The sequence below is a fragment of the Apostichopus japonicus genome, chromosome 2 (genome assembly GCF_037975245.1).
Source record: "Apostichopus japonicus isolate 1M-3 chromosome 2, ASM3797524v1, whole genome shotgun sequence".
Lineage (NCBI taxonomy): Eukaryota > Metazoa > Echinodermata > Holothuroidea > Aspidochirotida > Stichopodidae > Apostichopus > Apostichopus japonicus.
Window position 1 is genome coordinate 6,067,525 of NC_092562.1, and position 107,634 is coordinate 6,175,158.

At 36.6% G+C, this 107,634-nt stretch overlaps 3 protein-coding genes and 1 long non-coding RNA gene across 9 annotated transcripts in view; 2 read left to right on the forward strand and 2 right to left on the reverse strand.

Moving 5' to 3' along the window:
- Window positions 1-8,430, forward strand: part of LOC139976211 (uncharacterized) — a 20,130-nt gene extending 11,700 nt beyond the window's left edge. Inside the window, exon 4 of the long non-coding RNA XR_011796036.1 lies at window positions 4,334-8,430. This is a non-coding gene — a long non-coding RNA (uncharacterized lncRNA). The remainder of the gene's footprint in view (window positions 1-4,333) is intronic.
- A 6,910-nt stretch (window positions 8,431-15,340) lies between these two features.
- LOC139976132 (extracellular tyrosine-protein kinase PKDCC-like) lies at window positions 15,341-30,856 on the reverse strand. Of its 4 annotated transcripts, none has more exons than XM_071984590.1 (5): window positions 30,521-30,856; window positions 25,405-26,943; window positions 23,407-23,541; window positions 19,269-19,464; window positions 15,341-17,038 (listed from the first exon to the last, which is right to left on the reverse strand). In XM_071984590.1, exons 2-5 carry the CDS (start codon window positions 26,074-26,076, stop codon window positions 16,803-16,805), a joined length of 1,239 nt encoding a protein of 412 aa, XP_071840691.1. In that variant the 5' UTR covers window positions 26,077-26,943; window positions 30,521-30,856; the 3' UTR covers window positions 15,341-16,802. The 4 variants fall into 4 exon arrangements, with proteins under 4 accessions (XP_071840691.1, XP_071840709.1, XP_071840697.1 ...); XM_071984608.1 differs by having other exon boundaries at window positions 26,744-26,943; window positions 30,521-30,850; XM_071984596.1 differs by lacking the exon at window positions 30,521-30,856 and adding an exon at window positions 30,359-30,459.
- Window positions 30,857-32,316: 1,460 nt separating this feature from the next.
- On the reverse strand, window positions 32,317-68,711 carry LOC139976169 (extracellular tyrosine-protein kinase PKDCC-like). 3 transcript variants are annotated; one of them, XM_071984679.1, is made up of 5 exons: window positions 68,629-68,711; window positions 46,041-46,631; window positions 44,137-44,250; window positions 40,975-41,170; window positions 32,317-35,032 (listed from the first exon to the last, which is right to left on the reverse strand). In XM_071984679.1, exons 2-5 carry the CDS (start codon window positions 46,506-46,508, stop codon window positions 34,803-34,805), a joined length of 1,008 nt encoding a protein of 335 aa, XP_071840780.1. In that variant the 5' UTR covers window positions 46,509-46,631; window positions 68,629-68,711; the 3' UTR covers window positions 32,317-34,802. The 3 variants fall into 3 exon arrangements, with proteins under 3 accessions (XP_071840780.1, XP_071840759.1, XP_071840770.1); XM_071984658.1 differs by lacking the exon at window positions 68,629-68,711 and adding an exon at window positions 60,429-60,878; XM_071984669.1 differs by lacking the exon at window positions 68,629-68,711 and adding an exon at window positions 52,464-53,246.
- A 9,527-nt stretch (window positions 68,712-78,238) lies between these two features.
- Window positions 78,239-94,204, forward strand: LOC139976201 (BAG family molecular chaperone regulator 1-like). The gene is made up of 6 exons (XM_071984724.1): window positions 78,239-78,403; window positions 81,437-81,562; window positions 84,303-84,385; window positions 85,660-85,773; window positions 87,224-87,331; window positions 91,061-94,204. Exons 1-6 carry the CDS (start codon window positions 78,355-78,357, stop codon window positions 91,187-91,189), a joined length of 609 nt encoding a protein of 202 aa, XP_071840825.1. The 5' UTR covers window positions 78,239-78,354; the 3' UTR covers window positions 91,190-94,204.
- Window positions 94,205-107,634: the final 13,430 nt, after the last annotated feature.

Sequence of the window (107,634 nt, forward strand, 5' to 3'; positions counted from 1 at the left end):
GCGGGAAAATCTCCCCCCCCCCCAAAAAAAAAAAAAAAAAAAATTCTCTCAACTCCCCCAAATAAACGCCACACTCACACATGCACACACGCCCACATGAAATATGTGTGTTTGTACCTTAATACGTAGACCATCGGAATCGGTCACTTCAACATTTTAGCTTTCCAGCCCCTCTCCTGTATAATGCTAAATTTGCATGACAAATCATACAACCCCACTCTCTCCCGCTAAGAAGCATATCACCCGTAACGCCGTTAGGTGAATGTAGCAATCTTGTGTTCGCCCGCTCTGTGTCGAACCCACAGGCGGAAAGATATGAATTTGCACTGGCATAGATATAAGACTATTGGCAATATTCTGACTACCGATGTATAATCACATTATGAAACGAAATATTGCTCGAGAGATAACCATTTTAAATGTAATTACTACAGTTGTTGAACTGTATGCTGTAGTGACGGCCCCTAAATATTTATGACAGCTACGTATTAACACATTCCCAGAGGCTGCAAAATGTGCCAGTAAAAATGAAGTCAACTTTTAATCATAGAGTTCCTCGACACTGAAAGCGAACATGAAAATTCCCATAGATCCCCCAAGCCTGTCATTATAATTATAGGTTAAACATTGCATTCGACAAGCGTGTGAACCTTTGTTCTATCGCCATGATTTGCATCGATTTTGCCCAAGGATGTGTTTTGAGAAAACGGGTTATGTGCCGTTACTATAGACTAATTATACAGTACCTACCTCGTTGCCAACCAAAATCATCCGAACAGCCGTTATGTTGAATGCTAATGTAAATAGAACCCTTCCTTATAGAAACCAAAATCGCATCTGTATGTTAAAGTATTATAATAGCATAAATTTCGGTTTTTTTGTATTTAAATTTCAAGTTTACTTTCATTTTATGGAAGAGTTTAGCATATATACGCACTTATTACTAAGTTAATGGAAAGTTAACTCCAAGCCGGAAATTGCTACACTTAAAGAGAAAATCGCCGTCTTTAACTCTGAAGTGAAATCTTCCTTTATTAAAGACAAGTGAAATATGACCCTCTCAATATATATACCAAAGTTACCGATATCATCTGGTCAAATTTTGAAAATGAATTAGTAAATGTAGTTACCATCCTAGTTTACAGAAGAGTACAGCAGCATGAGTGCATACGAGTATACAAGTAGAGTTACCATGCATCTGTATGTGTAACAGTGCGATGATACAAACCTCGAAACGAGAGTGGAGACTTCTTATCTCTTGCAGCAGTGTCTATTGCTAAATTTTTCAAAATGCCCCGAGTACGGGGTCTAGAATCATGAATGCGATTACTAGAATAGCTATATGTTATAGAATACAAGTATACGACTGCTGACTTAGGACAAGACATGGTTAGTACACATCATACGAAAATTCCTCACATGCGGTATACTTGTCCTTTGTTATACTTTGTATGTATGCATACTCGCCTATTCTATATTAAGTTAAACCGAATTGCAAAGTTACACCAAGCATTTGCAACATTATGCGCTGTCTCGCTGTGCACTATAGATTATTTCTCACAATTGAGAATTTGAATAACAACGTGTTCCTTATTTCCAAATCATATTTGATGACATAGTTTGTCAAAATCAAGAACGCATTGTTAATGATGAATTCCACCTGCTCGAAATCATTGTTATTTCATTAAGTAAAAGGTAAAATTGAAGGAATACAGCGTTTCCACGTCAGTAGTATCTTCATAAATCATACAGAAACCTAAGTGGACGTTGCTTAATTTTTAGGAAAATATTTGTACACATATGTTTCTATATTATATTGTTATTTTTATTACATTTTTCATATTTTAAATTTTTAGTTTTTAATTAATTAAAGTGTTTCTTTTTGTGTTGTTTTTGCGCTAGTTTTCATGTTTTTCGATATTGTTACCAATTTGAACGGTAAATCGGTAGTATGGACTGACATAACTCTGGCAGTCGTCTCATGCATCGCACGAATCATTTTAGTAATCTTTCTATTGTTCGACTTTAATCATGTGAATTATACCGATAAGTCAAGTGAAAGTGATACATTCTTTTTAAACAAAGTAAAGTAATCAGACGATTTAGGTGGAGAAAGCCAGAAAGACGTTTCACATTTAGGTAAATTTTAATATAATTTTGGCAACATGTTTTTGGTTTATAAATTTTATTAATTACTTTATAAGAATTATTCGTTACCATTTGAACTGAACTGTTCTTTATTATTAGTAACTATATATAATTAGCAGATAAAACAGTACCAATGGAAATAAATACTTAGATTGCAGAATGATGTCTTTTGCAGCATGATGTCTTATATCTAAATCAGGTATATTCCTGTTTCCATGTTCCCTTTTCTTTCCATTTGCAAATTCAACATTTGTTAAGGTAGCAGTTGCTAAATATTCACAATCTAAGCAAAATGGACCATCCTATTGGCTAATTTTATCCTCTCGGTGAGAAAGAAGTAAAAAATATGACAGATAAGATGACAAGATGTTTTGCTCACATGACGACTTATTCCCCTTCATAAAACATGCATAGTTGCAATCCTTTCGTCAATCGACTTGTAATAACTTATCTTCCAACCAATTATGCATATTTATAATCAGATTTTCTATGGTTGCTAGGAAACGATTCTTGCTTTAATGTGGGGATCTATATTTCGCACGTGATTGAGCAGCATATCGACTTAAGCAGGGAATTTAAAAAGGACATCCAAAATAATAGAGACGTGAAAATGTCGGTAAAAGAACAGCTTTAGTAGCTTGGAGTCGTTTCTGAAGAAAAAAGAAGATTGATGCTATAATATGTGAAGCTCAAATCTCATAACGATATAATTTATAAGTTTAGATTTATTTTAAAGTCGAACTCGTTCAACTTTGCATGCTTTTGACAATCCTTTGATCAATACCAAATAAGAACAAGTATCTGGGCAATGAAATAATCCTACTCGAATCAGGCAGTTTATGGCGTACTCGCTAATTAACCAAATTAACCTAATTAAAGAGAAGTAGAATAATGTCCTTTAGTTTGATCGATTGAAATTTTTATTGTGAGTGATTTTCGGGAACTGTTGACCAAATGCAAATAGCTTTATTACAACATGCATAGCGTAGCATTTCAAGGAAACATTCCCTATGTTAGTTTTTACCATTACGTGCTTTGACATTTTTTTTGTGGAAAAGTATCTCCTCTTCATCCTCTCTATATCCTCTGGGTACATTTAATTATTTTAACATATCAGTACAGCATCCGATATTTTTACCGGGTTTTTCTATAATTTGGTTCCTTTTGACATCTCTCTCGAAGATTCGTAATTGTATGGGGTGTATGTTTTATGGACTTATATTCATAGGCAATAATTCATTACTCAAAAATCCAGTATGCATGTTATAGAAGAAGACAAACTATGACACTTGCCTAAATTTTGTTTCTTTCGTCAACAAATAAAAATGTGATTTTTTGTCTTCTCACAAAGTTTACACAGTGACTATATAAGAAATATTATTAGCGTCGCGAACGTCTAAAGGTTCGAGAACTGACTAGTTCAAGCAGGATGGCTTTTAGCATTTGCGAGGAATAACGGCATTCCCTTATTATATCATATTGTAATTCAAATTTGAAATATGAAATGCCAAATAAGTTTCAACTGTTACTTTGAATGCCATAGAACGAGTCGTGAAAGGTCTAGCAGTTTGCTCACTATATATGTGAATCAAAACTTGTGACTTATTAACATTTTGTGGTTTTTATCTTTTATATACGTACATTGTTTACTTACCAGTTACAAATTAGTATTCCTTCAATCCAATAATAACAAAACCAACTGATTGTGTCCCCGTTAGACATGTTTTCTCTTTTCAACACTGAATACATATCTATCCGTTGTTTGCATAGGCTTATATAGTAGGTGTACAACAATGGACACCCATCGTTTCAGTCGTTTCATACTTTTTGCAATTTAATTATAGCACTGTCCGTATTGTCAACAAACAGTATATAGGTTATTGCAAGGGTCGCTTTAAATCAGCACTATTTTAAAAGCGCAAATAAAGGGGAAATTAACCCCATGTTCTCTTTATGTAGAATTGGGTGCGATGGTGAAATGATTTTGAGTGTTAGTGTGACAGCATGGTCCGAGATGTCCCATCTTTTAAGAACTGTCACTGCATATAGGCGAATATGCTAGTAACACTGCAGTACAGCATGCCATAATAGTCTATGTGTATTGAGGCGACACGTCATATTTAAGTACAAATCAGTTGTGATCAACGATTTGTAATATCTCTTTCTTTTTGTTTTCATGCCGCAGTTTGACGAGAAAGACGTAATGATTGGATAATCCAACAGTTCTTCTTCGTCTTATCCAAGCTAATCGGTCAAGATTAGAAGTCGGCCTCTCTGTGCCAGATGATGTAATCCGTATGGAGACCAACTTTAGCCATCTGTGCTCCTGTTAATCAGTAAACCTTCCGTATTCAAAATTATACATTACTGAAGCTATACACACCAGCTGACAGATTTATGAAATTTCATCTGCCCCAGACAGGAGCCGAATTAACTAGAAGCTTGGAGCAATATACGATCATATTCTCGTATAGTTTTTCATATTATTCGGATTGCAAAACTAACGGAAGAGCTGCGGGGCTAGATATAGAATGGCGGAAATGACGCTATGTCACGTGACTCTTCGCCTATCGAAGCAAATTTTCATGTGAGTGCAGCAGGGATGTTGTTGGAGGAATCGGATAGCCACGAACAAAAACAAGTAGAAATGGACTTGAGTGTCATTAGTCATTGGAAAAAAGTCTTACAGGATAAGTACAGTCATCATGAGAAGGCCCAGTAGAATATTATATCCTGATGATAACTTTGCAGGTATAAGGAGAGCTACATAAAACTAAAGCAGGTTAAAACGAAATGACGAGTAGTTTCAGGAATTGAAAAAAATTTTCATAGGCGATTTTATCCGTCATAAACAGAATCATTTTGTTTCAATTACGTAATGTTACATATAACACCTTAAACCCAATTCTATGTTTTTTCAGTGGACGAGGAAATTTGCATTTCCACAAGTTAATCTAATCTTAGGCTGTGGATTTTTAGAGATTTTGACTTTGGTGACTAGTGAAAATTAAAACAAATGTTACAGATAACCATTATGGGTTAGAAAGAGATTGTATATTTTTGGATTAACAGATGGGCGATAGTATACACAATAAATTACGTAATACAACTCAAAACCAAGGAATTTAGCTCTACGTTTGTAGCGGATTCAGGTTAAATTGAAGTATTTACGTGTTTATGGTTTTAGACAATCGGTAACCATAGTGAATTTGTCAAATTAAAATGTTCCTAATTCTCTTCTCGTTTCTTAAGCTCTTTTCTGTATTTTGTTTTGCTGATTTTGGTTTTTGAATGAAAAGTGAGAAAACACATGACGAAGTATATATGCCTTTGTATATGTGCAGCTGCATACAATCTATATGTACAATACACAGCCATATCGGATATGTTATGACTGATTCCAAACTCTGGATTCATTCTACTTAAGATAAACACTATATGCGACAAGCACATATTTATCATAAACCATACACGAAGTACATATAGCATAAAGTTACATATTCTTCAGCGTGGAGTTTGATTAGCATCTCACAGATAAACATGGAAACATTTCGTTGACAAGTAAGATGTAAGCATGACAAATAAAGACAGATGGAAGACAGCTCGGTGAGAAAGTTCAAGAAGAGACTACTCGAGAACAAAAATAAATTAAGATTAAGTTATGACAATGGGGTTCCTTTGTTTGTGAAAATATATTGTTATTGTTTTGATTATTAGTCATTTCGAATGTAATTACTTCAGCAATCTTCCATTTTTGCATTTATATTATTTTGAATATATTTGTTGTTTGTTCTAAATTGACATAATTTATCAACAACAAAAAAAGTCAATCTCTACAAGTTGTTGTTTTTTTTTTTCTCTGCTTTTCTGGGAGCAATGGAACAAAGAAGATTGATTAGGAAATCAAATCAATATTTTATGAATTAATCAATAACCATCATGTGCCTTAATTTAATACTTGGTTTCCACGGATGCATGGACGAGCTTTGACTGAACATTTAGCAAAAGTACATGTGAAGTGATCAATGTATAAAACGATTAAACGTGTAAATATGCTAATGATATGGTAATATCTCAAAAACTGAGCTAAAGCATTATATCTGATAAGAGAAAACCACGGCACATGAAAGACTTTTGTTTATCCTGGTATAGTTAGTTGTTGAGATATTTGTTATTTAGATTAAAGAAGGTATCATGCCAGTAACAAAATATGGGAATTTACATATTTTCTCATCTCAAAGATGCTAACAACGTATTTAAAAATTATTCATTATTCACGAAGCTTATATGTGTGAATAAGAGAAAGGAATTTAAAAGAAATATGAAACGGACTTGCTATAATCATTCCATTTCAGAGTATAAGTTATTATTATCTGAGTTTGGCTTTAGTTGGATCTGCGTTCAATGTTGAATTATGTCAGTTATACAATAGGTTAGACAGTGATAATTGTTGTTTCATGTGCGTTCCATAGGTATATATATATATATATATATATATATATATATATATATATAAATATATATATATATATATTCCCTTCCTCGAGTCCCATGTTCAAGAACATAGCAAGCTATACTTATACTTGCGAGAGTAACTTACTTGACTTCCAGATGGGAATGACATGAAAAACAGTTACGAAGAATGAGTTACTCGTGGTCACGTAGGTAATATAACTCTTCGGATGTGGTTTCACGTAAATAGTCCCTGGATGATGACACAAGGAATACCAAGCTGTCGATATTCTATCAGTTGTAACTAATGTTACTGTTCATGCTGGAATTCTTTGCTCAATAGTCATGTTACGATCATTATGACCTTCCCAGACTTTAAAGAAGTATGTCCATCGACGAAAATGGATACATTGTATCAAAATGTGGCCGAATAATGTGGTACTTTAATTACTACTTATCATATGCGTAACATATTTAAACAAAATGTTTTGAAAAAGAATCCTAATTAAGAATTTGTTGAGATATTTATTTTTAAACAATACATAATTAAATGTCAAGCTAATATGATATAGTAATATAACCCATCATACCTCTCGGTTTTCGAATGATTTAGATGTAGATGTAGATGTGCAGTGAATCATGTTTATCTTGTAATTGAAGTGAAGACGTCGTTAAACATAGTACTGCATTGTAAATCAAAACGGAATGGTTGTTTTTTTAATTTCAGTTCCTGAATGAGAGCCATCATTCCGATAGCGAATTATGAGATGTGTTGTGCCGTGTCTGGTGTCTGTGCACAATAAACTGTGGTATATATCTGCAGGCAGATATTATGAGCACAAGTGTTTACATATATGGGATGCTGTAGATGCATAGCGCCGGCATAGTTAGAATTAGATGAACTGGTATGTGTGCATGAATGATTCAAATCACACACATCTATGAATTCTCTCATCCTAATTCTTTGGATGTTTTTTTTTTTCTTTTTCTTCTTCTTCTTTTACTTCGTTATTATAGTCAGTGAATCAGAAGAGAAAAAAAAAAAACATCTTGGCTTCATTTCTAAGCAATGTGATTATAACTTTAAATGTGAAAACCGCAAACGCCTAGAGTACTGTGAAGATGGTATCCTTAAGGCATTATGAGATTATGTTTTTTTTTGGCCGGCGTTGTAGTGCAGTCTTAGTCTAGTATTCAATATGTTAATCATTCGCTTTAAATAATGTTTATTATTCATGATAAATGACTCACATGGAATCATAGCACTTTTCAAAGGCTCAATTAAATTCCGAGTTCCTACATAATCTGGAAAAGGTCTGTCGTTTACATTTCACATTTTTAATTGTTATTACATGTATATTTTCTTGTAGTTTGCTTACGATATGGCATTACCTGTAAACATCAATGTTACAAGAGAGAAAAGATAATGTTGTTTAATACAAAATCATGAAAATAATCAATATTTGTAAATACACCAGTTAATTGATTTAAAAGAAGTTCACGCATCTTCTTCTTATTATTATTCCTTTCTCTTTCTTTATTTATTTATTCTTTGAGGGGGGTGGGGTGGGTACCAAGAGTTAGTTATAGATTTGCAGATCTAAACAGGAAGGCATACGGTCCATAACAAATTGATTAAAAATTAATGCGAATGGGGTTACATAAATTGCAGAAGAAACCTATTTTCAGAATTGCAAGACATGCACAAATTAATTATACTTTATTGAACGCTAAGATTGTAAATATTTCAATTCACTGAGTTATTTTATTATCGTCTGGATAACTGCAAGCATGTTCATTCATTTTTACAAATATATTGAAAAAAATCAATCCTGCTGAATTAGATGTTTTTTTTACATGTTTTGTATTACTTTATTTCATGTTTATCGTTTTATGATTCATTGTATAGACACACATCTGTTAGTCAATGGATATTTGATATTGTGCTTGATTCGTACCTTAACTACGCTAAAGTTTTCAAAACAAACTGCTGGGCATTAACTAAGTGCAAGCATAGAAATCAGGAATGATCTAAGCTTCAAGATTCGCCGACAAGCTTGATAAGTCAGTATAACAAACAGGAACATGTTGATGCCAATGGCAGAAATTTAAATAATTCAGTAGGAATATAACAAAAGCTCATGGTTGAAAATTACTTTGTTTACTCTTTATATGTTTGCTATGATATGCTTCCAAATAACTAACAGTGAAATGGTGTCATCTACTAAAATGATTATTTGCTAAATGTTGTCCCAAAATTAAGAACCTTAATTAATTTGAAGGAGGATAAAAAATGTAAATGATAAAAATATATATATATATTGCTTTCTACCATAAAGACAGAGTTACTGAAGGTTTAACTAACTGCATAGAAATGTATTAACGTGTCACTTGCCCCCCCTCCCCCACCACCACCCACCCACCCACCCACCGCCATTTAAGTTGAATTTCACCTCTAATTTCAACCGAATAAGAGAAAAATTTCACTAGAGGTATGTCTGTCTATCTGGTGTTCAGTCGTTCACCTTGAAGATATCAACATATCAACATTTTCTGGAAAGCCCCTGTATAGAACACATTTTCACCTCCTGTTATCATAATATCGTATAGATTAAACGAGGTATTAATTACACATATACTGTTAGGATATGTTGTCAATGCGAAACTACATAATACACATCAAACCGTGTATAGCCCATAACCTCTGTTCCTTTAGTCATCATTTCAACCTATATTCTATGATCGGTATAGTTTTTCATCATGAAAACTACATTTTACTTGTCCAATAGATTCAGGCAATTTTGATAAAGCATCTTGCTGGCGACATATATCAATTTGTTTCCTATATATGGAGAAGGTTTGAGAGTAATATCTAAGTCATTCTCCTAAGGATTGTATAGGAGAGGCGAATGCAATGGAAAGCAAATTTGATAACGACGATTGCCAAAAAATGTAAATTTAATTATTACAATTGGCTGCACGACACACAATTGAAAGGTGCGAACGTACTTTGCACAAAAGTGGACATGTCTAAAAACAAGTCTGCTGGTTCGGTATGGATCGGAGGGGGGGGGGGTTGGGGGAGTGGGAGATCTTTTAATGAAGGGAAATAATCAATACTGCAGAATATTACCTGTAATAATAATCCAGAAATAGCTGTGCTTATATATTTTGCTTAGGTAATTATTTGTGCAGGGTTATCGTCTAAATTTGCGAATCGATTTTTTTTTTAAACGGTACGATGTGTTTCATGACAGTCGTTGGACAGATAGACCATTCAGCTGTTGTGATTGAATAATTAGCATCGTACCAGAAAAACACAACAGCAAATCAATATCATTGAAAGCTCCATACATGCAAATGAAGCGCACCTTGGCAAACGCTCTATAGAACAAATCCATTTGCTGTTGTTTAACTGTGAATCTCTTCCATGCATATTCATGACGGATATTCATAATATTACAAACCAAACCATGGTCTTTCGCATAACCATCCCATCCATCTTATTATTATTCATTGATAAGATCGACAGATGTGAATATTACACCTTCCATATCTAGCATGAAGTCATGATCTCTTTAAGGTGGGTGACATAATATACAAAAGCCCCTCCATCCTTCTCCCAGGGATAAATTTATGATTATAATCTACGTCTCAGGGATTTATAGTCAGGGGCATTTCTCTTCGGGTGGGGAAGTGATGGGGGGGGGGGTTATGCAGATCGACAGCATTGGGACAATAAAAGTTGTGGTTGAGATTTCCACGTAAATATAACAAATAAAATACCCCCACCCCTTACCCCCAACCCACACCCAATTCTCACTCCACCTCCACTCCAAAACAAGCCTAATCCAAAAAGGAATTTACGACCTTGTATATACAATCTTGGCCAGAAGTATCTCATACCATTAGAAGAGAAGGATGATGGGTAAGCCCAAGCCTATATACTGAGGAACGTTAAATTCGTATATTGGTTCTCCTGTTAGGAGAATATGATGTATCTACAAAGATCTACCACATGGAAGTATTATCCTCGCTGATATATATCCGTGGTTATACCCCTTCAACTTGTGACCACTGTGACCACAAGTGACTTGATTTGATTAAAGCGAAGAGGAGTCACTCTATATAGCCACGTGAAGATATTGGCTGGCTCGTCTAGTGGTAAACTGTAAATTAAATTAAATTTGCTGAGTTTAGATGAAATAATTCAATTCAGCGAGATCAGGCGTCCGTCCGTCCTAATCCCCCTTCCGATATCGTCAGTGGTAGATTAATGTGACGAGAAACAGACTCGGTATGTTTACGAGCAAAAAAGGCGGAGCTTGTTATATATCAGCAAATCGAATGGTACATGCATGCATTCATTATTTTATCCGTCATATTTCGGTACACTTGAACCCATGATAGAGCGAACGGGCTGAGAACGCAATAAAAATGATCAGAAAATTAAGATGGTTTTGGTGGAATTCGATGTCGCTTCTTGATGGTTCTACTTGGTCCTCTCATTTTAGAGATGGGGTGAGCGCTAAGACCCTTATTTAAAGTTGTATTTTGCTTACCATGAATTCTAATTATTATGATAGGTGGCATACGCTGTCGTTCAAAGGGAGATAAAACACACGCAACCATGTTGTTCGAGTTGCTTACTAGTATGGTACACTATCTTCCGTGTTATATTATAGCCAAAACCCCCAAAGGTTCGAAAATGAGAAGAAGAAAAATATTTTCGTAACCTTATGCATGGGTCACATTTTTTTGCAATGGATTTAATTAACCTGAAATAACCCGCTAATTATAGAAAAAGGTCACTTGCACATATATAGACTTGACAGATTTAGGGGTAACCGATTGTTTGCAGATTTGATGTATTTTGACCACAATTAAGCCTACATTTAGCGTTCCAATGCAACTCAAAATTTCAGGTTTCTATGCGCGGTTTCGTCTTGTACCGACATCATACCGCGAGAATCGTAGCCATCTTTAAACTTGCGAGCATCCAAAGCATCTTTCCCATAGTAAGTAAATACAAAGAAAGATGACGTCTTGTTTACCAAGTTCTTTTCTGAGTTCATCACTTCTATAGATATGTCTTATGTGTGTTTGGGTTCCTCATATATGGGGGGTGGGGTGTCCGCAGGTCACGCGGACACCTTTATTACGCAGAGAAAACGTCCTTGAGGTTAAAGGACGGATTTCGGCAGAAATTTGGCGTTCAGTGTTATGTAATAGTCTATATAATAAAAGAGACGGAATTAAGCTTAGGTATACTGTGTCCCTGTTAACATTTTCAAATATTTTATATACATGGAATGCTCCTTTAAAGTCAAAGACAATGACGTCACATATAATTCACTATATTATATACAAATAGTGTTACAACTTTACCAAGAAAATGGTCTGTCACCAAAAAAAAAATATCTAGCAACAACACCCGCACTCATTTACAACGATGTAAACACCGCTAAATGTTGTTATTATAGAATTTGTAATTGATATGTAATAGTTATTGGGATCCACAAGAGTATCTTGTTTTTTACTACTGAGGAAGATCGTTCTAGAAACAGAGCATAATTCTAAGGTGAAAACCGGAAATAACTTTATAATATTAAAAAAAATTGTAATAGAATAGTAAACTACACTTCACCATTGTAAAATGATCATGTTACATATCCAATCTAACTTCAGTTCTCAAATTCAATCTAATATCATCACTGAAGGATGTCTTCGCCACTTTCTTTCTAGTAGTCAAATATGTTATACGTAACAGTCTATTTTTAACATATTGGATTTTAGCGATGCCTATTGGTTCTCTCATCGGACTGTTGTGTAAACTAGTTAGTCCAGTCGCTTTCATTGACAGATGATAACAATACTATAAAAGCTAAAAGATGCTATACAAGCTGTTCTGTCGTATGTAATTGAATAAAATCAGAGCAAAAACTGTCATCTCTGAACTTTGTTTGACACACACCAAGCTCCTCGAACTGTAAACCTCAATTTGAAATGAGTCATTAAGCTAGTCATATCCTGAATATCTAGGACCCTTCTGCGGTGTATGAAAGCTGGAGTGACGTCACTAATGAAAGAGTAAGTCTAATGAGTTTAACATGAATGTGAGGTTAACCACAGTCAGTTTATATGCGAAACGAATACCAAGCGGTTATGACTACGTTTCAAGTCACTCCTATAAATATGTGTGTGTTTTATACAGAAACATGAAAAATGAATTATAGGGTAAGTATTTTACTTTATTTATTTATTTTATTGCACGTAAGATTAAAAGCACTGTTCGGAAATGGACAAGAAGTCTTAATGAAACACATACACACACAAACACGTACACACGGAATAATTTTCTACTGGTATAACTCAAATGCTAAACTGCATGCATGTGGATACCATATGGAGTGCTTCAGTACCACTTGGTACGGAGTGACCACAGAGGTTCGATGTATGCATGGTTGTGTTCGCTTTGTCTACATATCAATGTGTAATGCTGTAAACATTCCATGTTATGGCTTTTATATAGTTAAACTTATCTGGTCATCATACAGATGAGATGAGAGGAGAGACATAGCGATTTATTTCAATTAAATCGCTTTGATTTCAACGGTATACCAAAGAACAAATCCATGAAACAATTCACTGCAACTTACAAGATTTCCAATTATTTATGTTAAGGCGACGTAACGTCATATCAACATCATCAGTTAATGTTAACCAAGTAAATCGGTTGCCTGGTCAAACCAGAGATGCCTTAGGTATAGGCGTAGTTTAACATATCACTTTACACATCTCTTATTAGACTAGAGGGGAGCCATTTGTAGCTACCTGATCTAACCGAGTGAATAAAACCTCATGTTTCATTTAAGGTTGCTCTCTCACTGCACTGATAGCTATGCGGGAAACATTTGTGTATAATCCGTTTAAAAATTGACACAGTATCCAATGTCTGACTCAATTAAAGGTAATGACTACTTGATGTTTAGGACACAATACGCCGAAAAGAAATAAAACATACATAGCAGGTTAATGTTTCTTCCTAGAACAACCACAACAACAACAATATGAGTCTCCATGAAGCAATGAGATATATATTGGCATGGTTTTATGACCCCCATGAGGTTCTATATTAAAATACTTTGGAAATTAAGTTCATTTTATTGACTAGTCATCGTTAAGTTCAAATGATAAATTTGACATTTTCTTGAAATTCACATCTATTCTCAAAATGTGTTTATTACTATCATACAAAGTGCCCGGGTAACAGACTGTTTGAGAAGTTCAATTAAATTCATTTCATTGATCGCTTATGATCAACAGTCATTTTGGTGACACGACCTATTAGAGAGTGTGTCAGTTTGGTCAATTGCGATGTTACTTGCAGTAATGCTTCGTCGCCGGGTTGCGATTTTTTTTTTCCCAAACAGGTTCTCAATTACGGAGTTGTCAGCCAATCAGATTGCTCGTGACGTCAGCATCAAACGCTTGATAGTTCGAAGACATACACTGAGTTACACACTGACATAAAGTCTTGTTACGCGGTTTCCCTGCAAACGCCCTAACTTTTACTTTTAATGCTTGGATAATATGTTGACCTTACTTATGATACATACGCTACATTCTATCGGTTTCGTGTTTACGCCATCCAAGATTCGTCAGCCGTTCTATTGAAATCGGAATTCGTTTCGTGGAATGGGTAGGCCTACACCAAAATCAACTTCACGACGCGAGTTCAGCCTTGAATGAATATACGCAAAACAGTTTAGTGTATAGTCAAGGCTTCATAATTGACGCACCCCCGTAATTGACGCACCTTCAATTATTACTAGCAACGATAGAGCAGGCCACCTAAACTTTTTTGCAGTCAAGCAGAATTACATATTTCATGAGTTTGAATCCATTTTCAGCTATATGATGACCAAATTGTGGAATTTTTAAGCTTTTAACACCCTTCCCCCCGGTTTTGTACGTTCAGTTTTTGGCCATTTGGAAATCTTGCACCCTAAAAATAACCAACATTTCCTCAATATCATGGACAACACTACTCTCTGGGACCTGATCTGTCTAAGCTTAGAGGCTCAAAGTATAGCAAACAGCATCTAAAGTCAATGGATGTATACTAAAGCCTTCACTACAGTTAGCTTATCGACGAATGTGTCAATTTAGGGGTATGAAAGAACTTGACACGGCAGACATTTTGTGGTCAAGTTCTGCTCAATTGTACGTTGCATATGCACAGAACAATAAATATATTGAGATCATTACATTTCTGAGGAACCACACATATGAAAAACACATTCAGTTGAGTGATTTTGATTTTTCCTTGATAGAAATCGTTGATCAAATCCTTAAGTGCGTCAATTATGAGCCCACCATGCTACAGTATGATGTATTTCCGTCACTGCACTGTGTACACAGTTATAATACATATAGGCCTATATCGCATGTGTTATGTACCCCTGTACGAAACTTTCACTGTGCGATGTTATCGATAAATGCCTTCACAGAAATCTTCGATCACAGTAGATCATACAATACCAGTGTGCTCATTATGTCTAAACCAATTCCAAACACATCTACATATATTTACGAAAAGCTGCGGGTAATTTTGAACGGGTATATCTTCGTTGCAACGAATGGATGCAGACATTTTGATAACCTCGAAGTGAAGGGTTTTATTGTTATGACGTAACTTTTCCGACCAATCATGAGCGACTATTTATACACAATTGAGAACCTGTTTGGGAAAAAAAAATTCGCCGCCGGGTTTGCAAAGATTTAACGATCAAAAACCCAAAAGAAAAGCTGCTTATTATGTGATAGTTTCCACTAACCGATTAGGTCTATACACACGTATAACGTTTTCATTAAGGACGTCTTACCATTCAAATTCAATCTAGTTTTTTTTTTTTTAAGAATCTTGTTTGGATTAACTGACAACGTTATATAATACTGAGATAAATCTGAGCGGTAGTTCGCCTATACACATGACCCGAGTAATATATTACCAAGGTAAACATGTACGACATTCTAGTTATAATGTTCTTCCCTTGGGTAATATATTACTGCCGTTCATATTTATATTCTTCGATACAAAAGAGATCCCACGCTAGAAAATATATATATTGTCTTCGGCAGGAAGCATTATGTCCTTCGTTGGAAAAAATATATATATTACTCGCTAGAATACATAAATACTTTGGGTGAAAAGAAATATACATTATCGACAGTAATATGAATATCATCCCGCAGTACTAGTACAACGACGGATGTACCACAATATGTACATATTGGTTCGTCATCATTCAATGAACTTTCAAAAGAAACCCGTCGTTTGCATCCGAGTCGATTTCGTTATCTATTGCCCAGGCCGTGTGGTGTTCTGCTCTACTTGAGACGGAAATTTGAAAGCCAGCGGCTTCCAAACGGGCAAGTTCAGAGAAGAAGTATATTCAACTATAGCGATTTTTTAAGGGGGGGGGGGGGGGATATATATTCAGTTTTATGCGTAGGTGATATAGGTAAAGTATTCTTGTTCAGGTAAAATGTTTTATAACTTTTCAGTTTTCTCCTTACTTGGGTATTTTTTTTCTATAATTATCATTTCTGTTCAAGTATAGAATATACTGTTCAGATACTATTAAGAGTCTCTGTTCATATAAAAAAAAATCTATTTAAAATATAATTGATTCTGCTCTTCTATTGAGATAATGCGCCAGACATATCTTCTCGCAATTATTATACATTTTCGACCACGGTGAAAAAAATGTTTCTAGCGATGTAGCGATGTTTCTAGCGATCGTATCAAGAAAGTTATCATTATGTGTACTTTGGTAATATACCTGCCACGTTGTTACGTCATAGTTACGTACAACATTGAAATGTCAGAATTCATACACACCTCAACTGTTCGGATGGTTTTAATGGTTTTCCTTACGATGATCCTACACACGTTCACACGGTCTCACATATATACCAAATGCAATAACTTATAGCATTATCTGATGTAACAGTAACTATATGGGTTTATAACCCATAAAGATGTGAACAGATGTATCATTTGTCACAGAGACGTTTGCACATACTTAATAAATTATTCAATTATTTATTAAATTATTGCTTTTGTTGTATCTTATTGTTTGAAAGACATTTGCTTTATAAATAATATTGATAACTGAACAACATATTAAACCAAACTATGTCAAAGGAGTGTCAGACTTTTCTAACCATAGCTCCACAACATTTTCTATCCTGTCCTTAGCCTGTTTTGTACTTAATCGCTTATAGCTTAGATCTTGTAACAATTTCGCTGTGACTTGGTTCAAAAACTGGGGTGATTCTGTTAGAAGCGGTTGGAGAAGTTCCACTGTTGCCAATAGTAAATTAGATTTGGAGTTGATCCCTGAACAAACGCCATTCTTGCACGGAATATCTGGAAAAAAGGGAGAGACAAAATATGGATTAAAACAAACTAGTCATTTAAATTAAAAAGAAAAGAAACAAACTCGTATGAAAGGTTTTCGTTACAAATATTTTTTTTTACCAGGGCCAGATCCAGGAATATATAAAGGAGGTTGTATGACCGTTGAAGTAGACATCCTCCCTCGGGGAAAAATTGTAGAATTTTAGACTTTAAATGAGGTCAATAGTTATGTCTCCCACATATACAAAGTCCACCCTAGATCAGCCTATGTTTACAGTAACTTCCCAATCTCACAAATATGTCTCGTTAAGGAAACACGGTATTTCAGTACAACCACGTGACCGCAAGATGAAACTGCGCCCAATGATGTCATGTCGGCATTTCCAGACTTGGCGGATATACTCCTGAAATCGACGTAAGTGAAATTGGAAACATTAGCCCGGCAAACTGCCTGTATACAGAGTACGGATCTCTGCGGATGGTCAGGTTGGTAAGATTCACTCTCTCGACGCGTTCAGATGGTGTTTACACCTGCTAATGTATACAGTAGACTTCTGATTTGGCTGTAGCGTGTGTCACACAAACTAAACATATACTGGCAGTCGCAGTAAAAGTAATGGGGCCTAGTTTGTGCTATGCATCTACAGTAGTTGACGATCATAAAGAGACGTAATGGTTAGTTACCATGCATGCGTGTGGTACATATATATATATATATATATATATATATATATATATATATATATATCAACATAGGCGTACGAGGCGAGGGGGCAGGGGGGCAGACTGCCCCCCCCCCCCAAATTTCCAGAGGACAAGAAATTCGGGCAAAAGTCCTGAAAAATTCGGGCAGCCTAAGAGGAGAAAAAAATTTATATAAATATATTTTTTTTCCTCCTCTTAGGCTGCCCGAATTTTTCAGGACTTTTGCCCGAATTTCTTGTCATCTGGAAATATATGTATATATGAATATGCAGTAGCTTGCCCGAATCTTTTTCAAATTTTTGCCCGACAATTCCATGATTTTCTTTATTAAGCATCATTATGTCCGAATATTTCTGTGTAACACCACCGTAAGCGCAGTTCATCTGGGCTACCGCGCTTTTTGCACGATCATTTTTTTCTAACTAGTCAATTGTATACCTGGACCAAGGGCGGCGGAACCGGGGGGTACAGGGGGCACGTGCCCCCCCCCACTTTTCCTCATGATGGTGGCGCTCCGCTAAGATAGTCGTGCATACAACTTTGCAAATCCTGGCTAAGCCCGTGACTTTTAATGAATTTCTGTGGATCAAACTTTTCCGAATGGAAAAAAATTGTTAAGATATTAACAAGAAAAAAACAGTCTAATACGGAAGATTCCTACATTAGCAACTAGCATGATTTCACCTCATTTTGTCTCAAGAGAAAAACTTGTTCCTTGTTTCCCAATTTGCGTATTGGATATTGCAGTGCTAGTATGCATCTTTTCCTTTGGGGGGGGGGGGGGGGGCGTTGATGGAGTGATGTGTATACACAAATAAGATAATACAATAAGAGTTATAAAGGGTACTAAATATAGGGCTGCATCAGTCCAATCGAATTTCTGTAAAAGGCCCTTTGATGTAGGTGCCCCCCAGATTAAAAGTGCTTCCGCCGCCCTTGACCTGGACATCCCCAACATGAGTGTATATAGAAGAAACATTTTCTTTTTCATGGATGGTGGGGGGGGGGGAGTTCCTACAAGCCTAGAAGTACGGGTTTATCATATTCTTTGTTATATTTTATACTTTTTTTGTGAGACAAATTGCAGTCTCACCCGACACAGCGACATTATCCCGGCTACGTTCGTTGAACAATGTATGTTTTTCTCGAGGTAGCTGAGTACTGTGTTAAAATAATAAATAAGGTTACTAAATAGTAGCTTAAAAAATATTCTGTCCCATTTTTCCCTTTCAAAGTGATGTTACCATTTTGTCTTCTTCTAATTCACCAAATTTTGGGGGAAGTGTAAATTTCTAAAACGTGAGATTATATAATAAAGAATGTTTAGATGCAACTTGCAAGGCCTCAGAAGTGCCGTTTCCGGCAATCTGAGAGGCATTGTGTGCCAAAAATTTTCTTGTACGCTACGCGCCGACTGATGGTGGCGCTCCGCTTAGATAGTGTCACGGGAACTTTCGGGCACAAAAAGTTCTGCCCCCCCCCCAAACTGAAATGGTCCCGTACGCCTATGTATATCAATATGAACTATACTCACTGACAGATTCATCCAGTATGTAGCAGTCCCTGTCTCTTTGACATCCTCTTTCGTCACTGGTGATGTCATCAAGATCGGATAACTTGATTCGCCCGTTCACGAATATAAACTGGCTTTGCTTGAAGTCGGACATGCGCAAGGATCCCAGAGGTGATCTGTGCAGATAGTCCAGCAAATTAATAATGTCCACCGCTACCTTAATAATTAAAGGAAAGTTGAAAAGAAAAAGCAATACGTGAATGTTTCTATAGCAGTCGAAAAGTGTACTGAGTGATGTCTCGTGTACGTCACAGTATATTATATATTACTTTCGGCAAGATTTATGGAATCTGTTATTTATGTTTTATAAAATGTCCAATATTTCACTTAGCATTATGTAATTAACACCTGAACACACAATCCTATGCATAATGATTAACTGGACTAACCAGATTACTCTGCAGGTTTCGCCAAATAATTTCGTCCACATTTTAACAGAAAGTGAATGACAATTTACTGAATAAAGCTTACAATCTTCAATTACAACCACCTTTACAAGGTAAACTGACTAGTCAAACATAGGAACAGCTGTTTAGACCCCTAAAAAGTCATTAGTTGAAACAGCCTTTGAGTAATGAATTCGTCTGTTAGTAATTTATGCATAGTAGCATCTGCTGACAGGTCTAAAATGTGTTACGGTGTTATAAAACACTTCGGTTTTATACTGATTAACGGTTGTCTCTTATTCACAGTACAAACTGATCGAGCCATGTACATTGGGTGCACAGTAGCATCTGCTGACAGGTCTAACATGCATGTGTTACGGTGTTATAAAACACTTCAGTTTACACTGATTAACGGTTGTCTCTTATTCACAGTACAAACTGATCAAGCCATGCACATCGGATGCAAAGTAGCATCTGCTGACAGGTCTAAAATGTGTTACGGTTTTATAACACACATTAGTTTATACTGATTAACGGTTGTCGCTTATGCACAGTACAAACTGATCAAGCCATGTACATTGTGTGCACAGCAGCAGCACAGTACATATTAAATAACTTCAGATTCATATAAAATTACTCCTGCGATGAATTAGATGTCATTCCTATATGTACAGTTGTATGATGGAAGTTAACAATCTGCGATGGAATTTTTATGCAAATTAAACCATCTTTAAATAAACTATCTTTAGTAGTTGTTGTTTACTTTGAACATTAATGTTACTATGTATAATCTTGCATCTTTAAAAAAAAACTATATTATTAATGTCTCACATTTATTGTGCATATAGAGATAGTAGACCACGCTCTTGTGCTAACAAAATCAAATTGTTTTTCATTTCTGCCATCATGATGAATTATAAATGATTAAATATGAATAACTATAATTTCAAAGTAGGTGAAGCGTATCGCGTTAAGTTTAATCAAAAACATATTGCATTTAAGATAGTTTTCAAACAAGTTTAGTCATGCCCTATACTACAAAATACATAGAGAGCTGCATTTGTAGTCTGTTGCTACGTCAGAGAGCCAAAGAAATACATGACCAGACAGAAAGCAAGGCCTTTGTACTCAATCACCGCGTTGTGGAGAGGGTAATGACTTCATATATACGTACGAGGCGAAGGGATTTATTATATTGCTTAAAGCATTGTCAATTTAGTATCGGAAATTGTATATAGAGGCGCATATACTCTTGAGAATTTTGCCAGTTAACGATTGTTTGCTGAATAAGTCTTAGTTTTAGAGTCCGTACAATATAAGTTTATTTCTTTTATATATATTTAACCTCATAAATATTTATTTGTTTATGTATGTTTATATATCGTTCTGTCATTCGTGGTACAACTCGAAAATATGGAAATTTCCCAAAAATATATCTTACAGGGTAATTATCAAATATTCCCTGCATTGTATCTATAGGTAAAGTTATAATACAATGTTACACTGTTCAATGTAACATGATATATTTTAAGATATAACAATGCAACGTTATGTTTTGATATACATCGTTTGCTGACATAATCGAAAACGGTTCCCGAAGGCGTTTTAACATTCTATAAAATTTGTTCTTTCACGAATACACTTCAAATCCACCCACCCCCCCCCCATTGAAAGATTGTCCCGAGCCAATCAAATGATAACATTGTCGGTACCCTACTCTACCTAACCCCCTTACTCCCTCCCCCTCCCACCGGTACCCACCCTTACAAACCATGCCAACCGAATTCAATATAACGCACCGTCATCTTTTCGTCTCGGCTATACGCGTATCTGCATAGCATATAACATGATAGCATAATGTGACATGTTATAGTTACAGCGTTTTCTGCGCAGAGCATAAACATGCTAGCATATAACATGATAGCATAGTATTAATAGCATAACATGTCAGTAACTTAACAAGTGAATAATCTAGGATACCGTAGCATATGATACACTTAACCAACGTGGAGATAGTATTGTCTTTCTGTTTATTATGTTTATTAGTTTTCGTGACTAATACGGCAGTAAATCGTATTTATGTGGTTAGGTTGCTATACACTAGTTTGTTTCGTAACGAATTTCTCATGTTTTTGTTTTAAAGAAGAATACATTGATGCCGTTAGAACTCTTCACAATACAGGCACACTAATCACTAGGCTAACTGACATAGCTAAAACACTTCGTTCCTCTTTGATCTGTTGTTTTCATAACTAAGTGCTTCTCACCCCTCTTTTTAGAAAGTAGGGCAATCGATAGCGGCTCCGAATGAACTGGTGGCGCTCTCCCTTTTTGTCATCATCCGTCTTTGCTTCAAGCTGGTTGTCCCTTTCTTTCACATTTTATTCAGAACAGAAATCCAACCCTTTCCTCTGGATTATAATTGCATAGTACTTGGTATATTGTACCGTACAGTGTACTTGAAAATCCAAATAAACCAATAGTGTGTTTTGTCATCACGCACTGTTTGGAATTTTTGCAAATACTGTAAATTACAACATGAACTAACATGTAGTAAAAACTAGGGATAGATCCAGGTTTTCTAAAAGGATCTTAAAGAGGTGTGACAGTAAGATCGTTGAAACCGATTCTAGGGTATCTGGGAATCCTCCCCAGAACAGGGAAAAAACAGACCAGAAATAATACGTTCAGATGCATATATCGGCTATAAATCGGGTCTACACGCCAGGTTAGGCTAATAACTATTTCTATGGTGTTGTTTTGTAGGTTGAAAAGGTTACTCCCCCCCTCCCCAACCCCGCCCCCTGGATCGGAATTCAGTAAGAAATGACTTGTTAAGTGTTGTCATCATTGACACCAGTTTGACAGTTTGTGAATATCATGATAAATGTATCATCTATAAAACTATGAATCAAGATGTGTGTTAGTGTGTTACTTATGATTTGGTAAGATATCTAGAAGTATGAAATGTCTAGAAGCTCGAGCCTATTACCTGTCCATTGTAGCATATGTCATTTAACCACCTGCAGGATAGCTGGAAAGACTATAGTTCTTATTTCTCAGTAGCCTGTGTCAACAATTTTATACAACTGATTTCCTACTAATAGTATAAGGATATTAAATTAACACAATAGCCAGCAAAACAGTAGGGACCATATAGTTCAAATTGACGCTTGGCTGTATCTATATAGTTAAACGGAAGAAGACCACTCCTGTCAACAACAGGGTCGCTTAATTTAAACATCCATTGTTGTTTAGTATTTAATATTAATGAATTAAACTTTGATCAATCATAAAATCTCACCAATACGAGTATATTGAGTAACCTTGACCTCAATAACCAGTCAGCAAATAACAATATTTAGCACTAAATTCAATGGACTTGTCTACCGGTTTCGGAAGAGAGAGAGATGGGTTCGGGTGGAGACTGTAAGGTGAGGGGAGCGCAACCATTCTCGTGGGGGGGGGCGGGGGCTGGGGAGGGACGTTTATATTGTGCAACAATGACCGCAATAACTAGTATAGTTTTTTCTTGTTAGCTAATAACAACATTTCGTCCACGCGGTTCAGTGACTTTTAAACAGAAGTCAGCAGACGCTTCAACATGTGGTGGGGAAAGGTGGGGTGGGGAGGTGGGGGAGGTGGGGGAGGTGGGGAGGTGGGGCGGTTGTGATCTTCTATTTCCAAAACCTTGCACAATAGAATCGACTCACCTGCAGACGAGACGGCCACAGCATTTCCCTTAGTCGGTACGGGGTAACTCTCAGGCCTAACTCTGTTACCATGACGACCCCATGATCACTTACATTCTTCGTGGTTGCTTCGCCTCTTATACAGAACCCTAGCATCTGCGAAAGAGGGACAAAACATAACTTTTAATATTAAGTTGACGAAAAATGTTTTTTGCAAAATAGTTTTGACTGTTATGACACCCGATTCTCATGGTTTTATCAGTTTAAACTGGTAAAGGTGATTTACTCGTTAATCGATTAAAACTGACGTGTGTTCTAATTTCTTAATATGTGTTACATTTATGACCAGTTTGCTACTGAGAAGGACTTACAGAGACAGGAAATACAGAACACGCAATCCTATGCATAATGATTGACTGGACTAAGCACACTACTCTACAGGTTTCGCCAATAATTTCGTCCACATTTTACACAGAAAGTGGATAACAATTTACTTCAAAACGCTTACAATCTGCAAGCTGTTTAGACCCCTAAAAAGTCATTAGTTGAAACAGCCTTTGAGTAATGAATTCGTCTGTTAGTAATTTGTCTACAGTAGCGTCTGCTGACAGGTCTAACACGTGTCACGGTGATATAGTTCAGTTTATACTGATTAACGGTTTGTCTCTTATTCACAGTACAAACTGATCAAGCCATGTACATTGGGTGCACAGTAGCATCTGCTGGCAGGTCTAACATGTGTTACGGTGGTATAACACACTTCAGTTGATACTGATTAACGGCTGTCTCATACGCACAGTACAAACTGATCAAGCCATGTATATTGGGGGTGTCTTATCACTCTTATGACCAACTTACAACATTTTGTAATGTTCCGAATTATTTAACACTTATCGCTTACAATTGCAAAAATTGTTATTTATTTTACCCCCCCTCCCCTACCCCTCAACCCCCTCCTTTTTAGGTTCTTTGTTATTTTGTAATAATTGTGAGTGTGACTGTTTGTGTGTTTTACCTAATTATTTGTTTACTTTGTCTTTTTTAAGCTGATTATTTGCACCCCCTTTCTTAACATGGATTTATTGGGGTGGAGCGGTGGTGGGGAATGAGATGGTTGAGTGGGTTGGATGCTATAGAAATAACATTCATAAGAGAACATTGCATAGTAACTACTAACTACAGTAAAGAAGAGTAGCGGCCTTATCATTTTGGAAAAGGAAACCCCAGCAGGTGCATGCTTCAAGCCCTCTTCTATATAACTATACATGATTTTTGTTTTTTTCATAGAATACGACCTCCATGAACTTCATTCCATTCTTAAGGTATTTATTTACGGCAGATGTTTGTAGCTTGTAGTTATAAAATACTCGTGTTTTTTGTCGCCATGACCTTGGCTTCTTGTTTGCCCTAAATGGTCTGATGAGCACAGAGGTAACGAAATCAATACGCCGTCATGTCGTGCGCTGAACTACAGTATACTACAGAACGCGATTACTGGAATGGAACTCGTTCTCTCTTCAACTATGACAAAATTGCATAATGAAAATAACAGCAACAACGTATTGGAAATCTTGTGTTTGGATAAGTACGGTACACCTGTCTGAGTTGTGATAAACAGTTTCTTTGAAATATATAACAGCTCCGCGGTTATGATAGCCTACTCGTTGTAGCTTGTATTTATATAAACGCAGTGGAATCTCCCTCAGAGAAGTATTCCTTTATTAACGCCATTTTGTATGATTTTTTTTTTAAATAAATATTTGATATTTATTATAAAATCCCATACGAATGCACCTCATTAACTAGTATTCCTTTATAACGCCATTTTGTATTTTTTTTTAATAAATATTTGATTCTTATTATAAAATCCCATACGAATACACCTCATTAATGACTAGGCTAGCCAAATTTGATTTCAGAAAAAGAAGAAGAAGAAGCTGAATATGTTATTAATTTAGGGAATTAATGACAACAATTAGACTGACAAGTGACTTTTATTAACAATATCCCGAATCTTACCTTTACGATACTTGGATGGTGAAGCTGAATTATCAATGAGATTTCTTTCAACAGTTTGTAGTTAGCTAACATCGAGCATTGGCTTGGAGACACGCCTGGTCTTCTCATACAAGTCCTCACATCTGACACCAATGACGTCACCATTTTAACGCAGACGTCACTTCCGTTCAAAGTCCCCAAGAATGCCTCTTTAGTGGTGCCTCTGCCCAGCACGTCAGTTATCTCTATATCATTAATTTCTTTACACGTTAAATAATTTGCCGACAATGTCTCTGTGGTATTAAACTCCGTTTGGATGATTTCTTGAGATGAATTGTATTCTCCTCTCTCGACATATCGTGATCTATTGATCGATGTTAGACTATTATTTTCCTTCCGGTTCGAGCTATCTGATATCGTCAATATATCTTTATTTACAGATTCTACACTTACTGACTGTTTCGAAAAGTTTCCTTTAGAAGTTGGTCGATTCCTGTCCGGATGAGGAAGTCGACTATCGAGAGAGAACTTCACATTTTTAGGTCTATTAAGATACGTTCTTGAAGGTGAATTTTTACTTTTACCGGTTCTATGAACGTCAACAGACACATGCAAAGCCAAGAAGGTTACTTCAACTAAGACCATGATAACTATAAGCAACTTACATAATATGCGCCGTACAGTGTAAGCCATTTAGTTAAGTATGCAATCCGTCCAAAACCTTAGTGCTACGAAATATGAATCTTTAAACATAGCAGACGGTGTAGTGTAGCATTCCATTAAAGCCAATATGTTTCGACATGGCTATTGTAGTATAGCAGAAAAAAGGATGCTATTTGATGAATCCAGAGGTCTACTCCTTATATAGCAATAGCCAACAGCGTATCCAGACGACATAGTGACATGTAAATCCTGTTTCGTATAGCAGATGGTTGCGTAGCGATCATCCAATAAAATCATGCGATTACGGTATGGCTATTGTCATAGCATAAAAAAGGATGCTATGTCAGGATGGTCGTCGATGGTTGTTCGTAATAGCAGTATCCTACGTGAGAAAATATTTTACCCCTTGGCACTGGGAGATATGTTCTGACAAGCTTCTCTCCATTGAAAGTACGTTTTCGTTATCCTTATCTCCTTTGAGTGGAACTGACACACAGACATCCTTGAAAGCATTGTAATAGGTCAATAGTTAGTGACACTTCGAATTGCTAACTAATATGACCAACTCGAAATTGTTCGACTTCTCATCATAAGGAACCCACGTCTCTCGGCAGCGTCCTTTTAAGTTTATGGTTGCTGTTTTTTTTTCCTCACATTTTCCCAATTATATTTCAATTATTATTCACGCACAACCTACCTTTATCTGAAATATCGGTCGTAGCCTATATATCGTTGCCTCCATAAGCTTTATTCTGACGTACACATGCATACAACGTACTCCCTGCAGGCTTAAAAGATATCCTTCCTTTAACGTGTGTAACGGAAACCTGCACAGAGCGACCATCAGCTTTCATTTACATCACTTCGAGAGGTTCAAAGAGTTATGACGACTTTGGCCTGTAAAAAGGACAATATCAAAACAAAGTCAAGGTTCTGTTTTGACAAGACTTAAAATATCGGCCATGCGTGTAGGAAACTCGATGTTTGTGTGTACCTCACACGCTCAAACTGTCGTAATGCCAATAATATATCATCAACCCTTCCATGTATTTGAATGAGGCCGACCGCCGACGATATAGGTACAGGGATTTACACCAGAGCTGTTACCGTGAAAACAGCTTAGTATAGTTTCGTTAGTAATGTACAATAGATAGAATAATATTAATAACAAATATCCTGATTAGGAGAAGGGATCTATATATATATATATATATATATATATATATATATATATATATATATATATATAGTACAGACCACCTTTTATCTTTCAAAAGGTACGACCCGTTTATTGTAGGCTTATATGTATAGTACAATGCTATTAAGAGAAATGTTAGGATGAGGTACAGTAAGTATGTGTACGCCTGCACAGTACGTAATCGTCCGCTTATTACCATGGCAACCAGACATGAGTACATCTATAACATGTGAAAGATTGCTATGAAAACAGCAAAAGTCTTGTTTGCCCTTGCATGGGACCGGAAACGAAGAGCGGAACTTTCAACAAGTCATTTCAATTTGAAAAAGTGCAATCAATGAGCTGATTGTGTTATTATTGGGTTTTAGATTAATATTGAGTAGATTTCGATGTTTCCGTTCAGTATACGAGAGATTGTGTAAAAGTAATGACCATACTATTTTACCGTTACCGTAAAACCAAGTCGAATACATTTTATCATATAGGGAAAATAGTTTCAGACTTGCAACGGACACTCGCGTCTGACTATGTATAGGCCTATCCTTTATGTAAACCCATCAACTTGTGAACTTTTACACTTTCAAAATATGTTTCCTGTATAATTGCCATCTAGCTTCAATTGTGGAAGCAATACTTTTCAATCTTCTTCAAATCACCGACTAACGCACAAAGTTGCGAACGTCATTTTATGTACGTTAACGAATCAAGTCCGAAGCTAATATATACTCTTTGGACATTATAATACACTTTATCAGTCTGTCCAAAGTTTATATTCGAAATATTATTTCGCGAGTTTTCTTATGCTATGAATTTAGAGACAATGTTTTTACAGCTCTAGAGATGTTAAGAAGTGGCCGCCTGACAAGCTATGACAGTTGTAGTTGTACACAATTTGACCTGAACATCTCGGCTAAATGCCTTGTCTGATAGCGATGTCGTTAACTACGGGGATGTGAGTCGGCGAATGAGACACTGAACCTTTTACGACTTTTGGAGGGTAGATTCGAAAACGATAAAACGAATCGTTATGTCGTTATGTCAAATGGAGTCACAATTGACAATAAACTTGTAGTATAAGGGAGATGTTCTTTGTCATCTCCTTGGTAGGCCTACTACCACGACACGTCCCCCACCCCACCCCCCAAAAAAAATGAAATGAAAAATGTAAGATTAATATTCGGTTCCTGAAGGCATCATCATATGATATAGTTAGATTCGACATCATTCGCATGGACGACGGTTTTTTTTTCCTTTTAAATATCTACTACTTGGCAGTAACTATAGTATTAACATCTCCCAGTATAGGGTCTACGCATTAGAGTTGAAGAGTGACGTCATATGGGCAGTGTTGTAGCCTTGGCCGGTCATGGTCCAAGAAACGCCGAGTGCTAGTTATGTTACTGTATAGGCCTATAGCAATTCAGGGCTTTCAAGATACTCAGTTTTAATTATATAGGCCTATACTAAATCCCCTAAATGCACCTTTAAGATTCAATTGATGACGTGTTCGGCTGCTGGTTGCAGACCTAAGTGTTAATGAAGGCTAATTTTTCCAAAATGCTAATAAACAAATCGTAATTCAACAGGACGTGTTCTATACCTTCATATCAAAAGAAAATCACCTCTGAATGGCATTTTAACACCATTCGTACTCGATAAATTTGTAGTACATTTTAAACATGTCATTTGAGGCCATAAAAGTCTCATGCTTTCCTGTTTAGTTTGTTTGAAATCTGAGGAATTAACCTATTGATCTGTGTGGTAGAATATGTAGTCCATCCCTGCAGATGGTAAAATGTTCAATTCTTTGAGAAAAAAATTATTAGTGTTAAATAAATACAACCTGAACTGATAAAAATGTCTTTTATAACGGTCTTATAATGATAAATCTGGTATTTAAATGTTCTCCTTTTTTGGCTTGGTGCTTAGACTATCTCACCTTCCCTCTGTTAATACACACAACGACTGGGCAACGTGCAGAGCAAGTCCAATATATGGAGAGGAGTGTCATATTAAGTACCGGTAGTCTATACGTTTTGGAAGTTAACAAAACTAATGCCTATAGCATTGAAAAGTGTTATTTACAGTTACATACATACGTATGTATCATAATGTTTAGGGGATTGTATATATATATATATATATATATATATAGTTTTTGATACATATATTTCCTAATGATCTGGGAAACATTCACCACTCTGCAGTGTTAGAAAGAATTTTGTGCAAATCAAAGCATACTACACAAAGTAATACAATAAATCCCTTACCCCATAATGAACATGTTACTCGGGGGGGGGGTGGAGGGTCTGGGAGGGGTTAGTTTGAACATTCCTCATGATCTCCTTGATGAAACGAATTCGGACAAATTTGTGGTCCTGACCACAAATTGATTGAAAGTGGACCTGCTGCTTACAGATTACGTTAATAGATGTAAGCCCTAAACGCTACTTTTAACATGACTGTACAACAACTTGAATGTACATGTATATGCTCATAGCCTATACGGCCAACAATTATTACCATTATTTCTATGGTGCCAACAATATTGCGAGAATTCCCATAGGGTGACACTCTTTGACCGTTCTTCGCACTTGAACAAGTCCAGATAATAGAAATTTCACACCTTTTAGCGATATACCAATAGAATTTCTTTGGTATCGATTTAACAAAAAAGAAGTACACTTTTGTGTCTGTAAATCGTTTGAATAAATTAAAGCTTGTAGTGGCCTTGTGGTAAGCTTAATTACATGTATAAGGATTCTAACGGAACACTGTCATACTTACCATGAGAAATTCAATATGTCAATATGTTATTGAAGTTAAGCTACCATCCGATCCCTTAATATCGATGAATTGTTCTATACCTGTTGACTTCATTGATATAGGTAGGGAAGGTGGGAGGACTAAGCATACAGAGAGGGTAATTCCATTCCCGATCTTGGTTTCACACATAGCCTAAGCCGGCTTAGGCCTATATCAGTGAATACAGTTTACTGTACTATTGGTTGAGAATTAAGAAAACATGTCAACCAAATATGTCATAAATTCCACTGGTTAGAGCTTGAAGCGTTTGAATAACAATGCTTTCTATTTTTGGAAAGAAAAACTCACCTGCTTTACATATGAATGACCATGTGCAGTATATCGAAATACAATTAATTGCATGTGTACTTATTTTGATGGTATTACACGTGAATATCCAATCAACTTGGCTTTCAGGAAATATATATTCATATATGTAGTAGAGTTAAATATAAACAGAACTAAACTCACGTATCTCTTCTGGAATCTAATAATTCAGTTGAATCATTCTGCAGCCATATTTCTACATAAACAGGACACACTAAAAACAGAGAATAAATGTTACGGCTTAACGTTAGTGTATGCAGCAGAATAAGCATACTTTAGAATTGCGTATACAGCCTGTTTGGTTTGATGTAGTCACTGGGCCTTTTCTTGTATTTGATTCCAAAGGTCAAATCAAGGAACTCGGGTAATAAAGGTAAACATTGTAGAACGTGCCTGTGCGTTGTAAGCGTCTTGCATGGTTGGTTACATATCCATGACGAGATCATCAATGTGATCCATTTTGTTAAATGAAGTCAAGGTGAGAGTACCCTTGTTGATCACACTTTTGTCCTGTATAAAACAGGCGCGGCGGAACGGGAAAAGTATTGGGGAGGGCTAATTTGTGGAGACTATCTAAGCGGAGCGCCACCATCGGTTGGCGCGGAGCGTACAAGAAAATTTTGGGTTTTTCAAACCCCCAGATGGCCGGAAACGGCACTTCCCGAGTGTTTTATTCTGCGAATACCTAGCCCTAAAATATGGGTCTCAAGCCTGCAATTTCACAGATTGCACGTAAAAATCTGTAAAAACATTGTAATTTGTATATTTGATGGTGTTTTAAGAGAGTAGCTATTGCAATGTACTCGCAAAGACGTTTTCGAGTGTAGTAAATTACTACTTGCAACTTAATGCAATAATTAAATAAATGTCATAAGAAAAAAACAGAAAGCATTTCTTAATGTCAACAAATGGGTAATTCCAAACCATGTGCAGTTGCCAACAAATTTCTATGAACCAAGCACTGTCACGAATGCATGTATCCTATACAGTACAGGTGAAATGCTAGTGTGTTTTGTTCGTTTAATAATTGATTGCGTTTAAACATAGAGCCAGCCATGTTCCACGCCTTTCGTGTACTAGGCTCGTAGTGTAAACGCAAATTTTGATGAGTGTAGCGTTTAGCTTATTACACTCTTATTTAAAATACTAATATTCGATGAGGCATGATACAGACAATTAATTATCATATCGAATTATTACACCTATATAGTATACGTGAACATCGGACAGATCTACAAGTATGCATTGAAAAATGGGCAGAAGCACGTTTCGGAGCCTTGGTAAATATTGGGGGGCTTATCATGCATTTGCCCCCTCAACTTTTTCATTGGGGGGGGGGCTGAGCCCCCCAAGCCCCCTGGTTCCGCCGCCACTGGTATAAAATGGTATGTCTGTTCCGTTTCCAGTATACCCGTCTTTGTGTTCCCAGATGAGATGTATGTAGATTGATAACAGAAGGCTACACGTTGTTTTGCGTTAATGTGCATGAATCAACAACGCCACCTACCTATATCATCCGCGGTAGCCTACATCTACTTACTTTAATATGCGTCCATACGTTCAGAAGAAGACTTGTTTCACCGGGTATTATCTTTCCGATCCAGTCCAGAAGCCAGAGTTCGTAAACTATGGGGGGAGGGGGTAAGGGGGGGGGTAAAAGTTCAATTACACGAGGCTTCTGGGGAGGCGTCTTAGCGTGTCCCCTCCCTTCTTGGAAATTAATGGTTAGGGGGCAAGTATGTAGAATGGGGCGTTCATTTCCATCATTTTAAGCATTTCTATAGTACCAAGTTTAGATGTATATGACTTTGCCTGCATATGTTAGACAATGTAACCAATCGGGAAGCAAGTCTATTTTTTAGGGGGTGAGAGCGGAGGTCGGTTCGGGGAAAGATAGGGCACGTGATCTCATACCCCAGGCGATGCTTCAATTGGATATAATTTTTAATAAGTATATTTCCTTGTTTTGAATAACTATACATGTTTAGCCTAAATCGTTGTTCATTTCGTCTGGTCAGCACAGTACAGCTCCATGCTAAAGGTCGTAAACATAGGCTTGGTAAGCTTGAAATCCTAGTTGAAGCTACGGTATATCTTGCACGTAGCAATTATTCTCATTTGCATGATGTCACATATAGGTCTATACTGTACACTTTTCAAATTTTAACCTACTATATCATTATTTAAATATCATTAACTTATTAACATTTGTCCCACTAAAGAACGGACTAAATTCTCTTTCACATTTTATTCTGTTATATATCTGCTGTAAATAAAGTAAACGAAATATATACATACACTACCGTATAGTATCTGTTTCATATGTATTAAAAAATGGAATTACTTAATGTTGTCTTTCGATATTAAAAAATGCAAAAGCAATATACTATAGTATATATCTTTCAAAGATGAAAATATCAATACTCTGTAAAAGGTCAGTTGATAATAAATGAAGTACGAAATAGTATATATATATATATATATATATATATATATATATATATATATATATATATATATATATATATATATATATATCGTGATTGTAACAGTAAGATCATGACGATGTCACGTCAATGTGATCACGAGTAGGCTATCTTGGAAAGGGGATAAACACTACATATAAACTTAGCCAAATGGACGACAATGGGCATTGTTTACCCCTAAAAAATGCTGCCCTCATTTGCTTCTTTTATTTCTCAAAGCCATATGTGAGCGTTTGCCTTCACCTATGTTTCCAAATTACTATGATTTTTGCCGCTTGGATAGCACCAATTATTTCGCCACCTCCTCCCCCTCCCTTTGCTCTCCATCCCCACAGGTGCGCATGCGCAAACTCTGACGATATGAACTAAAACTTTAGTTAAATTGTTTTAATTGACGACTAATATATAATTTTTCAGAAAAATTCCAGAATTTGAAGGAAAAAAATCTGGAGTTTATATATTAGCTGAATACAGAATACAAACATCTTAAAAATTCAGAGCACCTTAAATCATTTCATATCTCGTAAAGATAAGGTAATAATAATAATAAAAAAATAATTGTGAAGAATGCACCGCTTTATTTTTCCTTCTTGAAAGCCTCATTATGCATTCTAATATAAAACGACCTAACCGATCCCTTACTCGAGAAATTAATGACACCGTCATATGACGCTTAAACTTATTTAACCAATCGTTTGGTTCATTCGCGTAAATGGATGGTCCCACCGAAACATGAATTGGACTCATGCGCGGGAAAATTCACTGTTTGAATTTGTGTTACATGCACAATAATACGAAACAGAGATCAAGATTGATTGCATAATGAGGCTCTAGTACACACTTCCTCAATAACTGCCGTTGTCCCACCCTCCCACCCTCAAACACACCAGCCCAACATCTTTAGTATTGTTAGGATTGCTAACAAATGATATTGAATGAATTATATATACTTATTACTGTACACTATATGAGTTTTTGAAATAGTATGTCTGCCAGCGGGGGAGGGGGTGGGGTAAGCCATTCTCCATTATTTATTCTGCCCCTCCCCCCACCCCAAACCCCCTCCATCGATAGTATACGTGGTTACGTCTTGGATACAAAATTTTACTTTCTTGTGTGAAAAGGTATAATTTGAAAGACTTTTCAACGAGTAACAATACTTCAATGCAGCGTAATAGTATATAGCTTGTCGACATGCTGTACACGGAATTACTGCATTGAGCTCACATTCAGTTCAACATAATATTCTGCCATTATATTTCCTGTAAATAATTGCAATAATAAATTTAGTAAGATTGAATAATTGAAATAACGGTAAAAATAACAGAATTTATCAATGGAATGGTATCAGTGGCAACATTAAAATGAATATTACAGTGGAAAAAAAATAATAGCAATATAACACACTTACATATAACCCACACACACACACACGAGAATCAAATTATTTGAAAATAATGACATTTTGCTGGTTATGTATAGAAGTTAAAGTAATAATTCCGCTAAAGATTAACTGAAACAACTGTTGTGATATCTCGGCGTCCGGACGGACGGACGGACACAATTTGTTTTAATTAAATGGTTCATCAATTAACAAAAGGAGAACATCTTTTTCTTGCTGTACCCTAAAAATGTAACAATACAATAAACAACACTGTTGTTTTTCTATCTCACAAAGAAATGTTGACTTGGAAAATTAATTGGTCTTAAATTAATCTCATTTTAGTCACCTAACAGATTTTACATATCAAAGCCAATTTTTTCAAACAATTCAATTACAATAATAAGAAGAAAAATAGTAAAATAATAACAGTGGTCAGAAGAGATTGCGTGGAACAAGTTTCAATAGAAAATTAAGGTACGTTAATTATTGTATAATTGCTGATTTTTCTCTGATTTTGGAATACAGTTTTATTGTTTGAAGGTATACCATATGATCATCACCTGTTCGCTGAGCTGGCTTTATATGTTCTCTGTATGGATCGAATTCTGTTTCTGAGTGAGTCTGTATCCAAGCTGGAAGTCGATAAAGCTCTTAATAAATCGTCCGATTCTTCTTGGACGAGACTTGGCGCCTTCGAAAATGTTGGATGGAAGAATAGTTTATTGGCCACTTGAATATTGGCTATTGTATTGAAATCTTTGCAGATGGACTGGATGCAAGGAACGCCTAAAATGAAAAATATAATAATAAAGAAATAATCAATAAATAAATAAAGACGTTGTATACATACGATGGAAATAAAGTGTTTCTTTGGTTATTAAGTGGTTTATATGTTATATGGATAAGTTTCAGAAAACTACGGAAGATGGTGATGTTCATATGTAACATGCCAAGTGGTTGTCTCACCCATTACTCCCTTTATTATTATTATTATTATTATTATTATTATTATATTACCGGCTTTATTAAACAGAGATTTATAGGAGAAAATATCCGCTTTGTTTTGGACTGCATTGAATATTGTAAGGACTATAATATCCCTGGTTTTCTCTTATTGGTTGATTTTGAAAAAGCTTTTGATCGCCTAGAGTGGAATTTTATCTATAAATGTCTTAATTTCTACAACTTCGATGAGGGTTTTAGTAGGTGGGTGCGGACTTTATACTCTAATACTTCGGCCTGCGTTTGTAATAATGGATATTCTTCTCCTTATTTTGAAATTTCAAGGGGAGTGAGGCAGGGATGCCCACTTAGCCCTTATATTTTTATTCTTTGTGCAGAAATTTTGTCAGTTCATATTAATAACTCTCCACTAATACATGGAATTTCTATTTTGAACCATGAAATTAAAATTTTACAGTATGCTGACGACACTACAATTTTTCTTGATGGTACCCAACAAAGTTTAACTGCAGTTGTAGATATTTTCCATTCTTTAGAGGTATCGTCCGGTCTAAAAGTTAATTATGAAAAAACAAATATTTTCCCATTGGGACCTCTTTTGTTTGATAAACCTTTGTTTCTTATGGGTTTTAAATTTACGTGGACCCTCGGCCCTGTCACGGTGTTAGGCATAACTTTTGATACCGACAGAGACAATCTCTTTCACTTAAATTATACTCCTAAATTATCCCGCCTTAAGAGTAAGTTAAATATGTGGTCCACTCGTGATTTGACCCCTATTGGTAGGATAACAATTGTTAAAACCTTAGGTCTTTCTCAGCTTGTTTTTCTTTTTCAAGTTCTTCCGGACCCCCCATTGAACTTTCTGAAGAATCTTGAGACTGTCCTCTTTCGTTTTATTTGGGCTGGAAGACCAGATAAGATTAAGCGTAATACTTTAATTGGTTCAATCGAACATGGCGGCTTAAAAGCAATTCACATTGGTTCCTTTATCCAGGGTCTCAAATGTACTTGGGTTAAAAGGTACATTAATGATATAACGGCTTATTGGAAGTTATTTTTTGATTTGCATTTAAAGAAGTATGGGAAAGAATTGTTATTTAAATGTAATTATCAAACTAGTGATGTTTTAATTGATAACAATTTTATAAGAGATGTCTGTCGAGCTTGGTCATGCTATTTCTTTAAAAAAACCGTGGCCAATTTTCGAAATGAAATTATTTGGAATAATTCAGCTTTGAAAATTGATAGAAAGATTTTCTTCTATAAATTCATGTATGAAAAGGGCGTCATTAAGGTGGGAGATTTGTTGGACGGCAACGGTTATTTATTATCTTTAGCTAGTTTTAAACAGAAATTTTCCTTAGATTTTTTTCCATTTACTCTTTTTTATGGTATTGTTTCTGCAATACCTAGTCATTGGAAAGAGAATATGGGCGCATTTAACAATGACGAAATTGAGAATAATGGGTTAGACATTCTTAATCAAATACCGCCTATCTCTCGTCAAATTTATAGGTCATTGATCAAGTCTATAATTGTTCCCCCAATAGCTATTAACAAATGGGGAAATAATTTTGAGTTTATTGATTTGCAGTGGCAGACTATTTTCCGTATTCCTTTCATTTCTTGTAGAGAAAGCAAGATTTGTTATTTTCAATACCGTTTTCTCCACCGTATACTGGGAACTAATCATTTACTCTATCGCATGAATATCAAGGAAAATGCAAGCTGTACGTTCTGTGGGAGACATGATGAAACGATAGAGCACCTTTTTTGGGATTGTCAAATTACTTCAAACTTTATATTAGATATTGAGCGACATGTGCTAGGTATGCAATTTATTTTCACCAAGAGTGACATTTTCTTTGGCTACAAGCTACTTCTGAGTCATCCGTATAATTTTCTCATCTTTCATTTGAAGTACTATATCTTTAGTCAAAAGATTATTATTATTATTATTATTATTATTATTATTATTATTATTATTATTATTATTATTATTATTATTATTATTATTATTATTATTATTATTATTATTATTATTATTATTATTATTATTATTATTATTATTCTTATTATTCTTATTATTATTATTATTATTATTATTATTATTATTATTATTATTATTTTTATTATTATTATTATTATTATTATTATTATTATTATTATTATTATTATTATTATCATTTTTGGCCTCTTTATTTCTTTGTATGTCAGAACTACTTGTCTTTGACATGATTCTGAACACGCCCTCTATGATGAACAGTACGTATTGGCAAAGTATGAATGTTCAATTTGATCTATTCTTTTGCCAGAATTCCCATCGGGTTTCAATTTCCAAACCTTCCAACTAGGTTTTGTAACCCCTTTTGTAGATCAGGGGAGATCTTCCAAGGGGACATTTGGGTTTTGTGTGTGCAATGATATACAAATATGGTATAGGCCCAAGTAAATCATCAATACAACACAAACAAATACAGACACACACGCGCACCCACACACATGGGTTTAACTATAAATAATTCTGAAGGATATTTTATTACTTTACTACCTAACCAACTCCTGTCTTTCTTTTCTTTTGTTGTTGTTGTTGTATATTAATCATAGAATATATTTGTGACTAGCGCCCTCTTTTTGACTTGTACGTCTTTCTCTCATACGGAGTTATTATGGAATAGCGCCCTGGTCTTCTAAATTGTACCTTTCTGTAGCACTTCATTGTTGTCGCGAACGGAAGATGTGTTTGTTACATTAGCCTCTGCATGATTCAAATCGTAGGTGTCAATTGAATGATTCATAAGGGAACTAACCCTTAGGAAACCAATAGAAAATGGAAATTGTCTTTAGATATGCTAAATAACTTGCAACAGACATCGCTTATAATTCATTGACCTGGAGAATCAATCGATTAAAACTACGTCTATTTCTGTATAAATACTGATTGCCAAGGACGACCAAATACCTATTACAGTTGTACTATTATAAACAGAGAAATTCAGACTACCTTTCCAAACAAGTTATTACCTATTGTCTCAGAAGTATATATAAACATAACCTTTATCTGTACTCAATGTTGAAATGTTCAAGTTAGGTCACCTTCATTAGAGTGAGCATAAATGCAGGGCGGAAGTCCATGACCTTCAGTGCTCACTCGGGGATATGATTCAGTTGGGACAATGTCTACATGCAGCCGCGGGACAGAATTCCGTACCACTGCCTCGGGTTCCACCCATATTAAACTTCATACCAAAACAAAATCGAGAACATTGATTAGCACAGATTTAACTATAAATTAGTGTCTTAATATGCCTCAGAATGCTGCATTTGACGTCTAAATTATTTTAAAATATATATTTCTTTTTGCTGTGGGTGGACACCAAGTGATTCCTACATGTACGGGAGTCGCCTTCGGTGACTTAAGGGTCATACCCCCTCTATTATGAAATCTTGCAGTAGCCTCCGTCGCTACCATACAAATTCAGTTCCCAACATAAATCAATTTTGGATATCCCCTCCCCTCCGCCTCTCCCCCTCCTCCACTTTTGAAATTCTATGCACGCCATTGTTTACAATATCATCCAGTATAGGATATGTAAATTATGTTAAAACATGGTCTGAAACTGAAGATATTGAGTGGTAAGTAAATAAAACCTTAATGAATACCTGATCTAATGAGATGAGTCTAGGCAGAATTAATATGTCATTATAACCCATTGAAAAACAATATAAGATTTATCGAGTGTGTAGTTGCTAATAAAAAAAGGCGTTTTCATCGGTGTCGCCTTTCTACATAAAAGAGTCATGTTAAATGGTTGGGCAATTCTCTAGATTTGTAATAGTACGAATGGTATTAGTCTTAGTGTTGGTTTTGGAGTATATACAAGGGGGCACCAACGTATACTTCTTGGGGCGGGGGGGGGGGTGGTTCGCCTCCAACTGACAGACATTCTATTTAATATATACATTGTGTACGGTAAACGAACATACATTGATTTTATCACGGTAGCCTACGACCTAAACAGTTGAAAATATTTCAACCTTCTTTCAAAAGTTTCAGAAAAAGAACGCACCATTTTGCATATAAGCACCATCCATTACATATGGGGGGGGGGGTGGAGGATGAGTGTATGATATTGATGTAGAATACACAGTTCATAGCCTAGACTCGCACTTGTACTTGAAATCGGGATGCCGGGAACTTGGAACTTGTCTCGAACTCTAGCTGCATTAGACTATATGTCAATTACGTTGGACTAGAATCTGCTAGACTCGAATATACAGCTGTAAATCTGACATTTTCACTTTCTCTGTTAGAAGTCTTTTAATTTTATTTGACCTCCAATGACGTTTAACTGCCACAAAACAATAAAAGTCTTGTAAGTGTTATGAGGCATTCGGCTGCCAGTTACGAGACGCACCAGACGTTCCTGTTCCGTGTTTACAATATAACGGTTTACACCGGGAGCGTACGCGCACATTGTCAAGACTGCTGACGTATACGCTTTTGTCACCGAAACCAAACAAAAACTACAGCAATAAAAAAAGGCTTGCTTTCATCTTAATACTGAGACATCCATTAATTTATTTAATCTTGATTGTACCGATCAACAGACCCATCGTGATTCTCCTCGTGTAATTTCCTCATCCGATAGCTATAACAGTTTCAGCGATTATGTAAAGAAGATGTTTGATTTAGGCTCGTTGTCGTGGATTTAACGAAAAATATAATCACTTTAATGAGAATTCTCAAATAAACTTGCGCCACGAATTGAAAAGGACGAAGAAAGATTTACGTTCTAGGATGACGTCACGAACAGATCAATTCCAAGTATCAAGTTGAAAGATAAACATACAATCTGTACATCTCATCTTATCTCTCTGAAATGGTTATGTGAAGGTAATAAATTCCATTCAACTATAAGGTGGTTTTTGCGTTTATACAAATGTAGTCTTTGACGTCAAGAGTGCAAGCAGGCTCTTCGTCAGATTTTTACTTTCCTTCGTTAATGTTGTTTTTAATGTCTTCTTGGAATGTGATATTCTTTAATTCTTTGTTGGTAGCTGTCAACGATCGCCACCTCCCCCCCCCCCCCCCCCTCCAACTCTCTCTCTGTCTTCAAGTCTTCGTAGAAGGCTAAATTTTAAGATTTAGATATCATAACTATCTCCCTCTACCCTTGAAGCTTTTTACATTAAAAGACAAGTTTGGGGCGGTGGAGGGGGGGGGGGGAATGGTAAAGTTTTTTTTTTGGGCATGTATCTGGCCATGATGCAATATACCATATATTTGACAAGAAAAAATACCCACTAGTATTAAACACACCTCCATAACTCTGATACCCACTAGTATTACACACACCTATATAACTCTGATACCCACTAGTATTACACACACCTCTATAACTCTAATACCCACTAGTGTTACACACACCTCCATAACTCTGATACCCACTAGTATTACACTCACTTTCATAACTCTAATACCCACTAGTATTACACACACCTCCATAACTCCAATGATAAAACAATCGTACTCCATAGCGGAGGCAATTACTAGTCAATGCTCCATCATAACATTCAGGTTTTAAAGCCCCCATGTTGAAACAATAGACTGGCACGTCACAAGAATGTTTCACCGTATCACTACTCACCTTTATTTACTCCCCATGATGAAATTAGCCAACACGGATCGTCAAAGGAATGTTGACAGCCCCCCACCCCTTACCCTCCCCTCCATCCCCCTGCACTCCCGAAGCACTCACCGTTATCCTTCCCCATAATGAGACAATCGCTTGCCGTGTCGCAAGATTGTTCTTCAACTGTAAGATCATCTAAGTCTGATATTTTGACTGTTCCATTGATCAATCGAAACTGATCCTTTTTGAAATCACCAATACGTATCGATCCAATCGGAGAGTTGTGAAAATAATGTAGCAGTTCAGCCATATTAAGGGCAACCTAGAAATAATAAAAGATAAAAACAAAAGAATCGTAAATGATCAAAAATAATAATATAAAGAAAAGGAAACTATAGAGTTTTATAACAAAATGTCAATCACAAAAAATGTCGACATTTCTTTGATTGAGTTAGTTTTCCTCTTTTTTTTATTGTTAAATATATTCTTTTGAAGAAAATCATTTTCAGCTATAGGTGTATGTTTATTGACCCAAACATTCTCATGCTACAGAGGTTACGTCACGTAATACCATGAAATGTCAATGCGATGAAACACAGGCGCTCGAAGAGTGAGTTCAAGTCACCAGTTTTAGTCCCCTTTTTTGTATATAATATTTTGAAGCAATGCTGCTAAACTCGGAGGGGGAAAACCCATGAAATTAATAGTAAAAAAAACTGAAGTATAGCAAAATAAGTAGTGCACAAAGCGAAATAACGTTTGATTTCATCACAACTTACTAGGCGCTTAGCATTTTACCATATCAAAATATGAAGTTGACCTAGGTCAACGCAATGTATAAATTATGAAAACTGTCGACAAGATATATCAATACTGTAATGAAATCATATCTTTATATCAGTAAATAATAAACGTGACAGAGATGAAGTGGTATTCCGAATGAGTCATTAATTGCAAGGAAAAACACATTAAGCAAACCTGCTTTACTGCTTAACTACAGAATTGTGTTAACAAGTATTAGCATTGTCCTCTTTCTATTCCTTATTTCATAAGCACTATACTGTGACCATTTTCATTAAGGTCTTGTTCACATGTGAGAATGCAATGAGGATCGCGATATTGTTTTCCCTCGGTGGGAGGGGTGGGGTGTGGGTTATCTAGCTGACCCCAGTTGCGTCCACATGTGAGAACGGGTGGTGGATCAACGTCCTACGAAAGACCATTATACGCAATGGTGAAAAGTTGGAAAGGTCAACGAAAGGGTAACGATGTTTGTTTACAAATAAAGTAAAGATAGTTATAGTACTTCAGTGACCTGCCCCTTTTTTGGTCCCTCGGAAGTGGTTGGTCTCTGTCATGCGGAAGCGACGAGCGCAAGTAACCGAAGATCTCGGATCCCTCGATAGCCCGATCGCCCGATCGCAGGTTCAGTATCCTCCCCGAAAGGGAGATCACGATTCCGTGGTCTGATCCCGAGGACGCGAGCGTTCACACTATACGAAGTTGATCGCCCTTGTGGTATCAGATCCCCCATTGCGTTCTCAAATGTGAACATGGCATAAAAGACCGTTACGCGTTATCAAAAGTCATAAAACGTCGTACGGTAGAATAATCCGGCAATATCAATCGTAATTTCGGGACGTCGGGACGGCTGCTTTTCTAGTTTCTCTGAGATATTTCTCTTTACGTCATTGACTCTTATTAACCACGAGTGACTTTTGCGCGGTGTCAGTTAATAATGTATTTAAAGTATGTGCATGTGTTAGTATGATTTGTAATAAGATTAATGTAAGGTAATGCTCTGTAATGAGAAGAACGAAGGCCAATTAGCTGTACAAGATGGATGAGGATTGCTTTACAGGAAACATAATGAAGTCATTGGTACCAGGGGAGTTCACTTTATTGGACAATCAAGTTTCTAAGTTTGACCTTTGTCATTTTTTTTTCTTTGACAAGCTTTCTGCTTGTCAGCCTGTTCGCCAAACAGAAAATGTACAAGGTATACCTATTTATTTAATGCGCATGAAAGTATAACACTGGTTATATTTCCATGTTTGGATAGTCTTATGTTGTGTTCAGATGGCAACAATTCTATGCTTTTTTATATAAATTGTCTGCATACGCGTGGTTATAATTCCATGCTCTTATGTATTGTCTGTATTTAGCGGTTATAATTCCATCTCTTTATGTATTTTTTGCATGCAGGTGGTTTAATTCCATGCTTTTATATAAGCTAGGATATTGTTTGCATGCAGGTAAGTTAAATTCCATGCTTGCATATATTGTTCTCGTGTAGACAGGTGGTTATAATTCCATGCTTTTATATAGGCTAGGGTATTGTTTGCATACAGGTGAGTTTAATTCCATGCTTGCATATATTGTTCTCGTGCAGACAGGTGGTGATAATTCCATGCTTTTATATAAGCTAGGGTATTTTTTGAATGCAGGTGAGTTTAATTCCATGCTTGCATATATTGTTCTCGTGCAGACAGGTGGTGATAATTCAATGCTTTAATATAGGCTAGGGTATTGTTTGCATGCAGGTGAGTTTAATGCCATGCTTGCATATATTGTTCTCGTGCAGACAGGTGGTGATAATTCAATGCTTTTATATAGGCTAGGGTATTGTTTGCTTGCAGGTGAGTTTAATTTCATGCTTGCATATATTGTTCTCGTGCAGACAGGTGGTGATAATTCAATGCTTTAATATAGGCTAGGGTATTGTTTGCATGCAGGTGAGTTTAATTTCATGCTTGCATATATTGTTCTCGTGCAGACAGGTGGTGATAATTCAATGCTTTTATATAGGCTAGGGTATTGTTTGCATGCAGGTGAGTTTAATTTCATGCTTACATATAATGTTCTCGTGCAGACAGGTGGTGATAATTCCATGCTTTTAGATAGGCTAGTGTATTGTTTGCATGCAGGTGAGTTTAATTTCATGCTTACATATAATGTTCTCGTGCAGACAGGTGGTGATAATTCCATGCTTTTAGATAGGCTAGTGTATTGTTTGCATGCAGGTGAGTTTAATTTCATGTTCTGATATATTGTTCTCGTGAAGATGGTTTATACCATGACTTAATATATTGTCTTCATGCAGGTGGTGATAATGCAATGTTTTTATATATTGTCTGCAGACAGGTGGTAATAATTCCATGATATACTTTTTATCGTCGTTATGCAGATATGGATGTGTTCCTTCAGTGTGGCAATGAAAGGAACTTACCGTCTTTAGTACATTACAGTTGAATGAGATATGACTGATGACCTATATAGTAACCTTACCTGTAACTGCATTGGCCATCCCATCTTACGTATATCAACAGGTTTCCCGAGTTCCATAACCACCATTACTCTATCGTTCTTGTCAACTTCATTTCGTATACATGACCCCAGAAGCTTAACAAAATAAGAATGAAAAAAGGAGAAAAAACTATGAAGTTTTTTTTGTTGCATAATTAAATCAAAAGTATATACTGTACACAACCATGGAAACATGAAGCTATTTTTAGAAGTATCCAAATGAGAACGTACATTATCGAGCCTCTCAAAATATTACATGTAATGAGTGACTATGGAAACGAAAAGGTGCCACCGGTTTTTATGACTCGTTGGAACTTTAAAAAAAAAATAAACATTGGCAAACGCTCTCTTCTATGTAAAGCCAATCAGTTGTATTTTCTACAAGAAATTCGATTACATTGTCACGTAGATAGAAATAATTTAGTAACATGTGGTAAAATATGAGAGGGTGGATTGCTAAGGAGTTATGTCGTACAGTGGGTGGGGTCTAAGGCGAAATAGTGCCCTACCATTAATTTTGCTTGGAAGGAACTATTTTGTAACTTTTGAATCAATGTTATATATATATATATATATATATATATATATATATATATATATATATATATATATATATATATATATATATATATATGTGTTAAAAATAACACTTATTACTATTATTATGATAATTATTATTAACAGTTAATATTACATTCCCGCAACTGTTTTTTAACAATTTCATATTCACGTCAAAGATAACGTCAAAGATTGTCGTATGTATTGTACGTTCTCTTAATAAAGCACCTTTTCGCCAATTCGGTCTTCGATTTTAGCAAACCCATTTAAGTGTCAATCAAAGTAAATGCAGAATCGATCAAACATTATAGAACCTCTTTGTTTATTTATTGGTTCTTTTCTTTCCATGATATTTTTTTGTTTGAAAATTGACAATACAAACCAGTGAGCTGCAGCGTTGTTGTGAGATTTAATCATTGAAAAGTAACGAAGCTTATATTATAGCCAAAATCAATACAGAGAGAGACATTCATATATATACGTTGTAATAATTATTAACTTCCCAAGAACGAAATCAATGTCGGTTTAAAGTTTAATCATCACATGACAAAGTCCTCGAATGCTTCCAGATTTTCTACAATCTTCCTCATCCTTGACCGAAGTGAACGCAAGACCACTTTATATCGTTGAAATTATTGATACAATATGTTACTCTATTGTATTGCTGCACACGTACAAGGTTGCGAGCAACAATAATTGTCAGATCTTTATCTTTATCCGACATCGCATTCATGGCATGTAATGTATATATATATATATATATATATATATATATATATATATATATATATATATATATATATATATATATTTATATATATATTTATATATATATATATATATATATATATATATATATATATATATATATATATATATATATATAAGCTATACATATAATGAATGTGTAGCAAGTGGTATGACAGATATATAGTAAATAAATAAAGAATATCACACCAAAAAATTCCACTTCACGACCGGTTTCGTCCTTTTGGGACTCATCAGGCGAAAGTAGGAATCGAACCCCCGGATCTTGTGTCACAGACTAAAGTCCGTATCAATCGACCACAGTGATTCTACTTGTGTGTGAATGCGTATAAATTGGCTTTGTTTAACTGTTATTGAGGGGGCACTACCCAATTTGTCTGGTGTGTTATTCTTTATTTATATACTATATATCTGTCATACCACTTGCTACACATTTCATTTCTTATTTACGGCTTGCATATAAAGAGTGATTATTCTGTGTAAATTGTCAGATTCAAAGCACCAGGGGTGCACTCTGTACAATCATAACACATGGGTACCACGCCCTTAATATAGCTTACCTGTGCCACGTTCGGATGTCGCAGCTGCTCTAATAGTGCAATCTCCTTCATGATTTTGTATTGTGCAAATTTAAAACAGCTGTTAATGTTATGTGCGCCTTTCTTTTTCTTGCACGCGACAATGTCCTTCACGTTATCTGTAACCATTTTGACGACCACTGTTTGTCCAGCAAAAGTACTTTTAAAAGCAGTCTTTGTTGTTCCTCTACCGACAGGCCGGTCTAACACCATGTGCTCGATTTCCCGACATGTTAAAGAATGATTTCTGTTGACTTCGGGAGAAGCTGCCAACGCTGATTGGAAGTTGATGTCAACCCGTGATTTCCCCGGTATTACCATGTCGATTTCTTTGTGTGATTTTGTAGAATCTATGAAGGCTCCTTGGAAAATGAATAGCACTATTAAAATTTCAACGACAACAACCACATAGAGAAATTCTCGCAAGCATTGTCGTAAGCTTCCGTGCATGTTGCAACTATAATTATCCAGTCCAACAAGCCTCTCTTTCCACAGCTGAGGAATTCCTTAGCGAAACTGTCATGACAAAGAAACAACAAACAGAACGAGGTTGCGATGTTCACGTCAAGGGATCTGAGGAATACAAAACAAATAATAATAATAATAATAATAATAATAATAATAATAATAATAATAATAATAATAATAATAATAATAATAATAATAATAATAATAATAATAATAATAATAATAATAATAATAATAATAATAATAATAATAATAATAATAATAATAATAATAATAATAATAATAATAATAATAATAATGATAATGATAATGATAATGATAATGATAATGATAATGATAATGATAATGATAATGATAATGATAATAACAATTTTTTTATTTTTTATAAATGAATATTCCCTTTATTGGAGCACGAATAACATAGACACACGCACATGGTTTCACCTCTAATGAGCAGGTATAGGATTTTGTTTCTTTGTCAAAAATATATATATTTATAATTTTTTCATCTCATTTATTCCGATATAATTTATGATATACAGTACGTGTGTTACATAATTCATACACGGACGATATAATGTATACAGTATAATGTACTCGAATAATTAATTTCCAATTCATCAATGCAATAAGCAAGACTTCGTTGCAAAGCAATAATAATAACAATAGTAATAGTAATAATAGTGATGATCGTGGTGATGATGATGATTATCATAATCATAATAATCACAATAATAATAATAATAATAAGTCTATGAATATACAAGCCGAACTGTTAATGTATACGTATAGGACTGTAAAAAGTCAAGGAAAGCTATTACATAGAACGGGATTCGGACCAGAGATTTACTGTACACATATATCAACTCAACTTTCCAGCCATAAGTTTTTTTGTCATGTTATTTGGTGATCTTTACATATAACCATTTCGTTGCTATGGTAAACTGTTCACGAGCCACAAGTTTACCTACAAACGTCAGAGTGTGATCCTAAGGGATCACATCGCGCAGAAAAATGATATGACTCCCTACACTATAGACCAACAGGAAAGGAGAAATTCCGGAATGATTTGGAGGCGGGAGGCTGGAGGCTGCAGGCTGGAGTCTAGAGTCTACATCTTGAGTCTTGAGTCTGGAGGCGGGAGGCGGCTGGCGAGAGACGGGAGACGGGAGGCGGGAGGCGGGAGGCGGGAGGCGGGAGCGTTTCGAGAAAGTAAAATTTAAGATTTCTACTGTTAGATTATGGAATCCTGGTTTACAGAGAGTTGGTAAATCACCGCACAACCCTTAATGTTATTCACGTAAAAATGGTTCAAAACAAAGTATTTGACCCCCGCTTGAGTTGACACTAAACGTTCTTTGGATCAAGAATATCATTCCGATGGCAACAGTGTAAACTGTAGCAATCTTTTTACTTCCTTAATGATCGTGAGAACGGCGTCCCAAGATATTCTATCTGTATGGGCGGTGTACGGTACTTCCGCGTACTGTGTTATATGTGGCTGTACTGATAGACACTGAAGGTATTGTTGAGTGAAACTGTAACCAATTTTGAAAATTTAATCTACAACGATTTAAAGACAATGACCAAAATTGCCACTGTGAAACAAGGAAATATCAATGTTGTATTTTTAGACACTTTCGTGGATTGCTGATTCCTCCCAATGCGGGAAATTATGCAGTAAAATTGACCGAAGTCAGGGGGGAATTTTCCTTGCTTCTATAGCAGTTTGACTCCTGAAGTTAACGAGAATAATTCTTGCTATTTTCTGGCGGAATCATGATGAAATCACATAACTGAAAGGATAGAACTAAATCACTGGATCAAATCAGCGAGATCATAATCCCCGTTATCCTTAAAAGATTATAATGCCCTTACTACCGCGAATTTACCGTGTACCATCATACGTGATAACACGCGTTGTGAACATTATACCCGAAAATGTACTACCATCACTACGATATGTCAACTGAATCCGTATTCAAACAATACAACATATATAGACAATTTCCTCTTTATGCTATATATATATATATATATATATATATATATATATATATATATATATATATATATATATATATATATATATATATATATATATATATATATATATATATATATATATATATATATATATAAATGAAAATCGTAATGAGTTGGAAAATCAAGAACAGTGAAAAAACTTTCAGCCTCCACCGGGATTCGAACCACGGGCCTCCCGCTCTGTACGCGGACACCCTATAACCACTAGGCTATGGACGCTGATTCTAAATCTGAGAACTAAATCACTGGATCAAATCAGCGAGATCATAATCCAGCCTATATATATATATATATATATATATACACTGTCCTAGTTTGACAGGATGAGCCCCGGTACAGTAGATGACAGTGAGCCTAAATTGAAGCAACCGGTGTCAGAACATAGATCCAAATTTCCGCAATTCGGATGTGTGAAACCCGGCTAACCTTTACATTATGACCCGCACGTTTTCCTTTGACATTTAATACATATGGCCAAATCTTGTTCTTCTCTTGCTTATAGAAAGGAACGATGACTTCTTTCCGTAGTTATTAATATTGTATCAATATTTTATGTCACTTTTGACAGTAATATATACCCTTGGAGCTGCACAGTGAGCCTATATTATTCGAACACGGCATGATATATATCACGCTCCAGTCGGCGAAATAACCACATGATCTTACTGGCCTACAATATATATATGGCTGGCTGTGATCATCAATAAACCCAAATAGAGTGACTTTAGTTTACTATCGTGACACAAATACGTGCAAAAGCTGCTTGCTTACTACAACGTTGAGCTTTGAAATGTTGTCTAATGGCGGCGAGAAGTGCAGAAAAGTAGAACAGCCGTCCATTTTGGCCACTGCAGGCTTGAATTAAAGACAAACATACAGCATGATTTTCACGGTCGTCCAATCATATATTTAAGTGGAAGAAAGCTCCCGTGCAATTTTATCAAATCTTCTCATGTTTTCGATGAGCAATAAAAGTGTTAAAAGAGAGTATAGCCTAGTTGAGTTGACGTATATATGCCTTCAAGGCGTGCTTGCGATCGGCTAAAACCTGTATATACGATGGAACTGTTTAAATTTGTATGAGGCTGTCCGGCGAATAGGTTAAAGATAGGAAATTGGAATTGCCTGCGGCGTCAAGAGACATCTCGTAGCAATCGAAATTAAAACACGAGAAAAGTAGACAGTATTTGCTCAGGAAACAACCGCAAACCGACCAAAATGACAAAATGCGGTTGACAATAATATCAACATTTTTGTGATCATTTCTGGACTTACACGTTCCAATTCATAATCCCTTCCCATGATGTTTTCTTTAAATTCATAAACGATTCAATATTTTATATATTTTTACATGCAGCAACAATCTGGTTAACTGAACTTTCTTCACTCTAATCATGTTCATATGGCAAATAATTGGCCCAACCCTTGGGGTATACGTATAAACGAATGTTATGGTCGGGATTTAAAAACAAATAAAATGCAGACAATCTTGACCAATTAGTCTTCACTTTGTTGGCAATTAAATCGATTAATCTGTCGTAATTGCCTTTGTTTCTGGGGTCTTCGGTGGCCCAGTGTGTCGGACCAATACACGGAGAAATGATGACGGTGTTGGTGTGTTCTATATGGCAGCATGACATGCTTGAGTTCTCATTTATGTCAACTTAGCCTATATATGTTAGTGTCTTTAATACAACCCGAGACAGGACTCACTTTATGGCGATTCTTTGTATATTGAAGACTTTATTGTGACTGAGTTTGAGGCTTAATTCAGTTTTTTTATATATATTTGGCTGTAATTTTTTGTTTCTCTCTGACCAATTGGTTAAAATCCGTTTAAGAAGTAGGCCTAATGTCAACATTTTTGTGATCCTGTCTGTGTTACACGTTCCAGTTCATGATTTTGACCAATTTGATCACTTTAGGAAATATTGGATAAAACATGTGTCTAACATTTTTAGAGTCTATACTGTGACCCAATGTTTCCAATACACTAAGAAAATCACGGTATTAATTTACTATTGAACTATGTAAGAAAAGGACCGCCACTTAGTTTGATGTAAAATCGTTTACCATCATGTTACATATGTTATCATGAGCTCATTTTGTCTCAAGTATATATCTTTAATGAACGGAATGTTTGCGGGAACAACATTTTGATTGCATTACTTTAAATGTTGAAATGATAGGCCTATATATTTCAGAGGGGAGTGATATAATAGTTGGTTGATATACCAGCATATATCGATCAGGTGTATCGTCCGAAAGGAATATGCATTTCTAGCTATAGATCCTGTGTACAAACTATCTTTCACTATTTATACGTGTTTCTCGCTATATAGAATATGGGCCATGATAGGCTTTGCAATGAAAAATGAAATATGATGATTAAAATCAATCTATCATTTTTTTCCTTTTTTAATGATACCTGGTCTACATCATGCAAAAGTCAACCCAACAAGCCAACAAGATCATGAACTGATAAACGGCTATACTGTCAAAGTGTATACGGCTTCCTAGTTAAGTACAGTGACTATATATACAGATGTTGTAATGAGTATATCAATTCACATGTAGTATTGATTTTCAAGGTATCTTTAGAGACGGAGGAAATTCCAGTCATTGAATTGAGCACAAAGAGTCTGTTTGCTTAGGTTATTGACGAAGACAAAATATTATATAAGAACTATGTATATATATATATATATATATATATCCACAAGGGTAATGAATGAAGGAAGGACCCTAGAAAGAGTTGACTCTTTGATTGTGTTGTCTCCCGTTCAGCACTATATGTAAGACGAACTGTAACACAACTGTGATATTTCGCAAACGCGGAATACCATTTTATTTAGCTTTGATAGTTGTCCGTCATAACCATCTCTATCAAATACAGACATTTCGGTTACTAAGGAGGACAGTCTCGTTAATTTCACTGTATGCCTCGCAAATGATGGCATGGGGCTAAAGAAATATCTGTTACCAACTGTCAACAATAGTCATCGGGTGTCCGAGCAAAGGGTTAGAATCAGGGAAATGTTATCAGATTTAGCTGACACAATAGAATTTTTAGTGTTTAATATTCAGACGGAGGACCCCGATTTTGTTTACATTGTTTGAATCATCATATACACTAACCTTCACAATGACACTTTACAATAGAATTATTCTGAGGACTTGATGATTCTTTTCCATCGGACATCTGAGGACTTTGAATTCCTTTGTTCAAGCCCTCCGTCTGAATGCAACACAAGTGCACATATATGCATATATACACAATGAAACATCAGAAACCAAACTCAATTCTTATCGACTTCGAAAACAATAAGAAATAGAAAATACAGCTGTGTATACTGATACACGCAATGCTTCATTGAAATATTCGTATTGACCGTTTACTCCTGTTTTTGCATTCCTATAATTCATCGCAGAGTGAGAGTTTTATAGTTTTATGAAATTGTATATCTGAGAGGGAACAAAAATAATAACTTGCCCAAATCAAACCTATTCTACTCTCAGAAAATTGTTTCCATAGAAATATAACAGCAATTTCGAAGTACAGTTCGTCTTTTGTTATGTCTGAGGTACAACGTTTGAAACATTGCGAAGATTTCGGTTAATATCATTTAGCATAAAATAGTTCATGTAGCCTACACTATGCATAATTTTGCATGCATGTAATTCGAAAAAACAATTAAGCAACACATTTGAATGTCGAACATTACTATATAAGCTACGACCCTAACATCATGCCCATTGAAATAATGCAAATCAGTGACGAGTTCCCCTTTCTTATAACTTTTACTATACAAAACATTACAGCAATGATCATTTCTACCATAAACAATTTCCCCTGTTGAGAAATTTTCAGGAAATGAACTATTTACTTACGTATCAAATATCCGCCAAGTATCACTTTACATATGAGTAGTCCCACAGTGATTAAACCTGTTCCTTGTAGCTGACAGAAGACATACAACGTACGTACGTACGTCCATCATAAACTGTTTCCTTTCACAGATAAAAGCATCTCGTTATAAACTGTAGGAAATCCACATTTCGACACATTCAGTAATACATCCAAGTTCAAACAGAACCTGCAGCTCTGACTTCTACCAAGGTAATAATAAGTGAGAATGGTTCTCATTCGCTGAACTCGTATTTGTGTTCTTTTATATAGTGTAAACTACACTTTGCAGCAATACGCAGAAATGATCTGCAGTTATTAAACTTCCCGATGCACAGAGCCCTGAAAATTATGATAAACGGCTGAGTAAACAAGGCTACGATATGTTATTTCTTACCTGCCTTGTAAATCAGGCACGTACCTAATTGTGAGCTATCGATAGTGATACTGATTGCACCAGATTCCCCCTTGAATTTTCGGTAATGGACACACTGATATAATGTTCATATCATATGTGTTTCGCAAAATGTTTGTGCCGCGTTGTAGCATTAAACTTAGCATACTGATGTAAGTAGGTATATATACTATACACGCATTTGTATAGACAGGTAAAGTCAACTGGTTTGACAATTATTGGTTTCACTTTCTGCAAATTCAAAGATATAATACAACGTGTCGTCGAGTGGCAGGAGTTTGCCATTTCAGCAGTGTTTAATGATTAACAGCTCACTTTCTCTTTCTCGGCTTAATTTTTTTCCTAGTATTCAAGCGTAAAACGTAACCGGATGTACTAGACAGAAAGCTATAGCCGTATTGCTAGAAGATATACGGAGAGATGGAATAGAAAGATCACAGAGGTAATCAAGAGCATACACGTGTCTTGTGAATCTCCTCGACATAATCGTTGGTGCTTGTGGAAATGACGCAAGCATGGACTTGTCATGGGCAAGTTTGATATATACACACACACACATATGTATATACTTATGTCGGTGGGTAGGTGCCTGATAATGTTAACTCGTGATTAATGACGTCATAGGTCTAAGGTCAGAGTTCAAAAAAATTGGTTCTTAGCAATTTTCTGCTGGTTAACATGTAGGTAGAAGGCGTTAAACCACAAGATATGAAGAGAATGATCGAACACATTTTAGAATAGTATTTATCTGCTCGTAATGGTCGAGGTCGAAGGTCAAATTGGCCGAAATTGTGCGAAAAAAATGTGTGTAGCGAACTCCTCCTGTTATGTTGAGAATGATGAGACGAACTTTAAAATAGTGTAGAGTTTGGTGTTTAGGTTCGAGGACAAAAGGTCAGTAGAAAGGAGGGCCCCGGATCGCACCGGTGCAATCCCAAATTTGGATGTATCCAGATTGCCATAATAAATGTACCCCCTATGATGGCACCCGTGAAATCCCAACTTGTGATGTAGCAACTATGATCGCACACAGTACAATCCCAACTTAATTGTGATGTACCCCCAATAAGATGTAGCCACTATGATCGCACACAGTACAATCCCAATTTGTTATCGACTGAGATTCCCTGTAACTGCGATGTAGCCACTATGATCGCACACAGTACAATCCCAATTTGTTATCGACTGAGATTCCCTGTAACTGAAATGTAGCCATCAATGATCTCATCAAATTGGGATTGTACTGTGTGCGATCATAGTTGCTACATCTTACCGGGGGTACATCACAAGTTGGGATTGCACGGGTGCCATCTTAGGGGGTACATCTATTATGGCAATCTGGATACATCCAAAATTGGGATTGCACCGGTTCGATCCTGGGCCCTTCCTACTAGTAAGGTCAATTGAGGTCACTTGTGCAAAAGCATGTGTCGCGAACTCCTCCTACTTTGGAAGTCCGTTCAAGTGCAAACTAAATGTGTGATCAAATGGCATACTGTTTAGCAAACATTGGGATGCCAAGAGTAAGTTCATGGAGGAGATGAGATCTGCAACTCCCTGGATTGGGCCCTCTTGTATTGATTGTTTGTACATTATTTCAGAAAAAAAATACATTAAACATGAAACACTATGCTTAGATCGTAACTACAACGTACATGTTACATAGAAAAAATCCCAATATTTATCATTTTTATTTTACTTAAGCATTTTATTCAACCTTTAACTGTTTATTTACATATAATCTGATTGCAATACACTGCTGCCAATATTACTCAGTATACTCTAGCATGTAATGTAACTAGTTTCAAGCATGGCAAACCCGCAACCTTATCAGAATCAGTCAGCTACTGTAGTGCTATATAACCTTGTACAGACCGTCAAGCATAACTGGATTCCCTCTTATCCATTTATGTCAACTTTAATGATATTTTATACCCTCGATTTCTGTGAGCTTTACGGAGATTTTCGTATATTCCAAACACCTAGACAACAACTGTTACACAAATTTGACAGTTGAGTGCCGTCTGCAGGAACGGTTGGTGCGAAATGAAAGGATCGGATAGGAAGCAATAAAAAGATATGCGTATCATATATCATGAATTGAGTTTGCCCGTTATATATAGATACAGAGACCCCGAAGCTCGATGTTATGCTTATAGAGAGAGCATTGCTGCTGGATTACGTTGCCAAGTGTTGCCTGAATGCAATTTTGATTGAACTAGTGTTGTTTCTATTGTTGTTATAATTTGTTTTGTTGAAGACAACATGGCATGGTTCTTGAACCCTTTCGACTTTTCTCAAGTCATGAATAATTAAACCGCACTGCCTGATAACCGATTATACGGCATATGGTACGCAATTATTTCTTGTCACTTTATATTAAAGTAGACTATAGAATATGACCACGGGCCCGGATGCCCTAACATGCTGAGTAGTGTGACATGTTCAGGGATTCCCTAACCTACTTGGTAGTGTGACATGTTCAGGGTCCCGGGATACCCTAACCTGCTGGGTAGTGTGACATATTCACGGGCGCAGATACCCTAACCTGCTGGGTAGTGTGACATGTTCAGGGACGCGAATGCCCAACATCCTGGGTAGTATACAGTATGTTCACGGGCCCGGATTCCCTAACCTGATTGCCAGTGTGACATGTTCAGTGGCCCGGATACCCTAACCTGCTGGGTAGTGTGACATGTTCAGGGACGCGAATGCCCAACATCCTGGGTAGTATACAGTATGTTCACGGGCCCGGATTCCCTAACCTGATTGCCAGTGTGACATGTTCAGTGGCCCGGATACCCTAACCTGCTGGGTAGTGTGACATGTTCAGGGGCCCGGATACCCTAACCTGCTGGGTAGTGTGACATGTTCAGGGACGCGAATGCCCAACATCCTGGGTAGTATACAGTATGTTCACGGGCCCGGATTCCCTAACCTGATTGCCAGTGTGACATGTTCAGTGGCCCGGATACCCTAACCTGCTGGGTAGTGTGACATGTTCAGGGGCCCGGATACCCTAACCTGCTGGGTAGTGTGGTATCTTCATGGGCCCGGATGCTCTAACCTGCTGGGTAGTGTGACTTGTTCATGGGCCCGGATTCCCTAACCTGCTTGGTAGTGTGACATGTTCAGGGGCGCGGATACCCTAACCTGCTGGTAGTGTGACATGTTCAGGGGCCCGGATACCCTAACCTGCCTGGTAGTGTGACAGTATGTTCAGGGGTCCGAATACCCTAACCTGCTGGGTAGTGTAGCATCTTCATTGGCCCGGATGCCCTAACCTGCTGGGTAGTGTTACATGTTCAGGGGCTCGGATACCCTAACCTGCTGGTAGTGTGACATGTTCAAGGGCGCGAAATGCCCTAACCTGCTGTGTAGTGTGACAGTATTTGCAGAGGTTCGAAATCAGCTAAGGTATGGAAGGCCGTACCGCACCCTTCAATTGAACAACACTTGACCTGTCTTGTAACGTATTTGCATTTATAAATAAGAAATGAGACCGGGTAAGAAACGTAGTCCTAACGTCATCTAGTACGTCATCTAGTACGTCATCTAGTACGTCATCTAGTACGTCATCTAGTACGTCATCTAGTACGTCGTCTAGTGGGATCTAAAATACATACATACATACACGCATACGTACATACATACATAGGCTACATACATACATCTACTAGGATCTCAAATAGGTTTACAGGTTCCAGTTTTGGCATATTATTGAAACTGATACGCAATTACATCATGACTGATTCTACACATTCTGTTCTGAAGTTTTCGGTTTTATTCAATCTACTTCAGTTGATGATTTGGCAGAAACAATGTATATATGGTGGACACAAGAATAATGTCATTTAAAAGGCGACGTAGCTTTGTATCCTGTTACTTTCGAAAGTTTCTAATATCGACTTCTTCTAATCTTGCCTGTTAAATTGGTTTAAGCTCTTGTTTTTTATTAACATCTTTTTTTTTTTTTTGCACTTGTTTTTGTGGTTGTTCATATGATTAATGGTCCCGCCCACTATTTGTATAAACGTAAAACAGCGTCTTTCTTTTCCTATATCAGTAGGTGGATGGCTTTAATAATTCACGCACTGCTCTTAGAACAGTCGTTCGTTGCTTCCTGGAGTTGATTCAATTTCATGAAGGCTTGTCGCCGACATAAGTGATTTTGTGTTAATATCTTTTAAGTGTGGTTATTCCAGTTACACTGTGTCCTGAATCAATTGTTTCTCAATTGACAGTATATATACAACTTATATGGTATATTAACATAGTGAAGTCTAGAACCAATTTGGCGTCGTCGATATGTTTTATTTGAAATCAACTACATATTACAAACAGTAGAACTGAACACGATCCAGCGTATTGTTGTATACAATGTAGTAAAGTATTGTATAGCATATATAGTTGACAATTGTTAATACGTTATAGACCTTCAAAGAAAAATTATATCTATATAGAAGATTCGTTTTTGCAATATAGCCAGCATGAAATATATAAGAATCGTAGGCACGTCTCACCCGTAAGAAACTATAGCTTATTTTCCTTTTCGAGCTATTCATTTTACGCAAATATGTTTTTTTTTTCTCTTTCCAGCCTCTCTGTAAATGAATTACAGTACAGTAATTTCCTTTTGAGTGGAACTCATTAATACCGTTGTTTTCAAGCTCAGTTAATGATCTACTCGTTATTTCATGCAGCTATATTGTTTATCGTGAATCATTGCCAACGTGTTGCACCATATATTAGATTAAGTGTAAAGGCATTTTATTGAGTTTATGCGTTACATATTTAGCACGAATTCGACATAACAATTTTTTAATTTCTTTTAAAAAAAAATGTGGTTAGTTTATTTAGCCTTGATTGTGAGTAGTGAAACCTTCCTGTTTCGAATGAAGAAAAGATGCTTTCGAGCAATAATTAAACCCGCTTATACATCACTGATGATTAATACCTGTCACGTTTTGTTGTACAGGCATAATCATTCTAAAAATTCTAAAGAGAAAACAGCACAGGGAATAACTGATGCATTGAATTAAATGATTTCAACGATTTATTTCTTCATAATTTATAATGATTGATAAATATAGATATGCCGGTAATCATCAAATTGGACAGTTTCTTTATAAATCCTCTAATGACGGGTTAGCATGCAGATAATGTCTGCTTCGTTATGAAACACGTTAGCATGATTTAAAGTCTCCATGTGTGTTTGCCAAATTTTAACAGCGACCTTTCCAGCTTACTGCCCTAAAAGCTCAGTGAAAATAACACCGTTCTATGCAATTTTCATACTAATAATCACTATTTATATTGAGTTATCTATCGCTTAACATTTTGAGCTGAATAAAATTCGCCAGATTTGTTATCGAGTCCTTACATCCTACAAACTTCACTCAAAATGTTCAAGCTCCGCCCAACAGATCATGCGACAATCAAATCTATCTGTTTTTCTTTCTTTTTTTAGTTGTAACTGCATATGCGTCTGTATGCATGCATGGTTGGTAGGGTATGTAAGTAGAATGACTTCTCTGTACTATCCGCAAATAAAGTGAAAACAATATCGCTTACTACCAGTAAAAATATATTTCCACAACTGAAATGGTATAATATTCCCTGCATCGATACAGTCGCAGGGTGAAATTCTATCTCTTTGAACTAACTAATGTCATACATGCACACACACACACACACGCACACCCACACCCGCACACACACACATATATATATATATATATATATATATATATCCAGCCTCCTTGCATGGAGACTGTGTCACGACAGTGTTCCGACAAGTAAGGTATCACTAAAAGACAGTAGATAATATCCACTATAATAATATTGATCAGCTAAATGTAAGTGAGCGATCTACTGTTGAGTGCGATGAATGGCGAAGCTGGTTAACTAACTATAAACGATATATACTTGTATTCTCTTATCGGCAAATGCCATGTCGGCTGTGAGAAGACTGAAAATTAAACTAGAAAATGCAAATAGAAGGGGCTATAAAGGGAGACTCGACACGGTTGTCTGCGCAATGCAAACTATTCCAACTGGCATTATCCAAAGACTGATAGAGAGATTTGGTAACTTCATATCAATCAATTTCTAACAGCAAAAAACAGCAAAAAATAAAGATAGCAGAAAAATAAGACCTCACTAGACAGAACATTTCCAGATTGAGTAAGAACTGAGTAAGCCATGCTAAAAATCTTTCTTTGTTTCACTGATTTCCTCAAGGGATTTGCGTTGCGTCCAACTAGTACTATTCTATAATTATAACACTTATTGATTAGGTTTCAAACAAACAAAATAATGAGAATATCGAAAATTGTGAAAACTTCTCATCTTCCATTTATAATGATTAATATGGTAAAACGAAATCGATCTATGTGAGAATATTTCTATTCTCATGATAAAATCATCCATTACGTAATTGTTCTTACTAAAAAAAAAGATCAATTGATACACAAAATGATAAGATTGTGCTTTAAAGGTTGAACAACTAAAAACATAATCGATTGATTTCGTGAATTTGTCGGGAAATACTGACCTAACGTAAAACACAACTGTTGCTGTAAAGAAACTTATTTAGCATGTATAGTGTTGGGAAATAGATAAGCAATGAAAATTAATAATAAATTTCTTATTCTATTATTTATTTATTTCTTAGAATTAAGAGTTAATAATGATTCACCGTTTCTAAATAGAATCTCATGTATGTTGAAACATAGTCGTGCGACATGCGTTAGGGTTCGTGACTTCCAACCAATGCAGAATAAATTCACGGTTTTTCAACCCACCCCCCACCCCCCACCCTCAAAAAAAAGAAAAGTTTTTGAACGTTTTCAATAAGTACATGATTTCTTATTCTAGCCGAGCGATAAAGTAAACATTAAAGTAAACATTAAATTATCATAAGTTTTTTTTTTCTAGCTGCAACGGTTTAGATTAGGCCATTAACAATGTTGTATGTGGCCTTTGATCTAATATGAATGATTTTGTAGGCCTAAAGACAAACACAGTGACAAACAAACTCGTTAACCAGGCTACAATGCAACCCCAACATATTATATATACCACACCATGCCAAAGCATACCATACCATACCATACCATACCATGCCAGCCTATATACCATGTCATGTAATGTGATACCATACCGTGCTCTACCATACCGCACTACGGCATATAGGCCGTACCATACCATTCCTTAGCATCCCATACTGCACCACACCATTCCGAATGAAACCATACCATATTATATCATGCATACAATGAAACGCTATACAATATATCATATCATATTATATACCACCCAAACTGTACCATATATCATACCGTATACCATATACCTTGGTTTACATGGTTTACCATGCCAAACCACATACTAGTATATACTATAGGCTACCTTATAACCACATACCCCAACATAATAGTTTCATATAGTAGACATATCAACGCATGTAAGGTTCCTACTATAAGTATGAAATGTAAATAATTAACTATAAAAAAAATGATAAACAACTCACAATCCTGTCGTCTTCTTTCATCGAATGGGCTAAACTTTTATACAGCAGGCACTGAATATCAACACAAATACTCCAATTCGCCGATAGATTCAACAAACTTTGACAGAAACATAAACTTCCCTCCGTTACAGCACTGATACGAGCATGGTTGTATATACCAGTCTATATCGTAACATATAAATATGTAATGTGTTCCACTTGTACTATTGTTTTTAGTAGACTATACGTACTGCATACGTGTGACGAGTCACCCACCCGACTCCACAGCGGGCTTGTTTTGGAATCAAACACAATGTCCTATTGTTGGATACGAGAGTCGAACAATACAATTCATTGGAATGCGAGTTCAAAATATAGGAACACAGCTCTAGTTTGAGACTCAGTTTACTACTGGAATCTTGCGTTCCCGAATGATTGAGTTTTAAGTTCATTGGTATCATAGGACACTCATTTCCTTTTACGCAAGCCACTTTCGTTATATCTAACAGAACTCCGAGCGCCGGAAATTTTCATGGAAATCAGTTATCCACAAGGTTAAAACATTTGACAGTATAATTCTGGACAAACTAAAAAAACAGATATTAGGCAGAAAAGAAAACGAAAGGGGAAATTAAAGAAACGAAAAGATACAAAAGGTGTGAAAAACTTATAGTTCGAGCGATGGTAATTTAGAATTTGGGAAAATGAGAGGGGGAAAATATGATGCGATCAAAAGCTTGTAATGACTCCAACAATTTGACATAAAATCTGTGAAGCGTATATTTACCATTCAAAGGTAAGAATATTGACAAATCATTCAATTTGAACAGTTTCACATGTGCTCAAAAGTCAGCAGCGGGAGTACATGGTTTTTTACATTTTAATTCCAAAATTACAACCACAAAAAGTACAGGGGTATAATACAAGGACACTAGAAGAACCGGAAGTTGTTTATCAACGCATATATGTACGGACAGGAAGCGAAAGAGGAAGTGAAGGGAGGGAAGGAATAAACAATCAACAAATATATATATACAATTGAAAAAGTATTATGCAAGGCAATATTTGTAATACTCAAGTGGAAATCCTTGATGGTGTTAGTAGCTGAGCTATAGAGGCAGCCATGTGGGAAGGTGGGGGATGGAGGAGGTGGGGGACCAAGGTTAGCAAGCTATAGAGAGAGTGCCTTCTAAGACGTTAAATGGGACTCAGAAGTGAGGTTTTCTTAGGACTTTAGGACTAGTATGGCTGAGAAAGCGGTCTTTAATTTAGGGGTCTTTGGTTAAGGTTTTTATTGTGGAAGAAGAAATATCCATTCCGTGCCTTTTCTTTAGGACGACGTGTTACTGCCAGATATGTTATTACGAGAGCCACTGTCACTACTGACAAATGAAGTGCTCAGAATGACAAGTTCGTGACGTAAAAGCAGTAGATATAGCCTAAGGCTCATACAGTATATAGCTGCATGACGAATACAATTCGATAGGTAACAACAGATCACGTTTATCGTAGAGCTCATGTGTGGAATATTTTATATAAATTTAGTGATACATTGTATATCCGGTACGGCCGGAAACATGACACAGTATCCGGTTTCGGTGCGATCTTTCTCAAAATCTGCTGGGAGTTTTATATCCGGTTTGTAGTCGACTCAAAAGCTGGGATAAAGAATATATGTATATTTTTATATTCATGATGTCGTAGGGGTGAAAGTCAAGAAAACATCAAAAGCGAGCCCGGTGACCGATCTGCCGCCCCCCCCCCCCACCATTCCCCTATACGTCTGTGCTTTCGAGACGGGCTTTTACAAAGAATTTCTCAGACCCGATTGAGCTGTTTTCGATTTGTTTTGGTTAGTACAGGCTGCGATGTTGTAGAATGGCATTCTCCAGTGCAGGGTTTAGTCTAAAGATTCGGGTAGCTGTAGAAGTTCAACGTTCTTGTTTTAAAATATACTTATTTCCAGTATTTTCAGTCCACACTCATTCAATTTCAAACATTCCGTAAACAGAAAGCTTATTCAATCAACAGTTTTTTTTGTTTTTTTTTTCAATGTGTTTTTCAACCGAACCCTGACAGTTTTACCCCGATATCTAAAACGTGACAGGAATGTTTGTACGGAGCAACATTGACAAACATGGTTAGACATCCGGGTTCAAACACTGATGTCATTGAGCCATTTAGGGAATATCCCTTATTTCCTCGTTACTTCTTTTCAAATGTTTGGTGAAGGTATAAGGATCACTGTCATTGCCAACGTCATGTGATATTTTAACCTTGATATTTCTTAGTGAAACTGACAAAGGTATTATGTCAGCTGTCTGGGGAGGTATTATTATTATTGTTATATATATATATATATATATATATATATATATATATATATATATATATATATATATATATAATATTGGTCTGGAGGCTAAACAGATACATGTGTACGTGCAGGGAGAAGCCAAACGGCTCATAATTTACACTTCACCCCAGCTACTACCAAATGTACAATTCAAGCTCGTTTGGGATTTTTGTTTTGCTTTCATTTTGGAGACCATTTCAGGTGGAAAAACCTTGGACTTCTTATTGATGAAAAACCCGCCTTATAGTTTAGTCGGCCAATTAGTCTCGAACACCCACGGTCTCTCAGACGATAGGTTTTCGTTGCTTCTAATTATGCCACTGTTATCCACTCAACCATATCACCGCATATAAGGGGGGGGGGGGAGGGGTGGCTGATGACATAATTGTCTCGACGCCATTGAGCATCACTAGTAGATCCCACTCATGATAAACATTTCATTGTAAATGAAGCGTACCCCGGCTTCCTCATCTTTGGCTTGTTGTGATCAATGCAGGAAACTATAGCCTTCCTTTATAATGTGAAAGTCCAAAACGATATTGGAAAAACGGGTATATTTGCGGAAAAGGGAAAGAGGTGTAAGTAGGTTATGTTAGGGCTTCTGTTATCGCGGTAAAAGGTTGCTAAGGTAAATGTACTGTGCATGTTGAACTGTTTACAGCCAGGGAATTTAGGTTTGACAACGGAGCTACAACATCGAAAAACCACATGACACAGATACTTGGTGCACTTTTACAACAGTTGCATCGAAACAGGTTATGTAGATATACATCCGTACTTATGTTCTACAGTGAATTGTGTTTATGTTGTGTTATAACGTTGTTTCATCTATTATAATAGTATTTCGCCGTATAATGAATATATATATATATATATATATATATATATATATATATATATATATATATATATATATATATATATATATATATATATATATATATATATATATATATATATATATATATATATATATATATATATTTCTACATTACATTTGGAAACGATAATGAGTTGGGAAATATAGAACAGTGAAAAAGCTTCCAGTCTACGCCACCGGGATTCGAACCCTGGCCTACCGTATACATGCATGTGTACCAGAGGTGCACTCTATACAATCTTAACACGTATTAAAAGAGGAAAAACTTAGACACAATGCCGAAGATTTATAGATAGACATTGGAAAAGATATATGTTGTGACATTGGACATGTGTGGTTTTACTTCATGATGAGTGGAACAATCTCAGATTCAGTTCGTGTGTATACGTGACGTGTTTACCTATTATCGAGAATGCTTTTGATATCATTGGAATTGTTCGTTTCACCTACAGCAATATTTAATGTGACTTATATTATGTCAGTTGCACGTATCAATAAACCTTTTAGCCAACCTGTTGCTTGAAATTTGATGACATAAATATTTAGAGTAGCCAAAATCCAAACTATACACTGCCACAAGTATGCTCAGACTTGACGATAACAGCTATATAGGGGAATTGGGTCAACAAATTGAAGGTTGGCTTATATATAGGCTTGTACAACTATTCTTCAATATGGTTATGCCATATAGTAAACATATATTGACTTAATTTTTATCCTTCTCAAGCACTGCTTTTAATATCTAAGAAATTATAGACAGTTCATTTCACCAATGCTGTCAAATTGCTTAATGCTTCAGTGTACTTTTGCTGCTACAGAAACATACAAGGCATCAGTCTTTCCACGTTATTAAACGTAACCAGTCTGAAATGCATGCAAATTAATTGCACTCTGGTTCAAAATGACTAGCGTTCCGATGTGCATTAACGACATTAAACTAGTTATGCATTCGTTACATCGTACATATTACGCTATTTATATTGATCAGTTGATCTTTCATCTCCAACCAGAAGATATGATTCGTAAGATAGGCCATTAGTGTCTTAATATGAATCGATCAAATCATGGTATACAGTATCATCAAACAAACGAATACAAAAATTGCTCAGAGAGAATTTGTATTTGACAGGCTGTAAAATTAAGCAGGCATTTTTAAAAGGTAGTAAAGTTTCACTAAGATTATAATTTGGGTTCAAGTGCTAACACGACATCTCGCGAAACCATGGTATACTCAGTAACATATGTGCATTGTCTGCCTTAACAATAGCCGCCATTCACACTGCGAGCGCCCGCGAGTGTTCGATAGTTTTATAGTATATGTCCTTTTCTACATGTAACAATGATATACAGAAATACAATTACAAATACAACTGTCTATATAAATGGAATATCATAGTCTTTCTTAAAAATAATAACGAGCTAAACGAACCTACTAAAGAGTATAGTCTACTATCGCTATGACGAACTGAGGGGGAAAAAAATCATCTGTATCATTTCTGTGTGTGCTTTTGCTCAGGTGGCCACTAAGCTCAATGAAATGTATTAAGTAGTTTAAAAGCAATCATAAATCAAACATGTCAAAAAGGCTACTCATTATTCTTCGCAAATCACTCCCTAGCCTTGCAGTAGGAAATATGCTAAGTTTGTCAATAGAGGATGTAAAAGGAAGGCCAGCAACAAGCATGATAACACATGCAAGAGCTCTTCTATGCATTGGTGATTTCATGTGCTTAGCACATCCACGAACGAGATGCCACTTTTGTCAAACATATGGCTATATATACGGCAAAAAGTTGCAAAAAATTAAAGTTGTCAGTTTAGTTATTTTTATGTGTTCAATTGCTTATCAATTCCCGTGTGGTTCGCATGTCAATAACACAATTTATGGCTCGTAGTAAAGCCATGGCCGGATATAAGCCACAGTTTGCCCAACTATACCCTTTATTTACACTATTAAGCAAAGTTCATTATATCATATTGTACATATTGTCAATCGTGACTGAAATATTTAAACAGTGGAAGGAAGGAACGGCGACCTGACATTGTGTTTGTCATTTATAATTGCCGCAATTTCACTGAAGCAGTTGCCTTGGTCGGTGGGCTGGAACTGTGTGTACCTACTAAACCTTTAGGACATGATACCAAAGATTAGACTACAGTTTACAACGTACACCGGTAGTCAAGTTTACAAAAGAAAAAATGAAAGAAAAACAAAAGATTATTAAGCTGACTGGTTAGCGGTCACTGTTGTAATCACGTCAGTATAGGTAACTTGACTTTTTTCAAGATATAGTCACACGACAATTCTCTCTTTTTCCTCTTCTTTATTTCATCTTTTTCTTTGAGATATGACTCGAATGAAACCGGCACCATTCTGTCAAAGACTCGACTTGACCCATTTGTACCAGGTCGAGCCTCCCGAGATTCGACTCAGCTTGAGTCAAAGCCTTTTTTCATTCAATTGCACTGAAACCGAAACACTGAAATAGTATGCGTTACGTGAACCGGTGAACTGCTACACTTCCCTGCTATATCATTAGTATATTAACTTGAGTACGTCCACCGAGTTACACTGCGGGTATAGCTTTCGCTTTGATAATTAATTGCAAGGGAAATATCGCATCTAATAATCTGATACGGCCTAGTCATTAATTGATGAGGAACAGGGGCGTAGCGAGCGGGGGGGTGTGGGGGGTGTGGGGGTGTCACACCCCCCCCCAATAATTTGGTCGCTGTCGGCAAATTTTGGGTCTGTCGGCAAAAGGAGAAAAGGTGAAGAGAGCGGAAGGGGAAGAAAGAAGGAAAGCTGAATAGAAAAAGGAGAACGGGAGCTTCTTCCGTGCCAAATTTGACTTAAAATATGCACCAGATTGCACCTAAGGACGTTCAAACTAATTTTTCCAAAGGGGAGGGGTAGACCCCCTACCCTTAGACCCCTCCCCCATTTCAGTCACCACTTCCAGATCCGTCGGCAAATCAAATTTGACTGAAAATATGCACCAGATTGCATCTAAGGACGTTTCAAAACTAAAAATTAGACCCCTCCCCCATTTCAGTCATCACTTCCAGATCCGTCGGCAAATCAAATTTGACTTAAAATATACACCAGATTGCATCTAAGGACGTTTCAAAACTAAAAATTTTCCAAAGGGGAGGGGGACACCCCCTCCCCTTTGACCCCTCCCCCATTTCAGTCACCACTTCCAGATCCGTCGGCAAATCAAATTTGACTTAAAATATGCACCACATTGCATCTAAGGACGTTTCAAACTAAAAAATTGCCAAAGGGGAGGGGGACACCCCCTCCCCTTAGACCCCTCCCCCATTTCAGTCACCACTTCCAGATCCGTCGGCAAATCAAATTCTCCACACCCCCCCAACAAAAGCCCCTTCGCTACGCCCCTGATGAGGAACGATACCAGATATTAACATGCAGCAAGCAGTCATCACCCGGTGCTTTGCAGAAGTAAATGTTGCTCATGCTTTAAAACCATGCACGGTTACCAAAGTGATTACTAGGCCTTGTTATCGTGCGAGGACTTTGCGAGAGAGTGATATAGAAAGCTGACGCCATCCTCAGAAGTGATGACACGTGTCAATTAGAACTTAAAAGTCAAACGTTAAACATAGGCTAAACTCGTCACTAAAATCCTTCTAGATGATCGTGGCGAAACAAAACATGCCGAATCGACAGCTTCTTGGTTTCGCGGTTCATAAATTCGAGCTGAGGCTTTAGTGAGACGGCTTTTAAAGCTACTGTCCCGGCTGAATGCGTTTGCCACTATATTGTCTTAAAATTTAATTAACTAGCTAACGAGTCGACAGCTTATAAGAGCCGACAGTGCCATGGATCTTTCTCGATAAACTTGTAGCCTAGATATATTTTTGTGTATTTCGTTCGTGAAGTCCTATTATATACAATAACAAGGGAGGGGCGAACCTGTAGGCAAATTATCAGAGCCGTAGATTCGGCATTGGAAACTATCTAAGCGTAGCGCCACCATAAGTTGGCCCGAATCGTACAAGAAAATTTTGGCCGAAAATGCCTCCAAGATCACTGGAAATGGCACTTTCCAGGCCTTGCATGAGTTGCATCTCAGCATTTTCTATTTGAAATTACTAGTGTATCATGAAAACGTACAAACAAAAATATGCTCAACCTCAAGGGGGGGGGGGTCGCCCCTTGGCTACGCGCCTGACAATAAGTCTCTCATTTTGGCTGTTAGTTAAAGACTCTAAACTGTACAGAGGAAACATTTTTTATGATATCCATGGCAGTACAGCCATGTTGCATATATGAACCAGTATATATATAGTTATAGAAGACGGCCTGCTTAAACAATGTTCAGAATTAGATTATTATACTTAATCACACATGTCATATATGCACAGATGCACAAGAACCATCAAATCTACTTTGTTACAGCCTTTTGGCTGTTTCTAGTGTGTCATGTTACTAACTATTCCGATCCAATTTACAAAATTTCAAACGGACACCATCATTTTGGATAAACGCAGGATTTCCAAAGAAAACTAAACATATGCGTATTAACTACGTTGTTAATGATCCCCCCTCCCCCTCCTGTACTACTGTCTTCTCATGTCATCAGAAAGGACAATATGAGACACTGTGCAGCATTTAGAAAACACGCAATACGTAAGGCTATAGTATATAAAACAATGAATAACAAACAAAGTATTGACAATTAGCCTACGAAACATTACTGACCACCTCCCGACCCTTCCCGTCCAGTCCCGTTGTCCCCCTTCCTGACCCGGTTTCACTCTTTATGCATCTCCCGTACAGTCCATGACCATATATATTACTTTGTGGCCTACCTGATGAAAAGGAACAGCGACATTAAAAAAGTACAAAATTTAATTTTGCACCAAACGATCTTTTACAAGTGCGTAAACAACTTATAAACGACATAACACGCAATGTTAAAACATATCACGAATGCCAATACGAAAGAATAGTATACCTGTTACATATCTGTTACCAGTCCTTTCTGCTATATGTGCACATTCAGATATGATACATATATCAGACTATATTCAATTATAAATTTGGTCAAAAATGGGTACAAAGGGCATGCAGACTATAGATAAAATATTTGTTGTGTTAATGACAATATGTAACCTATATATAGATATGCTCGTGCACTGAAGACGGTTCAAACGTTAAAACAGAAGTAAACAAACTAAATATCCACGCTACTGAGGTCAGTTTCGGAGGAAATGTATATTTATAATCTTTATAATCATCATCATCATCATCATCATCATCATCATCATCATCATCATCATCATCATCATCATCATCATCATCATCATCATCATCATCATCATCATCATCATCATCATCATCATCATCATCATCATCATCATCATCATCATCATCATCATCATCATCATCATCATCATCATCATCATCATCATCATCATCGTTATTACTATACTAGTAGACTCTAGTAGAATCGGGATCGGACTCGTCTCGGAATCGGCGCAGGCCGAGCTCGGACTTGAGATCTGCTAACGTCAAGCGAAACAGCTAATATTTTTAAATCCTTCTCCAAGTTCTCCAAGACAACATGTGCTTCCATACTTAAAACTGTCCGGTTTAATTTCTTGATCATGCTCTAAGACCTGTAGGGTTTTGAGGATAAAGTAAAATCTGTGGATATTAACAAACATTCTGTTTATATGTTCTTGGATTGTCAATACTTTCAAAGTCCTTATTTTAATCCACATTTTTATTTATAACCATTTATCTCCAAACTACCTTTCAGAACTTCTAATAGTAAAGCAATACAAGCGTGCCACCCGTCAGTCAAAATTGATTACCCTCCTTGAACCTAGGACCAACCGTGCTTTTTCAGTTTCTGGTCCCAAATTGTGGAATTCCCTCCCAAACCATTTAAAATGTATACCTAATAAATCACTTTTCAAATCTAAACTAAAAACCTACCTCTATGCTAAACATTTTTCAATTTGATTTGTAATTATATTTCATTTTTGCATTATTATTTTTGCTTTTCTTTCTATGGCGCTTTTGACAACTATTTTGTTTATAATTAACGCATTATAAGTCCAAGTTATTATTATTATTATTATTATTATTATTATTATTATTATTATTATTATTATTATTATTATTATTATTATTATTATTATTATTATTATTATTATTATTATTATTATTATTATTATTATTATTATTATTATTATTATTATTATTATTATTATTATTATTATTATTATTATTATTATTATTATTATTATTATTATTATTATTATTATTATTATTATTATTATTATATGCATGACATTCTACCCAAAGTTTGTTGTCATTCTTGTTCTATACTCTCCCTATGTCATTTTATATCATGAACCCTTTCTCATCCAAATTGAAACACGACTTATTTAGGTACCGTATCGACCAACCCAAGTTGCTGTTCATTGTAATTTCAAAGTCAAATTAATAAAAGGGCCAAACGCCCTCCTTTTCTATACCCTGAATCGGCCCCTGACCTGTGCTTTTATTGGAGAACGATCGGCAAATGGAGCTTGAACCTTTTATTGCACTGTATGAGACAGCAGAGACAATTGTGTCATAATTAACAGATAAAGGACAAAGCAATGTCAACCTTTTAACGATTCTCTTTGCTGCTTTACAATACCAAGTTATTATGACATTGTCAATACACACCTCATCTACTCACAGTGTTACTAGACGTGGAACTTGAACCCTAAGCGCGATAATGGAACAGTCTAGTATGAGACGCAAAAAGAGGATTTACTTTGATATAATAAAAAAGTGTTAGTTAAAAACTGATGTGTTCTTTTTAACGGATCTAAGTCCAACTAGTTGCTGTAATATTACATTGAACACGGTACCACGTGTTGTAAAATGTATATGTTAATGTATAATGTGTGCATAGATTAACCATAACGATTACTAAAGATAAGAATGATTTACACTATAGAACAGTCCTTCTCTGATGATCCTGACACAGATATTAGTCCAGGAGCCCAGAAGGTTCATTCAGCTGAAGAGGTACAAAAGGTTTGGTGGCCTGATTGTGTTGGTAGGTGACCAAGCTTCAATAAAATGTGTTGCTGCCGGGGCACACCCTGCATGGTAGGTGAGGGGGTCACAAAAAGGGGGGCAAAATATGCTTTTATTTAGCTGAAGAGGTACAAGCACACAAGTTTCTGGGTCTTATACCCAGGAGGGTACCTTGCATCATGGTGGCAATGCCAGCAATATCTGCCTGCATGGGGCCCCAGACAGTAGCCCAAAAGGGCCCCGCTCATATGGTATTATTCAGCTGAAAAGGTACAAGGGTGAATTCTTTTGCATTTGAACTATTACACATTGGGGTATACTAAAACACGAATGACAGTAACTTTGTCCTGCATAGGGGCCCAAACAGTAGCCCTAAAATTGGGCCATGCGGTACAACCAGCTGTTAGCTAATTTATCTAGCTGAAAAGGTACATAAACAAAACTTGTTGGATACTGCTCCCAGCAAGACTAATTACATTGCTGTAGCAACAACAGCAATATCTGCCTGCATGGGGCCCCTGACAGTAGCCCAAAAGGGCCCCGCCCATATGGTGTTATTCAGCTGAAGAGGTACAAGGGTAAATCCTCTTACATTTGAACTATTACACATTGGGGTGTACTCAAATACTAATTACAGTAACTTTGTCCTGCATAGGGGCCCAAACAGTAGCCCTAAAATTGGGCCATGCGGTACAACCAGCTGTTAGCTAATATATCTAGCTGAACAGGTACATAAACAAAACTTGTTGGATACTGCTCCCAGCAAGACTAATTACATTGCTGTAGCAACAACAGCAATATCTGCCTGCATTGGGCCACAGACAGTGGCCCCAAAAGGGCCCCGCCCATATGGCATTATTCAGCTGGAAAGGTACAAGGGTAGATCCTTTTGCATTTGAACTATGACACATTAGGGTGTACTAAAATACTAATGACAGTAACTTTGTCCTGCATATATGCCCAAACAGTAACCCTAAAGATAGGCCCTGCAGCCCAACCAGCTATTAGCTAATTTCCCTACCTGAACAGGTACATAAACAAAACGTGTTAGATACCGCTTCGAGCAAGACTAACTCTATATACTGCAGAGAGGAGCAAAATTGAGACAGGGATTCTACACAGAATGTATCACAGATGAGAGCCAACTAGTGAAGATAGTTAAGCGTGTGAAGGTTGAGAACTTTGCTGCTTCAAACATGAAAAAAGGAAAACCATCAAGAGAAAAGAAAGCGCTTGGGCGGCTGCAGGTGTTCGTGGTGCATTTGGATACTTGCTGTCAAAGACAGGTATTGATTTACATCATGTGCTGTGTTTCCTATAACACACGTTCCACTCTCTATTGCCCACGCTGACGGTACCCCAACGAAGACAGAAAAAGCAGCCCTAACTCGGTTACTGGAATCCAAGACCCAGTGTGAAGAAAGGCCGGTTTCTATGATTGATGCCACCCTGTTTGATGGAGGGCTTGTCTTGCATGAAATTCTGCCACATCCCAGTACATCAACCTATGGCAAAATAGTTACTGACATCATGATAAAGGTATGCTCAGCCAGAGGCCAGTCTGTTCATCTGGTGCTAGATAGATATATTCAGCCATCAATCAAAGATATTGAAAGGATGAATAGAGGAGCTGTTTTGGACGAGAGTAGCATGTTCTGCATAACAGGGGCAGAAATGCAACAGAAGAGGAAAGGCACTGATCTGCTTGACGACGGGGCATTTAAGGAAGCCTTTGTACAGTTCCTACTACAGGAGATACAGAAAGAGCAATATGCCCTGATCGTTGGGAACAAGACTGTGTATGTATCTCTTGGTGGTAAGTGTATCCAGCTGAAGGTGAAGCAAATGGGTATTCTCAGAGTTGAAAAGCCACCAGAGTACCAGGGGGTCCATGAGGAAGCTGACACTCTCCTGGTATTTCCCGCCTACAGAATTGGTGGAAACATTATGGTCAGATCTTCTCATACTGATGTTCTCGCTGTTCTGATAGGTCTTGTCAGCCTCATCGATGATCACTCTGGACTTTGGTTCAGGAAACAAAAGACGATTCATAAACGTAACCAACATCTCACGAGAGCTTGAAAGAAAGCAAACAGGTTTGAGTGAAGCTCTCATTGGTTTTCATGCTCTGACTGGCTGTGACTACAACTCTGCGTTCTACCGGAAAGGCAAGTCTGTACCCTTCAGTTATCTAGAGAAAGACCCTGATTACGTTGAGGCACTGAAGTCCTTATGCACCAATGCTGTCGATAAACCTGCAGTGACTGCATTTTATTGCAGGATCTATGGATTCAAGGCATTGGACGACATCAATGAAGCCAGGCACCAGTCTTTCACCAAGATGACTAAAAGAAAACAGCAAGCGGTACACGTAAAGAACATCAATTGCTCATCTTTACCATCATGTGAGAAGGTACTGTATCAACACGTATTACGGGCAAACTTCATTGCTACGATGTGGAGCCATGCACATACCAAACAACCAACCAAAGACCTGCACCCATTGAATGATGGATGGATCGCCAATGATGATGGACTGTATGTGCCCCATTGGTTTGAAGGAGAAGCTCTACCCGATACATTGTCCAGTGAAGACTCGGAGCCAGTACATGAGCGTGAAGTAATGACTCTGGCTTTGGATGCTGTCGTTGATCCAAGAGACAACTATGCAGAAAATATGAGAAAATATGATATGGACGTAGCAGATGTTGATGATGACAGTGAGTTGGATGATCAGCCATGGAGTGATGACAGTGAGAGTGAATGTGAGGATGAGGATTAGGACCCTTGATGAGAACGTAAACAATTACTTGTGCCATTCTATGTCGTAAATGATCATTATATTGTGACATACATCAACACAATAGAACGGGCAGAAAGGTAATATTCTCTATTGACAAGAACTTATGGATTTCATAGTTATTATGTAATAAAACCCATCTGTTTGCAGTGGTTAAAAACAAAACTACCACCACACCCTGGAGCAACATTCCATCTGCTTGACATGTACAAAACCTGTAACCCAGAACTTATGAGGCTGTTGAACATTGATGTAGTTTTGATTTTGGGCCTATTCTTGGTTGACCCTAACATGTAACAATATTTGGCAGTATTGTATAAGTTCTGCAAAATATTACTCGCTGAGTCAAGTGCGGTATTTTCCATGTACTGCTGTGACAATGGACAATAATAGTGTCAGCAGCTTACATTTCAGAAAATTCCACTGACTTACAGTACTTGTTACTTTTCTGTACATTCGTAACTTTTGTACCTAGCTATGGGCATCTAGTAACACTCCTTCGTTATAATCCTGTGTGCTAAACTTATGTTAACAAAATTATACAAGTATTAGTGAAATAGCATGCATGGGAGTAAGCAGGTGGCTGTACGTTTGAAAGCAAATCAAAGTTGCCTAAGATATACAAAATGGTGTCAAATTGATTGTTGGGCTATATTGTCTGGGCCCCAGTGCAGAACGAAGTTGGTGACATTGGTAGACCTACTTGGGTAAACCTAAATGTATCAGCATCAATGCTGAAAGATTCACCCTTGTACTACTTTGACTGAATAACATCATACGGGCCTTTCGGGACCTCTGTCTGGAGCCCCAATCAGGCAAATATTGCTGTTATTGCTATTATAATATAACAAATATTGCTGGGGCCAGTATCCAACAAGTTGAATTTATGTACCTTCTACTAAATCAGTCGAAGACTGATAAGGCAACAGGGCCTATTTTTAGAGCTACTGTTTGGGCCACCATGCAGGACAAAGATACTGTCATTAGTGTTTTAGTATACCCGATGTGTATTTGTTCAAATGCAAAAGGATCTACCCTTGTGTCGTTTCAGCTGAATAATACCATATGGGCGGGCCCTTTTTGGGCTACTGTCTGGGGCCCCATCCAGGCAGATATTGCTGTTATTGCTACAGCAAAGTAATTAGTCTTGCTGGGAGCAGTATCCAACAAGTTTTGTTTATGTACCTGTTCAGCTAGAAAAATTAGCTAACCAATGGTTGGGCCGAAGAGCCTATCTTTAGGGTTACTGTTTGGGCCCCTATGCAGGACAAAGTTACTGTAATTAGCATTATTGTATACCCCGATGTGTAATAGTTCAAATGCAAAAGGATCTACCCTTGTACCTCTTCAGCTGAATAATACCATATGGGCGGGGCCCTTTTGGGGCCACTGTCTGTGGCCCAATGCAGGCAGATATTGCTGTTGTTGCTACAGCAATGTAATTAGTCTTGCTGGGAGCAGTATCCAACAAGTTTTGTTTATGTACCTGTTCAGCTAGATAAATTAGCTAACAGCTGGTTGTACCGCATGGCCCATTTTTAGGGCTACTGTTTGGGCCCCCATGCAGGACAAAGTTACTGTCATTAGTATTTGAGTGCACCCCAATGTGTAATAGTTCAAATGTAAGAGGATTTACCCTTGTACCTCTTCAGCTGAATAACACCATATGGGCGGGGCCCTTTTGGGCTACTGTCTGGGGCCCCATGCAGGCAGATATTGCTGTTGTTGCTACAGCAATGTAATAAGTATTGCTGGGAGCAGTATCCAACAAGTTTTGTTTATGTACCTTTTCAGCTAGATAAATTAGCCAACAGCTGATTGGTCCGCATGGCCCATTCTTAGGGCTACTGTTTGGGCCCCTATGCAGGACAGAGTTACTGTCATTAGTGTTTTAGTATACCCCAATGTGTAATAGTTCAAATGCAAAAGAACTCACCCTTGTACCTTTTCAGCTGAATAATACCATATGGGCGGGGCCCTTTTGGGCTACTGTCTGGGGCCCCATGCAGGTAGATATTGCTGGCATTGCCACCATGATGCAAAGTACCCTCCTGGGTATAAGACCCAGCAACTTTTGTGCTTGTACCTCTTCAGCTAAATAAAAGCATATTTTCCCCCCCTATTTTGTGACCCCCTCACCTACCATGCAGGGTGTGCCCCGGCAGCAACACATTTTATTGAAGCTTGGTCACCTACCAACACAATCAGGCCACCAAACCTTTTGTACCTCTTCAGCTGAATAAACCTTCTGGGCTCCTGGACTATATAGTCATTCGCACAATGTATTGCGATACCTCTAAACACAATAGGTGGTTTTACCCGGCGATGTCAATAAACTTGCTTGATATAGCCTATGATCACACAGTCTCGAAGCAAGGGGTACTCAGTGGTGTTGTGAGCGGATCAGGATTGTTCGTTGTTTGGCTCTTCGTGCCCATGTTCTTTCCTGGGTGACTTTTCTTAAAAAGTATAACTTGTTTAATAGTGCCTATAAGGCTTCTCAGCCTTTCGGCAATACTCATATATTGTATCTGATTTCTAAGAGACTCGTAATACACATTTGACGATGAACATGGCACAGTCTCGATGCAATGCCACGGGCTGCGGTTGAGAGGGGATCAGTAGTTTGGTTTTCGTGCCCAGGCTCTTCCTTGGGTGACTTTTCTTAAATCTTAAAAAGTATTTATGTAAATAAATAATAGTTCATCTTTCATATACATTATAATGTGCAGAAGATCGCCGAACAACATTTAACCTGATCATGTGAAGAATCCGGGGGATCGCATGAGGGGGTTATTTTCCCAAGAATTTGTGATTGAAAATCATTGAGTGAAACCAAGAAATAACTGATAATACTACAGAGTGAATAACACCAAATAACCATTGGGTAAGCTCCAACAAACTTGTTATAATAGTATCAGAGAAAGGTCAACTTTTCATGACCATTTTGGTCCGTAATATACCTTAACCCTTTAAGAGAGGAAAGGATTTCAAAATCTATATTCGATTGCGGTGCTGTGGTCGTCGAGTAGATAAATGCGGTGGCGTTTATAGCAGTGCGGCTTGACGAAATCGGGAGGTTCGTGGTTCGACTCCCGGCCGGGATATAGTAAGGTTTGCTTTTCATCCAAGAGCAATCTAAGGGTTTCCCATTTGAAAAGACTTTCTAAATTGAAAAGATTGCAAATTTGAGTTAAAATGTTGAATTGGAAGCCACCCGACGTGTAAGTTGTAATAAGCCCTTGCGAGTATTTCCCACATTCGTGGTCGCTTAATCGTGGCAAAAATAACTGCCTTTATTATTGTTATTGTTGTTGTTATTATTATAATTATTATTATTATTACTAACATTATTATAATTACTACTATTACTACAACTACTACTCCTACTATTGTTAACATACCAATGCAAACACACGCAGATATCAATGAAGGGAAAAAAACAGAAGGATGAATTATATACAACTACTTTGAATTATTAACTATTTAAATAACTTAGTACATTTGAGGTATAATAGCTATCATGGTAAAGCCTACTTATGGGTCATTGAAGTCAATTCCCAAGAAGGAGTGGCCAATATGTGGCATGTTCCTCCAGAAAAAGAAATAGACTTCAATTTGTAAATTTTGAGACATATTTACTAATAAATTAGGCCTTACTTCTCCGCAAAGTGATTCATTTGCAAATATGTTTTTTATTTTTTTATTGAAAGTTTCAGTCTAACTGTTTTCAATTAATTGTTGCGATACGGTGCATCAAAATAAGCATTTAAAAATATTTCAAATTGTATTTGGTATTATTCAGGAAGAAAGAAACAGGCTTAACGATTCATGGCGTCTATAAATTGTCGTACTTTTGCTCTCATTTGTATTTCTGAAATCATTTTCCAAGATGAATGGTTCATAGAGATTACAGGATTTGACTCCTTGTAGCGTCTGGTAGAGGGTACGGTTATCACATCTTGCCTGGTGGTTGATTGAAAGGTTTAGGCTGCTGCGAAGCCATACAGTAGAAATTACAGCCGCGATCACTCCAGAATAGACGAATGCTCCAGTTGTTTTCTAGTGTTGATTTCAAGGATTTCTTTTCCGCCTCTTCTTCTCTCGTTTATGCATAAGAATCATGATTAAAAGTAAATAAGTTTTTAGATGAATTAAAAATAAGTTAAATCACATGTAGATAGTAAAATAACGTCAACGAAAATCAAGAAAAGCTCTCCAGGATAGAGCCTGGAAACGAAAATTAGACAACTTGATTCACTCAAAACCCTGCACTTCGCTTACATCGAGGCAGTAACCGTATAATCATGACGGGGTTACGTCAAGTTCATTGAAATGAAACGATTATTATTAGACCCTTCTGATTCGAATGCTTATCGGGACATGAATTCATGGGGGATTCTATACAACTGAGCTTCTAATGTAGTCTACTATGATGGGAATAAACAAATATAACCATTAATCAGCACATACCTCCGAATTTAAGAGCCAATCAAAAGTAAAGCCAAGAAATTTCCAGCTGGATATATCCATCTTCTGTTAACGGAAGTAAGTGATGGGATAGACACTTTGTTTAATAATATGCGGCATTAGCGGTTAATTTGACACAAACATATGATCGGTAACATATGGGAAGCAGTGTTATCTTTCCTGTCGGGACGCCAGGTTGAACCCCCGTACTATCGATTCCTTCCTAGACTAGAATTAATCTAGCAAGTTTGACATCCAAAGATTGGTCACTTGATCAATAGTGATCGATAATGCACATCCACGAAGTTTACGAGTAATATGTGTGGACCGAATCCCATATAAGGAAGAGAATGGCGGTTCACTTCTGAAATGGGTGAAGAAACAATACGAGACACCATCTTTGTCATTCTTGCTCACGGTAATTCAGAAATAAAGCAAAAGGAAACAAATTCAACAAACGGTTTTACTGTTGCTACACTAGCCTAATACTACTGTAATACTGAACCAATGACAATAGCGTAGGCTAGGCTGGGAGTGTGACTGTGGTGGCATGTATTATAGTTGATACTGTAGATAGCATTAGCCTAACATTTACAGTTGCAAATATAAGTCACAGTGGCCTAACTGAGTAAAGCCTCATGCGTTCGATCTCGACGGTATAGAAAACTCTCCCTTGTTTGTTTATACTGTGTAGTAAATTATCACACAAACTTGAGGATATATTTACTTTTTAATGAGAAACAATGTTGCCAATGCAGTTATGTTTGGCTGCACACTGTACACTCATGCCCATGGTTTCAATGACAAGCAAAGCAAATGTACCTGTGAAATGTGGTTTTTGTTCGTTTTTCTCAGCTACTGTATAGGCTTACTGTATGTCCAATGGTTGCTTTGATATTGACTATTTAACAAAGATGATAGAATATGTTTCTTTGTTCCATCTCAGTCTGAAGCAAGACAGTACATCATCGTGATTGAGCGACTATTTACTGCACGGCAGTATCAAACACAATTTTAGAATAAGTCACTGGTTAGTTCCTCTTTACAATGCAATCCATGTTATGGTTCAAGATCACTTATTTAAAAGCAATAAGGACAGGATGTAACTATGACAAAACGGGAGAATGCACACATACATAATACAAAAACACAAAAATAATTGGAAAAAATGATGAATGTGATTTTGTTGTCATTACTCTATATATGCATAGTTAGCCTAGGCTTACTGTTAAACGTAAATGCAGTAGTATTCTGTGATTGACATTTCATATATATAGTATGTAACCTGCAGGGTTTCTCACAAGCTTGAAACATGCTTTATGTCTTGCCTCCCATGCTGTCTTGGCACCCCATATCCTCAAGTCATCAATGTGTCCAGGCTTGATGGGAGGAGGTCAGGAAAGGTGCAGTCCAGGTACCTGGGGGTTAATAAGGTGCTTGGGAAAATATGGATGGGCCCTTGGAAATATGGGGCAACGTTTAGTGCATCCTGATTTTTGTAAGGTATAAAGATAGATGGGAGGGTATGTAAAGGAGGGAACTTGTGACATAATTATAACCGGGGTCCAACCTGACTCTTGATGCCTCTGGATGTGTCGTTCAATCCGACATGTCAGTGGCCACCTTACCCACAGTTAGCTTGAAGTATTTCATCTTGAGACTGAAAATGGTGTAGTACTTGCAAACTGTGTTCTTCCTAATCAAAGAGGTACTGTATTTTGTTCCTCAGAACTGAAGACTTACTGTACGTAAGGGAAATGATCACATCTGGAGGTGTGTGGTTTCTCTGCATTTGGCTGACAATGTAGATAGGAAAATGGCCGAGCTAAATCGTGCATTACAACAAATGGTACTGACGAGTGTTTCATAACGGCTATTAATGCTACATTCCTACCAACTTAATCAACTAAATTCCTGTTAGGTGGTATTGGATCACTGCATTTGAGGTTAATATGTTATTTCAAGCACACAAGAGGTGTTGGCAGGTCCTTGGTTTACTCGCGGACATCAAGATGTAGACAAAATTTTAAAGCAATTGACTGTTGGTTAGAAGGTTTACTTGTTAGCAGGTTGTCTATTTTCTATGAAACTAACTTTAATCCGCACAGGATATCCTCCTGATTAGCTTCTGTTGAAAACGTTATCTACTTAAATTTGCATATCTCTACTATGTACAGTACTTCTTTGTGGAATGTATACTTGTTTTGCATAGTAATAGGAACTTGGACACTGCTTTTTATTGATTTCTTGCCAAAGGCAAAAGGAATCTCTAGGTGATATTGTGTTGGTGTACATGTCTGTGGTAAACTTTAGCTTTTAAACATGATATCTGATAGAGGACACCGTGGTTGAGCTTTCTTCTTGGTATGTACTATAGGTTCACGGTGCAAGACTCAAATTGGATTTAATGGCGGTCGAAGGACATTTAGGGTCAACAGCTCAGTTACATTCTGAAAATCTTGTAAACAACTCCAAAACTAAAACATAAATGAAATGCATACTCTATATTTAGATTAACCTTTGTGAGTACAAGTACCATATTGTTTGCAGAGCAGTCAGAGGTCATTCGAGGTCAACACAGGTCAAAGCTTAGTCTGAAAACTGCATTTATGATTACTTGCGTTAATCTGTACCTTAATCGATTCCATAAACAACTCCAAAAGTAAAACATGAATGAACTTCATACTCTATATTTAGATCCACCTTTGTGAGTACAAGTACCATATATGTTTGCAGAGCAGTCAGAGGTCATTTGAGGTCAACACAGGTCAAAGCTTAGTCTGAAAACTGCATTTATGATTACTTGCTTTAATCTGTACCTTAATCGATACCATAACCCTGTTGGTTCTACTGTACAGGCCATAAAGTATGAAACCCTAGTTATGTAAATTATAACCTAAAAGCTAAATCATGAACTTCTGACGTACACTAGATCGAGATGAGTTTGCAGTCTCTTAAAGGTCTGCTGTATAGACCCCAACTGTAGCACGTTATCATGGAAAAGTTTCTTGAGATTACGTAATCGACCTGCCTTGGTCGTAAGATGACCTCTTTTTTCCAATATGTCTGCAACTCCTGCCACATACATTTTCTTGTAGGAGGGTCTTTGTGTGAACGCTGTATCATTAACTACACTGTAGACATGAACATATTTCCACACAGTGTTTACACAAAGAGCCTCATGGTGTTAAGAAGCTATGTAGGCTATATTGTAGTACCTTGAGGTGGATTACTTAATCACAAAACTCTCCTAGCTAAAGCGTGCTATAATTGCAGCCAATAAAGCAGATCTTTAAGTTGTGAACAATGATCAAATCTCAAAAATGTTGTATGCATTGAGTAGTTGGTGAGCTATTAGCTGTTCTCACATACAATATGACAAGGCAATGATCAGTATAAAGCCTGTTGGCTTTCAGGTTTAATATAGATCTCTTATTGTTTACCCAAACAGGTCCACAAAGGTACAACCTTCAAGTGAGTGCGTCAGAGAGTAAAGACGTTTGCGTGTCTGACTTGAAAGAGACGGCTTATCAAGTACTTGGTATCCCTCCAGAAAATCAAAAGATTATTCATAAAGGTATGATGTCACTCAATCTCTCTGCTGTTAACAGATCTCATAAACTTTCAACAAACCTTAAAGTGGTCATGTCTTCCTGATTTTTAACATGATATCAAGATGTGGTTTCTGACCGGCTACATTTTTGGCAGAGAAAATGTGGAACATTTGTTCTTCTGAAGAAGTCAACTCGGAGTTCCTCTTGTTGAGGTCGTAACAGGACTTGAGTACAGCATCACGTTAGTAAGTCACCATTAAGCATTGTTTGAATAGAGCAATATCATCTGGAAAAGATACTTTAGTTGCTTTCTTTGGTATAAATCATGCAAAACATTTATGAGTTATCTCATAACTGTGATAAACCTTATAACTCACCAGCAAGAAGTATGATGTGGTCAAACAGAACAGTCAGGCACTGATTCATTTCATTTAATGTGGCACTTTCTAGGCCTACCGTTCTGTATCTGTTCATTAGTGTGAAACCATGCAATGTTTTTAAGTGAGTAGTTGGGCCTAGATTTTTCACCGTAATATTTATAAAAATAAGAGGAAGAAATACAGGTCTATAAAGAGCAATTTTAGTCTATGTTAATAATCACCTGCCACGGCATTCACTTCAACTTTGGTTCTGAAAAAGGCTTCAAAGAGAGTACACAGGATAATTACTGGTTTTACTTCACTACGTGATGGACACAGCATCTTTCAAGCAGTTATTCCTTATATGATCCTAAATCTCTTAATTGTCAACTATCTTTGCTGAGTTACATGTCCAGAAACAGTTGTAGTCAGGATACAACATCATGTTAGGCTCCAAACCTATCCCTGATGCACATCCTTTACAAGAATATCCCATAGCATATATTTTCCTCTGGCATTCATTAGGTTCTCTGAGCTAAGTTTTGCAAAGAACTCGAATTGTTTCCTTCAAGTACTGTACAGTATGTTGTCAGATCTGATGGTTGATGTAAGATACTGTTTGTGAACACCCCACCCCCAGTGATTTGATCTTATTGTTTTTCTTCTCTTTTCAAATTTTTCAAACCGATATAATATTTCTTTGTTAAAAATTAAGTGAGGAGTTAAACATCATGTCAGAATTAAATCAATAATATTTTTAAACAGTGATATTAAGCACCTGTCGTCCACAAGCCATTAACAAAGTAAATATCACTGCTACACGATCTGCTAGCCAGCAGCTGGATGAATACCTGTATGTCATTCTGGGTTCATCAACTGTGGCCCCGTTTCTGTTGGGTTGCTCTCATGTTCAGTTCCATTCTATAATATCCAGAGAGCTGTGTTTGCAATGCATCTTTGAACAATCTAACAATGCAGTATTGGTTCTGCTTTAAATAATATTACCAAAAATATTGATTTAATTTTTGTCAATGTCATTGTTCAATTGACAAAGGAGCGACATCTTCTTAGCATCGGGTTGAAGTTGTCAAACAGTTCCTACTGTATATTGTATTTTTTGCAGATATTGATTATATTGTTATGCTTTGTATCATAATGAAGGATAGAGTGAACCTTGAAGCAAACAGGTGTGATGTCATAGTTGCAAACTGATAACTGTGAAATGTGTTGCATTATGTTTCCCTTTAAATATTGTTTTAACCTTGAATTTTCCACAAATTCTTATCTTAGGGGAATGTTTAAGTTTTAAAACAATATACAGGTACAGTATATGCAAATGACTGTTATAGTACTGTAGTGTATTCACACAGTATGCTCAACATTGCAATCTAATTCTGAAGGAGAAAATTGGATGTAAATTTGCAAAAGAGTAGAAGGCAGTAAAACAGTGTTCTTCTAGAACAGACAAAATGTGTCCAACTCATATTTTATCTCAACACATTATAATACTTTCAAAAGAATATATGTACTTCTTTCATTAGCCAAAGTAACTTTTTGACTGGAATTATCCTTTTAATGACCAAACTGGCACATTTACCAATGGGAGATAATTTCACCCATTTTCTGGCACAAAGGTAATATATACCATACAGTAGTTAATTGTAATTGAGAGGCAAATACAAAGACCTTTTGTTTCTAATAAATTACAAACTGCACATATTTTTGTCTTTTGTGGCAGAAACTGAGCACTAAAGTTAGCATGTAAAATTACAGTATCGGAGTCAATGTGATGGACGTTGTGATTCAAATCCATCTTGAGGAAAGAAAAAAACATTTGATACAAACAAGATTAAATGAGTTTGTAGTGTATCACATGTCATTATGCAAGTGATACTGTAGACTTTTGTAGTGTTCGAGACTGCCTGGGGTGTGTGTGGGGGGGGGGAGGGGCTTTGGGGGAGGGACTAATAGGTCATAATACAGAGTCATCGGCCTAATAGCAATAAAATATCTAGTAGAATATGAAGTAAATTCAGCTTACACAGAAAGCCATTGTCTTTGACTGTCATGTTACATTCGTTACTCAGACGCAGCACTTAGATGAGTGTTTACCTTTCCAGTCATGGCTCGTATTATGGTTAACTTTTAATAAAAACCAGCTGCACGCTGTCAAACAAACAACGATTGAATATTAACCCTACTCTGTGGCACTCTACCTAATTTTGCTCTGATCTAATTTGCTCTGTATTTATATTCTGTCAAATTTTGATAATAATTTTCACAATCATGTAAATGTTTGATATCTTTGGACATTTATCTACTTCATTTCCTATTTTGAATATTTATTTTGGTATTTGAGTTTTATTTATTTTCCCTCTCGCTTTTGTTGTTGTTGTTATAACAGGAAAGCAGTTGTCGGATCCCAAGAGGCCTTTGTATGCGTATGGAGTAACCAGTGGTAGCAGGCTTATGGTGATGGGGAGTAAAGTAAGCTTATCTGGATTTATGGTAACATTTTAAGCGTTAGGGTAGGATTTTGCCAGTCATTCCCATGAACAACTGGGGATGATGTTTGTTGAGGTTTTCTGAAGGTGGAAGTTTTCATCTAAGAAGGATCATGTGGAATGTTCTAGGACATACATACAAGCACGCACACACACACGCACGCATGTCTGTTTTACATTCAGACCGAGGACCCCATTGTATTTTCCATTGTTCAAATCCACGTACCCTAACCTTAACAATACCCCATACAATAGAATTCTTCCGAGGACGTGGTGATTCTTTAGAAATCACAACCGAGGACCTGGAATTCTTTTGTTCAAGTCCTCGGTCAGAATACAAAACTAACGCACACACACATACATACATGTGGCTGCATAGTTTTGTAATAGATTATAATTATTACCTGGATGATTGAGTAGTTCAGGGTTCTAGATAAAGTGCAGTTGGGCAAATAAAGTGCCTTAGAAAGTGCTTTAGAAAACATAAGTTAAGGAGTGTATAACAATCAAACTTCAAGTATAAAATATCCTTTACTCGATATTTGCAAAAGAAATTCATATATTATTTATAAACATATAGTTAAAGGGATCAACTCATGGTATTATCATGATATCGAGTTTGCCATTCAACTAGAGATGGCCTATAGGACAGCGCCCTCAGTTGATTTCTATAGGAACTGGAGAGCCCCAACTATCTATGTTTTACACTGTTTTTTGCCAAAGGATAAAAATTTGTGTTCGAAAAATTTAAGACCTTAACAGTGGAATTTGATATCACCAGCTTTACTGAACTGAGTGCAATTTGCAGATTTGAGGATGAAGAACTGCCAGAATTGATTTTACTTTTGACAAGATAGGTAAATACTATCTTGTCTGAGCTCTGGTCTTGTAAACAGACTGGTTGTTAGGTTTCCATGTCCAGAAATATGTGGTAATCGCAAGCCCCTTGGACCACCACTACTGTACAAGTAATCCCATCGTAATCATCTCTCTTGTTATGTGGAATGGTGTTTGTAGAACATTGGAGTTAGAGGGAAGGCTCTATATACTCATGATCGTTTTTAGAAAACCTCATCACACTGTCATTTTTATCACTCTCTAGAGATTTAGCTTGAATGGAGCTTACTGTCACAGATGTTGCCATCATTACATGAGTAAATCAAAACAAGGGGTAGGGTGGGAGGGGATGGGGGTTAGCTTTTGGTGGCATAATCTCGTCGAAAAGATGTCAATTTTTTTCCGTTTTCTGTACCTCAGAATTCACGTCCAAAGGACCCCAGGCAACAAGAGATTGAGGCAGTTAAAAAGAACGCCGCAAAAGTCGAGCAGAAACAGAATGAGGTCGTTCAGGAATTGGAAGGAATTGAAAAGGTTTATTTGATTTGGGTTTATTTTCTTTACTTTTGTTTCAGGACAAGCTTTTGTTTTGTTCAATGTTCGTTAAACTGTCAGAGTTTACTTAATTTCAGCTCATTGAAAACTGACTGGGATATATTAAACAATGGAAAAGAACAAAGGAATTGATGGCTAGAACAGGATTGTAACCGGTGACCTCTGGGTGCAAAGCCCAGCATTCTACCAACTGAGATATCCAGCCCTATGTTGGTGGCGACCCCTATTTAGCTATTTCTTTGCTGTGGGCGCTGTTTTCACTCTCTAGAGATTAAATCTGCGTGGAACTTACTTTCAAAGATGTATCAACCATTTTATGAGAGATAAAAATGAGAAGAAAAAGGTCACCAGTAGCAAAAGTATGAAACTTTTGAAAGCCTTGTATCTCAGGATCTTACTGTAGCTTGGACAAGATTTTTAATTTTTATGGAGGAATGCGTTCATGATATTGATGTGTAATAAACCGACATGTAATAATTAAATGTGTCATAATCAATAAGCTGACAAACTGCATTTCTATGAAATTTTAATGTCCTTTGCCAAAGTCATTACCTAAACCCTGCCTCAGGAAATTCAGCTCTTCTATTAAAGCAGCATTTTGCGTCCTTTTCTATGGTTTTTCTCAACCTCACTGACTCCACTATGCCGTAACGACATACATAACTAGCTTACTGTATCTATTCAAATCTTACTTCAAATGGGGGCATAAAAGTCCAACAATTTAAAACTTTCAACTTTGTTTTTTCTTGAAGATATTTTACGTTGGGATTCAATAAACCTCGCCCATAATATGAATATTTAAAAGCTACGAACGTCAATGGCCAATACGTAATACAGCACCATGCTTGATTTGTGTAGATTGTCTATGGCAGTTGTACCATGGAGCTCTTAGAGTCCAGCTAGCTAGTTGTACCAAGTTACCAACTCAACTTTTTGAATCTATTTTTAGCAACAGCTCATAACTAAACCTGCAACGCTGATTGGTTGAATTCAAACTAGTAGGTTGGGGGAACTGTATGCGATTAATATGAAATGTGTAATTTGTCGGAGGACACTTTTCTCATTATCTGCAAATGTCCTTAATTACTCGCCAATTAACGCTTTTGGCAGTGAAAAAACTTGGCTAATATCTTAGTTTGCTGTTTTGTGATTGATATATGTAAAAACCTTGATGGACTTGTCAAAAAAGTGGAAAACGGCGACAAAACTCAAAATGCTGCTTTAAAACGGCACGTTATCACTTGTAACATTGTCGTTATGATTTTGCTTCCCTATTCTGTGGTTTTGAAGGAGAGGGTGCATGGGGATATATGTATTTGCAGAAGGAATTAGTGTTCATTATTAAAGTAGTATTGAGACAGTTGGTGAGATTGCAGACATTTTACTTTAACATAAACTTTTTGTTTTTTTTTCTTCTTTCTTTTTCTAGGGCTTCCTAGAAAGTGCTCTTGTTCAAGAAGCACTTCAGAAATTGGAAAGGAGATTAGCATCTTGCAGTGAGGAATTCTTGAAACTACTGGAGTCGCTGGATTCTTTGGTAAGTATCTTAGAAATAGATAGGTTCAGGACAGGAGCTGTTTGGACAAGAATAAGAAGTGCACCGCCCAGCTAGACAACAAGTGTTTCCAAGGGGTGGTGACGGGGTGGGGAAAGGAGTTGACTTGAGGGGAAAGATTTGGTGTCTTATTGAATACACAGAGGTGCAGCTGAAATAACCTCAATTCTCACCTAATCTTTTCCCTCTTCTCCTGCCCCCCCCCCCCCGGGCCGATATACATTTACAGTACCGAGTTCAAGGCTCACATCCTATCATGCAGGAGGGCTAATGATGAAAGCAGCGCATGTACACAATAGTATATTGTGTTTGTTGGTTAGGCTTTTGCTAATCACATGGTCATGTTCAATACATTCTTAGTTCCTGACATCTTTAGTGACCAGGTCGGTACAAGATGTGACAGTTAGATGTCCCTTTTCACCTTCCGAATGTTACGCAGTATTATGGTTGTGCTGAATTTTTGAACTATCTGGAATGTGAAATATTGCAGTTTTTTTGGCCATGACAAAATCTAGGTAACATAAAATTGTTATATATCCTAAAAAATAATTCACAGCATTTTTCATAAGGACTGGATATTTCAAACTGACAATTGGTATGTGTTAAAACATCAGGTGAACTGATAGATAATAGTACTCAACTGGATTTTAATCATTTTAACTTTTTTTGTGAAAATAGTACTTTGAAATTTGACATTTGAATGGATGTAAATTATTAATTCAATCCAATAGGAAGTAGTTTTCTCAATATATTATACGAAGAGTCATGTAAATAAGTAACAAAAACCTAAACATCTTTATTTCTTTTCCTGAAGTTTGCCACATCAGTGCTTAAAAGTGGAAATTTCGTCAGAGCTTTTGGCTGATAGTAGTATTGGTATTCGGTGAAGTTAATGTATCATGTCTTGATGTGATCCATCTTTGATTTGACTCCCTCAAGATGTATCTCAGTGTCTGGCCACGCCAGCCTCTTCGAAGTTGCCTCATAGCTCTGGTAGCATTAGTACAGTATCTGGCGTAGATGTCTTTTGTGCTGTGACCAGAGACTTTTAACACCACAGTATCAGAAAGGAACCCTTGTACTTGTAGTTCAAACTTGTAACTTGTCCAAAGTTGATGCCATATCCCTGAAAAATGTCATGATAGATTATGATTGTAATAAATCGTGTTGTATCTGCAAAGGTTGTGAGGCACAGGAGAGGGGAGGAGAAGAAAAAAAAAGCACTGTAAATAAGGTAACAGCCTTAAATCCTAAAGTAGACTGACCTTTTGAAGTGTGAACATGTCTAGAAGTGAACAGATTTATATTTATGGACATAAAAAAATGGAACAAATATATTCTCTAGAACGAATGTTTGCAGCGAAGTGTTTGCATTCATCAAGACCTATTTTACTGTCTTCTCTCTTTCATAAATGCTTTCTTTTTTAAAAACAATAAAATACTTTTCGAAAAAGAAATGATTGTGAATGGTTGTAAAAAGAAGGAAACTATAAAAGAAAAATAAAAAATTGCAAAGCAAACAGAAATGGGAGTCAATTTTGTGACATGCATTGCAGTCGGTTATAGCTAGACTAATGTATAGATTATCCATCTCAGTATTTAATGGTTATCCCATTAACGGCAATCATAAAACCAATGTTTGACCTTTCAAGACTCAGCTTTATTGAAAGAAGTTACCAGATAGGTCCGATACATGCCCTGGTGGCTGATAATTAGGGTAATCAAGATTTGATTGATAGACTCCCAAATTCTGAATGACTAGTCCCAGGTACATTATGAGGATTTAACTACTTTGGAATGATTCCTTATCCTTGAGTTGTACGGTAGATAACTGTGGCAAAGGTTGATAACATGGAAGGTTGTATATGTCACTACCAGGGTTTTATTAGTAAAGGAAGCTGCTATGCAAAATTGGAGGAGACATTACTACACAAGTGTGAAGATGAACACATTAGCAGGTCTGGTCAAGGAACCCCTATTTTGAGAATAATTTATATTCTGGCATCTTAGAAAGTAGTCAAGGCAGATTCAAATGTGGATGAAATAAATATGCAGTGGTTTGGTTCGGAAGAAATGAACACTAGCATTGGCTATCGCCATTTCTTCATGTTAATAGTCAAAAAGTTCAGTTGCTCGAAAAAATTTATTTATTGGTTATTTTAAGAGTAAAATTTTACTTACAAACTTAATTCCTCAAGAACTGAAAGCAATGAACATTAAAATGCCAATTCTTCAGTTGGAGAGCAATCTAACTTCTAATTGTACACGTTTGGTTTCCTTTGGTATATGTAAATAATAATTGGAAGAAAGTTTAGAGGGAGGGGAGCTGGCACGGTTCCCCTCCCTCCCCCCCCCCTCGATTTATATTTCAGCTGTTCAGTGAAACCTCATTCTGTTCTTAGTATGGCTAATGAGGAAAACCTTCCACACCATGCTAGGAAACCAGTATCCTATCAAATATCATATATATCATGGCTAATTATTTATTTATTTATGGACTTGCAAGGTATCCAAATGAAACATTAAGACATGACATGCAATTTCACGGTTTGATTTAACAGTAATAACTCATAATAGGGTGCATCAAAAAATAATTGCAAGCACATATATCTCTCAGCTTGATTGATGAATAGCCAGTTTCAAGCAAATATTAAATGGCTTGATCAGTGTGATGCAAGGCTATCCCCCCCCCCCCCACCACCACCTTTCATCGTTTAGTTTGGGGTGAAATAGTTCTGTCGGGGAAAGATAAGACCACTGTTAGGGGTGCACACCACATGACACAACCTAACATTTAGACCCAATTTTTCGTTGACATATGCCTTAGAGTGCATCATTTGTAGCCTAATTTGCTTTCTTTTTTTATATTTGGGTTGACCCCCAGATCCCCTACATGGGATCAGCTTCAATGTCCCTGGCAGAGCCACATCCCTCTTTGTTTTACAAACTCCTTAATGTGGATCTGGCCCTTCCATTAAAGGTTCATGCCTAACCTTAGTCAGTTGAGAGAATTTTAGAATACTCCACCACCTTTGAAATCCTGTGCACACCTCTGCAAAGCTATAACTGAATGTAACCTACAGCTTTGAAAAGGTGTCTGGAGCAATCAGTTAGCCCTGTTTGTGTCCTTTGCAGTTGAAAACAGTTGTTGCACCTGGTAAAATTATCAAACATAAAGGAATGTGTGCAAGCCATTAAGGTCTTGAAATGTCATTGCATCAACTCCATTTGAGACTACTCTAAAAGCTGAGATGTTTAGTTGCAAGGAGGAAGTTATTTTTTCAATGTTCTACCTCTAGATGGTTGCTAGGGTTATTTTGTCCCTTTGACATGAAAAGTGGTGGCCAATTGGCTAAGGCGTCGGACTCGTGATTCAAGGATTGCTGGTTCGATTCCTGCCTTTAGTTCATTACGTTGTGTCCTTGGGCAAGATGCTTTATCTCACTTGCCTCTCTCCACCCAGGGGTTAAATGGGTACCTGTGAGGTAACTTGTCATTGGGCGCAGTATATAACTGCTGCCGACTGGAGGGTTGGTCTCTGGGACAGGTTATCATTGACCAGGGGTAATATAACGTCTAATATAAGGCTTTGAGACCTATCGCTGGTATAAAGCGCTATATAAAAATTAAAAAGAGCAAAACAAGTAGGAGTTGTTGGAGGTCATCTGCTCTAACGGTTGTATTTCTCGGTCTCTCTTCCAAATCTTGCAGTCTCTCGCCGATGGTCCAGAGATACTACGAAACAGCAGGAAAACTACAGTTCAACATATACAGAGGCTGTTGGATTCAAACGACAGCCTGAAAAGTAGAATCGCTCAACGGAAGCTAGAGGATAGGTGATGTTTGTGCTATTACCTAGATAAAAGAGCCTCGTGGTATGGGAGATAAGGTATATATATATATATATATATCATCTGTGTGCTAATGGTTACAGCCACGATCACCTCATGTTGGCAGCCTGCAACGGGCATCTGCAAATATCAAATCATAGATGAGACGTGGTCCCACCAACCGGAAGAGTCACGGACACCTTCATAGCTCTGTACAAGATCATGCATGATCAAGTCACTTATATACATGATCATGATCATTATATACATGATCATGTAAGATGACGTGAAATGGGTTTGGTAGGTTGGAAAAGTCATTCATTAAACATGGAGAAACTGATTAGTGTATTCCTCAATGCCCAACATTCCTGGAAAGTGCAATACATTAATGATCTTGATATCAATGGATCAAATATGTGGGATATTATCACACAAGCGCACGGGTAGTGGGTATAGTATGCTAATTAGTATTATGCTAATTAGCTGATTAGTATTAGCTAATTATGCTAATGAGTATTCTAATGCCAGCAGGGTATCATCATGGTTTAATCCTATCAATATTTGTGGCAACGTGAACAGGTTGGAAGAGTCTTCATAAATTATTATTATTATTGTACATCAGAAGACGTCATTTGTTTCATATTGTATCATGTAAAAGGAGATAAACATGATATTGAGTAGAAAGCGTGGTTTTTAAAATCATGTATTATCTTCAGTCGCAGTATTAGTCTCAAACGCCATTAATGCAATGTTTCCAAATTGTATTTTGAAAAGTAGACACCAGATTTTACTTTTGCATGCTAATCTAATAAAAATCTAATAATTCAATGTTCCAAATTGATGTTGTCAAAATCTGTCTTCCCTCCCAAATAGTTGCATGATTTCTTTTGATTAAAAAAGGCAGTGAAAATCAGAAGATAGTGTCCTCTGAATCAGAATCCTTTATTTTGTCAAGAATATTCCACTCAACCCAAATCTTTTGTTAGAATCCTAATGCTCTTGATTTTTATTACGATATAAATATGTTTCGCTATGTACATACGGACACATCATGACACACGATATTATTTTGTCTGTTCTAAACGTTTCACATTTTAAAGCTGGTTCAAAACCTAAGAATATCTGTTACTATTGAAAAGAAAATGTCAGCATGTAGCATTTACCCAACAGCAGTATCAATCATTGCAGGTTTAAACAGACCCAACACACTTTCCATGAATCAGGGCATCGTTGTTGCAATCAGAGGTTTAATGAGGCTTATATATTTAGCTTGTACATAGTCTGACTTTTCTCTGAGAAGACTCGCTTTGTAGCATTTGCCTTGCATATAATGTATTAATAACTTAAAGAACTCTTGTATCAAGCTTGTTGTTTAATGTTGTATTTGTATTGGACACTTTAAATAATAGAAACAAATCTGTGACTTATTTGGACTAAAAAGCCCTGTTATCCAAAATAAAGTGACAGATATCGTTATGCATTTGAATACTTTCACTCTTTTGCATTACAAAATTATCAAAATGGTACTATTCATTTACAAAGAAGGGGCACCTGCAATTTGTGAGAATGGGCACTTTTGAAGTACCATAAATTATAAAGACTTTTTTCTAGTATTTATGCTTCCTCACAGCAAGCCCCTTCAGATATTCCTAGGAATACACCTTTCTTTCTTGTACACCCCAGCACAACCCTTGTTATTGAGTGGTCTTTCTCTTACATTGTCATAACATTTGGTTCATATTATCTGTAGGTAGAGTTAAATCTTTGAGGTCAGTTTGTGGGGCGGGGGCCGCCGGGCGGGAGAATTTGTACAATAAGATTATTACAAAGTACTTTTTGAAAACTTACATTATTTGTGTGCGTGTGCGTGTTTGTGTGATAAGAGATGTTGAGTCTATGGTATTGAGGCATTTATTATTCATCTTTGTTTGTGTGTTAACATATTATATTGAGTCTATGGTGTCGAGGCATGTCAAATTACTGTACTTTGAAATCAAGGTGATGTGTAATTTTGCTATTGTTCATCTCTGTTTGTGTGTTAACATATTACATTGAGTCTATGGTGTTGAGGCATGTCAAATTCCTGTACTTTGAAATCAAGGTGATGTGTATTTTAGCTATTATTCATCTCTGTTTGTGTGTTAACACATATATTGAGTCTATAGTGTTGAGGCATGTAAAATTACTCTACTTTGAAATCAAGGTGATGTGTATTTTAGCTATTATTTATCTCTGTTTGTGTGTTAACACATATATTGAGTCAATAGTGTTGAGGCATGTAAAATTACTCTACTTTGAAATCAAGGTGATGTGTATTTTAGCTATTATTCATCTCTGTTTGTGTGTTAACACATATATTGAGTCTATAGTGTCGAGGCATGTCAAATTCCTGTACTTTGAAATCAAGGTGATGTGTATTTGAGCTATTATTCATCTCTGTTTGTGTGTTAACACATATATTGAGTCTATAGTGTTGAGGCATGTAAAATTCCTGTACTTTGAAATCAAGGTGATGTGTATTTGAGCTATTATTCATCTCTGTTTGTGTGTTAACACATATATTGAGTCTATAGTGTTGAGGCATGTCAAATTACTGTACTTTGAAATCAAGGTGATGTGTATTTTTGCTATTATTCATCTCTGTTTGTGTGTTAACACATATATTGAATCTATAGTGTTGAGGCATGTCAAATTACTGTACTTTGAAATCAAACTGATGTGTATTTGAGCTATTATTCATCTTTGTTTGTGTGTTAACACATATATTGAGTCTATAGTGTTGAGGCATGTCAAATTACTGTACTTTGAAATCAAGGTGATGTGTATTTTAGCTATTATTCATCTTTGTTTGTGTGTTAACACATATATTGAGTCTATAGTGTTGAGGCATGTCAAATTACTGTACTTTGAAATCAAGCTGATGTGTATTTGAGCTGCCATTCAGTGTGAGTTTCAAACCTAAGACCAAATCTGACTTATATGTATGGAATAATAATTACTAACACAATACAGTAGATGTAAAATATCGGATGAAGTGTTTCCTATATTTCTTTACATTTTTTGTTGTCTTTTCCATTTTTTTCCCTCCCTTTTTTGCTAATTTTATTTTATAGGTGTTTGTCTTTTGTTTTTTTTTTCGTTTCTTTGTCTTCTTGTTTTGAAGTGGATTTACAGTGTTAATTATGAACACTCCTTGTTTGATTAAAATATTCTCAGCAACATAGATTTTGTAGTTGTGAGTGAAATTCAGTGTGCAACCACTTGTTACAAAATAATAACATGTATACAAGGTCAAGTTGTATGTTAAATGAAGGACAGGTGAAATGCTATAGTTGGCAGGCAGAGCAACACTTGTCCTTGTAGCTTTTATCATTCTTTTTGCCAACCTTATTGATTTAGTAATTTGGATAATGCATCATTTGGTAAAACATGTAATTTAAACACAGTATGCTTATATTTTATGTGGCATTCTTTAGTGAATCCAACAGCAGATAATGTAGTAGAAAAACATATATATAAGGTTTGAGGACCAACTGGCGATTGAAAACATTTCTTTCAACTAATACTTCCAGGTGGAAATACAAAAAGTAAAACCTTCTTTATTTTGATCTATCAAACTTGCTAAAAGTGACTCATAAATATGACATCAGCTTCAATCAAATAAAATTAACTGGAAAGTTAAATGAACAGTGTTATATTGACTGGGAGGTTATAAACCGATTGGACGGGATAAATCCTGTTGTATCCATAAATTACTTTGCTCTTTATCCAATAAAATAAATGGTTGGAATCGTTTGGCATCACAACATTTGAAACTGTTTTGGTTGTCAGTATATGCAAAACTTTAACTTTTTTAAGCCATATGCAACATTTTCAACTTCTCTGGCCTTCCATCGAGTGATTTCGCTAGCTATGGGACATATTGTCCTCTTTAACGTTTGGTGTATTTTGAAATGGTTTTACCAAGTAAAACTGAACCAAGTGAAGTCATTAAGTATATTGCTAAAAGCACATTGTCTGAACCGAGAAGTCCTTTTGACAATCAAACAATATTTATGTATATATATTTATTATAATTGCATCATCTTATATATTTATTATAATTGCATCATCCCACAGTTGGACAACCTCTCAATACTGTTTTACAGCATCCTGTGAGCTTGTTGTTCCTCAGGGATATTTATTTGCTGGGGTCTTAACTTGTTTTCTGCAGCATACTTCTAAGAATCACTGCATATGTGCAACCATGTAATAACTCGCATATCATCATGGTAACAAATTGTAGGTGTTGGTGCCATGTTTAAGTTACATTAATAAGTGATGGTGTGATGCACATGGTAAAGACATTGAGTGATGGTAACATGCACTGAACTTAATTAGAGATCATGGAGACATCTAATGACGATGATTATGTTACTTGACAGTTTGTTGCTCATTAATCCATTGACTTTGCCATTATCAGGTTACAGAGACATGAATTGGAGATGTAAGTAATCGATGTAGAGTGTGTTTGAGAGTTTTTTATTGTGATTTTCATTTTTAGAGATTTCAAGTGGCAATTATATCAATGTATTGTGAGACTGTAATTAAACCTAGTTATAGTTTATTTCTTTTGATGTAGTGAATAAAATTCTGAAATGATTGGTTATTCAGACGAGACTCTTTAGCTCTTTAGCTTACAGGCTATGACAGAGATTGTCGTGGAACACCTTTCCCGAAACAGCTAAGACAATTCTTGCTCCGATTATGAGTTATTAGATGTGAAAAGTCATTTGATTTGTGATATCTCCCAAATGGAATCAGATATTTCTTAGCTGATTGACAGTTTATATCTCTATCACATAGATCAATAATCATGCCTACATTTTTGTATCCATTATGGACTGCAGCCTCATGATGAAATCACACACAGAGGAGTTGTTTGTTTGTTTGCAAGTGACGTTTTGTTCGTGTCGCTACAAAATGCAGACAGTAATGAAACGTGATAACTTGTTATCCTTTAGCTGGACCTGAGATGTCCATCGCTGTATCGTTTGTATACTGTGCTGTGGGTATTGACCGCAGAGCTACTGACTATACACAAGTGTCTAATTACCGACGGTAGCAAGCTGTGTGTGTATTTTCTGGGATCGATGGTGGCGTCTATAACACTTCTGTTACACCTCATTCGAAACTAGGTCAGATTACCGGCATAAGACGTTTCTTTTTGCGCAAGTCTTCACACCCTTTAACTGTCCAATATGAGTCCCTTGATGTTGTGTGTCCCTGGCCACATTATTCCATGTTCCCGGAGTTCCCTAAACATCTCAGTGATGTTCTTCAGGTCTCATTAATCCATTCTATAATTATCTTTCTTTGAAATGTATTCAACTTTTTTTGATATAATCATGATTTTGATTTTTGTTGTTGTTGTTGTTTTTCAGATCTGTGAGGTTTTGTTTTCTGTGTACAGCAATTTGCACTTTCAGTATTTGTAGGAAGTTGATAAAGAGGCTTGCAGCTGTTGTTTATACGGTTATCTTTAAAGAGTATAATTTATTGTGTGCCAATGTCATGATCATATCTATTTAATTATAAGAGATTCAATACAGGTCAGGACTCATATGAAAATGATTGTGGTTAAATGTTTAATTTCTACAGGTGTTAAATAGGGCCTGAGGCTTAACCAACTATCTTTTGTGTTAAGGTGTATAGGCATGGAATATTAATAACACCCAATTAACAGTGTTTATTAGTTTGCATACTGTCCTGAAAATGATTGTGGTTTAATGTTTAATTTCTACTAGGTGTTAAATAGCGCCTGAGGCTTAACCAACTATCTTTTGTGCTAAAGTACATAGTCATGGAATATTAATAGCACCCAATTAATAGTGTTCAATGGTTTGCATAGTGGGCACACAACAGTGGCGTAGGAAGGTACTTTCGAGTGGGGGGGCTGAAGACTGTTGGCCGGCCTGGGGGAGGGGTCTAAGGGGAGGGGGTGTTCCCCTCCCCTTTGGATTTTTTTGCATTTCCAGGTAGCTTCAGATGCAATTTGGTGCAATATAGCACACTTCAACACCCACTCCATTTTGTAAACTTAATTTTGTATTTTCACCAGGCCTTAGATGCAATTTGGGGCTCCAAATGAGATTTTTTTTCTCATTTGGAAATGAAAAAGGGGTTTTCTGACTTGCGAAGCGGGGGGGGGGCGGAATGATACTTCCGCCCCTCCACATTTTTCACTGGAGGGGCTGGCGCCAGACCCCCACCCCCCCCGGTTCCTACGCCCTTGGTACACAACTTTCGGTGATAATTCTTCGACGTAGTAAGACCTGTGATTTTCCATTACAGGGCTTAAAGCTCAAATTCCAGTTTCCTCATTCTGTAGCTCTTATTTTACCAACTTTAGATAGATCATTTTCCAAATGGCTTCTTAATTGTCTCTCGTATGGTGATGTCATCTTAGGTATGTCCAGTGTCCTGGTATGTCCAGTCCTGACACGGTATGTCCGGTCCTGGTATGTCCAGTATGTCCTGGTATGTCCAGGTATGTCCAGTCCTGACACGGACCGGTGGACCAGGTCAAGCACAGCATATGATAGTTAATACACCTCTATTTGTGCCAAGATGTTGTCTTAGCTAAATATACCTAATATAATATTGCAAACAGTTTTGGTTTTAAAAATTTGATCGGTTGGTTTACTTCTACCTTTGGAAACTCTGGAGAAAGAGCCTCACAAACAATGCTGAGGTCAGCTTAAATGTTTCTCCTCTGTCCTTAAATATTTTATCAACACCTAAGGTGGCATACTCCTATTAGAGTCTATATCCATCTGCTCGATTGTTCTCCTTCAGGAAAAGTGCCAAAAAGCAACAGGAGAACATCTTTTTTAACCTGTTATCAATCATGATCTAGTTTTTTGTGGCTTGCATGTTGAAGGGGGAATGGAAGTATATATGTGGTGAGAAAATTGGGTAAATTGAGGCAATTGTAGACCCCTTTAGTCCTCCCAGGAGCAGCGTAGAAAAACTGTTTACCACTGAGTGAAGAGGTTTGTTTACAAGTGACGAAAACTTCCCGCTCGGATAGCAAAAATCTACATGGTCATGATACGGAGAATTGATGGTGCCATGAAAGGCCAACTTGTCAGCTATAAGGTGATGGGTAGCATTTAGCTAGTGAAACTTCTATCTAGACTTAGCGACCACATTACTTTTGTGATTTAGTGTGTAAGTCAATGGGGCTTTTAATGGGAGTATGCTACCTTAACACATCCTTATCCTAAGAGCCATGTTGGATTTGCCAGATGAATCTTATTCGAATTTTCATCTTGCCTGTAGTTTTGATACAAGATCATTTAATTATGACCTTTGACATTGATTTTTGGTAAAGTGCATTGTAGGTAAGATAGGATCGGGGAGATTGAGTCTGATATGGCCTTCTACCGTTGATTCTCTGACAAGTAGAAAATACTGCAGAAACTAACTGATGCAAGAATAATAATTAATAAACCCAAATAAAGCTAAGAACTATTAAAGAAAACAAGTATATGATTGGCCACCTACTTGGAAATATGGCTGAGGTCTATAACAACCCAAGTTTTGACAAGGTAGTAGGCTAGTTTTGCTGAGTACTTGATTATATAGCATGGATACTGTCACAGGAAATGATGGCAGCATGCAGAACTGTATTTGATGTAACTAGGGCAGTTCACATCTACTTCAATCTAACTGATTGTGTGAAGGTTCACAATTAAGTTTGATTTACTACACAATTGCAATAATCTCATTGAAAGGAAAAAGCAATAGGTTGATTTCTTACTAGGTACTTTAATACCCTACTTGTGTGATTTTCAGTGTTATATTGTGAGTGATGTAAGTAACTGCAAATAGTGCACTTCAATGACTGATTATGTTTGCTTCGTATAAGATTGGACGTCCTTGGTTTGAACATGTATTATAAAAGGAATGATTTTTTTTTAATACCTTCTAGCATGATTTTATGCCTGGCCTGTACTGGGTCAAAACCAGAGAAGTTTCTAAAGGATCTAACTTGCTCAGTCAATAGTCATGTTACATTGTTAGATAGTGCAAGACCAATGCAAACAATTTAGTACGTGTTATGAAAGTATCAATTGATTTGCTGTCACAAAATTTGTAGCAATTACTATTGGCACTGGTAGGGCAGTGGCGGAGCGTCCATACAGTCAGGGGGGGAGGGGGCGGATGCCCCCCTGATGGACTTAAATGGACTGCTGGTGCCCTTTTCAGCTTTTTACCACCTTTTACTTATTCGCGATTATTGACTTTTTTATTGCGCTCTCATCTACCTATTGACATCTAAAATTCCAAGTTGTCAAATGGCGATGTCACCTATTTATTCTCCGTTTATCTGCAAATTAGCAAGGCCCGGAAAGGGTAATTTCCGGCGATCTAGGGAGTATCTTTACTGAAAAAATTTCTGTACGCTCCGCTCCAACCTGTGGTGGCGCTCCGCTTAGATAGTGCCAAAAGCGCCCCTACAGACCATTCTCGCCCCCCCCCCCCTCACCAATACCCCAGCTCTGCCACTGTGGTAGGGTTTGAAGAATTCAACTTACAACAGTTTAATTACTAATGCTTGAGTTTGTTAAATTTTCTGGAAATAATGAGGGTCAACTTACATTCACTTGATGGCAAAAAACTACCATAATGTTGTGAGACCTCACGTTTGTAGCTAAACCTTTCTGAATCATCTCTGCATCTATCTATACATTTGGTAGTCAAACAAACAGGTTGAACGTTTTCACTGTTTCTTGAATCTTTCAAGTATTAAACGTGCATAATCTCTTCATGTAAATTTCTTTAAATGCCAAGGTTGTCAGAGTTTGTTTTCAAGAGGTTTCTCTCCTCTGCAGTCATACTTCCGTTCTAAATTGAATCTCTAGAGTGGCGTGTCTCTAAGTCACTAATTACACAAATCACATCGGATTTTATTCTCAGAGGTAATTTTTAATTACTAGTCTTGTTGTATCCTGTGCTGTCATCTTTTGCAATTTCTAGATTTGTCATCATTAGAATAAAAAGGTCACCGTTATTGCCACTAAATATGCTAGAAGCATATTCCACCTTGAAAACCTTGTATCGTAGGTATGAAACAAATATCCATCAATTAACCACTGGCGTTGCCATGTTGTAAAATAGTTGATGTATCATGAGCTACATAGGCGTAGGAGCCTAATCGGATTTGGGGGAGCTGTAACGACTTGCCCCCCCAAAAAAATTGCGCACTCTGTCCGTGTTCAACATATTCAATGTGCACATCATACAGGCATTCATCGGTTATTATATCACATGCCAATAACATCAAATCATTTTCCATGTTATTCCCTTCCATATTGGTTACAATTATTGGGGAAGTTGTTACAATAATAATGATAATAATAACCATTGAAAAACACATAGCAAATTATTCTTCTTTCAGTAGGTGCCCGAAAAATTCTCAGCATATTGCCCGAATTTTCACAAACATTTTTGGTTGGTGGGCTCCTCCCCCCCACACCCCCCCCCCAGCCTCCTACGCCTATGATGATCTACATATGAATGATGTATAGTCTGTTAGGAAGCACCTGAATTTACTACATCGCGTTACCTAGGTTTTCAGTTCATGATTGTAAGCCGTTGTTAGTGCAAGAAGCAGTTGCCACAGTCACTCAACTAAGCCCACAATGGTCTGAATAACTTCTCCTTAAAAATCTGGTGTCCTATAGGTTAACTCATTTCTTTCACATTTGGTAAGACATTTCTATCCACTAACAAAGGGCAATGCGATGTTTTCTACTATATATTCACATTATCTACATATATGAAAAGCTATATTTGTATGTAGACATTTCTGTTGTTAAGCACATGAATGTACCACATCTGTTATGCAATTCAATAAAACTATTTCTTAATAGACGCTGAAAAGAACTCCATCTGTTTGAGATATTGATGCAGTTGTAAATGTATTCCTCACATTATATGAGGGATAAACGATAGATTCAATCTCAGTACCAAACAATCAACAAGAAAGTATGAAACAGTTCCTGAGGGTATACCCTCTATAGAGTCTATGTAAAAAGCTGATGCTACATGTATACAGATGATCATGCTAGAATGTTGTATTACTGACTTGAAAATTAAATGCCTTGCAACTGCGAAATTTGATTGACTATCAGAAGAAATGGCTAGAACCAAATGTAATACCTGAGGGTAATTATACTGCTGATTAAATGCTGTGTGTTTTCTGCTGCTGCCGTTGCACTCATGACTGGAATTAAGAATGGATGTTGAGAAACATGATCAGACCTGATCGCTATCTTTGGCTTCAAGGAAAACTTTTTTGGGGATCTGCTTGATTACAAAACATGGTTTAATTCAGTGATATATTAAAATGAGATAGGACCCACTTGAAGCAAACAGGTGTCATATACGTATATGGAAAACTATTTCTGGTTGGTCCACTAGGACTTTTACAGATGTCAGAAAACTTATCAACCTATTTTTTCGGATGGAGATAGATATACATCTTTTTTTTTTAAGACTATTTCCATAGCTTAAGCTGAACATCTATTCTGATGGTTGGGGGTCTGGTAGCTTAATTGTGGCTAATAAAGTCCTCATGTAAGATCCTTGGCTTGAGATATAAGAGTTTGTGGACTGTTCATATAAATGCATGGATTTATTTTCCACTGTTTTTGTTTGGTTTGGATCATGTATTTATCTCACCCCCTTTTGACTCTATTGTTGTGACTATAAATGGACTGAATTAACAGGGTTCCAACTTAATAACTTACCATCAATTGTGATGTTTACACAGCCATACCAATGAATAAAGCAGAAGTAAAGTTAAAACTAAAGTACCAATGGTGCAGTAGCTCGACCAGATAATTGATCATTTGGACAAGTCTTTCTTAATAAATGAGCCTATTGGATACTTGTACTTATAGATGATTATGACTAACTTTCATTAATATCTATTGCTATCTGTACTAGTGGAAGAAGCAGTTGAAGGTTTTCATAGATTGATCCCTACTGACCCCTAGATGACCCTTAACTAAAATACAAAATACTAAACAGTCAATATGACACACATGTCATGGATCAATATCACCAACTTTCATTAACAGCCATTGGTATCTTTAGAAGCATTTTGGATATTATCAAAACAATGACACCTAGGTGAGACTGCATGGTGGTACCTATAGGGTGTTGAGGATTTTTAGATCAAAGGCCATCATGGGGTCAATCTTAGGGTGAATGCTTCAAATTGCTTGTTCTTGTGCATGGTTCAATGGATTTGGATGACACTTGGACACAATATGGTCAAAGGTCATCTAGCTAGATGACCTTTGACCTCAATTGACCAAGCATGCATGATGGTCCACCACCCATTGAACCATGCACAAGAACAAGCAATTTGAAGCATTCACCCTAAGATTGACCCCTTGATGGCCTTTGATCTAAAAAATCCTCAACACCCTATAGGTACCACCAGTCATAGATGATTATGACTAACTTTCATTAATATCCATTGCTATCTGTAGGAGAAGAATTATTTTGCAGATTTTCACAAATTGACCCCTAGATGACCTTTGACCTGCAAATCCCAAACATCCTAAATGTCCCCCTACCCAATGACGATTGTGTCCAAGTTTCATCCAAATCCATCAACAGCTGTATGAGAAGAAGCAGTTTAATTGAACAGACGGACGGATGGATCGAAAGCATGATTACAATAGCTCAATCAACACTTCATGCAGCTGGTATCATCTAAAAATGAAACTTGGATATATATTAAAAGAAACAAATTATAGTTTTCCCATCTTTGTGCACCTATGAGATATCACACCGTCTGCTTGTGTCAAGACTGGTTTTCTTTTGATACACATCATATCAACACGAAGGGTTAATATCTCAGAAATGCGCCATTTATTGGTTTGAAATGCATTACTATTCACCCAAAAAATTAAAGTATGCAACCAATATTACATGTCAAGATTAAATTTATTCTGAAGTAGCCATTTATTAAAATCAATATGAACAAGTTCTGGTTGCTGCAGACTGTTTTCAACTTATAACCAATGTAACTTGAATCTGAAAAGCATCTAAAGTTTGAATCTATACCAAGGACATGGTGGTTTTCTGCAATGGTAATATCTATCATGTATATATATATATATATATATATATCAATATATATATATATATATATATATATATATATATATATACATATACACCATAGCATATCAAGTTCAGTAATAGCAGTATAGTGCTCAATACAACAGCAGTGCAGAGTCATAAAGATATATGTAAAAACACGCTATTCCATTGCGTTGCAACTCAGAGTTGCCTGATGATCACCGCAGTGAAAAGAACTCAATGTGTGCGTGAAACATTGAATTGCAACGCATTGGAATAGCCTGTTTATACATATATATCTATATAGATATATAAATATATATCCATCCATCCATCATTACCATTTTCATTTCCTCATAGGTTTTAATTGTGCAAATAATTAGTTTGGGGAGCTGAATGAATTAGAACTTAGTATAAAAGTCTCCACACATACTTGTGGATTTACGTCATATATGCTTCGTCAGTGTATCAGCAAAGTACCAGCGCTTAATTCTCATTAAAAAGTTGAATTTGATAACATTTTTGAAAACCATAAAAGTAAAATGGAGCCATATAAGCTTGAAATTTATCTATCCGTTGTTTTAGAAGCTGTATGTCAAACTAGAAAATCCAATATTAGCAATGTAGGTATAGCACTAGCATCACTACACTCTTTTTGGGCAATTGCTATTGGTTGCTATGGTAACCATTCCCTGTGGATATTTGTTAATAATCTCTCTCAGTAAGTGCAGGTGTTTGTACAATATACAATGCTCTTGTATATCTTCCATACAATGATCAGTACTGTGTAAAGCTGACATATTATTTGGTCAATTCTCAGTGTTTACATTTACTGACGGACATTCGCAAAGGAGCTATAAGCTTATATATATATAGAAAGTAAAGGATTTCGTTCCAACTTAATTGCATATCTAGCTAAATTGCATTTGTAAAGAGGGAGTTAGAATTTTAATTTATGAATGAGATCAAGCTAACGTAAATTAGCAGTCAAGAAGTTTTAGTCCATGCTCACAATGACAAAGCATTTTCAGGGGAATTTCAACATAGTACAATTTTTTGACTTTATTCTGAGATATTTCTCACATAAGAATATAACAATACAGTAATATAAAAAGTGGAATGTCTCACAAAGATTTCTGTGTTGAACTTGAACACAAATACACCGTTATGCATTCTTGTCTCAATCTATATTTGTTTGATAAAGTGTTGACCTCTTATAATCATAATCGTGTAGTTGACAGATACCAGACCTGGTTCCTACTTTAGTTGTATAATATTTACTTATTTGTTCACTTTGATGTTGTTTTTCTTTCTTATTTGACCACTTGTCCAAAACATGGATCCAAAAGCACATTGATGATTGAGGAGGGGCAGTGGCAAAGCTAGGGGTATTGGTCGGGGGGGGGGGGGGAGAATGGTCACAGATTGGTGCGGAGTGTACAGAAAATTTTGAGTAAAGATACTCCCTAGATCGCCGGAAATGACCCTATTGCTAATTTGCAGATAATGTGACAAATGTCAATAGGTAGATGAGAGTGCAATAAAAAAGTCAATAATCACGAATTTAAGTAAAAAGTGGTAAAAAGCTGAAAAGGGCACCAGCAGTCCATTTGAGTCCATCAGGGGTGCAGATGCCCTCCCCCACCCCCCCCCCCCCTGACTGTATGGACGCTCCACCACTGGAGGAGGGAGACAGAAGATTCTGATCCATGTTCAGTGATGATGAAATTGCCATGCATCCCAAGTGTGGCCTCATCCTTGTGTCTGGGGATATCCTGAAAATATACTAATTTAAGAAAGGGAAATTCAGAGTTGCAGCTATTGGAAGTATTTTGCCATTTCTGCATATCATTTGATGATGGATTGTTTTCCAGTGACCAGATTTCGTGTTCAAAGGAGACAAATTTTTTATTTTTTTTTATTCTTCACCATGATGTTTTTCCAGCATCCATGACTTCTATTGATGTGTGAATTTTCTGGTTTCTCCTACTTTAATGCAATTGTGAAACAATAATCTAAAAGAGAGGGAATAAAATTAGAAGTGTAGCACGACATAATACCAAACCTTGGTGCACTGGCAGCTACATATGTTACACACCGACAGACTTTATTAACACAAGAATATATAAATTAATTATTGACTCAGCTGCTTGATCAAGCACATAAGAATTGACACTAGTCAATGCAACTTGGCTTCAAATCAATAACACCCTTGTTTAATTTAAGACCTTGATCTTTCTCTGTATACAAATGAGTTCTAAATTATGATGGAAACAACAGACATTTGCAGCATATTAATTGTTTTCTCGATACTGTTGACTTGCATGCTAAATGCTTCATATTTACACAATATATCATCAAAACTTAAAATATTTGTATTTGTTTAGATCAAAGTTTTGGTATCATTACCTGGATTTTTCAACCATTCATCATCAATGGATGTATCATAACATATTCAGCAAATTGTAAGTTGAACAAACAATTTATTTCTGTCACTGAAGAATAATCTTTCTTCATTCATGAATGGATCGCTTTAAATAATTAATTTACTCCTTTTTTGGCTAATTTAGTGTAAATTCTTGCACAACATCTGACTGCATGGGAATATGTTACACAAGATTTGACAGATTGGGAGTTATGAAATATGGATAGAACAGCCTGCAGGAGTCAGTTAACCTCAGGATCACAAAGGAATGTTCAATGTTAACAATGCACATTGCTTTGGGTTAATTAATAGTCATTGTTGCACCGTTTATCAAAATTATGCAATATTTTACACACACTTGGATTAACTGTCCACTCTTAGAGATTTTGAAAGGATACCTAAGGCAAGAAATTCATGTTAATATGTTGTAGACTGATAGAAAACACTGTGTTTAGGTTGTATTCTTAATTTTTGAGGAATGAATCTTTTAATATCTGGGTCCACCAATTAAAGTGACTTATATATACATTCTAATACACATACCATTAAGGTCAGTCTGTCAAATGCAACACAAAAGTGGAAAAACATAAAAAATTTATGACCACAAATGGCATGTGTCAAGGACAAATGTTGTTCAATGTCTTCTAAGGGTGCCCTGTTATTAAATTGAGTTAAAAGGAACATGTTATTAAAATTTATAGAACAATAGATTAACAATTAGGGATGCACTGAGGAGCCAACCTCATCATCAGATTAGCCTTAATCTCTAGGTTTCCAGAGATTAAGCATATTTTAAAAGAGAATATCACAAACAACGGAAAGCTAAAGGCTGCATATTAATTGCCACCGTCCAACAAAGTTGACACATTCCAAATGCTCTTTAATTTTTGTAGTTAAATGCTACCTTTCAAATCCATCCTACCTAGGCTGAGGTTTGAGGATTTATCATCACCTAACTATGCCAGGTCACATTAACAAGAAGTACAATTAAACCAAAGTAGCTGCATGTTGATTGTTCATTCTTTGTTATCAAGAATAATTTGGCCAGTCTGCGGGGCTATATGTGTCACATATTATGATTACTGTGTAGTCTATAGCAGTGATTGATTATAGGACTTAATGGAGTCTGTCAGCCTGTAAAGGAATGCAATCATCAACTGCTTTAAAAAAATCATATTCAACTCAATGGCTTGAAATGTTAATGCGTACATATGTAATTCAACATCTCAACAGCAGTATAAATTCTTTTGGCAAAGGCTTGAACTATACATCAGTTAACTATACATCAGTAAACTAGTCACTTAATTGAACGACAGGACAGATCTCATTTAAGATATCATTCCAACTTTAACATTGCTCAGAGACAGTTGAGTGAACATGAAAAATTCTTCATCAAGATATGACTTAATGGCTTACATAAAAAGTAATATAACAGAGCCATAAGTTTTGTGAATTAAGAATGGTTCTTTGTGCATATCTATATATTAGAGAAATGTAGGCATGTTGAACACCAACTGTAAAATGCCAACCACCACGCAAACATTGAGAAAACACTGAAACTTCCATCACTCCCTGCAGACTAGTGTAGATACTTATACACTAATGTCAACATGCATGGGAGGGAGGGGGGGGGGGTCAAGATCAATATCTTGCCCTCAAATTCCTTGAATAAATATGGTTACTTTTAGTGTATAGATATAACTCCATCACAGTCACCTTGATGGCAGGGAATTGCTACTCTGCTAAAGTATCAATTCCCCTGCTTTGAGAGGAATCCAAATACATTAGAAACAACAACAAAATCCAAAGACATAACTCTGAGGAATGACAACAACAATAATATTGGGGTGATGTGGGGCCAATTAGATTCAAAGCTTCCAGTG

What these genes read in the sequence shown, in the direction of transcription:
- LOC139976132 (XM_071984590.1), bottom strand. Translation starts at nt 26,076, where the DNA reads ATGGCTTACACTGTACGGCGCATATTATGTAAGTTGCTTATAGTTATC. An exon ending in TGTGGCCGTCTCGTCTGCAG is followed by an intron (nt 19,465 to 23,406) that starts GTGAGTCGATTC and finishes TTAATTATTAAG; the next exon opens with GTAGCGGTGGACATTATTAA. An exon ending in CATACTGGATGAATCTGTCA is followed by an intron (nt 17,039 to 19,268) that starts GTGAGTATAGTT and finishes CCTTTTTTCCAG; the next exon opens with ATATTCCGTGCAAGAATGGC.
- LOC139976169 (XM_071984679.1), bottom strand. Translation starts at nt 46,508, where the DNA reads ATGCACGGAAGCTTACGACAATGCTTGCGAGAATTTCTCTATGTGGTT. An exon ending in GATGGCCAATGCAGTTACAG is followed by an intron (nt 41,171 to 44,136) that starts GTAAGGTTACTA and finishes TATTATTTCTAG; the next exon opens with GTTGCCCTTAATATGGCTGA. An exon ending in CATTATGGGGAAGGATAACG is followed by an intron (nt 35,033 to 40,974) that starts GTGAGTGCTTCG and finishes TTTTCATTTTAG; the next exon opens with GCGTTCCTTGCATCCAGTCC.
- LOC139976201 (XM_071984724.1), top strand. Translation starts at nt 78,355, where the DNA reads ATGGGTGAAGAAACAATACGAGACACCATCTTTGTCATTCTTGCTCAC. An exon ending in CTTTGTCATTCTTGCTCACG is followed by an intron (nt 78,404 to 81,436) that starts GTAATTCAGAAA and finishes TTACCCAAACAG; the next exon opens with GTCCACAAAGGTACAACCTT. An exon ending in TGGAGTCGCTGGATTCTTTG is followed by an intron (nt 87,332 to 91,060) that starts GTAAGTATCTTA and finishes CAAATCTTGCAG; the next exon opens with TCTCTCGCCGATGGTCCAGA.